General features: G+C 38.3%; 2 protein-coding genes across 2 annotated transcripts; both read right to left on the bottom strand.

The window, feature by feature from the left end:
• Positions 1–28,773: 28,773 nt before the first annotated feature.
• Positions 28,774–86,497, bottom strand: LOC149287220 (sperm-associated antigen 6-like). Its single transcript, XM_089493205.1, has 11 exons — positions 86,473–86,497; positions 84,241–84,336; positions 70,989–71,155; positions 62,455–62,638; positions 55,185–55,390; positions 53,535–53,708; positions 51,475–51,627; positions 49,633–49,824; positions 38,960–39,076; positions 29,773–29,918; positions 28,774–28,840 (listed from the first exon to the last, which is right to left on the bottom strand). Exons 1-11 carry the CDS (start codon positions 86,495–86,497, stop codon positions 28,774–28,776), a joined length of 1,527 nt encoding a protein of 508 aa, XP_089349331.1.
• Positions 86,498–102,984: 16,487 nt separating this feature from the next.
• Positions 102,985–122,611, bottom strand: LOC149287221 (polycomb complex protein BMI-1-like). Its single transcript, XM_089493170.1, has 15 exons — positions 122,473–122,611; positions 116,843–116,954; positions 116,697–116,760; positions 116,580–116,614; positions 115,965–116,020; positions 110,525–110,542; positions 106,522–106,638; positions 106,169–106,265; positions 105,729–105,784; positions 105,594–105,644; positions 104,726–104,834; positions 104,575–104,620; positions 103,789–103,887; positions 103,400–103,480; positions 102,985–103,317 (listed from the first exon to the last, which is right to left on the bottom strand). Exons 1-15 carry the CDS (start codon positions 122,609–122,611, stop codon positions 102,985–102,987), a joined length of 1,413 nt encoding a protein of 470 aa, XP_089349296.1.
• Positions 122,612–144,179: the final 21,568 nt, after the last annotated feature.

A 144,179-nucleotide genomic window follows, 5' to 3' on the forward strand; every position in this document is an offset into this window, starting at 1 on the left:
TCTTGCAATCAAAGAGTTAAAACAATGAGGGTTATGCATAAAAGCCAGTATATTTTTTATGTAGTATTTGTGTTCTACTTACTTGCCAGGCGGTATTCAACGGATATAAAAGTTAAAAATACCCCGGTGCAAAGTGTGCTGTCCCCACAGCAACCCACAGAGTGTTTCTCTGGACTAGTAGACAAAATTCAAAGTTTTTTTTGTGTTTAACCCCATAATCTGCTGCGGGTATATAAATGGTCCACGGAAATATGAGTTATGTGCATACAGTAATAATAATAATAATATATTATTATTATTATTTATATAGTGCTAAGAATGTATCCAGAGCTTCTTGCAATACATATATTCAAGGGGTCTGAGAAAATTAGAACTGACAGACTAATATAAATAGATACTTTAGGGCTCTGCTCGCAATCTACAGGATGAGATTAAGGAAATAAATCTCAGTCAAATAAATTTAATTGGCAATTGTTACAGTGCAATGCATGCCCTATATTTTACTGCTAATGTGTAGACTTGAATGCATTAAAGTATAATTATCAAATGAGAAATTCTACGCATCAAGCAATTAGTATGTAAGGTAAAATGGACACAAATAATATAAAGAGTGTTTTAGAAATTCACATTACGAAAATATATAGATTGAAATATTCAGATTTAATTGAGAATGTTTGCGTACTGGTAGTTAACTCTACGACAAGTGCATACTTTATGTAAGTTGATTTAAATTAACATTACCTTTTTGACAAGACAGATAAGTCTTCTGCATGCTCGGTTATATAGTGTTAAATAACTGTGTGGTTATTCTATAATATGTCTTTAGATGCAGACATTTTCTTGTCATGTATTGAATAGGCACACACATTGTTAAGTATGAATAAAGTCCTGGCCTCTAAGTTGGTGGAAATGGTCGCTTGCCTGCTCCGGCTTCTCTCCTTTAACCTGCTGCTTGGCCCTAGTGGCATCTCCAGCAATCATATTTAGGGCGGCACATGGGGGGCAGGTAGGGTTGTTGTTAGGTCTCCAAAAGATCTGGGGATTGAGCCCACAACAGATTTAATAGCGGTGCACACATAGATTTGATAGCAGCGCACATATAATATTACGTATTAATATTTATAAATTACCAAAATTCTGGTTTCTTTATTTCCACCAACCTCTGTGAACTCTGCAACCAAGTCTATCTGCTTTTGACTGCCTTCCAATTTTAACTATATATAATGTACACATGGACCCAGTTTGCACCCATAGGATTTGCCCCAGCACAATATGAAATGAAATAATATATAAGCATGTAAGGGCTTCATAAATTATCTGTATTTTCCTATGAATGTAAGATAGTGTGACTTGACATCTCACAAACATCCATCCAAACCCAGATGTCAAGCTAAGTAGCATTTACTCGCATCAGTATTAGTACCTGCTACTCAGGACCTTGAGGGTCATCACAGAACGAAGACTGCATCTTGAGGAGCATCGATCCACCTACAGAAAATGAAAGGGATGCATACATGAAGTAGGTGTCTCCAATTTCAATCCATTAACCTTAGTTAGTTTGAGAGGTGTAGAAGGGTGTTTTAACTCACTGGTTTCCATATCCATTAAAGAACAAATGCAGGAGAAACATATGAACGTTCGATATTACCCAGAATTATTGAAATATAGGAGCAGAGATAAATACATCCGGAATTGTATCTGCATCACAACAAACATAGGACTAATCATGCCAAAGGCGTCCTACGCTGAGAAAAGAAAGATACCAATAATTACAGTCGATCTTCTATAGAAGAGAAATATCACACAGTTATGACATATTATTGTGTTCTTTAACGTTTGGTCTTTAAGTTCTAAATTCTCTCTTTTGAACTCCTATAATTTAGGAGTTGGATAGACAGCCCTAACCTACAGCAACCTACATGTCTCTCATAATGTAGCAGCCATATATTCAGAAATTTGTACCCACAGTCTCTGCTATCTTTTAATGTAGTCGCATTATAAATTTATTTTGGTAATCCCACTAGTATTTTAGATTATTGGATTATATTACACATGTCCTGGCTCCCAGTGAGGCCAGGACTCCCAATAAAAGCAGTGCCACTTAGACAGTCTGGAAATCTCTGTGATTGCCTCCAATAAGTTGAAATCGGTTCAAGCTGTATGAAAAATACTGAATTAGTGGAGACTTCACAGTCAAGTGCAGATCAAATGTATCCAGATATGTAAGAGTATTAGGGATCTCACCTGAGGGAGTAAAACAAATAGTTTATCAAGAGAGCTGTGACCTATATTGACCTAGAAGGACTAGACCTTTACCATTCTTTCCACCTCCTGTACTTATTGCAATTGTCAATGCTTTGCATATCAGTGGTACTAATGCACTTTTTGTGAAGCCTACAAGGGCTGCTGGTTGATGCTGTTGTTGAAAGTTACCATTTCGGATCAGAAGATCAGCGACATGCCAATAGCTTCAGATAATTATGTTGTCAACAGAAGGTGATTGTGCTTATTATTTTGCAGATCCCTTATGAATATAGAAACCTCTCCATCTCTCCTGCTGAGACTGCTCCATAAGTTAATAATGCTGCAGTTTTAACAAGGGAATCAATGTATTTGTTTGTGAGTTTATGGCTTACTTCTGAATAATTTAGGAGACTCTGAGTCACATGTCTGTCCATCAGCTAAGTGAAAGTGAGAGATTTCACAGATATTTTTCTCTTTGTTGAAGCATTAGGACAGGTGCTGTGAATTATACACAAACTGCCCACTGGACGAAGAAATATCATGAAAGGTTTCCCCGCTATGAGACGGCATTTTTTTTTAGTTGTGTGAATGAAAAAAAAGCACTCCCAGGAATGAAAAAAATGTAGAAATCAGAAGAATGATGAAGAGAAGTCACAGCCTCTGCTAACAGCTGTCTCTTGCTTCCTCTGCAGATTACTTTCATAAACTTTGTGCGGTGACCTGTGACCTTTAGGAAAAGACATCCTAGTGCTAATCCTACCTTCAGCACTTTGCATTGCTTGACAAGAACTCATTTGTAAAAGCCTGCCAAAAGCAACCTAATATGAGGCCTGTGGAGCCGCCCGGCTCTGTGCAAGCGGGATGTTTTCCTTTGCATGCACAATAAGGTACTTAAAGCTGAGTCAGATTACCAAAAATAGAAGGTATCCAAAAGTCACCTTCCTCTCGCCCCCTGCAAGCTGTTATTCACCTGCAGCTGTCACCAATGTATGCTTTATGCAGGGTGACCAGATGTCCTGTTATGAGAGGAGATGCCCTGAATTACTCTTTAATCTTATATTTCTGTATATTTGGTGTTATGCTCATTTTAATTGTAAAGCACCTGTATTTGGTTTAGATATATTAAAAAAAGAATATACCGTACATGGAATTAAAACTGGAGGGGGATTATTTTTATTTTTAAAAACTACAATACTCAATAAAAAGTATTATTTATTGATTTGTAAAATGCTGTCATTTACTGCAGAACTATACAATGTGTAAACAGGACATGCCAGGTAGCGCATCACATGACAATAGCTCAAAGGATTTTGCACTCTAGGAAGAGGGATGTATGTGTATCTCACATGTGTATCATCCGAGACGTGTTAAAGGACTAAACGTGTCTGAGACTGGACTAACACAGCCACTTCCCCCACCTATCTTTTTTTAAACATCACCTTCTTGACCTTCTCTTTTCAGCCCATTCCTGCCTTCCTTGTGCTCTTTGGATTTTTTAAATAAGTTAGTTTTCACCTGACGATGGTCTTTTGTAAACCCAACACGTCTCCCCATTGTTAGTTGTCGTCTTCTCAATTTGTCCTTTTCCAGTTCTCCTTTTCCCCCGTTCCATTGTCCTCCGCAGCATCTCTACAGCCTACTCACCTGCATCACTGTACCCCAACACACATACACTGGGTTAATGTAATGGGGCAGGACACATTCCTAGCATCATTTGGCAAGGGACCAGAGCCATTGCAGCAATGGAAACCATTGTAGAGTAGCCCTGCTTCTGTCCAACATGGTTCTGTGCAATAGGATATAAAACTGATATCTGATCAGAGTTTTGGGACTTTAAGTAGACAATGCCTTGCTACTCGACCGAGTATGTACCATGGGTCTACTGGTATATTCAAAGGTGGTTTCATATTAACATTCTGAAGTATCTACTTCTAAAGTGAGTATTGCATTAACACAACTTCTTGAATAAACATTGGGCCAGGCAAGATGACAAGTAAACATGTTGTCATAATTAGGACAACCGCAAACATGTAGCTTTACTTCTATGATTAAACACAAAAACAGAAAGTAATCTAGATGTTAATTATGTGATTTTTTTTTCTCTAAATTGAGTTTTATATTCAAAATGAATATTAACAGGAAAAATAATGCATATTTTCATAGTAATTCCACAAAGTAACATGAATAAATGTCATTCTATTAGAAACACAAACCCCAAGTCTATAGATTAAACATCAGTATTAAAGAGAGGTAAAAGTATATGTGCAATATGTTACAAGTACTAGGAGTAACATGTATAGGTTAATAAAGCATACACACCATAATTTTCTATGTGTTCGGTTGGTTGTATGGTTGTATACTATGTGGGGGGAAAATAATTTATAACTCAAAAACAAAATTTTAACATTTAAAATACAAAACAGAGTTTACCATTTGTAAAGTTAAGCAAACCAGTCAATGCATCGACCCCCCCTATGTGAAGCCAACAATTTTCCTGGGTCGTGACCCATTTCGATCACCTAAAGTCAGTACCCCTTCTCAAGGTTACCAACTTTCCAACCATGGGGATTTTTTTTTAAAGAATTTAAGGATATAAAGATATATTAAGGTTTTATTTGGATCCTAAATACAATGCGTCAGAAATACCACTGTATATAAACCCTCTGGACAAAGATTGAGACAACCTGACAGAGATATGTTGACCACATTAAAGTTTCGGCTTAGAATATTATGTTTTATACATGGAAATGCAGAAATAGAAAGAGTCGGGTGTTGTCTGTTGACAAATTAATAGGCAGAAAGACAGACAGCTGAAAGAATGATGCGACCGTCAGTCATTCAATTACAAGCTCATGTTTTAGAAATTAGGAACTCAATGAGTGAGTTACTGAACTTAAAAAAAAAACATGTTAATGACCACTATACAATGAATACTAAAAAATAATCCTTAAAAGAGACACTAGTATCAAATTATGCATACAAATATCATATATAATGAATGTATCAGGTATACTGTAAGCTGTAACTTACGGGCTCCAAATGGTTGATAATCAAAAGCTGTTTTTATACAGGTCCCATAATGATGACCTATTATCCATAGGTGTTTCAATGTATCCAAGCAATTTGCAGTGATGTCCAACTCAAGAGTAATTAACATTATTAATATTTATTGTTTTATATAGCACCATCATATTCCATAGCGCTGTACAATGGGTAGACAGGACATAACAAGTAGTATGTAACATAACAAATTGACTTACAGAAAAAACAGGTGAGGAGGACCCTGCTCAAAGGAGCTTACGATCCCAGCACTTGGAGGAGGAAAGTGTTCCAGTCCTTGGGAAAAAAGTGTTGGCTGAAAATGTCTTACCAAAATATGTAATACTCAACTGATTGCTAAACTCACTTTAATTTACCAAATAGTATATTTTCTTACATATTCCATGACACCAGTATCTACTTAAATTATTCTGGGTAAATGCAAATAAAATTCAGTTAAATAAGCGTTTATCTCTTTTGACATTGAAGCCCAAAGATTTTGATATGTAATAAAGCTTATGGGTAATATCACTAGGATACATAGAGGGTTTCTAGCTTCCTGGGCATACTTTGTCTCTGCTGCCCCTCTTGCAACAACTGGCTTATTAACATACTACATACAAGCCCAGTGCCCTAGGTGGCCATCTAGGTTGCCTACATGGTAGGCCAGTACAGGGCTTTGACTATGAAATGGCAAATTGAGTGCTTGCATCGTCCTTCAGATATGCCTCCTAATACTTCCAGTTCTTTCTTCTCTTGTATTTTTTCATCAGCTGGGTCATTTAGTTTGATTGATCGGTTTGATTTCGTTAGTGAGACAAAAGACAAGAAATCCTTCCCTCAGCATAACACAATTATTAAATGACGGCTATTCACTAGATAGAGTGCTTGCAGGACAGCTGTGGTTTCAACTCTTTCACTTCACGATTCACTATGAAGGTCAAAGCACAGCGAATTTCTGCAACAGAAAGAGCTTAGCTGGAGCTGTATAAAACATTGTTAAACCAGTGAGTCAAAGTATATACCTTTAGCGTGGCGTAATATAAGGTATATGCACACAACCACCCTCAAAAGCTTTTGGTCAGTACTTCCATTACTTCATTATTTCCATAGTTACTGCCTGCTGACTCGTAACTTCCGTAACAAAAACATGTTTGTGTTTATTCCAGAATTCTATATGGATCTCCCCATTGGATATTGCTGGAATTATATGCAACATACTATACTCTGAAATGAAAGACCTACCAGGCAGCGCTGCTTCAGTAACTTCTTGTTTTGAAGATGAAGGAAACACTTTAATTATATTCTTTGATGTTTCAGCCAACTTTTTGATCTGCTTCATGTCTTGCACAGTCAGCAGTGTCTCTTAACCAACTAACTGCCAAAAGACTCATAGGCTTTCTCAAAGAGGTTCCATTGTTTCAGCTTATAACATTTTAGTGCTTAACTTGGGTAAAAATGCAGTTTCACCATGTTGCCACACACCAGAGGTGACATTTACACCTTATAAAAACAAATTCCCGGCACTCAAATCCAAACCTGCAAGTATACACGAAATAATCATGAATAGAACTGTATTTTTGCCAACATACACAAGCTCACCTTCCACATCAAGGCACCCCATGGGAGGTGAGAAAAAACAGTGTTACTTAACAAATGTTAAATGGCTGGACTTCCAGATTAAATTAATATCAGTTATAAAGTCTTCTTTTTCTAATCAACATCAATTGATCGTGAGTTCTTTGGGTCATTCATGCAAAGTTTGGAGACAGATTCTGAATTTAGCAACCGATAAAGGTTAAGGAGATACTCCAGCCATTCGGGGCACACCTAGAATATTTGCCACTCAGGGTGCAACCTATATCTGGCACCCCCGGTAACTCACAAACGCACTGGCACACATTTTACACGCACTCTCACATTTGCACAGACGTACACACTCACGCCAACACACATGCACATTAGCATATTCACTAACAAATACTTACACCCTATACACGCATGTTAATACATACGCCCTCTGACACACACATACACATTCATGGTCATATACAAACACCACCTGATGAGTGGCACCCAGGCCATACCCCCCCCAGAGGGGGGTATGAGAGGGATTAATCAATATCCTTATCTATACATTTGCACTGTGCTCCCGTCCTCCTGCTCCTTGGCTTGCAAGATCGATTGGTCAAATGAAACATGTCTGGGAAATCCAGACTGTAAGCTTGTGGTGCCAGCATCCAGGGGTGTGAGGCATATATACCCGAGTCAGATGAGGTGTGCCCAGTACTCTAGAAGCCAAACAATAAAGTTGGATTCCAAGCAGTTTTGTAGACAATAAAACTTCAAAGTGATGAGTCTGTGTCATAAGGACCAGCTGGCAGACGAAAGAAAGCTGCACTCCACATTTTTAATAAAAATGCTCTTCTTAATCAGGAGGAGAAAGAACAGTTCCAGTTTGTCCACATGTTTTCTGACAACATAACTGTCTCTGTCTCATTACATTACTCTGAAATTAATAGGTACAGGCTCCTAACACTGCCATTTAAATGTCAGATAATCAGTGTCCAAACCGAAAAGCATGTCAATTAAATTTTTTTAATGCAATATGTTGGTCCAAGAAGCATATTTCAAAGAAATCCTGTCCCCTTAATGTTACTTAAAAACATAAAGCATAGATATAAATAAAAGGAACAAATTCATCAAAAGCCGAAACATGTTTAAGCTGTTTTTCCTGCTGAACGGTAATTGATGAAGAATAGTTTGCCCGTTGCTGTTTGGATAGAATATATTATTTCAGAGATCCAGCTATTTAGTGTGTATTTTAAAATACTCCTGTGTTTTTATATATGTGGTCAAGGGGGGAAAAAATCAGGTCACAAATCTAATATCAGAAACAACAACACTGATATTTCTATACAGGTCTATTTTATATATTTTAAGATTATTAATCTTAAATTAAAGATTATCGATCAGGTTCCTTAAATGCGATGATGTGATGCAAGTTGTGACAAAAGGTAAGAAAAGTGGTGATTGGGTTAAAAAAATATGTACCTAAACTTATCGCCAATACCTAAACTGACAGCAGAAAATTTTGGTTTACCGTACCTACATTTGAAACTCAATTTTGCCTTCAACTCCACAGCATCCAGGTTTTCTTTTTTTTCCACTCAACAGCCTGTGAATTTATATACAAGACAAGCTAATTAATGATGCAAAAACTATATTTTGGCCACCCTAGTCTCAGCCTTTTATTGGTATTTTTATTAGTATAAATATGTACCATAAATACTTAGTATTAATATAATATACAAATTGGGACAGGCCATCAGAGTGGGTAGAGGGAGTGTTGAATTTTGGTTTTGATTTTCTAATAAAGGAATTCTTGTTGTATGCTTTTCAAGGTCTTCTTTTGTTAAATTCATTTTATTGGCATGGCCTTCAACTTTGCACCTCTGCTAGCACCTGCCTCTGCCGGGAGGCAGCCTCTGTGTGTTGTAATGTTTATTGTCATTGTGATCTGTCTGAAGGTAAATTGTGTTTGTATAGATTTAACAGTCCACTAGGATTATGAATGTTTTACTCGGGATTGGAGCTTGGGACATGTAATTTAGTTTAACACTTTATTACAAACCGAAGACTACAAAAAAGAGATTTGCGAGCAATCCTTCTTATTTAACCATTTGAAAGCCTTTAGACCTTCTCTTCTGTGCTGCATCTGACGTTGTTTTCCTTGTGTTATTTTGTATTCTCGCTTATCTTTTATTTTTAGCCCAATACTTCCCTTGTTCTTTAATCCACCATCAGATTAATGCATGTAGGCTAAGGATATTTCGAATAAGACTACACAGTCAGGCCCATCTCAGGAGCAAGCCCCCAATACAAAACTCTGAAATGTTGACATGATCATGGTGAGGGGTCCTATATTATTCTCAGCTTCCCACCAGTCATAACAAATATATTAACATTGCGGCAGTCCACTTGTGTATGCATTATTACCCCATTACGTGTAAGGCTATGTTGTGGCCTTCATACACAGCCTCGTGTGATGATGTAATAAAATAATGGACCTTTATATTAACAAATAAGGAACTGTAAAATATTTTGATTGTTAATGCCATAATGTGGCAGAATTGACTTTAATGCCCCACTGTGAGCAGAGCTTAGATGAACAATCTACCCAGGGCTGGGTGGAAATATTTGAGATTACTAAACGGATAAACTGAATAATGCGTCAGTGGTCAGGAGGTACCTTACCGATTTCATGCCATCTTTGAACACTTTGAACAGTCACAGGATGCATTCATTTAAGCTGTAAACATGAAATACTAATATAATGCAGTGTAAACTGATTAAGGTATTTATAACATAAAATGTGTAAGATCATGTAAGAGATGGGTAAGAACTCTGGCTCATAACTGCTTGATTATAAAAAAGAAATTTGAATTATGGCGTGAATGTTTCCTTTTATTATTTTGTGGTTTGGTGTACTAGGGATCAGCACCATATGTGGATTTACTCCCAGTAAGAGTATCAACAAGAGGGTAGTGAATAATGCTCCATTTTACTTTCTTAAAATAAGATTTATATGGTAAAAATGCTTTGTATGAGGTTTGCTATATATTTTATACCAATTTATATAAAATCACAACACGATCGCTTGTGTAATATACCCCCACCTCCTTCTAGACCGTAAGCTTATGTGAGCAGGGCTCTCTTTACCCTTTGTTTCTATAAATAATGTTAGGTATATAGCCTTTTTTTGTATAGCAGAGTTTTGTACATCACACCGTTTTTAGCTATTCATTAAACAGGGAGTTTAGCCTCCAAGACGGCCATGTATAATGCATGGCTTAAAGAAATCTCACCCACTTGACTATACATTTTGCAGGCTCAGCTCTGCACTTACCTCTTATAATGCATCGTGAAGTAGGCAAGATGAGCTGTTTCAACGAACCACAGTTTAGTTAATAAGCTACTCCTTTTGCTCCATTTCCGCACTATGGGAGTGACGCTAATCTGCCCATGGTATTTTACAAGAGTAAGCACATTAGCGCAGGGCCCTCCTTACCTTTCAGTGAAAATTGCTCTATGATGCACTAAGCGTTATGTCCTGTTTACCCATTGTACAGCGCTGCAGAATATGATGGAACTATAGAAACAGATAACAATTAAATAAACCTGACATTGTATTGCTCTGCATCCTTTGCTCGCCACTTCATTAAGAGGGACAGATGCCTAGATTCTGGGATTATTGTGTTATGAGGATAAAGAGCCCTGGGATTTGTTACGATTCTATCAGGTATAACCAAGACCTTTGAGGTGTTAAATATACTGAAACAATAAGCAAAAGATCAGGCCAAGCAACCACAAATGCAATTTAGCAGAAACTTATGTGACATAGCGGGAAATGTTCAAATGCAATGCACTGCTACTATATTGCCAACAGTTCTGGTGTTGATTTTTTTTATTTCAAATTTTTTTTTTAAATTAAATTACCCGTTCTAATAAGTCTAACAGCTGTAGCACTGGGGCTTACGAAAGGGAAAAATATCTGAAGGAAAAACAGTATTCGTATATTAGGTTATTTTAGATGAGAACCCCTATCGTGTTTGATACGTAATCCTCAAAATCCTGACACCTACCTACCTGTTATGTATAAAATACTAGCAAGTGCGCCATACATGCAATGCATAAAATTGGATTTGTAACATAACACTATGTGTAAATGGAACTGCCACGTATACTGAGGATTTTAGATGCAAAAGAAGCGATACTTGGGATATGGTGATTAATTAAATCTATTATTCTATCCAAATATCCATATATAATATGTGCTACATTTTAGGGCATGATTTTGTGGCATTTATTTCATAGATCTAAATTTTGACTCATGTCAAACAAAGGAAATCTTATGCAAACTGCTTTATACATTGTCAAGATTCCAAAAAAAAAATAAACTTTTTGAAGATTTCTTGATTCTGACTAACCTGCTTTGTATTTTACACTTCTGTCCCAGTTTAAGAAAATAATGTATTTAAATAATTTCAAAGCACTGAATAATTGTTTCAAAAAATATATTAAGTAATACCATGGTTACATACATTTACAACTAATCTTAGCAAAAGTACAACATAGAACATAATGAATTTAGGCAGACGGGGACTTTACAAGACCTTTTTAGAAAAATGAAGGCTGAGTTATTCATAAAAAATAAGCTCATACTCATAAAAATATAAAATCCAGTTTTTAGGGAAATGTATATAGTTTTTGTAGTAGTTATAGAAAGTATAATGTTTGCATTAAATGGCAGTGTGGGCATTAGTGCCAGTATAATTAACCCTTCAAAAGCTAGACACTTTGCAATGACTCACCTCCAATGTTATTCATGAATCCCTTATCCTCATTATTAATGGATTCATGCCTTCTGATTTCAGACATTTGGGGTGGGGATCTGCCATTAATGTCGGAGTTTGGAGACCACTGTACGGTTGATGAGGGCTCCTGGAGGCTGCCAGCATGCAGCTCCTGCGCTTATATTTACTGTAAAGGGATCGGTGTCAGAACTGGATTGGGTTTGGAGGGCTGGTTTGGAGCAGATTAATCATTTCGGTGAGGGGTACTGTGAATGGATTGTTATACTAATGTATTGTGGTTCATTTATGTTTAGTGTTGTGCAGGTGAGATGCCAATGATCAACCTTAATAGCAACATAAATGTACAAAATAATCCGATTTAACCGATATTCTTAAAGTTTTTCATCTATCCCTTCTCGGGATATATGGCATGCTGCTGTTCCAAGAAACAGTTTAATGTTCTAAGCAATTGTTTTAGCCGAGCTTTATTTTTCTGACGGGGAACAAAGACAAAAAAAAGTATATATATATATATATATATATATATATATATATATATATATATATATATATATATATATATATATATACACCATAATTACATGAATTAGAGTATATAGAATCTTAATTCATATATTCACCAACATCCCCCTTTTTCATTGCTAAGAGTATATAGATAGATAGATAGATAGATAGATGATAGATAGATAAATAGATAGATAGATAGATAGATAGATAGATAGATAGATAGATAGATAGATAGATAGATAGATAGATAGATAATTTGTATGCCTACAAGGAAAAGCGATGAGAGGGGGAGGCGTGTTGGCGAATAACTGAAACGCTGGAGAACGCTGGAAGGAAGTCAATTAATCCAAAGGAATTGTTCCTTAAGTGCCCGACAGGGGGCGCAGGAGATTTATTCTAGATCTCTGCTCCTTGTAGATAAATAGAGGCAGTAAAAGGCGTCTACTGGAAAATTAGCATTTACATTAACCCTTTCCATGCATATATCTTGTGTTATATCTGCGTGTTTATGAAATATCATTATATATACACAGATAGTTTGTTACATTCAACAAATAGCGCTTAATGTAAAGCATAAAAACATGATCTATACTTGAATGAATATTCATTTCTGCTTATTAAGGTTGCCTAGGTGTGTATGTTGGTGATCAGAGTAAGAGGTGAGCGTTTATACACTAGACTTTATATATATATATATATATATATATATATATATTTACAGTTGTTACTAAAATGTCACAGCGGATCTATACATTTAATGTGATGTCCAAGAGTGAATACTTACAAGAAATCCATAGATTAATTGGTAATTCAGGAACAGGGATTGCCAACCATACAATCACAAATAGTCATTTTATTCTAGCTGTCTGGATAATGGCAGCAGATAATTATTTTCCAATAATTCTGGAATATTTGTACAAATAGAGCGTCTATTGACAACTTTGTTGCTGTCTTGAGAAGTTTAGGTATCTGTTTCTGATTCTAGATACACTGCCCGTGGGTTTATCGTGTTGTAACGTTATTGTGATACAAGTATATCTATAGATATCTATATTTATATATATACACACTATTTAATATAGCATGTCACTGGTACAAAAAGGAGATTTTTTTCTTAACATTTTATGTCATTTCTCCGTTAAGCCGAATCTCTAGACAAGAAGTATGTTCCCACAATCAGAAATTAACTTTCTTTTACAAACCGATTTATTGTTTCAGGGTCATTGGCATCAGTAGTCTGATCAATGTGTAAGGGAGAAGCACTCCTCACTAGAATTCCCATTCAATTGTGAGGATTAGCGTGTGTGTGTGTTATAAATGTGTATAATATAATATATATGTGTGTGTGTATAATGTATATATGTGTATATTATATACATATATATGTGTGTGTGTGTGAGATATATATGTGTATAATATAATATATTTGTGTGTGTATGTATAATATATCTACCGGTATATATATATATATGTGTTATATATATATATGTGTGTGTGTGTGAAGAAAAATATCTAACACTATCAAAAATATTTAAATTTAAAACCATTTTTAAATGCATTAAAAAATGCACCCATCTTGTAAGTAGATGAAGAATTCATGATATTTAAAGCGCATTTTTTGCTCTAAACAAACAGCGATTTACCTGGACAGGGATTCCAGGCTGGGAAGAAACTGCTCTGTAAGCAGGGACTCAGGAGCCATTTTAGGATTTTGCATGGAAGTGACTGAGGGGCTATTATTTGGGGTTACTGGCCACCTGCGCGCCCCCAGAACCCCACCGGGCCATGGCTGAGAGTAGTTGGGATATCCGCGCTGCAGGGTGTGCGGTATGCCCCGCACTTGGCTGTGTGCGGGTTATCCACTTGTTTCTGGAGTCAGCCTCCATTTTACTAGAAATAGAAAAATAATCACACAGAGGATCCCGCACCAGCACGTGACACGCGGTACCGCAGAGCGGCACATCCGGTGGGGTGAAGCCCACGTGCAGTAACCCGTCACACCCCGCACAGTGTGCCGTTTGCCGGGAAGCTCCATTTTTCTGCACACTATCAGGTCTCTTAAAATGGCTGCTGCACACCGCTGTCTCCAACGGCTCACTACACAGGGGCATTTATCCTCCTCTGTACCCCATACGTTGCACCGACAGATATAAGGCCCAGGGAAGCGGTGCACACGGGGGTCACTTGACCCCTAGTCAGGAGTCTCCGTGCAGACAGGTGCCGGTTTACAAAAAGCGGCAGATGTGCAGAGAAACTGGCTTCTCCGTCTTCTATAATAAAACATTGATTACCGGAAGACGGTGAATGGAAATGCTAATGATGCGATTGATCTCCCCCTGAATGTTACGGACAGCGCAGAGCAGCTCTGCGGTATGGAGGAAATGTGGAGCAGTCACCATGGAAACCAATCAGAATCATCAGCCCGCGGGAGGCTCAGCACCTTGATCTTTATAACTCTGGGCAATAGTTCTGATGAGTTACGTAACAAGTTAAACGATATGTCCTTTAAATTATATATGACACACCTATGTACTATATATATATATACACGTGTGTATATACAGTTATTTTGTATTAGGAGCAGCATACTTAAAATGGTCTCTAATATCCCGATCCCATAAACGTAGGTGTCTTTGGGTTAAGTCGCTGCTCGTTAAAGCCGGGACTGTCCCATTATTTGCTGTGTCGGTGGTTTTATACACGCGTGTGGTAATAGCGAGGCGCCCGGCACAGTGCTGCCGATTGCTGGCCGCGCATAAATGCGCTTCTCCGGGCTGCGTGTATCTGGGGCTCGCTAACGGTAATAATGCGGGAAAGGCGACGATCCTGCCCCTCCAGATTCCGGTGCAGAGAGCACCGTATTACAGATGCCTGGAAGAAGAAAGCCGTCAGGGCGCCCTGGGACTCGGGCCGCAACATGCGCATGCGCACTGTGTGAGTGCTCTGCTGCCTAAAATGACAAGGGTCGCTTTGTTAAGACCGCGGGCTCTCGGGAGGCTCTTCCCTATTAACTCTTTGGTGGCCTGCCGACTCTAACATACGATGTTTTCCGAAAGAATCCGTAGGCTTATGGGGTTAAAGGCACTCTGCCTGCGCAGTACCCCTCCTCTGGGGCTCGAACGCAAACTGCCCCGCTCTTGTTTACTTCCCTCACCCGCAGCCCTGTCTGCCTTTGTCATTCTGTGGCAGTTTGGGCCTGGCGGGGGATTCCTCATGCGAATACCCTATTTTCCATGCATTTTAATAGTGTTAATGCTGGCAGTCACAGTTCAAGCGAAAGGGTGCCAGCCTGATAGTATTACCTAGAGGCCCCTAAATGTACCTTATATAATATCCATAAGGGAACACTATCAGTGCCTCTCCAGAAAATAGAAAAAGCCTTTCACAAATAGGAGTATATATATATATATATATATATATATTAATATAAAACGGCATTAAGATATCTTTAAGTACCGGTGAAATTCAGTGTATCGGCGCCAACGTAATAGTTTTCATTTACGTTTAAGCTTTTTGGGGACTTTGTTATTTTTTTCTATTCCTAACAATAAAATATATAAAAGGCCTACCCAGGTAACCGAGGCCACATTTAGGGGCGAACGTTATTGAGCAGCTGTCAGGGACGCCCCCTCCTATAGGTTATATATAGTCTGCACTCACCAGTCACATTGCTTGGAATATATGGAACCTATATGTTGCTGCATTAGCATGTATCCTGCCATAAAGTATTTTGTTTAAATTCATGTTAAGTTCAAGTTAATGAAGGCGATACCCTAATGAACAAAAGCGGTCTATGAAGGTAGTTCGAAAAAGTTTCTATAACAGAACAGGAATGGACGAGTAAAATGACCATATTAGCCCACATATGTATAGATTTTTCTACCAGTTATATATATATATATATATATATATATATATTTGTTTATTTTTTATTTCAATAAAAACAACACCTTGGAGTAATTGGAAAACTGTTGAACCTTTTTAAAAATTCTAGCAGACATTTCATGTTAATGCAAAGTCTGATCAGTAGGTAGTTCTGGGTCAATTGTCTATGCAATGGCGCCACATAAGTTATTATTATAAGTTATTATTGTTTCAGACCATTTTCAGATATATACTAGAAAAACAATATAACCAGTTTGTGATTTTTCTCTTTCTTGTGATTTTTTTTAAAGGAAAACTCCCAAATTCCATTAAACCTCATCGTCCTTTTTAAGTGTGTGTCCTTTTTCTGTTCTTTTAAAAGCAAGCTGTATGTCTATGAAATTTTCCTCAACTGGGCCCTTATCGATACAAAAAGAAAGCAGTGTTTGGAAGATGACAGATGGCCTTAAATAAATTCAAATAATTTGTTCACAGAAGAAAAAATCAACTATATTTTAGTATTCTCATTGGTGTTACAATGTATTTATATTGTGGAGAACAGCGACAAAAAGCAAGGAGGGCTTTGTAACGTAAAGAACATTTCTTTAAAAGGGAAGGATAACATTTTTATGACTTAATGTAATCTTTCTATCCTATTTATATATTTGTGTAAAATAAATAAATATATGCAGCAGTTGGCTCAATATTTTGGTAAATACACAGAATCACATATATTTTCACTGAAAACCTGAAAGTTAAGGTAAATAATATTTATATGTGTGTACATATTGATATTTCTAAATCAAAACAGTATTTTAAAAATTAAATTAATATTTACAGGTTAAAAGCTATTTAAAAAAAAAAAAAGATGTATGTTATATTTTCATATATTTCATTACTGTATGATCTTGGTCTTTTAATATTTTTTTTTTCATTTTTATTACCTGGCCAATTATTTTTCTTTTTTGCACGTAATTTTTTTTTTATTATTTAGCTGTTCTGGTTCGTATTAAGTTTTCTGTGTCTCATTTGCAGCAAAGTAGTAGTATTAGTAGTAGTAGTCTTTCGCAAGACACATAACACACTAAATAATTGTTCATTATATTATGTGTGCATTTTATTATCTTTACAATAATTCCAGTCATGTGACAATTTACATCATATCAAAATAACAAGAATAGGGACAGTTGGCAAAAAATACAAGTGGGGAGCACTAAAAGGGAATAGGTGGGTGAGACAAATGATGAGGGTATCTACCTCTAGTCTCAGAATAAGGGGAAATGCAGGCTTTGACTGATGATGATTGCTTGGCCTTTTGTGTGTAAATCTATTAAATATGTTCTTTTTAACTTTTTTGTTTTATTGAGAAAGGAGTTTATATCCTCTAACTGGACCCAACCTTTCAATAGCCATCACATCCTATACTGTGCTGATCTTATGAATCAAGAGACACTTATAACAGGATTCTCATTGACAAGCCTACAATTCCATTGTACATATTCCTGTATTTGAACTAATTGCTCAGTACTCACATTTAACCGGTTGTTGTACCATGTAACATATGGGATACTTTTGTTGAAATTAGATCCAGCCAATAAAAATACTGCGCAAGATTAAAATCACATATGCAAAATGATTCAGTTCAATGTTATTGTTATGTGAGAATTATGTAGCGTCCGCACCAGAAAGAGATAGAAAGTGAACAGAGGAAAGGCCTCACGCTGAAGTGTAGAGGTTTTTTTTTTATAATAAAGATCATTGAAATATTTTATTAGAATCAATGACATCACAGTCTAACGCTCAAAATATTAATCTGCTCAAATTGTATATGGTCACACTTTTCATACCCTAAAATACAGGATTATTTTTTTTTACTTAAACAATATTTTGAATTTGTTTTGGAATTTCTGGCTGACATATTGGTATTGTCATCACAAAATAATATTATTTAAATTCCAAAGGGATTCATTATATAACCACTTATATAATTCAGTGTCAGAGACGGAATTCTCTAGAGTAGTTGTGGTTGCTGTGTAGTGACCTAGTGGAATACAAAAAAATCTCACTAAAGACAGCCTTTTCAGGTATTTTTATGTCCCCAAAGTCAGCTTTTCAATTAGTGTTACAGACCCCATAGAATCCGGCTTCATTACTGGAGCTAAAATGGAACAATTTTTCCATTGCACTGAATAGCAGAATTGTTATTTAGTTCAATTCAATTACCTGAAACAAAATTTGAATCCTAAATAAAATGTTAATAACAATCTAAATATTATTTATTATAATTGCATTGACTTTTTGTTGGCATCATTTTACATGTTTCAACAACACCATAATTAAAAATATGAATTTATTATTTGTATAAGTTTTATATTTATATGCATTTTACAATAACAGAGTATTCTGTGAGTATAACTTTTTTGAAACTGGCAGTTTATGCAAGAGGAAATGCATATTTTTTTTAAGGATAGTTACTTCCTCAAATTCCAAATGAAATGAATTGAAACGTACAAATTATGGGTGCATTTTAATAAATAACACTATTAATCTAAAGTTAGCACAATTTACACTATAACTTGCAAGATAGATTTTGTTTAAGAAAAGGTAGTCTTTAATATTTATACATTTTAAACAAACGTTTTTTTGCCAAAAAAAGAAAACAATTATGCACAGTTGTTTTAAAGAAAATCTAGACCTAATTCATATATCACAACTCTTCTGTAAAGTCACATAAAGTGATTTTCTCTTTTGTAACTTTTTTTCTCATGATTAACACTGACTGAATGATTGCCTAATTTATGGTCACTTTTTAAGGCCGTAAAATTACAATATCCTCTTTATAGTATAATTTTATAAAGGGACGATTTAAACCAATTTTTAGAGATGTTGTGGAAAGAATTTGTTTGAATGAAGAGTAACAGAAAACCATAGGATTCTCGAGGGAATCTGTAACGGATCACTAGCCGGTCCACTAAAAAACATTTACAATCATAGTATAATTACATATACTTAGAATACTAGCATTACCCTCACCCTCTTTTCCTAACCAGTACTATTTAGATTGGTGACTTATGGTACTGGTAGAAAGATAAGAAGGTCAACAAAACATGTTTTTCTTGGCTTTGGGTTCAGTTTCTTATTACAAATGTCTTTTTAGAACTCGATAGTTCCTCTTGATAGTAATCTTTATGCAAATGTTTAATGCTAAAGTGAACATCACATTTGCAATCATTTTAACAATAGGAGGAGAGCCCTCGTCATAAAAGAACTAAAATTGTGCGAGAAACTGAGTAATTTGCATCTTCAGTTCAAGTAATTAAATGTGGAGGACACCTACGAACATATTTCTAGGTTTACCATTTTATATGCATGATGCAGACTAGGTCTTTTTATTAATCAAACACTCTGGCCATATGGTATAATCCTTTTTATAGGCTTAGGTTGGCATATGTTATTATGTGAAGGTCACAGGTCATAGCCTGTATTAGTGCTCTGTTAAAAAGAACAGCTTCTGCCTGGTCTGCGGACTCTGTGGCTGGATCCCCTATTTTAATACAAATCTGTCTGAAAAAAAGGAAAGGAAGATATAACTGGGTGAGCAGGAGTTATTTGTAAGTAGCGTGTGATGATTATAGCTCATTGTGTAATTTGTGTGGAGGGTTCTTTGCAAATGAATAAAATGGAATGAAGAGTGATTATCTAGTCCTTTAACGCACTGCATCTTAAAAGCGATTGGACTTAATGCTGCATAGTCACCTTTTATAGCCAAAGGGTCTGTGATGTAGAGCAGTTCCCTTAGGCAAAGAAAGTGTTAACACGTTACCTTAGGAGAGTAATCAGTGCCCTAATTACATTGTCATAAGGTAATGCATAAAGTAGGCTTTCCATTGCTCCCAGTAAATAATAAGATGCAGAGGGAGTAGTACGATTTGGTTTGATTATTGCTTATTTGTGTAAAACCACCACTGTTTATATTTATTCAGTTCTAATAAAGTTAGACAGTTTAGATTGGCAATAAAATCATCCCACCCAGTATAACAAATGTATCATAAAGAAATATGAAGATAAAAACAAACTTCAAATATTCAAAGATAAATCAAAGACAGGGTAGCCCAAGATTTTGCCCATCGCCCAAAACAGCCCATGTGAAATCTTCCATGTTGGTTTTACATTATGTCTACAGTCCAGCGACCATACGGCTCCCCTAACCGAGGGCATTTGCCTGGAGCGGACATTTACCATATTCACCCAAGCCCACTGTCCATGTGTTGAGACGGTTAAAATATATTTTAAAATATTATCTTTAGCAGTTTGGAAAATAATTGACACTACATCCTAGAACAAGCTGTCTGCCTCTTTCCTGTAATAGATAACACCCACACCAATCAATAAGAAAACTAACAGTATTCTGCACACACATTTGGGGTCTTACACCCTCGCCACACACACAACTTCTTTTCTTCAGGGCAGTGTGTTGAAGCTTATTGCAGAACTAATTACATTACAGTTACATTTAGCTTGTTACATAGAATTCAAGCATACACAATTCTGATTGGTTCAGACAAATTACATTTCATGTACCCATGATCAAAGAACAATTCCAGCATAAATCCACAAAGGGAGCTCAATTTACATTTTCATTTTTTAACTTGTATGCTTTTGGCAAGTTATTTCTTATAATTAATCACATTAAACTGGCCACACAGATGTCCCTGCATAATCAATTATCAAAATGAATCAAAATACTTTTCTTTCCATGCTCACTTAAATTAAAACTGAAATAGACTGATTCAAAGACTTTGTGTTTAATAAGCAGGTATACTCTTACTAGTGGTTTAATGCCTATTTTCCAGACAGAAAGCTACTTCTGACTCAAACCAGAGAGGGAGCTATTTTTTTTTTTGCTGTTTTCTGTTATCTTTGTGGGTTTGGCAGCTACTACCTCTTAGAGGTTACTGTTGAGACTACCTTAGTTTGTTATTAACTGTTAGAATGAAATAGACCCCAGTGAGCGGACTATGTTAGTCGTAGATCAGGTTGTTGGCCACCCTATAGCATTCTGCCCATTAAGTCACAAGATAATTTGTTAGGCACTGTTATTGGACAAGAAGGCCTAGCTCACAATTGATGTTCCAATTCATCCCAGAGGTGGGTTAAGGTCAAGGCTATATGCAGGCCACTCAATTTCCCCCACACCAAACTCAATCAAACCATGTCTTTATGGGCTTTTCTTTGGGCACTGGGGTACAGACATGCTGAAGCATGAAATAGTTTTCCCCAAACTGTTCCCACAAAGTTGGAAGCATATAATTGTCTAATAGCATTAACATTATCCTTCACTTGAACTATGGAGGCCAAACCCTGAAAAACAGCCCCAGACCATTATCCTTCCTCTATTATCCTTTTTATTATCCTTACTACAGGCACCGTGCATTCTGGTAGGTAGCGTTCTCCTGGCATCCACCAAACCCAGATTCATCCATTAGAATTCCAGACAGAGAACAAATTTCTGTTCACTCCGGCAGACGCTTGGCATTGTGCATGGTGACTTGTGTGCAAGTGATGGAGCTTCTGACGCACAATGCTTCTGCTGATGTTGCTTCCAGAGGCAGTTTGGAACTCTGTAGTGAGTGATGCTACACAGTGATTACGCACTTCAGCACTTGGTGTCCCCACTCTGTGAATGTGCATGATCTTCCGCTTTGTGGCTAAGCTGTTGTTTCTTCTGGATGCTTTCACAATAATAGCATTTACAATTGGCCGAGGCAGATCTAGCAGGGCAAAAAGTTCATGAAATAAGTTGCGGCAAAAGTGGTGTCCTAAACGCCATCATACATACTTTTGGTCATACAGTGTATTCACAATTTAGCCAAAGAGCTGCTTTTTTAAGAATCATATTAAGGGACCACAGATGAAGGTTGGGGAACGATCATGAAAATCATGTTTTTATTTCCACAAAGTTGCAGGAAAAGTACAACAGCGAACTAAATGTCAAAACATAAGTATCGGTCCCACAAGACAAAAAAGTGTAGATCATGGAAGTGGAAATACTGCTTCATTTCTTTGCTGCTATATTGATAAGCATTAGCACACACAGACATAATTCTTATCCACCACCGTTCAAAAGACTTGGAGTGTCATTGTTTTTTGGGGAAAAAAAAGAAATTAAATATCCTAATAGGTATACAGAGGCTCTTTTTCACTTCCATCGCCCAATGTTACGTTGTGTTCGCTAATCCAAGTTTAAGTTTAAAAGGCTAATTGATAGTCAGAAAACCCTTTTGCAATTATGTTACAGCTATAAATTTCCTTGTTTTCCATTTTAAAAAAAACAACAGCTAAGTGGCCCCAAACTTTTGAACATTGGTGTATATGCACACGGAAACATACACAGACATGCATTCATAATTAGATATTCCCACATAAATATCTGTGCAGCGACTTTGATCTTTACTGCTCAGAATATATCTGTTCCTATGACTGCTGTGGGATGTAAATCTAATGTTTATGATGAGAGACCCACACGGCTTCCACTCTTACGGACTGCAATATGTGACTTCAAAAGGAGATTGTAACAGGCTGTTCTTGTCACATGACAGGAAGTAAGAAGCACCCTCTGCCTTCACTGATCCTAATCCAGAAATGAAATCTGTGGGACGCCATCCACACCACTGACGACAGCAGGCACCGTGTTCCTCATGTGCAGGGAAGGCAAATACATAAAGTTACATATAAAGTGTCTTGAGAACAACTTAACCAAGAATAGACAGCAGCTTAATAACCTGTCGTACGGTGGATCCCCACCCAGGAGCATCCCACATTTTAGCTGTTTTGTGCCAGACTTAAGGGTCTGTCCATTGGGTTCTTGAACCCTTTTTGTATGCGCCTTTTAGAATATCTTTGAATCCACCTCAAATGTGGAGGTGAGTCAGGATGTAGACTTCCCTGCTCACTTGTGCCTAGAGGGATACCAACCGCACCCCGCTGATGAGGCCTACGAAGACTGAAACCTACATCTGGAAACCAAACTTAAACACTCTGGGGAGCAGAAGTCCATTCAGCTTTTTAGGAGCTTTGTATAAGAAGCTTGGCTCCTAACACGTTGTGTTAAGGGCGCTTTGTGGTTCCAGAAATCGCCTGATCCTGGGTAGGGAACAGGTCACTGTCACAGACTGATCGTCAGCTTGCCAAGAGACTGCAATCTTAAGAAGTGAATCCTCACTCTCCTGATGCCCCCTAGTCCTCGGACTTTTATTAAAGCCCCCTCCATCCTCGGGTGTTACTCCTGTTACTATTACTTGCGCCCCTGTAACCGTTTAATGTTTTCTGCTATGTGATGTATTGACTGTTGCTTCTTTGTATTTTGCATGACTGTATCAGGTGGCTTTGTTATTGACAGTAGTCAAATGCTATCATTGGATGTGCAATACTATTTTTTTTTGTTATTGGAGAACATTCTAAGCATCAAAAAGGAGCATATTTGTATCTGTTCATTACTGTTTTTATTACAGGCCAAGCCCTCTTCTATCCAATGGTTCATGCGATTATCATTACAGCACTATACTGTGTATCACTTAACCTCCCAGTTTGTGAATAGCACCATGTGGCACCAAAAAACGTAACAAAAATTGCAGAATAAAAAAAAGAGAAATGAATGTTGGTGAAAGTTCATTGAAAGTAAATTACATTTAACACACAGTGGAGACCATGAAATGCATTTATGTGCAAAACAATCTATGCTGTTAAAGGGTTTAAATGGAACTTACAGAACGAGGGAATGTTCCGATCTGATGTATTAATACCGATGTTACATGACCCTGTAATAAATAAGTGCATTGCCATGACAGTCTGCTCCTTCTCAAACAAGCGGAAAAAATATCTACAGAACATATGAAAAAACGTCAAAATAAAAGCTGTTCTGATTGCATCTGCAATCTATTCACAACCCCTTCCAAAAAATATCAAAATCTCTCAATATTGCATTAAAAAATGTAAAAACATCTCCCACAGTGCAGATGCGCTTACTAATTTGTGACATCACAGTTACGATAATTTGGTTGCATATGTAAAATATACATGAACCGTTTGCGTGTTCGATGTCATACTGACGGCTCCCGCTTGTTACAATATATCTGGAAACTTGCAAAGCCCCAGGGTCTTCTTAAAGCTGACAGTCAGGGGCTTTCTAGAAATATCCACCCACTGGGACTTTGAGAACAAAACCACTCGAAGCGGTGTATGGCTTGACAGAGATGAATGTACGAGCAGTAATTAGATAACCTGCTACCTTACACAGTTAAAACGTAGAACGGCCCCCGTACCAACGCTAACGGTTCTTTTTTCATACTCAAGGCAAATTGCATTGATGATACACAAAGGGATTGCACGTCAGCTAAATGGCATTACCTCGTGGCTCTGGGTTTCCTATAGTTTTGAATAGATTTCAATTGCAGTTGCGTAGACAATTATCTGAAAATGGAATGTAGTTACAGACATATAATTACACTCATTTATTTCATTGCAGGCAATTTTAAAATGATGCATGTGGCTCCTGTGAAAAGTTCTTCGGTTTGCTGTAAACTGTTTCCATCAATTATCTTATGATATGTAAATCTGCATTGTGGTTTCTGTCTACTGTGTTATATTTTTGTGCAGATCAATGGTTATTATTTCCAGCAACTGATGCATATACTAGCCAAAATGATCTGTACATATAACATGTTATTTTGGGGACGCACCAATCAATGTAGGAATCTGCAAACATATCATTGCTTCTAATTTCTGCAATAATATCCATCAAATCTGTCACGTAGCCCTGGGGCAGATGGTCCAGGGGGCAGCAGTCCAACTGGTACACAACCGGAAGAAAAATCGCCCTCTTGGATAATCAAGCCCCCCCTTGTCCCACAATGAGCTGGTGACAAGGGAGACGTCATATCCCATGAAATGTTTCTTGGAGGTGCAGAGCACTTTTTATTGTACCTGGGATGACTATTACAAAGCGGGGGTCACTGTATATATATATATATATATATATATATGTCAAATGATTTGTCATATGATTTCATTAAAAGTGGAGTTAAAGTAAGTCCTGTGAGTGCCAGTCTTCTGTTTGATACCTTAATAAAGTTTAAATCCTTGTTTTTCATTTTAAGTTTTAACTCTGGTCACCTGAATGTACGAAATCACACCTTCCATTCCATTTTATTCCGGGATGAAGCAGCAGAGCACATTGAATAATTATTTCTGTTCCATATCTATAACTGATGCCTCTTCACACTGCTAAAATAAAGCAGCTTATTTTCAAAAAATATGATATCGATTCGGCGGAGGTGTCAGGCTGTGAAGAGGTTAATTTTGTCCTGGGCTAAGTGTGCACTTGCCTTGTCAGACAGAACTAATTCCTCACCATCAGTGGCAGCTGAGTCGGCTACAATCAATCAGGCTGCCATCAGTAGGCACTTGTCTGTGAGTAATGCAAGGACACAACACGAGCCTAAATCTATTTCAAGCATTCATTAGTACCCTTAATGTATTTCCCTCTATCACAGAGGCCTCAGCTTTTACTACAATCACAAAGTTCTCCAGAAAATACTCAGGAACCCAAGTTTTCCAACTCAGGTGTGTCACGCCTGCTGGTATAAAACGAGAGCCGTCCATCTCACGTTCTATAAAGTATTTATTTCCTATACCTTATAAGCTAAAGAGGTCATCTCCAGAATATATTTCCTCCAGGCCGTCTCCTGTTATGAAATTGACTTCTCTCTGGTACTTTGTCTGATCACTATATAGAAGTAAGAGTTTTCTCACTCCAACTAAAAAGTTCCATTTCCAAACTATGTGTACAAACATTTTGTGCCACTGGCAACTACTTGAGCTGTGAACTGATCTAGAATCTGCTCAGTTTGTGATTCTAGAATTTAGCTTCTACTTCTTCTTTAGTAGGGAATTACTATTCCTAATGGATTGGGACTGTATGTATTTCACATCATAAAGAACATGACCAGCTATCTATCAGCAACAGGAATGTTTCAGACAAATCCCCCCCCCCCCCCCCCCCCCCCGAGAGCCAGATCATCGTGTCTGTCTAGATTATTTCCTTGTAATTTTGCCTCGAGTCCTTAAAGATGTTACGAACCGCATACATTACGTAGGTATCGTTAAAGACAGGTCATCACCAAGTGGCAGAATGTTGGGATTATATTCAGTAAATATTGAAAGGTAGGATTACTTATTCATTTTTTATAAATAGACGCATAATATTTAAACAAACCAAGCAATGGTAATACGGGCCACACTAATCATGTGGATCTTTTTCCTGCGCTAACCTTTTAATACAAACCCATAATACCATGTAATGCAACATAGTTTGACAAATTATTGTAGAAATTATATACCTGATTTCTGCATAATAAGATTTTTCTTCAACTATTTGTTGTTTTTTTTTGGGGGGGGGGTTATTTGCTTTAGAACTACTGTTAATACAATTGTTTTTGGATTTCCTTAATCATTGTGATTTGAGGTATTTGCAGCATTATCATCATGGTGGAATGCCTGTTTTAATTAGGAGAGGATAATTTATTCTTGACAAAATGAAATTTATTTGCTATGTAGCTACCATCATGAACAAACCATTTTATACTTTTTTTTGTGCTTTCATAATTCAATAGATCATAAAAAAAGATGTGATTTCCACAAGATGCAGGAAAATCTTGGCCCAAAAAAAGAAATGCAGTTATATTGACTGAAAAAGCAAAGGTCTCCTCTATCCCTCTCAGTGTTAATGAATACACCCTTTCATCCGATAAGAAATGGTCCTATCGCTCGCTGACAATCCATTCATTCAGAGAACTCATGCATTTTCAAAGCAGTTTTCTTGTTCATTGTCATCTTTTGATCACAAACCATTGATTCTGTCATTGCTGACATACAGTATCCAGGAGATGCAATAGCATTGATATCCAAATATTTACCGAAACCTTTTCTTTTTTTCTTTCCCCTATTTCAGTGATTCATCTGTTCACTATAGTATAACCTTAGCACAATAAGAAATATATGCCCATTTTAATCGTTTCTTAAATATTTTTTTCTATTAAATTATTTCATTTTGAATTAGTCTTCTCCATGCACTTCTTTTTCTAAATTTGTTTTGTGCAAAATAAAATACCTCGCCAGTTCCACAAAAGCAGTCTGTTAAATCATAGCACATAAATGAGTATATACCACGGTGCAGTCTAGTTTTAAAAAGAACAAACGTTGGTTATATTTTCCAGCATGAGAAACATGAATCGGGTATAAATTGGCATGCCATGTTGTCTTGCTTTCTGCAGAATTTATGATATTTAGGTACATTTTCACTTCGTCTACAGGATGTCATTTCAACATCTTTGGCTGTAACAAAGATCTCTTTTTCTCTGCCTCCTTCTATGTATATATATATATATATATATATATATATATATTTATATATACTGTATGTCTCACACACTATAAAACCTAGCGTCTATTTTTTTATGGATTACTCAACTCTGTCTGAGCCGGGCTGATGCATTGGAAGGAACATACAGGTTTAGTCCAAAAGAATTTGCCCCGTCTGATCTTCTACGTTTGGGCGTATATTTTATGTTGAATTTTGTCAGATCATTTTATGGGTGGAGAAAACAAATGACTCCAGAATCATCAGATGTGAAATGCCTAAGGGATTAGGGTCAGGTATTTGAAGATCTTAAACAATCAGGCGTGATTTGGACCAGTTCTGCCTAATTTAACATTTGGGACCTTGCCATCAGACTTAAGTTATAAGCACACAAGGTTCCAAAGCACCATTGTCCCTTGTTAAAAACATTTGCAAACACTTCTGGAAAACAGTTAATGTATATCAGTCTAGAAAGGGCTGTCAGAGCCAGTGTCAAAAAAAGCTAGTCTTAAAATCATCCAGTAATGACACAAAGCAGAGTAGAACAACCCCACCATCAGAAAGACCCCCATTTTGTTGTAATATGGCAATATTTTTTCTTGTTATATCGACCAATAAAAAGCCAATAGTGTAGTCCACCTTCAGGACATCATACCAATGTGGCGGTGGCAGCGTCATGCTTTGATGTATCAGGAGGACATCTTGGCATCCCTGAAGGAACCAATGCTTTAATCAAGATTATTGTAAAGGAGAATGCTGGGACTTCTGTCCTTAAGCCCAAGCACAACTGGGCCATCCAGCAGGACAATGATCTGGAGCACACAGGCAAGTGTATATCTTAAGGGATGAAGTCATTAAAAGTTTTGGAATAGCCTTGTCACATCTAAACCCTATGCAAACATTACAGAAGGGTCTCAACAAAGAAATTCTTGCTCAAAAAGCCATAAATGATTAGTTGAGCTGTTTGCGGTGCTGAGTCTTGTCTGTCACAGAATGATGACATCTGAAAGAATTTCATGTCCAGATCTACACAATATCTCTGTGTTTTATTAAAAAATGGGTATAAAATACTACTGAAGCCCGTTTATTTTCCTTTAAAATATATAATGTATATTCTCAGATGTGGATGAAATGCAGTAGAATTTGTTTTTACCTATAATTTAAATCTAAAATAGGCTACCAAAGAAGATCATCCAAGTGTACACTAAATTAAGCTATATAAAAAAGGTGGATTTGTTCATTTAATTTTATTTTTCAGTTATAGTCCACATGAAGTAATTATCCAGAGAGTGCAATGAAACGTTTACATCACAATGGTGAAGCGGGTTAGAAGACTGGCTGGTAATGGTCCACTCTCTCCAGAAGCGTCTGTGAATATCCGGGAGAATAATACCTAAAAAACACAAAAGCGTTCTTAAAATATGTCTTTTTATTTTGGAAAAGAGGTCAACAAACAGCAGACGCGTCTTCCTTGAATTAATATTAAGTGAACTGGTTTACCTTCATATTTTTTCAACACATTTAAACTAAAAGGTTATTATAGTGGGTACACATCCGAATTTTCAAAGAATACATATTTTTAGAAATATCATTTATATTGATTTATGCCGTGCCATCATATTCCGCAGAAAAATCATTTTGCTACAAATACCATTTTTCTAACCTAAAGAAACCTTAGCGTTTTCATGCCTTTGATGATTCTTCGGATGTATTCATTGCACGCGTATGTGTGTGGATCCATCAAATTATACACATGCAATAACAGTGAATTAACCTGTACTCTGCCAGAATGAACACAAACATGATTCCTCCATTTCGGTACATAGAGAAGCCGTTCATTAGTACATCTCACTCAGCTCATCGAGTGTTCCTGCCAGCACGGAATGAAATGGCAGCGCACGTCACTAAGCGGCCAGCTCCAAAATCTCATGAAAACTGCCGTGTTTGTGGAAACCCCTGCACTAAATGCTGCGTGGGCCGGCAAAGGTAGTCTAGCGATCATACAGAGCAACGAGAGACATTTACGGGCAGACTAGACGAGCCGAATGATTCTCAGCTGCCGGGATATTCTATGTTTCAATAAATGACAACTAGAAAGTGAGACGGACTTTGACTTGCGCAGGGTCCGGGTTCCCATTAACTACGATAGGTAGTTTTCCTGGTTGCCATCTTGTAAGCCAAGGCTACGGCAATGAGAGATTTTGCCAAATTTTTCATTACTCTCATTCTTTGGATCAGTCAGTATGAGAATCTACTTCAGCCTTAACCTGCGGGATTTAGAAGCAGACAGCCTTTGCCCATCGTTTAAGAAATAACCTCCCCTACCTGACGATTTCTTCTGGGTAGCAATTATTGATCGTATTGATGTATTCTTGGAGAGGTGAGCCAGGATCCGCTGTAATTTCTTGAATCTTTTTAAGTCCACCACTCGTTACGAATAGACGTCTTGCTTTGCTATCATGTGGAAGAACCTTAAACAGAATAACACATTTTCATTACTGAGGCCCCCTCCATACCAAAGATACATCTAATGTCAATGATTTATTGCACAAAATGCTGGGGTCTGGCGTAATACTGCCTGAGCATGCCAGAAAAGCTACAATTAGCTTGCTATCAAAGAGAGAGAAACAACAGGTTGAGAGATATTACTCCCTAAGGCTTTGTTTTCTAATATACGTGATTAATGAAAGGAGAAGTGACGTTGGTGTTAGCGTAGGTGAGACCTCACCTGAGTGATGTCCTGAGGATCACAGGCAGAATGAAGATCATGCAGATGAAAATAAAAGTGAAAGGGAAGATTTAAAGACCAATAACTGAAAAAAGGAGGAAGATTTAAAAAAGGGAGAAAGAAAACGAATTCAGAGGTGAGATATCAGAAAATGTCATTCAGAATAAAGCCAGTAAAATAACTCGAGATGCAGCAGAAGATACCCACGGTGAAGAAACAGTCTGCGAAACCGATGAAATAACAGATTTGGGGGCGATACGTAAAATTGATACATTTAGTACTAGGCCACTTGATTTAGTCTGGGGGGTCTCCCTAGAGGAAGCATTGGCCCCACTGCTGCCCCCATACCCAAAGACATGGAGGATCACTGGAGTAAAGGTACATTGTGGCATTCTTGTTAGAAACACCCTATCAAGAAAGATGGCTATTTCATCAACTATTATATAGTGATATGTCTCTTAAAGCTTTTCCTGCCCCAAACATGGATGACACAATGCTAATATTTAATAACTCTCTTTAAACACTATTTCAGTGTTAATTTATTACCAAGTAAAAAAATGCACATTCATCCCACCTATCCTACAAAGCCATGAATGGCGAGTTATTTAGTGTTTATTCCAGACTGCAGGAGTGCGCAGCGTCCGGGGGGCCGGGAGCAGCAGAGCGTGCGGAGCGTGCAGAGTACTTTAGGGACAGCTGCTGTGAAATGGCAAAATGTATGAAAACCCTCCTATATTTTAAAGGTAAGCATCACCTTTACTTTTTTCTTAAAATACAACATATTTACTAATTATATCCTAATTTGGCTAAAGTCGTCTGGTGTTTTGTGATAATCATGGCGCTTTGTTCCACAATTATCTTTAAAAATGATCAAGAGCCGATACTTGACATTTCTGATCCATGTGGATGAGCGAGGCGTGGATGCGAGGTATGAAACTACACAATAATACATGAAAGCACCATAAGAAGGCTGTGTTTATAAATGGAAACCTGTTCCATTCCTTGGGTTCATACTTTTTGTATAACTTTATTACATTTGTATAATCATTTCATGCAATTTGATCATTCTGCAGCATTAAAATGAATGAGACTTTTTTTTTTTTACGATACACTGTGCCAGCTTTGGCTAATAAAAAAATATAATACCACAAATAAGCAATAAATGTTTAATTTAGGTTTTTCATGTTAAGTATAAATAACTATATCATAAAAGGCAGAAGAAAAATTGCGATCCTCCGTGTTTTATCAATGGCCTCATCAGAAAGCTTCCCCCCATAAATCGAGGCATTTCCGAGCTCGGGATCCAGGCTGTCCCCTTAAGACAAACATACAAAGCCAAATAACATGGCGTCTTCTGGTTCTCGCAGCTCTCTAGAAGGAACTAGATGCAAACGATACAGGCTCAAAATAAATCTGTATTTAATGAATCACTTTCCCTGGCAATATTTTATCCTCTTCAGGGGTGAAGCAGCGTGAGGTGAATTGGTTTGTAATGGGTTGCAGATTCATTCACTGCGGACGGGATTAAAGCTCGTGTAAAGGTTTGGGCTTTCCTTACCATATTCTGCTGCCCGACTCTAGAATTAATCCTTTACAAAAACACTCAAAACGGAGATCAGGGCAAGTTTAGTAACTAATGCTTCAGATGAGTCCTTTGTATTAAGCCGAGTAAAGAGCAACCCACCATGTGAAAAGAATTTCTGGCCGGTCCCAAATACAAACAGACTAAAATATAGATTTTATTAAAAAATCGAGAGCGGGGTTTTTCCAAGTTGGCTGCGTTATGTGCTTCGTACGCATTGTAATAATAAAATAATCCAAATAGTTTGAATTCATTCTAGATCAGGGGTGGGCAATTAATTTTCCCATGGGGCCACATGAGAAATTGGAATGGTTTTAGAGGGCCAGACCAACATACGAAGGCTCCATGCACATTGCCGTAATGGGGCCGTATTCCAGCCGCCCGATTTGCGGTCAGAATACGGCCGCCATTGAAAATGAATGGCGCTGTAATACGGCGCGGTGAGCAACCGGTGTTTCACCCCGTTTTACGGCGCGGCCCCCGTGTCTGCCAATGGAGAGGGGAGCGGTAAGGAGCACTCCCATCTCCTCTCCGCAGCAGCACGCCGTAGTTTCGCCTGGGTTACGGCCCGGGCGAAACTACAGCAGTGTGCATGAGCCCTTAACTTAATTCTACCAATACCTGTATACTGCATACATATACTATCCCTTCTTAAAAAAATGGTAAATGACGAGCGTGGAACGATTGTCCTGGCACTCCCCAAGGTCCGCAACGAGCATCCTGGCACTCAGAAGTTACAGTGGCATCACTTACTCAGCATCGGGAAGCAGTGAAACTACAAACTCCGAAGCCTTGTCCATTTTGTTAACTTATGTGCTGTTTAATAAAGTTATTCAAGCCTACGTCATTGGTAGAGGTGCTTGAATAAGTAAGGCCTGAATAACTATTAGCACAGCACAGAAGTGAACAAAATGAACAAGGCTTCGGAGTGCATAGTTTCGCTGCTTCCCGTTGCTGACACCGGACTCATTGGTGAGTCACCAGGACACTCTTTGCGGGCCGGTCCGAGCTATTCAGCGGGCCGGATGTGGCCCGCGGGCCGTGCTTTGCCCAGGTCTGTTCTAGATCCTACCTGCTTGGATCTGACTCATCCCTGCCTGGATTCGGACAAACTCCGGGACGTGACAGAACACGCGTCCAATTAACTTAGAACCGTGTAATTTATGTCCGCTGAAATGAGCTCACGTTTATAGCAATTAAACTGTGAAGATGTCTATTAGGTGTTGTGCTGTCGGGAGGCACATGATCAGGTCACAAGGTGAGGATTACCTGTGCCAGAAGACGCCTCTCTATACAGATCCAACGAGAGAGAGAGCGCCTCGCTCTGCTCCGGGCATTAGAATTTCAAATTACATTTACATAAATCTCAATCAGCAATCCATCAAGAACATGCAAATCCAGAACTTAAAAATGGAAATGACAGGGATTGACACACACGATAGCAGGAGATCTGTGTAGAGAGTAGGTGGCCGGGATGAGAACCCGGTCAGTAACACCTCGGGTCTGCGGGTTCCTATTGCAACGAGCTGCATACGCTTTGTATTCGAAGGGTTACAGTATGTTCAGAAAATGCTCGCTAACAATGAGCCCCGGAGAGATCAGAGAGTTCCGGATTCATCGGCTTGCAATGGGTATTTTTAGTTACCCTCTGAAGGTAGGTGTAGGCACCCGGTTCTTCTCCAGCTGCTGTAGAACTACAACTCCCATAACCCATAGCCAGTCACAGGTAGAAAAGAAGGGATAGCTTCAGCCTAGCTTAACGGCTACACAGACATCTTAAGCAGCTCTGAGACCAAGCGCGCTTCTTCTTTCACTAATTGGAAGCACACATTTTTACAGATTTTAGTATAACTAAATTAAAACTACTACTAGCTTGTGCCTTTCCGTTATTACCGGTATTTGGTGTGATGCTTTTGGAGATGTTTAGCATATAAAAGTAAATCTCATGAAAGCCGGGAATGGTAATCTAAAAAGTGACAGACCAGTTTACGTCTACGTGAGGCCCACCTTGTTAAAATGTTAAGTGCGTTGCACATAATGTATGCACATTGCATGGCACGTGGTCGGGTCAGAAAGTTCATGGTTAAAGGTCCTTGGCTAGCAGTTGCCAAATACATTGCGTTTAATGCGTACCCGGTTGGTGACCGGACATTACAGGACCTGATTTACCACGTGCCAGATGGTCAGTCCGGGCCATCACCTGGTGATGACTTACAGAATATAACCAATAATTTGGGGTAGCAGAGAACAAAAACAGATATTCCTCACGTCCCAATTCATTTAACGCACAAAAGGTCCAATTTTGAGATGAACAGAGGGTTCAATACAGCGATATCTTTACAGATTATTGGTAGCTCCCTGCCATCTCTTACCATGAGCTGCATTACATTTATAATTTATGAGACTTCAGAAATGCTGCACGGGGCAAACAAATTCACATCATTACAGCAGAGGGGTAGAAAAGAGTGCCCCGCGTGAACGTGAATGGTTTTGTTCTTATTAGCTAAACTGTTCCGCATTACTATCATTCACCTCTCCAACGACGTAGCCATTTCTCTTTACCATTTAACAAGCGGTGCCATTGTGCCGGCGGTTCTGTATCACTGAGTATACACTCAAGCTGGAGACATCTTGGGTTAACCGCTCAATGGTGGCAAGCTTCATGGCTAGGACAATCAGAAGCTTTTCGGGCACTAGAAGATACATACCACAGGGGTGCCCTAAAACCACTACCCTGTAAGGTGCATTTTCAGTGCTCCCATTTAAAGTTAAGTGATTTGCCCTTTAACTGGGGACATATATATATATATATATATATATACACACACACACACATCTGAAATGTATAGCGCTGCATTAACGTTACTGCTCCTATGCACGCAGCATTTTTATTAAAGGGGTCATCTGGTCTGCCTAAAGTAGGCGTCTGGAATTGATAATGTGACACAATTACTTGATGTTGAACTAAACATCTGCACAGAGACGCCGTGACCATAGGTTTGCTTGCGTCTAATGTAAATTTCATCTTGTATATGTAATGGTCACTTGGTGGTGGTGGTGCTTGAACTTTGCCAGGTTTAAATAAAGTTTGAAAGTAAAAAGAAAAACAGTAAAGTGCCTCCAATGCCCCGATATTGTGTGTTGTTCTGTAGACGTTAAACCCGAAGGTTATCGTACAAATTCTAGAAGAGTCTTTCCGTATATCTGAAAGGAGGCTAGATAGGGCTTACAAATAATGAAGCAAGGAATGCAGCAATGAGCGGTTCCAGAGTATTTTTGGCTCTCTGAATAATGTCTTTCTGGAGACGTTAACCCTTTTGTATTTACAGCTCAAAGCAAAGCATTGTATGGCCTCTCGTATGATGTATTAAAAGGTTGTGAGTTCACACACTACCAATTATTTGCCTAATGCCTCAATTAGGTCTTTACGGCCTTAGTCCAACTTATCTGTGGATCTGCTGGCTGTGTTTTACTGCCTCTGCTATCACTAAATCTGGCTGACTTTTATTGCACTCCTGGAACTCATTCATACCTCAAGCCAATCTGTTTTAACTCACTTCTACCCAAAAAGTAAAACGAGATCCTTTTCCTCGATACTTTGTGTTATTATTTCAGAATAATATGTAGGTTTATGAAAAACAGTTAATCAAATGCACTTTTTAAAATGTAAATAATAATAAAATTAAAACGAGGAAATAGACTGAACAAAAAGCCTTGGTTTAGGCCGGCCTGGGGATGACTTCCGTATGTGGATCTAGCACTTTAAACCCAGCAGCCACTAAATGATGCAAGCCCCCTACCAAATGACACAAGCCCGGCCAACAGCTGGATCGGTGGGCCGTAGGTTAAATTTTTCTACTCATTCAGCCTCCCGCTGGAAGCCAGTATGTGAAACACCGTATCAGCCACAGGGACAGCGGGCATTTGCCAGATGGCCTGGTTTAGATTTCCACTGTCATACATTTTAGTGGACCAACGTTCATGCACAAAGATTTAAAGTCACAAACTTTTAAGATCTGAAAGCGCTCCTCTTCCGAAGTAATGTGTGATTTCTTGTTTTAGTAGCTTAAGAGGCTCTGTCTGCATGCGTGGCTAAAGGGTGGGCAAGAGGGGGAAGCGGACAGAATGTGAGAACTTTGCCGTTCTAGCCGGAGCTCATGGAGAGCAGGCTGTGTGCATTCCCTCTCTTTCATCCTAACCCCACAGCGCTCTTAAAAACATGGCACGCTCGGCCCGTGAAGATGCTGAGAAGCGTGCTAGCCGCAGAGATCCTGGCCAGGCCTGGGATTATTTTAAGAAAAATGTCTGCTTATTTTTTTGTGCGAACCTTATTCCAGAGTCAACCCCAACACAGAAAGAGCGATTCCCACTTCTACCCACCATGCTAATATCAGGGGATCCCCACTTACACAGCTATACAGTTTATACCGATATGGATGTAACTAGTTACAATGCGGATAGTGCTCTTGGATGCATGTTTTCACTTTTGTATTAATCAATTTGGTGGATTGCTTTTATTTTATTTACCAATTGTTATGATGTTATACACTAATTGTTATGTCCTGTTTACCCATTGTACAGCGCGGCGGGGTATGACGGCGCTATATAAAATAATAAATAACAATACTGGGATTTCTTGTAGATGCAGGATTGTCCCACGATGCTGGATTTTTTTTTATATATATATTTTGTTTCTTTTTATTATATATATATATATATTACATTTGTACTGTGGCAAAACAAAGAGAATTTAATTATCTACAAATTCTAAGTGTTATTCCTCCCGCAACTTTTTAGAGGCTGGCATACAGAGAAAAAATAAACATATGAAACGTGCTTTGTGATTCTACCCTTAATGTGGCTGAATGTCTGTATCTAATAATACAGAGCGCGCCATGAGCCAAGTTGGATGAAAGCCACTTTGGACATTTAACCACTTCAGTGCCAACAGGAGCATGGAAAGCAGTCCTTGGCTCCCTCTCCCTGCCTTGGAAAGAGTTAAGTTATATTTCGCGCACTCCTTGCAGCTGTGGTCTGCTGTTACCTAATGAGACAAAAAGAGCCCTTTAATAACCCATCTTTCTTTATTAAAGAAATGATTTCATGGCCTGCAATGCCCTAAGGCGGCATTCCACTTGTGAGGAGCGTGCATGTGAGCGCCCCTACAATTATTCCAAGTTCATAACTTTCAGTGCCTCGTTAAAAGAAGGGGAAGCGTAGCAGTGTTTCTGTGCTAAGGGAAGCATTAAATCTGTTTTCTCTGCTGAGAGCCTACCTGCACGTTACACCGCTGGGACTTGCCGCTATGTACACACGTCTCAAACACAGCCCCGTCCCAGTGTATTCTATACACAATGTACATACGGCTATTATGCCCTTCTACCTGCAACCACCACAAAAAATAAAATTCTACAACGATCCCCTTACCATGATAGCCTTACCACGTGAGCAGCCATCGTAACGTCCCAGGATTTGTTTGATTTTCTTCCTCCCCATTTGTTATATTAGTGCTCACCTTTTCTGTAGCCTTTGCAATAGTTGGGTGGGGAGAAAGGAGAAGACTTCTGAACAGGTAAGTAATACGATAGTTTTAGTTGCCACTGTAAATATACTTTAATAGTATTTTACCCCCCTCACCCGTTGGTTATCTTGCTATCTGAAGAGGGTTGGGGGTAAGGTTGGTATCATGCTGGAGGAAATTCAGAAGAAGGCTACTAAAATGGTAAATAGTTTGCAGGATAAAAAGGATCAAGAAAGACTAAGGGATCTCAATATGGGTAGCTTGGTGGAGAAGTGATGGAAACTATTAAGTGCATAAAGGGAAGTTTAGATGTAATGTAAGAAAGTCTTCACATCAGGAAGATGGGCACCTAAATGGGTGAACGGTTCCTATCTGCCACCAAACTATATTTCTATGCGCTGCTGTACAATGCTAAGTACCGGGGTCTGATGTCACATCTAGACGCTGTCCATGGCTGGATCCTGAAGACTTGTAGACCCCTGTGGCCCTTGACAGCAGGGTAGATGTCTACCAAGTAATCAAGCTCTGGTTAAACTGGCTCTGGCTCTAGCTGTGATACTCAAAAAAAATAAAAAACCAAGGCTGCTTGTGGCCCTCGAGGCTTGGCGTTCAACATCTCTGTTCTACATGCAGCAGGTCTGTGTTTACAAATCCTGGCAGGAGATGGTGCCAGATTCAAATTAAATCAGTATATGATTTTTATATACAATTGTCACAGATTGGGGTGCAGCAGGTAGAATCCAGGGGTGTCCTCAATTTACAAAAAAGTAAGGAAGCTAAAAACAATCAGCGGTGTTATGGGATGAAGCTCCCGGGGCAGGCATGGGATACATGGGCTCAGTCTGAATGGTACAGCAAAGTGCTCAATGTATGCGTCCCAACAAGCAAGCATTTTAACCGATCCACGTGGCTTATGTAGTATGAGCCAAGACAGATTTCGTCGAGGAGGGGCTCAGGGTTTGCTTTAGCGAAGTTGATGGGAATTTTTATATTTACAGAGTGGCACTGTGGCATTATGCACGGACTTTAGGGAAAAATAAAAGTACTAGGTATTCAGGGGCGACAACAGCCATGGATTGTATTGTTACCCTGCACTATTCTAGGATTGTAAGCGATGAAGACTGTCCACAACAGGAGACACCAGGGCCGGATTATTCTACTGCTCTTGACCCATCTGACATCATTCTTATTGTTTAGAAATATATGTAGAGCAATTACACACACTCATATCACTCCAATACATCACTATCCACCTTCATACACAACACTACAGTACAAATTGTGATATAGAGCAGTAGTCTTCTTCTTTTCTTTTAGGAGACAAACTCCCTCATGCCGGAGCAGAGGGTGCTGTACATAGAAGAAACGTTGGATGATGTCTCTGCTCTCCTCCATGGAACTCCGGCTGCTAGGGGTGTCATACCCGGCACCATACTCTGCATGTGATGCTAAGCAGCGCATATAACAACCCCCCCCCCCAAAAAAAAAGGTACTTTAGTGTCCATTAAACACACCACAGGTATCACGATCCAACAGGAAATTTCATACTTAGCCCATGTCCCTAGCAGGAGGAATTAATCTATGAAACACTAAATCCAAGTATGGATGAGAGATAAGCATTAATGAGCCAGAATCCTGTGCGCTATGCAGGACACTTATTAATAGAGCCGGTATTTCTTACCTTGCTGAATTGCCCGACGACGTGCTTGAGAATATTGGGCGGCGCGTCATGCAGCAGCGGTTCGAGGGCCGGCAGGTGGGTACACTTCTGCAGGATGTTTTTTAGGGCCTTTTTTGCCTGTTAAAGTATAAGAACAAACAAAAAGCATGAGAGGGTATCTCCTTACAAGAACCATGATTTGGGGTCATTCTGTTTTGCATTCCATGAATGCACCCCTGCCGGGGTACGTGTGCTGTGTGCCCCATCCACATATCATTTAACCTCTGTATTCTGTAATATACTCCATATTCTGTAAAGTTGAGGAAAACAATGTTTCTGACTCAGAAATCAATTTGAAAAGATTTTCAGGAGCGAGGAGGGCATTGACCACTGAATGAGGAGGGAACCCAATACACAAGCGGTGATGTCCAAGCGATCAAGTCAGCTTCCGTGAAAACCGCAGATTTTGGTGATAAAGTGGGCTGGATATACATTGGAAGTCTGTAGTTGAAAAGACGGATTAAAAGAAGAAACGAGAGAAAGAAATTGTGTGAAAATATTAGAACAAACAAGACCCATGACACACTGGATCCAAGGTCAATGGACTATAAGTGAAATTATTATTATTATTATTATTATTACGCTTGCGAGCCGGGCCCTCTTTACCTAATGTATCGGTTTGTCTTAGTCGTCAATTCTAGTTTTGCCATTCCCCTGAATATGTGTATTATATGAAGTGCTTCGTAAATTGTTGGAGCTATATGAATAAAATATATTATTATTAGCACAGGTTTAACAGAAACTTCTATAAATCAATTTGGGGTGTATGTTAGAAGCCAAAAGGGAAAATCGAGCAACACGACAGTCAGCGGTGAGCGTAAAAGAAAGAGGACCTTGGGGAAGGGAGGTCGAAAAGACAGCCTGTGTTGCCTCAATAAAGGAGGAGAGTGGAAGGGTAGTGTTTGAATGTGTGTTATAGAAATAGTAAGATATTAGAACATAAGGTCATAGTCTAAAACTAGAGAGACAGAGGCTAGAATGTGATGTAATGTAAGAAGAGGGTGGTAGATAAGTGGAACAGCCTTCCAGTAGAATTGGTAGAGGCTAATACAGTAAGGGAATTTAAACATGCATGTGACAGGCATAAAGCTACCCTGAATCTAAGAAGAGATCGAGGACTGATTAAGATCCGAGTCTTTATATTAGGAAGAAAAGGACAGACTGGATGGGCCGAATGGTTTTTATCAGCCTTGTTACTCTATGGAGGAGCGAGGGCAGGAGGGCTTCTTAGATTACATGCTCTGTTACAGAACCCCGTGAAAGGCAGGTGAGATAGGAAAGCGATTTAAGTTTTTAACAGTTTGTGTGCCAGATGGAAGAACAACGCTTTGTAAACCCGTGTGATGCTCGTATCCTCTGGATCTAACAATCTCATCGTCTGTGTAGCTTTTTCCACATTAAATAGGTGCTGAGGACACCAGCACTTTTTCAAACACACGTATGCAGAAGCGTTAATGCTTTATCTGACCGCTAGCCAGAAGCTCATTGATCTTCCTACGTAGATGGCAGTGAATTAATGACACTCAGAGCCTCAGCCAGCAAAAGTGGAGCACATGGGACTGTTCCATGGAAAAAAAATATTTGAAATGTTTGTATTAAAACTTTAGATATCCACTTTCAAATGCTTTCTTAATCATAGTAAATAAATCCCAGCTGCTTATTCCGTAGAAGACTTAGCCTGCAAGAGGCCTGCCAGGAAGAGAAGAGGGAGGGAGGCATAGACTGGTGTATATGGAGAAAGGTCTCACGGCGCGATTATTCCGGGTAATTGGGGCAGAGAGTGTCCCACGGACATTAAACTCCAGGTCAGGTCACTAAACGGATCAGTAACGCTAACACATGAAATATTTGGTAAGGTTCTAATGAAGGGCCACATTGACACCTTGTTTGCAGGCAACGTTTCTCGATGTTGCTCAGTGCACATTGTAAATTAATGAAATTCTATGACGTCAGATGGCCAAGGACCAAGTGACACTCATGTTGAAGATAATTACTGTGAATGCAGGGAGACCACGTCCTCAAAGTGTCCTGCAGGGTGCCAACAATATCAATGCAGCCCCATCTCATTCATGTTCCTGTGTCCCTGGTTAAAACAGAGATCTATTAACCCTTTTGTAAGTATATCTGCTAACTGTACCGGCAAACCCCTTGGATCTCTAGATGGGAGGAGCAGCTTCTAGCTTCAACCTCACCCCAGAGCGGGTAGCTCCATCCACACCCCAACAGTTCTTCCCACGCTCCCCCACTTTTCGACCTTTGTATTGCTTGCCTGGGGCTTGCTCTGTCCCCTCTAGGTCCAGAACTATGTCCTTCTAGTTTATACAATATAGACAATTTCAAATGTAAAACAGCATATGAAGACAAAACCGTTTGCCCTATCCAGTCATCCCATGTGAACAGCTGTGAAAATCTGTGGTCTTTTATTATATTAGGGTTAGCCTTACACCTGCCCCATGTATGCTTAAATTTTCTTGATTTTAACCTCTCCCACTTCTACTGGAAGGCTGTTCCACTTATCTAAAACCCTTGCCGTAAACTAAAACTTCCTAATATTACATTTAAGCCTCTGACCTCTTGTATTAGCACTTTGTATGTTTCTTTTGAACCCCTTTATGTATTTCAGTGTTTCTATGGCATGCCCCTTCTCTCTGTCCTTTAAGCCATACATGTTGATGAGACTCTTCAGTCATTTCTGATATTTTTTTTTTTATCTTCCAAAACATTCACCCGTCTCTCGAACTCCTAAAGTTATTTAAGGCATCAAATTTCAAATGGCTGAATAAGGACATTTTGGTTTCAGATGAGCGACTGGCGTGCGGCAGAGCAATGTCAATAATTTAAGGTGACTTTGTATCCAACTAATAGCTACTTACACCGTCAAATAACGCCAAGTACAAAGCATTTTTTTTAATGGAGAAAACTATTATATTTTATATGATTTATTTATATAGCACTAACAATTTAAGAAGGTGGCTTCTAGTCTGCGGAGAAAGAAGCAACGTATTGCACAAAATATGCAGAGACTCCTTGAGAATGAATACATCAGCTGTTTAAGCACTTTTTGTGTTGATGAATGGGGCAGTTGTGAGAGGACTGGAGAGATATTGAGGATCCTTTGCAATCTCGGTGTTATTGTCATTCAGCGCACACACTGAAAAGTTATTTAAGGGCACACACAATTTGCACTTCTTAAACTATATGATGTTGCTTGCAGAAATATAGATCTATAATCTATACGATCTATAATATATTGAATGCAATCTGCTCTTACGCTTGCTGTTCCCGCACATGTCTAGACAGCAATGGAGTGCTCTAAAGCCTCTGTCTAATAAGTATGACATAGGGCTCGGTATCTCAAAGCGGATAGCTGATCCGAGATTAGAACCCTTCTTTTTTCTTTTCTTTTCTTTTCACAGACGTTCTTATCTTGTGTTTGCCAGTTTGTTTTAACAACTGCGCATGTTATACATGGAACATTTATTAAACCCTTGGACAGTCACACAGTGGCCAAACCTATGCACGGGTCCAAGGGCGGCTCCGCTATATTATAATGTTCCTAACAGGAGCTGCTGCCATCCCATATATATATATATATGCATACATACACACATACATATATATATATATATATATATATAACAGGAGGCAGCACTGCCTTACAAGATCGGCTCAAATAACTAAATTGTAAGCTTGTGTGCAGGGCCCTCCTTAACTAATGTATTACTTTGTCTTAATATGTCAATTCTAGTTTAGTCATACCCTCTGAATGTACGTACTGTAAGAAGTGCTGCAAAATAGTCGTTGCTTTATAGAAATACTACTAATAATAAATACTAATAATGCCACATTCAAGCCTCCATTTAGTATTTTGAGTGTTTTATAAATGTCCCCGGATACAGAAACCGCCTGGTCATCCTACAGTGTACAATAAGTGACGCTCCGATAAATTCTTAAAATGCCAGAAAGTATTTGATTTTATTCTTTACTATTTAGGTGACTTCACGTTGTGCGCGGTTAATGAGTCCAAATCGGGTTTCTAAAAGAAACAAATAAAATAAGATAAAACCAGACATATTGAGAAACGGCTTGCTATAAAAATCCTCGCTCAGCACACAGACGTCTTTTCTTGATTATACCCGCTCTGGATCACTCACCTTAGTACATTATTCCCCATTAACGGCAATCTTACTACCTGAAGATGAGGTTAACATAAAAAAGCAGTGGCAGGGTGGAGAGAACTTTTGAAATGTGTTACATGCAATTATTCAGAAGAAGTGAAAGACTAAATGTATCTGCAGTCTGAGGTCAGAATGGAAGATTGTGGGCGACACTCCATATAATTACCCCGCTGGGCCCGGACATCATGTTATTTTTTGAGAGCGGAACGGGTTAAGTATAGTACTTGGCTGCTATAATGTGACAACCTGTGTTTTGTCTGCACGATTGTATTCTAATGTAACCAAATACGAAGTAAAGCATCAGAGTCGCACTAAAAGACTTCTGAGTGCTGACGGTAAGACGGGTTTCTTCCTAGGAGATATAATAGTCTGTTACAGGGTGGTCTCAGTTCGTGGGTTAATAAAGGCTACGGAGAAACACCAGTCCTATATGTGTGTTTCTATTTTATTTACCTATTTTTAATAATATGCGTTTGTCATCTACAAAATAACATAAATATAGATATTTAAAAACAAATTTCAAGTTGCCAGCCTAGTGCTGGGGGTACAAAATAAAAGTATTTTCTGCCAAGACGTTTAATAAGTGAGAACATAAAAGATGGGTACCACTAATAACTAAAAAATATAAGAATGTGTATGCCATCGAAAACGAAGAATCTAACCAACTGTAGAACACTAAATTGCCATAGGCACCAGCGAAATATTTCTCATAAATATGTTTTATTCTCCAATTAGATCATTGTCTCCTAGATTTTGATAAGAGAAACAATATTTGGCATTCCACTGTTTATATTCGATGTGCTAATTTATGCAACTAATGCTGTGTAATTGCAATCGTTTTTGTTTTGTTTTTACGTTAAATTTGTATTAAATTTGTAGAAAAAATAAATATATATATATATTCAACAAGATTAACCCAAATATTAGAAAAATTCCACATCTGAAATAAGCCAAAATCCGCATTATGCTTAATGGAGATTCATTAATTATTAATAGGGCCAACCGGCAACAGAGACGGGGCCTTTAACAGTTTGCCTACCTCTGCACGGTACAGAATAATTAATTAGAATATAATATATATATATATATATACATACACACACACACACAGGATGGTGGTTGCTAGGAGTAAAATGGTTCTGGCAATGAATGGGTGAAGCTTCACTAGCTGGCACCGCGCATGTTCTCCCACAGGGCTCTGTTAATACAACTAAGCGTGATCTATAACAGTCTGTTATTCTAGTATTGGATAGAGACAACTGCTCTGAATTTTGACAAATAAAGTGGTTGTTTTAATGAGGCGGCCATGTATCCACTGGGAACTGAGACCACCAAAATCACTAGTGATGTGTGAGGCAGAATTAAATCCAGGTGTGTAAGTGGGGGGAGGAACGGCTTGGACAGGCTGAGCTGGGACCAAACGGCGGACTGGAATATTCACACATGTTCCCCGGACGCCAAACGCAATGATAAACATTAAGAAACTCAGACGTCCAATCTTATTCTTATTGAAATAATATATTTACTATTATTTTGTGTGTGTACAAATTATATACATAAAACACACTATAAATCATTTCTTCTCATAAGGAATAAATATAGATAAATATAAATGGAATTCCTCATTTTTCATTTCTTCCATTTCCAGATTCTGGAAATTATTCTTGTAATACCTTTCTCTTTATAAGCGAAATCATGATAGCTCTATTATTTTTTTCTCCAGCAACATCTTAAAAGCAAAATCTATAACCCCCCTGGGCTCTGAAATATAACGTTCACTTGTATTGAATTAAGATGTACGTTTAAAAAAAAAAAATAGGTTGCAACTCAGAAAAACAGACCCAGAAATATATACAGAAAGTACACAATAAGAGATTAGATTTATATGCAAATGTACGGCAGTCCGTAAAAAAAAGTAAATCACCATCTCTGGTTAAACTGGCCCCTGGTAACTGTAACACGAGTCGAGTATGTATCGATTGCATTCGCTTCTATACATATAACGCACGTCACGGTAGGAATAGCCGTCACACTGTATGTCGCTTAAGGTTAAGGTCCAACGATACAGAGTTTTAACAATTAGCAAAACCAAGCAAGCCACCGATCACCTACTAGCAGCCATTCAGGATGAGAACTGGGAGCCATTTTTCATCTGGTCATACAATCATACAATTCTTCGCCCCAACAGATGCTTATGGAATAGACTGAAGGGCTGCGAATCATAGCTGCCCTATATGATGTATTTTTCATATACATTCCCAGTTAGCAGGGTCCGCTACACTTCTCCCAACATTTGCAATAAATATTTAATTTAACCCATACCGTTACTGTACAGATCTGCAGAATGTCTCAATGCAGTATTTAGTAGTATATTAACCCCTTGGCTGCTAAGCCATTTCCCACCCTGGTGCTAAGCTGGTTTTCGGCATTTTGGTGCATCTCACGTCTAAACGCGTTTAGAAGTAAATTTCTTGGGAATAAACTAAACAAACTATATATTGTTTTTTTCAGCACACCCAGCAGATTCCAAATATACCATTTTTATATGTGTATGTCTCATTAGGTTTGCAAAATAAAGCCAAAAATGGGAAAAAAAGTGTAATTTTTCAATTCCTACTCAATAAAAACTAGTTCGTGATGTTATTTTTCTAAACTCTAATATCAAAAGCTGTGTTGCTAAATATTTGTAGTAGGTAACCGGTCTAAAATAAACAGAAATTGAGAACAGTAGACTGTGTTTTTCTAATATTTTATAGCTAAAAGTTAAATTTATTAGACTATGACAAAAGACCTCTTTAAATTTAATGCATGGCTGCCGTCAATTAAACAGCTCTAGCTGCCTGGGATGTTAAAATATGCCAACAAAACTATATATTTTTAGAAACTACACCCCCAGCTGCAGCAAATGAGGTCTTAGTTGTATTTGTATCACAAATCTGACGTGCACAACAAATAAGTGAATATCACACTTCTAAAAATAAAATAAAAAATTAAATTAAAAGCGCCAAGTTCATTTATGTCTTGCGCATTCCAGTCTTGTGCTACGAATACATGCAGCCCCTCATTTGATGCGCCAAGGGGTGTAGTTTCTGAAAATGTATACTTTATGTACCATAATTTAACTTTCCAGCTGTCTAGAGCTGTCTAAATGCAGGCATCACCCCTAAATGTTTTAAGACAATTTTTTAACAAGATTCTCAAATCTGCCATATCTGAAGTTAAAGTGGTCTAGACATCTGGGAAGTTAAATTAGGGTCCATAAAGTACACATTTCAAGAAACTACACCCCTTGGAGCTTCAAATGAGGGGTTACATGTATTTCTAGGACAAAAGTTGAGTGCACAAATAATGACGGAATATGTCGCTTTGGTTAGAAAATATGTTTTTTCTAACCATAGCGAGATGTTCATTTGTGTCTTGCGCCCTCCAGGTTTGTACTAGAAACACATGCAGCCCCTCATTTGATGCGCCAAGGGGTGTAGTTTTTGCAAATGTGTACTTTTTGTGCCATAATTTAACTTCTTACGTGAGCAGTAATGCCACGTCAAGGCTTCAACCCTAATTACTGGCCATTCACACGCCTTTCATATCTCCATTCACTTGCAGAAGCACACACCATACTTTCCATACATTCACTCACAGACGCACACACACCATTCTTTCCCCTTACAATCCCAAAGAAATGATGGTAAAGGGAGGAAAAAAAAATCACTTTTACAGCAAAAATAAGTTTTGCAGTAAAAATGCAAGGCGCTCCAGCGATGAGATGGTTACTCACGTACCGCACAGGCTAAATGGCTGATTTTACTAATATTTACAGTTCATCAGGATTTCAAAAATTGCTTTCCTCTACCATTGGCTAAATTTAACCCCATGATCAAAGGGATCATGGGGTTAAAATTTAGTATCGGACATTTTTAAAAAGGGAATGTGACTTTTCATAGCTATATGATCACTGTGGTAACATTGACTACCACAGTGATCATTTAGCTAGAATACTTAAACTTTTTTTTTATTATTTTTTTTTTAAAGTTAAAGCTAAACTGTTTAGATAATTTAATTTGGGGGTCTCTAGGCAATTTTGATCTTTATTCATCTGCCTTTAGAGACCCCCAAATAATTTTTTTTACTTTTTTTGTACATTTTTATTTTTTTAACTTGATATTTTTTATTCTTTTTTCACAAGCATTATGAGGTGAGGTGATTACCTTTCCAACGGTATATGTTGGGGGTCTGTAGCTGCTTAGATGCCTGAGATACAGGCATCTAAGCAGCATTCCCCCATACCGCTTTAACTGACAATTGTCAGTTTTCAATAAAGTTGCGCGGTGATGTCATCGCGTCATTACGCGCGACGTCACCGGCCGGATCGGGTGGTCCCAGTGATGCCCTTCAATATGAGGGGCAGATCGCCGGGGTAGGTGGTGATGGGGGTCCACAGACCTCCATCAAGGTAGGGTAGTGCTAGCGACCGCATGGTGCTGTCGTTGGCACCTGACTGGGACTGCTAGCGACGGCACCATGCCGTTGTTAGCAGTCAAGGGGTTAAAGGAGGTTGCTGTCCCAGGCTGGACCCAGGGCAGTGCCCAAGCACCCCCTACCCCACGCGCTGCGTGTTGGCTTTATGATACGGCTTCATATCCCGCCACTGATCACACGGACATGCGGGGAACAGAAACTACCTCGGCTGTGCCAGCTATGCACAGACCTCCACAGTGTAAACGGGCCGGTTACAAGGGAGATCCCAGCTCTCCACCGGCCCACCGAGCAGAGGCATGCTGGGAACCGGTTCTATCTTCTCAGTAAAGTCCTTACATTACATCTAAGCCACCGACCCTCTAGTCTTAGATCACGACCTCTTGTTCTAACATTTCTCCTCCAAAAGAAGATATCTCCATTATAGAAATCCCTGTAGTTAGAGTAGACATGATTTGTACTTCCAATAAATTCATTCCGTCTCTACTCCACAAAAGCGACACGCATGATCTGCATAAACATATCAAGTGTATAAAGTACAAAGCAAGATAACCTAATAAAGACACATGACGTTTTCTAATGAAAGTTTATTATTGAACGAAGAATAGCTGCCAAAAGATTAACGGATAGCCCTTTGTTTTGCATTGATAAATATCCATACTTACAGGGCTGGAAAAACTAACAGCGAGAGAACGTTTCCCTTACAGGCATGAATGGTTTCAGAAGTCTGGTCCAAGGAAGTCTCGTCAGCAGCAAGCCACTCGGAGATAAGAGTATTTCTGCCGCGCTGCTAGGCAACGCATCCCGACGAGACCCTCGCTACAATGCCGCCCGTCTTAAAGGAGAGGCTTTCATTATAAAAGGGTCGCTGCCAGATGGGTCTACGGACGCAGGGCGGCACGATGCACTCCCACCACATCAATGCCGGGTACCTACCGGTTACGCAATCCTTCGGATCTATCCACTAATGCTGTCTACAAACACTGGTGTTTTGGGAAAAATTAACATTTTGCCGAATGGAGTAACCCTTTCACATCCACAAGGTTTTTTTGGATATCATCCAAAGAAAGTCATAATTTTGGCTATGACTCTCAATCAGATTGGGGCAGATAGATCTGTAGACAGCAGACGGTGATCCCTGTCACTCTCTTCATGTGCCCTCTACATTGTAAGAATGTTTGATCAGGGCCCTCATCACCTGTCGTTTCTGTCACATTAATATGTTATATCCTACTTGTTAGATCCTGTCTTCCCATTGTACAGCGCTACAGAATATGATGGTGCAATATAAGAAAATACACAATAATGATGGGGGACTGCACTTAGAACCAGGGCGTAGCTTCAAACACCGCCCCATCCTCTCAAAGGCATGACATCCTTATGAAAATAATTGGATCCACAAATCGTGACACAAGGGTATATCATTATAGATGCAGATGAGTAAAGTGGGTCGTAAGCCAGGTCCCCACCAAAGAGAAGTGCAGTCAGTCCCAATGAACAGTTATTAGCTATTCACTGATCCTTAGAGTAAAAAAGCACTTTCTTATATTAAACGGTCTACTGCCCAGTGATCCAAACAAGGAGAAAGAGAAAGAATTCACAGAAAAGTGATGGACGGATCAGCAGGAGACAGGGAAATATTTATAACATCACTTTTGTACCAGCTCAGCTCCATATTATCTTTGGGCTGTATTATCTTTTTATAATGATCTCATATTTATACTGCTCCAATAGACTCCACATGGCTGCACAATAAGGTTATATATACAATAAGGTACAAAAGGGTACATTTTGAACCTAAAAACAAGATGTTATCAACATTTTCTTGAAGTCATTTTTCAATTTTTTTTTTAAACAAATGTAAAACAGAACATGGTGTTCTTTCTGATTTTGCATCTATTTTTATTTCAGGTAAGCCAGCGGTATTTTATGCTGAAGTCACAGTGTTATTACCGCCCCACGGCAGCCGTTAGAATTTACCTTGACTTGCAGGTCCTCCGAGCTGTCCGTGTCCATGTAGAGGGAAAGCAGTTTGGGTAAGACGTTTGCGACGGCGACGGCACGCGCGTGCTCAGGAGTGTGTCTCCCAATCTGGCCCAGGGACCAGGCGGCAGCTGCTTTAATGTGATCTTCGGCTTCCTCTGACAGGCAGATGGCTAATTGTGGCACCCCCTGCAAGGTTCAACACAATCGCTCTTAGTGAAAGGCCATGAATGCCAAGAGCTACAGCAAAGCATGCATACAAGAGAAAGATTACGGTTAAAAAAACACTACCCACTACATATTAAAGTACGAGAGGGGAGCGGAGAGCAAAGTGTAGCACGGCAATGTACAACCCTCCGTGACAGAGAGATATCGCCGGTATCATTGCACGTTAATGCGAATGTGAGCCACGGTGGAAGAGGTTTGTGATCAGTCATGAACCTATAAATCTATACCTGTCACCATCACAGCTTTTAACACAAATACATGAATTCATTACAGCTACCTGTGCGTGCTTTTGGTTTCCGTAAGGGGGTAACTGATGATATTTGGTATAAATGCTATGTCGTGGAAGCTGTGGTCTTTGGCAGCCTCCGGGGCTGGCTTGCCCTGCTTATTAACGCCTGGCTCAGCTGAAGGCCACAAAACACCCTCTCCCCTTTGATTTTGGATCCCCACGGGTACCAGAAACGCCAGATTGTGCCCTGCCACCCCTAGAGCTGAAACTTTATGAAGAATAAACTTATGTGATTTCCACCTGAAACAAGGTCTAGGTTGGCCCTTCATTAACATCGCCTCATCAATCGGGTCATCTCAGCTCTTTTAGCAGGAGAAAGGCAAAGGTGGCCCTTTATGAGGTTTTCCTACCTACGCAAATAGCCATTTCAAGTCTGGATATTTGGCTGCTTGCAGGTAGTAGAAAATCAATGCTATCCTCATATGAAGTGCAACCACAGAAAACATCCATTAACAGGACCGACATCGAGAGGGGGGCAGAGGAAGAAACATACAAAAAACGGCTTACACGCTGCGGAACAGCTCTTAATCTTAGGCAACCTTCCCCTACTGTAACATGCTTTATGTGATCTTATGTATCCCACATTTTACTTTCACAACGAAGGGAAGCGGCAGAGTTTAGCAATTCCACTGCGATTATTATATATATATAGTTAAGAATTCAAGCAGAAATTAGGCCTAAGCTCCTGTGAAACAATTTTTAAATTTTATGATATTTTCAGGCAAACATCCTCGTATGCTGCACACAAACTCAGATCTGTAAAACTCTTCATTGTTTATTCTAAAGGCTGCTTATCTATCATTTGAGAGGGTTACAACTTATATTTTGTTTAGTTTTTTTCCCCCAAAAAAAAAGTTATGTGAAATTGAGCAATCGATCTGATCACCTTCTGATGCTACAGAATCTCCTCCAAGTGGGACCCCTTCAGTTTTCTGGGTGACTTATTCAAAATACTATAGATATGAGACCGAGTATAGATAACCAAATATATAATGAAAAATGATATGAATGTATGTAATTTGGGTTTACGAGTCCTCCATGCCAAAAGGTACAGAATGATTTCATCCCAATGGCAACATCGCCCATCTAAGGAGTCTTCTGTTATTCATTGTAACAGTGGGCTGAAAGTGTTAATACCCCTCTTTCTGGTTGAGACGGGAAGGGGTGCCAGTAACAGACCAAGCCATCTGATATTCCTAAAGAATGTGGTTAATTTAAAATTACTAATTTTAGCTGGAAATGTCTATTTAAAGTTATCTTCTTCCCGTTATGCAAAACCATGTAATAAAAACAAGTTTATGCAAACATAAAAAAGCACCAACCTTGGAAATGATGACAGCCATCGCAAGGTTCTCGGAATGAGCGGCCACATAGCCCAGCATCATGATCCCAGGAAGCCTCACGTTGCCCGAGGTATTCCCAACGTAGTCGATGACTGCGGCCACTCCTCCGGTATTCACTATGAGCTGCGACAGCTGAGAACAAACAGACGCTAAGTCAGAACGGAAGACGAGAAAGATAACAAGCATCTATTACTCTGCACAATACGAGCCTCCATTCCATCTATTCTCTGTTTTTATGGAATTTATTGAGTAAGCACTTTCGCAGATTATAACATATTGTGCTGTATGAGCAGAAAATTGTAGGAAACTGTGGAATTAATCTTTATATAAATACATATAATGTATATTACAAATATTTATATATATATATATATATATACACACATGTAATATACAATATATATATACATGTAATATACAATATATATATACACATGTAATATACAATATATATATATACATGTAATATACAGTATATATATATATATATATATATACACACACACAGTAATATATATATATATATACACACACACAGTAATATACAGTATATATATATATATATATATATATATATATACATACATATATATATATACACACAGTAATATATATATATATATATATATATATATATATATATATAAATAATGAGAAAGTCCACCAGTTGTTTAAATCATCTGGATTGGTAGCATAGAGCCACTGAGCCCTAAAAAATATTTTTAAGATGCTGGAATATTTAAGGAAACGCTTATGTACCTTTTTCAAGCTTGCGGGTATCTCTTAAAGGGTCGCTGCATGTCGGCTGGTTTTATTCTTACTTTGCCATGTGTGCTAAGGTTTTAAATGTGTTTGTCATAAAAGGCAGAATTAGTTTTAAGGTTTACTGGCTCTTTAATTAATGGAGATGTTATGTTTACACGAGCATTTAAGTCGTACTGCTTCTCAAGAGGTCTTGATCCTATAAATTACCAAGCATGACTGAAAAATGTGTGATTATTTACGTGTCACATATGACTAATTTGCTGCTAACGGTATTTTAAAACGCATGCATTGTAGATACAAACATCAGAAAAACATCGATCCTTCATCACGGTCTGTTAGTGAGATGAGTGGAGATTTCAGCTTTAACCCACCTTGTTATAGATGTTTAATTCCTCCAACAAAAGGAAAATGTTTCCAGATTTTGGCAACAAATGGGTGAGCTGCTCGTTCCTTTGGGAATGTGAATTATGCCAGCGATCTAGAATTCCCCTAGCATGTAATCAGGCAATTAACGCAGTGCAATGGCTAGTAATGTGTCATGTTTCATCCAGAAAACATCCTGAGCGTGCGCAGCTCTAGAACCAGAGCTATACAGAGCTTTAAGCCTTTTTAATCTAGATGGGTGAGGTAATCATCTGCTAGTTATAATTACTCACCGAGAATGGAGTGTATGTATGTGTGTGTGTGTGTTAATGTAATTTTTTAAAGTGTAGTTTTGTTGCCATATTTAATTTTCCTTTTTTTCTCTCTAATTCTGGACATTTCAGTTAAAATGGCTAAATGTGCTCAGATGTATGCAGTCAATGTATAGATTAATAAGCTTCTGAAAAACTTCCAACTCCTATAAAAATGAACTAAAAATGCTCATTATAAATGATTTGGTATCTAACCGAGATTGTTAGATTGCTTTAAGTAGATATCATTTTACCACCAATTGGTTAAAACCCAGAGAGAAATGTATATATTATACAGAGAGGATACATTCTATGAGCAGCAAAACTCTCAAGTTTGATTTCTGTTTAGTAACAACCCTTGAGGGCAACAGGTTACTTCTTTGCGGCTCACAGGAGTCATGCTGAGTCACATTGATGCGACTCCTGACAAAAGAAAGGGATTTAAATATCCCACACGCTAATTCATCCGATGATGCCTCGCATACAAAAGGATTAAAGTATCATTTTAATTTGTAGTTGACGCCCAGCCTGCACACCCAACCAAGCGCAGATTCCCTCGAATTCATACAGAATTATATATTAACCCTACGAGCGATTTACCTCTGGTGTGTGCCGTGCAATTTCTCGGATTAGAGTTGCTGAATTTTTCTTTACGTATTCGTCGGAGTCTTTCAGGCACGTTAACACGACGGGAAATATCTCAGCCTCGACCACCATCTCCGCTAAATCCACAGAATGCTTCGCGATCTGGCTCAGCGCCGAAAGTACCTGTCGCTGTAATCAACAGAAATAATAGAAAGAGATCTTAGACTGTGTAAGATCACAAGACTAAACAATGTCTTCGACACAAAATGATCTCCCTTCAGCTCCTTGGCCGTTGGTGGATCTATCAGAACATCAAAGAGATTTATGGTGTACAGGGAAGAAAAATACAGTAATTATAGAAAACCGTACTTTATTCTCTTATTATGTCATCAAGTAGCGCATTTATACGGTTCTAGATGTCTGTCTGATCCCACTTGATTGTAAGCTTGCTGTCTATCAAATTTTGTTAGTAATACCCTACAGAGTCTCTAACAAACGCTCCATGAATTGTTGTGTTTCTGGTTAGTGTATATTGGTGGGAAAAAAAACGGTGTGCGCTGATTTCATTTTTCTAGACCGATGGATCATCTGAAAATGATCTCATGTATTTTGGAGGAAGAAGAGATGAAATCTGAAAACTGGCAACCAAGGACCAAGTAGAGTCTGAGATCTTACAGCACGTAGGGACAAAAAGTAAACCAAAGGAGTTTTATCAGATTATCTGTTCCTAGGATAATTACAGCCATATTCAAATTTATACACTTTTACCACAATCAAGAATATGTTGAAATTTTACAAATCTGTAAGAGCCCATAAATGAAATGCAATAATAAAAATGTAATAATCATAATGTAAAAATATTTAAAAAAAAAAATAAGAATCACAGCTAATCTAACATTTTTGTCGCATCTCGCTGTGCTTTGTATGTCATTGTCATTTTCCAGAAACAAACTGTCCATGGCTGGAAAAAAAGGAAAAATGAGAGCTGTGGAATATGGTGTCGCTATATAAATTAACAAGTAATATTAATTGAAGAATAACAGACAAATTATACACTAGCCATAAGAAATATGTATATTTTTTTCATATCAAAGGTAGTTTATCTGTGAAAATGGCATATTTACAACATTGCCTTAAGATGGTAAGAGCTTCATGAAATTGTATATCATTACTGCTGATGTTTATTATTTACAAATAAACCTATATAAAAAAAAAAGCAGAATCATAATATTGAGTGCATTTCCAGAATATTTAGAGCAATTCTCCAGTGCAAGAAAATTATAAGTAATCGGGCTGGAGGGTTAAAGGAAAAATGAATATATTAAAATAATATACAAAATAATTTCCAAACATATTCTTATGTGTATAAAAACAATTGATTTAACTATTCAGGTGCCTTGGTGACCTTTTACTGTTTTATCTGGCAGTCACTGTGCTATAAGTGGCTTAGTCCTCCCCTGTATGGAGATAGAACCCCCATCAAGTTTTCTTTCTTTACGGGTTGTACAATACTAGCAAAAGAAATGCCAGAGCAGTAAACATCGCTTTTAGATTCAAAATGCTTACAAATACAATGAAAACAATTAATAGCACTGGTTTTTAAATCTGCACGTGCGCGACACCAGGTTATTCAAATAAACATAAAAGAAAAATCACAGTAAGTACCTTGAGTTTGGCATCTGGATTGAGGATCATCTGAGCCAAGTGGGCGATCGCCCCTGCATCCACCACGGTCTGGGCTAGCTCCGGAGAATGCTTTGATAGATCACTCAGGGCTGAAGCAGCAATCCTTTTGAGAGCAATTTCTGGCTCCTGGATACTGAGTACTAAGAGAGGGACAGCTCCGGCGTCCACCACCGCTTGTGACAGTTCTGGAGGTCCAACGAGAGGTGATTAAGTAAGTACGGGTGACTGACCCTTGTGCAAGCCATTTGTCACCATGACAGATACAGCAAAAGAAAAGAGGGCAGAGTGGACTTCTGTGTCTGGATATCTGCATTTCAAATCAGCCCTCCCGGTCCCTGAAAGCCATGCGGACGAGTCCTTGGCTGAAAGGAACTCCGGTCAATAGCCGCAGCCCTCTTAACATGCAGGCATTTGACGTAGATTAGGCTGAATCTATTGGGAACAAACTAAGCAGATGTCGGTTGTTTAAGCCTGGGCTGTTTTGTAGCCTCCAATAGGCTGGCATTTTATGCACCGATAACTAAACGGCACGAAAACTACTCTTATACCAAGGAGAAAAATCAGACAAGGGGCTCATCGGTCCACTTACTAAAAGTCCAAATATCCGTATTCAGTCGAAGATGTACAATGTACAAAGAGCTGTCACTTCATTTACATACATGTGCGCACTAACCGTGTTCACTGTGTGCTCTTAATACATATAAATAGTTCATACAAATAATTCATTTGTTTGAAACACCTTCATGTATTATTACAAGGAACGTGGAGCTCTTCAGAACAAACTATTTTTTAAGGTAAAAAGCTATTTTTATGAGAGCACACAAATTATGAATATGCAAAGAAAAATTACATTAGAGGAAATTTTGCATTTTACAAATAAAATACATAATCCCTGCCTGGGAGCAAAATTAAGATTATTTTAGAATTAACTATAGCGGCCCAAAATGTACTATGCGGATAATAAGATGAATATAAACCTTATATATATATATATATTTATTTTATGTTGATTATGGTTACATTTTTCACAATGGATTAAAAACCAGGTAAACAATAAGCTTTCATTTCCGGGCAATTTTCTATTTAAATACATGATGTACAGAATGAATGCGACGATGTGATGATAGAAAAGAAAAAACAAACCTTGAGAATATCGGTCCGCTTTTTCTAGGTCTTTTGCCAATTTTTGTATATACGTAAAAAAAAAAAAATTCTAGTAATAATAGCGTATATACATGAATAAGACAAAAGGGAATTATCAATAATAACGTGTCCTAAATTAACCCTTAAAAAGGTTAGCAAATTCTACTATGATAATATGAAGTTCTTTAGATTATTTTAAATTATGTTTATGCTTCCTATCGCAAGGGTTTATTCAGCTCAAAGCAACCAGCGGTTCGAACTTGTTTGTGTTAAGGCGGTTTATTCGGCGTACAGGAAAGAGTACATGGTCTCCGATTACAGTGTTTTGACACATAGAAAGCAGTTTGTAAACAGAGGCAAACAAGATGTCACGGCTATTCCCCAAAAGGCATTAACCAAGCTGGAAAAAGTTCAGAGGCAGGCAGGCAGGCAAATGAATAAAGGGAATGGGGACGGCAGCCATGAAGAAATGCTTGAGTTTGTTTATGCGACAATAGGCGCCTAGGAGGGGTCATGATAATTATATACATCCATACCGTCATGTTGTCAGTATACACAGTTACAATTTATTACATAAATGAGAGCAAAATCCTGTGTAATCTAGCTATTTTAAATCAAGTAGACACTGCCACTTTTTGCCCAGATTACAAGATATTTTTAGAAATAGCCGCAGGGCCTCAGTGAAAATTCATTATCGGGTTTCATAATCCCAAAGGTGCAGTAATTGGAGTCAATGAGGGAACCACAAAGAATTTTAATGATAGGTTGTTTGTCACACGTATTGTGTGCTGTTGTTTTCGTTTAACATATAGGTCAGATTATTAAAATGTTACTGAAATCCACTAATTTAGCTACATTGGGCCATGTGTCCGAGTGTGCTATTATTCAGCAAAGCTTCAGCCCTATATCCTATCCAGCTAAAGATATATATAAAGAATTATTACAACATTATAAATAATACAGAATTTATAATATATATATATATATATATATATATATATATATATATATTATAAATCCCATCACTCCTGTGTTCCAATGGAAAGTTTTATTTGCAAACCCAAATTTAAGTTTAAAAGGCTAATTGATGGTTAAAAAACCCTTTTACAATTAGAAATATCCTCGTTTTCCATGAAGCGACTCCAAACTTTTGAACGGCAGTGTGTGTGTGTGTGTATATATATATATTATATATATATATATATATATATATATATATTTTCCCTGTGTTAGTTTGCATAATGAAAATAAAAGATATATTAATGTTGCTACACTCTTTATACATTGTACACAGCACACTGCTGCATTACTTTGGGTGAAGATGAGTTACACCTGAAAGTCAGGAATTAAATCTTTATAATCACGGCACAGAAAATTATAATAATAATATAATAATAATAATAATAATAATAATGCACAAACGGAAGCATATGTAATGTTAATAGAAAAATCTTTAACAAATCTGGGTGGCCCGCAGCGTGCAAGGACTGAGCTGGAGTCCTTGGGGCTTTTCAACCAAACAAAAAGGATGGCAACATTAACCCTTTCAGTGATGCAGGGGTAAGAAACACATTATACTGTAAGCATTAATGGCTATAATGTTATTGCTAATCGTAAGCTTGTGTAATGTGTCGTTTCGTCTTTGGTCTGTCAGTTCTAGTCTCATCATTCCCCTTGAATGAAATTGTTGGTGCTATATAAATAAATTATATTACTATTATTAATAATTATTATATTAATAAAAAGTATAAAATAAATAACATGTTTATTAGTGTGTCCTGGTATTTTTTTTTTTAACTGGGACTCCTTTAATGGGGGATTATGTACACAACTGCCAACTAAAAAAAACAAAAACAAAAACAAAACAAAAAAAAAAGCACAAAACGAAATCAAGTGCATCCTATAAATAGATATTTTTCAGGTTTTTGCTCAAAATCTCCGACAAATGTAACTGTCACAGACATGATGGTATCTACTGTTCCACCTATGCACTACCTCTTCAGATTCACTTTACATTTGTTCTAGCATTTCTCCTGTTAAACATGTGTTTAACTGTAATGTAATACATTCATAGATCACTCTGAAACAGCGTGAAAAGCTGGTGTGTGCGCAACACGAAAATAACCAGCTCGCTAGCAGTGGATCTAGCTTGGGAGGTTTCCTAAACTCTAAAGCAACTAAGTATTGTATACAAAATAAACATGGAACAATTCGGAATTAGCAAGAGGAACATCAGAGGTTAAGGATACTGTCGTCACAAGTGCATGATAGGCGCAATATGTGCATGGGGCGTCATGGCATTTATACCGGCTGGTGGTTCCGTTGCTATATGCCATGACGCCCCATGCACATATTGCGCCTATCATGCACTTGTGACGACAGTATCCTTAACCTCTGATGTTCCTCTTGCTAATTCCGAATTGTTCCATGTTTATTTTGTATACAATACTTAGTTGCTTTAGAGTTTAGGAAACCTCCCAAGGTAGATCCACTGCTAGCGAGCTGGTTATTTTCGTGTTGTGCACACACCAGCTTTTCACGCTGTTTCAGAGTGATCTATGAATGTATTACATTACAGTTAAACACATGTTTAACAGGAGAAATGCTAGAACAAATGTAAAGTGAATCTGAAGAGGTGGTGGATAGGTGGAACAGTCATGCAGTAGAAGTGGTAGAGGTTAATACAGTGAGGGAGTTTAAACATGCTTGGGGCATCCATAAGGGTATCCTGAATATAAGACTAGATGAAGGAGCAAATAAGGTTCAAAGTCTTACGGTAGACAGAAAAATTGGTTGACTGGCCAAATGTCTCTTTATGTTTCTCTGTTAAAGTGGCTACTTACATTCTAGCCAAAGCTGTCACGCCATGATAATTATACAAGCGAGTGCAAACATCTCACAAATAAAGATAATAAAGACCCTAAACTAATATCAGGTGGCTTTTAAAAGGGTGGCTGCGTAAATGCGGATGATCCAAAGTATTGTTTGCTTTGTAACTAGCCAAAATAAATGGCCAATAACATTAAATAATATTGCCAGAAACCCAAACAGCAAAGTTTTAGCCACAAGATGCGAGTGAGTCTTCGAAGGAGTGGTTACCGCTCCTATCCTGTTCTGAAGTATATTTGTGCATCTGCCACGTGAGACATCTTACTATTATACGGAGTGAAAGAATATTTAGCTACGATTCAGGCTGCGTTTACAATTAAAAGGGAAATGTATCTTACTGAACAGGCTGACGTGCAACCACAACGCAAATTCAAGCACTTCTTCACGCAGAAACACAACACAGAGCATGGCAAGAGGCGGCTGTTAGATTTAGTACAAAATAAATCAAATTTAAAAATAAAATAATAATAATAATTTTAAATGTCACTCTGTAAACTTTACAGGTTTAGATGATAAACCAAAAAAAGCATTTCAGAGTTTGGGGAAAAGTCACTTTACCACATTTAGTACCCAAAACACAATACATCGATATTCTGTATAGAATGCTGTAGAAACTGATCTGCGGCAAATCGTATGTATTTATTTACTTGTATGCTATGTGGTGTTGGATTAACAAGCAAAGAGAAGCTGTTCACAATAAAACGTGAGCAGGGAATGTATGCGAAGGGATCGCCCAAAATAACAGGCCTGGGGTTTGAACTATTCGGCATTTTAGCACCAGGGAGTTAATCTAATTTTATGTACATTGGATATTGTATTTCTCTCGTCTCCCACTGAGATGTGCAGCATGAACCAAAGCAAAGACATTCAGTCGCTACAATGGTTTTTAAATAGATTGGGGCTTTTTCCTTAATTTTCCTTATTACTAAACGTGAAATATGTGTTTCGCGTGCGGTTAATACATTTATACTTCCCGTTCATGTAAGCTCTATGGGATGGGACCTCTTTTCCTGAAGTATTTGTGACTATTGTACTTATTATACAGCCTCTTTATTATGCTGCAAACTGTAAAATAAAAATATACATCCGTACATAGTTTTTGTTTTAGGCATTTTCCCTTTTGTTTATGCAATCCTTGATATATATTCGCATAATGCTTCTGAAATAATGGGGGTTTATATATATTAAAAAGTGTTTTTAGCGCAAATATTGAAAAGAGGCCAATGGAAAGGACAGCAGAACACTTTGCCCTTAAATGACTATTTCCACATAACTCCCAATGACTTGTCTGCGGAAGCAGATGAAAACGAGTTTATAAAAGGGTCGTATAAACCCTGGTAGACAAGTAAACCGGGTTGATGGGGTATTGTGCATGCCAAGTATGTATCCATTTGCTTGGATTTCACCGATATAATAAGATTATGTTTTGAAGCATAATTAAATGGTGCAATCCAAAAGAAAGCTTTATTGGGTGCAGATGGAGCCAATTCTGTCCTGCACATAAAAGACAGTAATTGCAATGAGGGACATACCACAGAAAATCCAATTGAGGTATCCTGTTTAGCGGGCAATAGGAAATGATTTCCACTACTATTTCACTCTCCAGCTAAACTAAGGGGAGCCAATGCCATAGACTGTCTAGATGCACGTGGAGTTCTGTACAGACCTTCCATATAACTCGATAGATACAGTTGCAGGTTCCAAAGGATCCACCAGATCAGCTGTTGAGAAAACCTAACAAGTCCCGAGAAGACCATACTGCCAACTTGGACTGTAGTGAATAGACCCCCCAATTTTCCATTATAAAGAGAAATGTATACTGGTTCTGGCTAATATAGCTAATATAGAATAGCAGAAATAAATCTTATCAAATAAAGGTGACACTGGTTTAATATACAAATCATTACGGTAAATTTAACATTCTACAGCAAAGTGGAGACATCAGAAATCCATTGGATGCAATGGTGCCCGCTCCACTTTTACTGCCCTGCACGATGACTATTGGTATGTTTCATATTTTCTTCTGCCTTCTTGCAGTGGAAGATTCCTCCTCCCCTGTTTTATATTAAACAGCGCTTCAGCCGATGCTGTCTAAGCTGGCCCCCGGCCAGCCCTTCAACTAGGTGTAGTCAGTTAAAATAGGTGTAGAACCCCAGGAGGTTTCTAGAACGCTGTATCACACAAGGAAATAATCACATTCTATGACCTTTGAACCATAATAGAGCAATTCTGGAAAGCCACAGATTACCATAAATACCCAAGACTGACTATACAGAGCAGGCGTTTCTAACTATGCTACAGAACAAATGAGATTAATCATAATCCCTCTGTTTCACAAGTTCATAACCATGTAAACCATCTACCCAGAAAAACCTCTTCTTTAGTCCATCAAATGTGCAACGCCAATGGACTTCCATCTTGCTGCACTGGCGCTTTGACGCATTCTAATGTCCTTGTTGCATGTAACAATTGCGGCCATCGTAAACTGTTGCTTATAATGCGCCATTTGTGCAGAGCTTACACTTAATATACACAAATTCTACATTTTCATGCTGAGAATTTTGATTACATCCACTGGGAATCCAAAGTCCAGGGGCGTCCAACCTGCGGCCCTCCAGCTGCTGCAGGATTACATCTCCCATAATGCTCTTTCCGCTAAGGGGCTGAGGAGGATGTAGTCCTGCAGCAGCTGGAGGGCCGCAGGTTGGACGCCCCTGCCATAGTCCATGGGGGCAGAGGACAGCTGGACAGAAGGAGACGCAGCACTTTAAGAGGAGGCCACAGAAACGGGATTTGATGCTCCTGGGCCCAGCGTATTTATCAGGGGGCAAACAAAGCTGGCCTGTCCTTGATGTCTATCGATGGTGATGAAATATGACTGGCGCTGCTTCTCATGGGAAAGCCAGTCATCAATGCTACTATGCACCCTTCTGTCTGCCATAGTTTACTTTAAAGATGCAACCAGATAAATCCAGTGGCATTCTAAGGAGCTTAATTTTTTTTTTTATTTAAAGATCAGGCCCAAAACAGTAACATAGTTATAGCAATGTGTCGAAATGTAAAACATGTAACTGTTACTTTAAATTCATTACTCAATGGGACTAGACTACTAGCACACAAGGTGTAAAATGAGTACAGAGACAAAGAAAAGGTACATAAAATGAAGGTGTCTTATTTGAATTGAGCTTTTGCCTTTGCTCGCTTTATGGAAACATACCTGCATTGTGTCTTGCAATATAGCCAAGAGCCCAGACTGCGGCCTCCTTCACACCCGGGTCAAAGTCTTCGAGGCATTTCACCAGCGCATCCACCGCCCCACAATCCACTATTGACTGGGCTAACTTAGCCGAGTGCTTTGCAACCGCGCGCAGCACAAATGCTGCTGCTTTTTTGTAGAAACGCTGTGGAAAACAAATATTGATTAACACTTGCAAGGGAAAGGAATATGGAGCAGGTCAAAGTATAATGAAGTGGCAGAGCTGTTAATTCCACCGATGTTTACACTGATCAGCTTCCTAGTCATTGAGTCAAATTCACCTCGCTTTGCTGAAGAGCACTGTTCTATTTAAAGGGAACAAGTCGGGTATTATGAAAGAAACGGATACTTTTTAGTTTGTCAACCAGTGTATTTGTTTTAAAAAATAAGGTATTTTGCATTACAGTAGTGGAGATATGTGGCTAAAGGTGCCAAAAAGTTAGTTTTGTCTTCTGAAATCCCACGTTTCCTTCTCTAACCACTCTTACAAAGGCGCTGTCAGAACTAATCGGTTACAACCAGAGGGGTGTAATAACCAAGGTATAAACATGGTGGTTTTTCAATACATCACTGGACACCATTACATAGAGCGCAATTTATTATAGAGCGGTTCATCTTTCTTGGAGAAACTGTCGGAACATATCGTTATATCCAACCGCTCCAGCCCAAAGAGATCCTACAAAATCACAATCCCCCTTTGTGTAAATGGGTCGGTTACAGGGCCCATTGGGCTACAACAACCTCTCTAGTGAGCCCAATCACATTACAGGGACGTCTGCACTTGCTATTGGAGAAAAGGGGACTCTACCTGCTACCCTAGGCTTAGGCCAACAAGAATATATAATTTTCTTTTAGTGTATATCAGATTTAGGAAAGTAACCCTCTAAGAGATAGACTCTCCATGTAATCACAATTCCCTGTTCTATTTATTATCTTAACGCCATCAATTTATAAGTTTGTTACTTCAGTATTCTAGTAATTAACTGGTCCATGCAACTTTGCCTCCATATCCAAATTTCAAGCTCACTGTGATAATGGCTCGTTGCAGAGAATAGATCATGAATGGTTCATTTACCCAGCGAATCATAATATGAATAAAACGTATGTTTAACAAAATAATCCTCATTTCCTTGTGTAAATTAATTAACGCCTTAAACATTTCATCATAGTGGACAGCACAGGACGTATATCATGGCATCTGATTAACAGCTATCTGGCTTGTGGAAGGCATTATGGTCAGTATCACTATACTGAATGCTATATTGTAATTGCTTCTGTGATATACAATCAAATAAACAACATAAAAACAAAGTTTACATTTTGCATTCCTCATTCAATCCCCCACGATCCTGACATCATCATTTGCAATGGTTTCAATCCAACTAAACGAGTCCACACATAAGAAAGAGTCAGTGGTTTTGCTGAAGATTCAGGGCATATGTGGCAACTGGTTAGTGTGAGGTCAGCGCCAGAAGATACCGGGGGCTATGGATTTCTCATGTCTGCTTTAGACAAACAGCTCATAAAATACTAAACAAAATATTCCAGCATCTATCTAAACGAGCAGGAATAGTGTTTGTCTACAGATCTTTAGTGTTACAGAATGTTCTGTGACTTTTTTCCTGCTGCTTCCTTCCAGTTCTACAAAATGATTATTCAAGTTCATGTTTCATCTGAATTGCTTCTTTGTCTCAGCATCCAAAACACTTGGAGTGAGAAGTAAAACAAGGCTGATCTTGTTACAATGCAGATATGTTAACTGCCTGAGTACATCCACTGCGCAGTGCAATATTTTTAGGCTCTGAAGCAGCAACAGTCCAAATAACACAGCAAGTATCCCATCCAGGAACAGGCAACCTTCTGGCCTTCCAGCTGTTCTAGATTAGAATGTGATTGACTGAGATTCACTAGAGTTGTAGTCCACAGCATCTGGAAGGTCATAGAGTGCCTATCCCTGATTCCATTTCCAGTGATATTGTTGATGGTGGGAGGACCTGAAGAGTCCTTGTAGAAGAAAAGCATGGAACAATATCTTAACATTATTGTGGCAGCTACACAACAGAGAAAAGGTCTTGTATTTATTGGAAAAGAAACAGCACTCATCTCCAGTGCCGCTTCAAAAAAAAGATACATGTTGTTTCCCATATAATGGTCATTGGCTGACATGATGTTCTCAACAAGACACTGACCAGTACTTGACAATCTGGCAATCATTGGACCACCTTTTGCTTACTGCTGGGTCCAGAGTTACAAGCTAATGGTGGGTGAAGGTATTGTTATGTTTTCTATGTTCCACAACCTGTCACGATACAAAGGTAGGGTTTCTTCCCCTTTGGAAATAACTGCAACGGTTGGTTTGATGGGGAGACCTGATGTAACTGCGCCCCAGGCGGCACTTCAGAAGGGGCGGCACTTTGCCGCCCCAAGCGTTTTTTTTTGTTTTTTTTGAAGCGGAGGAGAGAGAGAGGGGCACCGAGTGGTTTTCGCTTACCCGCTCGGCGCCCCTCTCTCTCTCCTCTGCGGCGAGTTTCCCTGTTCGGTCTCTGTGCCGGCTTGTAATGCAGAGCGCCGGAAGTGACGTGAATTTCCGGCGCTCAGCATTACAAGCCGGCACCGTGGCAGCACAGGGAGACTCGCCGCAGGACTGTTTAAGGGTAAGTACCGGTGGGGGGGGGGGGGGTAGATAATGCCGCCCCCCCCCCGGCGTCGGCGGGGGGCGGCATTTTAAACTTCGCCCCAGGCGGCATTAAGTCTTCGGCCGGCCCTGTGCGCCAGTCACCTGGTGCACAGAATTAGATCGATGGTAGGTCATCAGGTTTGTTTTTAAAGATTTTATTAAACTGTAATTACTGTAAAAAAAGAGATTAACCAATCTCACAAGGTAGAGATATATGGCTCTGAAGTCTGGCATGTAACTTTTAAAGGGGTCTCATTGAAAATGAGATCTTGGCATCTGCTTGGGAATTAGAAGTATGGAACTGCACAAAGCTGAGATTCCTATTTCTTACACAGCAGTCTTATTTCCCCAAAATGTCAACCTGTCAACTAAATTACTTTCACAAACTAGTGCATCTAACCAAGCATCATCACTACATTCTACTACACAAAGCTTGTTGAATGAACTACAGCCGCAAATCACTGTTTTACATCCTGAATTACTGACAAGTAATGGTATAGTACTGCTAACTAATCTCAATTACCTAAGGCTTGCCACCACATTGATCTCAATTATATCCATAGTTGATTACTTGCAGTAGCATGGCTTGTGAATTATCTCCCTATACTGCTGATGCACATAACACTCTTGCTCATAATTCTGTTCATATTTTGGCTACCACGATCTGCCTCTCTCCCATTTGCTGCTGTGTTATTTTTGTACCTCTGTATCAATAGAATTTAAGATTTACTACTCTTCTTTCAGAATTCACAAGTGAGAAACAAAAGATCCACTCATCCTCTGTATACCCCAAGCACTCGTTTCTGGGGTCCCAGGTGCATTGCTCTAATGGTAGCACCACCACTGGATTATATGCAAGAACAATATACACATCAGTCATTAAAAACAGAGCTCGGAGTATCTGAAGAACCCATTTATTTTATTGCTTTTTGGAGAAAGCTCTGTATGTGTGGAGGGGGGTTAAGATCTGTTGGCTTTTCCTCTTGCGCTTTAGCATTCTGGCTATGGAAAATAGCAAGTCTGCAGATGATGTTGCGTTCTGATGTCACGGAAGGGACACAGCCAAGATATCGTAAACCATTTTTCACCTTTTTTCCCCCCTTCCTAGGCTTGCTTCCAATTTAGTCAGCTTTTTTTCCTTGCTCTACACCACTGTTAAACTCTGTGTAAGTGATTGATTCCCTTGAGCTCTCTTTGCACGAGGAAAGACAGAAATCTGTAGTGTTATAAAAAAAAATTTAGAGGAACAATGAAGAACTTTGCACTAAAACCCAAGGTACTTAAAGGGGAATGATGGTGAATTCCACCGGTGCATTAAACATTACTGCTTTGGGAAGTCGAAATGAGTGGGGTACCTGCTTCCAGATGATCAGCCAGCGTCTGATAAAGGGGTGACCTTGTTTAATTAAACACTAGTGACTCAAAAGTCAAAACATAGCAAGGTTGCCAGTGTAACATCGGAGCAATCCTCTTCACTGTGGTTCCACATATTTAATGTATGTCCTATAGAACCCTTTTTCTGTACAGAAACACCATCATTTATTATCATTTTAAATTGAATGTGCTCGCTTCTGGATTCCAGAAAGCATTTTCCGCTCCGCACAGAAAATGCTCCTTTGAGAGCAGGCCAAGGATCGCACCAGAGGACTTTCTTCTCCCATTGGAATGAAGACAAAGCAAATACGTAGAAATGCAAAGCAACATTTTTCATCTACCTACTACAGAAGAAAAAAAATGTCAGGTTTGTGAGCGTTACAGGTGCTCTGTGTTACATGTAGAGGTTTCTAAGCCATTATATATATCTGGCCAGGCTTTAGTTTTGTAGATCCCTCCATTAGGTGTTGCTTTACTTACAAGAACGCTTCTCAGGCTGGAGTTATTGCTAAAGGTATATTAAGAGATCAGGGCACCAAAGGCGGTTGTTAAAGCCACCTAGCTTCAGAGGCACGTGTCACAGCCGACAGGGGACATTCTGGCAACAGCAGGGTTAACAATCTCATTGAGATATCTCCGTTCAATCCACCCCTACAGTATGATTCGGGGATGGAGGAGAGTAAAATGTTCAGCCACAGTTCACTGTCAGTTCTCGGAACTATGACTGTGAAAGTTTCCACTTAGGTTTATTTGCTAGGGCTGGCCAGCGTCCAAAATCTCTGGAACGGGGAGGCAGATTAAATATGTTTGGGCTTTAGTAGCCGGGCAGTTTATCATCTTGACTTTTTTTCTTTTAAATTAACCCTAACTACTGCTCTCAGCAAACAGCTCCTCGAAGAAAGGGTTAATGTCACTAATACTTAAATGAATACAGAAATGATGAGTTTTGTCTAAAACAGAGTCAGAAAGTAGCAACACCAAAACATATGTTAACAAAATGCAGAATAAAAAAACAGATTTGACACAATTAAAGTGCGAACACAGACTCCTGTGCTACTTGATTACGCGTTCCGTCTTTGCTAAGCCTTTCTCGCGCTTGGCTGTCAGACGGGGGCTTACATGTTTAAAGTTTTAATACTTGATGAAAATGCACCGAGTTAAATCCGAGTTGTTAAAGTGAAACAATGCAACTGGAATTATCCAAGATGCCAGCCATAGGTGACGGCTAATTATTGTATAATCAGTTTATGCAACAGGGCTCAGCTTGTTATGCAAGCGCCTAAAACAGCCATAATGTTCTTCCAGAGTGATTTATTCCAATTACAGGAAATATCTCGCCAAACTAGGACATGTGACATCAGACACCCTATACTTTTCCCTTCTGATAACTGGAATAAGCGTTGAATTACAAAAAAGGACATTTCAGTTGGATCTGTTGCCTAGCTAAATTAAACAAATGGATATTTTCTTAATTTTTTTACATTAATAAGTATGGTAGTTTATATCAGGGCTTGAGAAATGTGATGGACGCACAGAAACAAGCCACGTTTCTACAACATGACAGAATTTAAGATTGGAGTAAATTGAGTGCAAAATAATAAAAATAATACATATATCCTGTTAATCAGTGCATTGAGGTTGAGACTGGAAGGGCAATTATAGCTGTGGAATAATGACATAAGCTAAGGGGTAAATTGATTCAGACGATGTAATAGCTAGAAATTGACATAAACTTACAAGGAGAAATAAAACTAATGCTGGGTAAAATAAGATGACTATGATGCATTGGAAGGATTATATAAAATGTATATGGAAACTGTGTTTTATTTGTTGTGGGATGCTATGGATAATGACAACTGTGTCTTTTCCTGGAACCCAGCTAGAGAATTACTTGTGTTTCTCAGAATGCATCAAGCCTTTTGGTTGATGGGTCATCAATGTAAAAGCGGGCCACCCACGCAACACTGAGCGACAGCCTGAAAATGGGCTACCTGGTACTTTTTATTTAATAGAAAGTCAGTCCTGATTTCAGAAAAAAACAGAAAAACAAATACACACTCCATGTGAACGTGTACACCACTATAGAAGTCCCCTACTACTTCTGCAGCGATCCCCAAATGATCTTCCTCAAGTACACAAAATGATGTGGACCGAATGGGAGTATAGAACATGCGGGAAACACAAAATATAGAAAACACAATCGTGTGACATTGCTAAAAATATATAAAGCCGTGTGAGTAGAGGTGAAATTTTGCACTCACTAGGCCTCCATGGTAAATAAGCCCATCGCAATTGTGTAAATAAATCTTTTTTTAATATGTACTATAAAAACAGAGGATAAAAAAATATTTTGTGCAGTATCCAAAAATATACAGCTTACTCGTGGCACACTTGGAAGAACAGTCTTCATTTTTGGGACAAGTGGCAGTCCGGACTGGGTCCAATTTGGAATAGCAAAATGGTATTGGTGTAAGGCTCTTAAAAGGATTACAACTCAAGGGACGCGTTCTACATCCGATTGAAACTGTCAACACTGAATCATCAGCATTTTTTTAATAATTATTAAATGCAATGGTTGTAAAAGTAGGTGTTTGGCAAGATACTAATATACTGGAGCAGATACACAGGACACGTAACAGTATCAATTAACTAATGAACACGAGTGTTGCAGCCCAAAGTACATGTTAATGATCTCCACGTGTAGTTTGTTCAGTCTCCTCTTGGTATTTTACGTGACCTTTATATATGAAATGCTTTAAAGAAAGAAAAAAAAAGCAGTTTGAAAACAACTGGCTGCTGTTTCTGTCTGAGGAATGATAAGTGTTATTATCTCGCAAGCAGCCATTATCATTCTATTCATTAATATCCACATGAATTACTTATGTAAATTTAACTATTCATTTTGATTCTATGGAATCGCGTTATTTCCAACACAGAAGCCATGGAAGGAGAAGCCTGGGGAGTGAGATAGGGAGGCTAAAACAGGATGGAGGAAATGGCGATTGGCTTCCACAAAAATAGCAGATGTTGACTCTAGCTGTGGTCTCCAACCTGTAGGCTTAAGACCTCTGGCGTGGGGACCCGTATTTAATTTTATTTTACTTATTTCTGTAGACTATCATTGTGTGGGGTCCGCAAATTATTTGGAGGTTATGAAGAGGTTTTCTTATGCAAAAAGAAGCTGGAAAGTTGAGATGACATGACAATTGTGCTCATGGTTAGGATACAAGGGAAGCCTTTTGAAGGTGGGATGGATGGAATCAGGTCAATGGGGAAAGAAGGATGCTGCTAATGAGCTAAAAGGAGTTAAAGACTGTATAAAGAGCATCTGGTTGATTAGAGAAGACTGACCTTTGAAGTTAAAAGAGGGAGGTTAAGTAAAGATGATTTATAAGGCACAAATTAAGTAGAAAAGAGTAGAAGTGGGGATGGAAGCAAAAGTATGGACTATGAGTAAATGATTGCACATCCTCGGTGGGCTGCAGGAGGTTGTTATGCCAAATATGAATGTTATTTAGAACATGAAGTGGATGGAAGAAAAATGGAAAGGATAGAGTGAGGTGATAACTCTGTATAGAACTGTCAGTGCTTCTCAACCTGTCGCAAGTATATCCCCTGTGCTACCTCTGGTTAGTCCATGGGGTACCCCAAGATCTGTTATTTAGTGTGAACCAGTTACTCCAATGTAAAACTCTCTTCCTTCCCTCACTAGCAGGTACTTTAGAGAAGAAACCTTTAGAACAGCGGGACTACATTCTAAGCAGAATGCAAAGCCAGCTTGACGAGATGCTATAATACACCAAGTTAACTATATAGGATCAGATGACCACACTCAGTTTGCTCCAGATATAACATTTACAAAGTCCACCATGCATTTGAACACATTGATGTGAAAATGAAAATCTGTTCACTATGGCATACTTTAGATTTTTTTTTATTGTAATGTTATTGCACCCTAATTTGATTAAAATAACAACCCAAGGTAGGATATTCAACATTCCAATTGCCTCCCAAAACACAGATGAGCAAAGAGCCGCACTGTATCATTTCTGTGTTTCTTTTATACCTCTGTTCCTGCCTGTGCTTTGCTGTCTCTTTCCAGGTGCATGATGCAAATACTTTTATATATAAGCCATAATTAAAGTGAAAAGCTTGAAGAGTTCCTATAACAAGTAATTCTGCTGATTGGAGCACATTGACATATCAGGCAATGGGAGTTCATTGTAAAGACGAGAAGCTAGAACAAACTGGGTTATGATGAAAAGGCACAGATAGGCTAGCAGAGGATTGAAACCAACTAGCAGTTGGTAAAAATGGATTATGAAAACTAGTTACATTGTATGAGATTCACAAACCACTAGAGCTACATCTTCTTGCTTTACAAAGTAATAAAAGAATGCCTTCAATAAAATTATACATAATCTAAAATACATAGTTTTCTTACGTTCTGTTCTTCCAGAGAATACACAAGCTGGGGAAGAATGTCTCCTTTAACAACCGCTTCTGCCAGATCATCATTATAATTGGCTAGCCTCCCGAGAGCCAAAGCAGAGGTCTGCTGGATAGTTGGGACCACGTCCAAGAGAAGAGGCCGCAGCAAAGCCATAACGCCTAAATAACAGGAGAGAGCGAGTAAAATACAAGCTGTGTCACATGACGAGCATTAATTCACTAGATCTACTGGAGTCAGTAATCAAAGAAATATTTCACATTGCATATGAAACGTAAATCTAACATCATCTGTGAACGGATTACCAAAACAAAACAAAGAATGAAACAGGATATAAAGTCAGAGCTTTGATGGATTTGATAAGAGGTGGAAGTTCAGAATATGAAAACTATCCTTAAAACAAGATAACAGATATTTAAAGGGACACTCGGGCCATCATTACCACTTTAACGCATGTGATATCTGTGTGGTCCCTTCAAGTTAAAAAATGGTTAAGGTAGAAAGGGAACTAGCCTGGCTGAACTATCAAGAACTCTGGTGACCTCTAAGATCATTAACCAAGATAAACCCATTGCTAGAAAATTCTAGAAAGTTCTTGGTCCTGAGCTTTTAATAGCCCTTTTCCCCATTCTAAAGTTGCATTATTTTATTATACTGTAGAATGTATTGTTTTACTTCAGTGCTGTATTGATATGGCCTCCAATTTTGGCCTACCGCACTTGTTTTACATTTAATTTTATTAGCTTTGTTTACGTAGATTGTAAGCTCGCAAGATCAGGGTCCTCTTCTGCTTTGCACCAGTTTGTTATTGTATGTGTTTATACATTTTTAAAGTGACTGTAACAGCACTGCAGAATCTGCCGGCGCTTTATAAATAAATGTTATGTTATGTAGAAATCTCCAGCATATGCTGAATCACTTTTTAGATTTCTCCAGCAGACACATCAATCAATGTTTTTGGTGTGACATAGAAAGAGGAAGGGGGGGGGTCTCGATGACTCAATGCTGGCAGGATTGTCCAACGTCGTGCCAATGAGCAGTTTTTCCATATCGGTGCATTTCTATTTTTTTGTTTTTTCTTGGGAGCGAGACATAGAGGGTAAACTATACAGAGGTATTCTGTTATTGCTATCAGGGATAGGGAGAATATCAAAGAATGAGGTGCTAATTGTTTACGAGCATGAATAATAGTTGTCATGGGTCAAAATTCAGACATCAAGGCATTATTGTAATGTTGAGGCTTCTCTTGTTCCAAGCTTAAGGGAGTGACGTTTCATAAAAAAATAAAATAGCTGAATAAACCTTAGCTGTTTTCTACCAGGGAAGTCACTGTTCAAGTTTAAAACTAGACACAGAAACCCTAATTTGCCAAAAATTCTACTTGCAATCCCTGAAGAATCAATTACAGCCTTCAGCTGGGAATCTGCCACATCAATTAAATCATTCGCAACTTCCGACTGTAATGTTAAGACTCCATTCGTTGGACACCAACACTGCAAACAAAAATACATCTCTCAAGGATCTAAATAGAAGTTGATTTATTGTCCTGTGCAGAATCCAAGTTCTCGGAATCTTCTGTATCCGACTCTGGAGCACAACTCTAACATGAATGTTTCTATGGCACAAGTAAAAGAGACTCAGCAACTGCCACATAGCTCAAAGGAACAGCTGCTTCTCAGGCCGCGCGGCTTCTCTCTTCCTTGGCGCTCAATAGATCAACTTCCCTTGTAAAGTGTTACAATGTGCACAGTGGACTGAAACAGCTCACAGAGAAGCAACGCCGCCGTGTTTAAAACAACTGTTCCTATTGAAGGCCTCCGTTGCAAGCAAACTTCTGCCCTCAGCCTACACTTTAACTCTTTACAGAGCCATTAGCTCCAAAAAAGGGTAAATATTCATATAGTGTGCATTGGATAAAACTACTAATTGAATTAATATTTTTATCAGTATATAATTTTTTTTTTAAATGGTACTTAACCCCTCCCTTGCATTTGACACTGTAATGTTTAAAGGGAAAGTGTAGCAATGCTGCACAATTCATACATAAAAATAATATAATACCAAGGCAAGGCAGGTACCAGGATCCAGGTAGCCATCGCTTCAAGATCTTTCCATCTAGTTCCTAACTTTTAGTAACATTTAGCCGACTAACTGCTCATTGCAAGAGCCTAATTAAACCAAGACTGGGAAGCAACTCAACCAGCGATGGTAACAGCATGGGGGCTGTTTTATCAAAGCCATAAGGTAAAAAAAAAGAACCAAAATAGGTTGATTATCAACAGAAAAATGAGTTCTTGCAGCAAGGCATACTAGAGTTAATCCAAGCTTCAAGTCACATCAAATAAGAATTGTATAGAGAAAAGTCCAATAGATAGGAACACGAGCATGTTTTTTTCCCCTTTTAAATCCAGGTTTATATTGGTGACACGCTTACATTGCCGGTATAAATGGTGAAGCCTACGAGGGACAGTGATTTTTTACCGCGCATGCTTCAATCGAGGCATAAGATAAACACAATCCGGTGCACGAAGTCCTTTTGACACTGACATGGTGGGGTTGAGGATATGGTCATGAGACAGTTGTGCATCTTGTGTCAACGCAAGCAGAGCGGAGACCTGTGTGGTGCTGAAATAGGGGGCACCGTACGGCTCGGGAACACACACACAAACATCTGCTTTCCCTAAAATTATATATATAGTTTTAACCATTTACATTGTTGGTAGGTATGGTGATAAAATGTGTTGTATAATTGTTAAGGAAGAAAAAATATTTATAAAGATACAACTGGACCATAGATGTGTAAAGGGAAGGGGAAGAAATATTTAATGTGTTTTACAGGGGACAATACAACATCGTATTAACTGCAGTAGCTTACAACAAACAACCCATTATATCAGAACAGTTTTGTTCTCACAAAAGTGTATAAATAATTAAACACCCTGGTTGGGAGTTCTGTAATGAGTGATTTTTGTTATCTGTAAAGCCCCAACTTGTACAATTTAATGCACAATTGAACAAATGTTCCTGGTACACGGCTCGGTATTTTTATGTGCAGTGAAATCGCCGCTGCATTTTTTGCAATAGATGTTGGCCAGAAAATAATTTGCAGAGTGTGCGGTGTGATTCTCCAGTAGGGAGACGGCACGGCTGGAGTCCAAGGTAGTATCAGCACAAAGCCGCACGCCATTGTCACCGGCCCCCGTCTCCCAAGATTCTGCACTCGAAGACACAGCTAATTACAAAGAGCATGTGTTGCACATAAAATCCAATCTGCAGACAGACTACATTATATCAGATGATGAGTCCATACTGCGGGACTGGAATATTTCCTTTGTATCACTCACTGAATTTAGCACAAATGTAAAAACTAGGCCACATGATTACATTATATATACACACACACACACACACACATATTATTGTAAATATGGAAATGCACAGTTATTCTATCAAAATTTGAGAACATTTTAAAATTCGGGTTTATCACAAATTGGCAATTAACTCACAAGAGCTGACAACGCGTCTCTTCTGTATCTGTAGCTCTCAACATGTTTTAATATTACGTTTCTTTGGCATCTTATATGTGCCTTTATGAGCCGGTTATCAGGATGCTAAGGGGGGGGAAAAAAAGCGTACTAAATCAAAGTTTATAAAATGTGATATAAACATTTAATTCATGTTGTTTGGGTCATGATTCTAAACTGTAAACTGCTTAAAAAATAACGCCTCTGATAATTTCCTGAACATTTCTTGGTGAACAACAGAAGTCAAGTTTTTTTTGCCTTCTTTTGGATCAACTATAGAACTAGGTATGTGTGAAAGGTTGAACTTGATGGACTGAAGTCTTTTTTCAACCTACTATACTATTATACTATACTATGTCCTGGTCTTTCTCCTACTAGCTGTGACGGGGAATGAGACCTGAGCCACCCAGTCTACAAAATAATGCGCAAAGGAAAAGCTCGACAAGCACAGTATGCATCCCGCTCACCCTTTTATATCCCAATAGATGATATATATAATATATATATGGACTTGCCATCATGGAACATAAACACACACACATAGAGACTGTGATAAAGCCTCTGTAGAGTCAGTAGAAGGTCCTATTCCACCGTAACTTAATGAACAGTCTATGGATAACAGCTACTAAGCACATATAACATGGGGCTGCTATATTTAGAAATACCCCCTGGATAACAATGCATGGAACTTTAATTTAATTACCATCTCCACTATTTTGGGGGGCTGCTATGGGGGGCATCTAATGCCCCTTTCTGCCAACATACTACACAGCAGAGCATGGAGCAAGACACCCCAACCAGGCTTTTGTACCCAAACCGTCATGACCAGCGTTCCCTCTAAGCTGTGCGCTTGTGCGCGCGCACATAGCTTTTTAAGAGAGCACACACGTCCAAAAATTGTGCGCACAACAGTTTTTCCCCCCAAAAAAGAAAAAAAATTATAATTTTTGTGAAACTTTATGCTGCGCGGATATTGTGCGCACAAAATTTTTGCTCTGTGAAAATTTTTACACAAGAGACATTTTCTGCGCACGCCACCTAAGAAAAATTAGATGGAACATTGGTCATGACATATACTGCTGAAAAAATAGATGAAAAGCGATGGTTACGCCGTTTCCATAATACCATAAAAACACGTCACCAAGGCTTCAGATGTTGGCAGGTACTTGGCTATATAATGTTACGTTCTAATATTCGGAGGCATATAAAATACCGTTGTCTTTCAGGCAGAGTAATCGCGTATGAAGCGCTAGTACTAGATAAAATAGCCGGTATCCTGTCTGTTGCTTCCCTGCTGCTTTTCCTGCATTAAAACAGATGTATAGCTCTCCTCACACTGACACGCGGACCCTTATTCCCCAAGGTGAATCGAGATAATCAGGCTCCTTTTGTATTTCTCCGTGCACTGGGGAAGCGCAGTTATTACAGTACAAGGCTCACTGTCATGTCAGATTGCTTATTTACAGATCACTCAACTGGTAAATAAGGGGAAGAAAACATTTTCAGGGGAAAAAAATGGTTTTACATATTGAGCTGATCATTCTGGGCCTGATTTACATTTACAAAGCCAAAAAAAGACATTTAGCTGCCAAAGTATACAATAAAAAAAACACAAATAAACACAACTTACCAATGAAGTATTAAAGGGCTTAGGATATAAATTGCTACAAATAGCGGCAACACAAAAACACATTATTCATTTGAACATGACTGATCGTTGGATTATACAGAAGATACAGTAGAGATTCTTGTCACATCCACAAATACATATTTAGCAACATCGCTGAAATATTATTAAATTGATATATGTGTAAACAGCATAATTATTATACGTTATCGCTAAAGGGATCATATGAAATCCGTCAAAAAGATACGGTGTCAATAATATAGATTTTCTTCATATGTAAGCCTATGCCCATAACAAATACGAAAATTTAGAAGATGGAAAAAAGCAACAACAATAATAATAAATCTAAAAACTAAATTCCTCTATATAAAACTTCAACTTATAACAACCAGTATTTATACAATGCCTTTTCTCAAACTGGGACTTAAAGCGATTTTTAGGACACACTCAGGGAATTAAGCAAATCAGCAGCTAAAAAAACAGATGTTATTATTAACCGATTGATGATACTCATGATCTGAAGAAACATAAATACGCTGTGCAACACATATTTACTACGTTGCTTTAAAGTATTCTAAAGAAATACTTAAGAGTTTATTAATATGTTTGCTCATATATGTACAAATGTATGTATTAAGTTAAACACCCAAATATATATGACATCACTGAATATATTATTGACATAATTTCTTATCGAAGACCATGTCGCTGTATATTCCTTATGTTCAAAGGTGAGGCTCTCTACCTGCGCTGTAAAAGCTCTGCTATAATTATGCTCGCTGCATTTTAATCAGCCAAAGACCTTGAATTGAGACACTTGTTTGAAATCACAATGATTGACTTGTAGTGATTTGGATTTCGGGACTGTAAATCAAGTTTACGGGGCTTTAACTGCTTTAATGGTAATCAAGTGGAAGGCACATTACAAAGGGTCTAAAATAACTTTGCTGCTAATCAAAGTGAAATCACGATGCAGGGCATTAAACCCTTTGCCACTAATAAATATGGAAGTAATTTGCAGGATATTAACCTTTTCCTCTTGTACAGTTCTGGTTTGTCAGAGGGCAACAAGATAAATCTGTTGGTGAAAATGTTTAACTCGCTCTTCTGTTCTTCTAACAGTATTGCAGACGGAAAAATAAAGAAATAAAAGGCAATCAATAAAACACACAGGAGCCTCATTAATGGTGGCCAGTGAAGGATTTAAATTGCTCGAGGGTCTCTTTTGGGTTAAAATGCAGAGGGGTCCCACTGATTCAGCTCCTTGGTAACAATATAGCCATGAAAAAATAGATAGGACTCGCCAAACTTGGGGCATAGTGGCGGGATAAGCAATATATGGCCACATAATAGGACGGAATCCCCAATATTTATGCCCTGGATAGATGTTTTTTGAATGGTATTCACTGAATTCTTGCTTTTTTCAATGAATAAAAACAGGTCCAGCAGCCAATGTGTAAAAGTTTCAAGCTTAATAACAGAATATACTATATGTTTAAAGTGAATATATGGCATGTTCCCAAATTGTACATTTACAGTTTAGTGCTAAATGAAGTCATGTAATTGTGTTTACAGGTTGGATTAATTAATATACATGTAGGGCTTAAACCTTCCTTGAGGGCATTGTTAGGGGCTACAGGGATGAGTATCAACCTTCCTTACATGTCCAGCCACCTCGAGATATGTTGAAAGAACGCTGGGATAAGACGTCATATTGCGGTGCTCCGCTACTCTACATGGCAACATGCGGGAGCTGTGATTGAAGTTCTCTCTAAGAGGCCCATGGCCACCATAGCCCAGGACGGTGGCTGAACAACTGTCCCTCTTAAAACACTTGTGATGTATGCATGGGATAACCATAAGGCTATGCTGAATATAAAACAAGACCAAGGATCAAAGGCTTGAGGTTGTTACAGCAGAAAGAAATGGCAGACTACATGGGCTGAATGTTTTATTGCTGTCAAGTTCTATGTTTCTCCATGGAATTTAGGGGTAGCCCATGGGACCAGCCATCTTAACTTCATGTCCTCAGGATTTGGAGAATAACACATCCCCATTAAATTACTCTTCCCCTTCGGCTGCCGTTATAAGGGGCGCATACTGGATGTCACCACAGGAAGCTTTTCGTTATGTTAGTTTTGCCTTTAATCTCAATTTCCCAAAGGAAAAATAATCTCATATTACCAAACCCAAACTAAATATACCTAAACAATTATACCCGCTGGCAAACCCAAATAAAGCTATAGGTAATGCTGAATGACGTGTAGAATGACAGTTTCAATTTCAGCAGAATTTATATTGTTTATAAGGTCTGAATTACATTTTATCACATTTTTCTCATCACAGAGTACGATGAGTATTCGTCGTGTACATAATGCCAGTTCAGTGAAAATCTGTGTCGCATGGACAGGGCAGATAACAAGATCCTACTTGAGGATTTTAGAGATCTATATTAAACTGCCTGCGGAGGAGGCAACTTCAAGCAACATGGAAGCTTTTATTTCTTCTTCATTGGAAAGAAGGACACTCGCTGGTACTTCATTTAAACAGTGTTGGTACCGGCTTTGATCTTACTGCCCTTAAAGTCGCAAACAATTTCACCTCTCTCTGCAAAGCTGGCATAAGCGAAAGAGGGCTTTCTGCCTTCATCTGAATCGGTGCAATCCTGGATATCTTGGAAAAGCTGAACTCAATGGATTTATATATTTTGTTAACCTTACTATGTTACTGTGTCCTATAACAGACCATGTTTCAACAGCCAGCACAAGCTGCCCGAATACTAACACAATACAGATCACTGATTTTTATTATATTTATTTATTGTTTTATATAGCGCCATCAATTTCTGTAGCGCTGTACAATGGGTAGACGGGACATAACAAGTAGTATGTAACATAACAAACTGAACAGACAATAGGTGAGGAGGGCCCTGCTCAAACGAGCTTACGATCTTGTGTTCATAAAGTGGCAAAAATTTACACAGCGCTTCTTACAGTCCATACATTAGAAGAGTGTGAGAAAACTAAAATTGACAAAGACAAACTGATACGTTAGGTAAAGAACTCAAACAGAGATTGTGAGCCAGGTCTTCTCATTCAACATCAGTGCCTGACCTCACAGATGCTCTGCTGGATGAAAGCCTTCCTAGAAGAGTGGAAGCTGTTAGAGCTACAAAGGGGAGACCAGCTACATAATGTCTATGTGTTTAGAATGTGATGTCTTAAAAGTCCCTGTTGGTGTAACGGTCTGGTGTCCCAATACTTTTGTCCATAAAGTGTATGTGTATTTTATATATATATATATATATATATATATATATATATATATATATACACACACACATATATATATACACACCACCATAAAAGCTGCAGTGATCAGAAAGCATGGCTGACTACTTCTGGTGCAAACAAATGTTTGTCAAGTCCTAGATTTCCTTCCACACCGAACTCAGGATTTCCTCAAGTGTCCTTTTTCTCTTTGTACGCTGGCTGAACTTCTATTTAAATTCTATACTGGCTTCCCATCATGAGTCTAGTCTGGTATTTTTCAGTACGCTGTGGTGACAGCTCCTTGCTAGTGAGAGATACCTGTTACTTTATATGCAATCAATTATATTTGAGTCGCGAGACCCTCAGACAGGCGTAGCCCCGGGAGGAACCTGGGGCCGCAAGGTGCGATCAATTATATTTGCGGCATTGTTCATATGTTTTATCCAGGTCTCATATACACATGTATCTCAAAAAAGGACTTTCATAAGGGTACGCACATTGAGATATTACAAGTTCCTGTATGAGAAGCCTGCAAAGCATAAACCTTAATGAGGCATAATGCATAGTTGGAGTGGAGCAGTGAAAGCTTCCAGCTGATGGGAACCGCCTTATTTGCAGAAGAGCTGTGAAGTAGAACATTTTACAGGCGCTAAGCAAGGTTTCTTACACACACACGTCTGAGCACCTCAGGGCTTTAATTCTCATGTTCTGGGCCATGACATTCTTGATTAGTAAATCCTCAAGAAGCCTAAGGATCCTAACTTTTGCCTAATCTAACAAACAGTTCTGTGAGGAATGCCCTATTGGGCCAAAGGAACAACTATGACTATAGCTTCAGTATGACTATTAGAAGCAGAGGCGGCAAAGGAAGAAGAACATAAGACAACTAATAGATAGACAGATTGGCAAAGTTTTTCTTCTTGATTGATACACACCAGACCTAAGAAAATAATCTGCTATTTTTTACTGTTGTCTTCACAGAGTCTCTCAGCCTAATATATTTATATACAAACTACATAGATGTGAGAAATATCAAATCCTTCCCAACCATAATCTGAGAACTTAACGTGACCAAGTACCTCCTTCTTAGTTGGAGTCCCATCAGGTTAGATATATTAAAAAGGTATTAAGTAAGAACAATAGCCCCCAAACCCTATCAGTGAATGTTATCCATATGGTATGATGAAAGTATGATGAAAGTGTGCTGGCCACACAGTCAGGTGAATGAAGAGACCTTTTCTCTCAGAAAAGAACATAATTCTATCGGGCTGATTCTTAAAATATGAATGAGATTTGATGCCAATATGAGCTACCGGCGGCACCTCTATTACAGTACCGAAAGGAATGAGTGCAGAATAAGAAATAAATAAATGAAATTCCTGTATAATTAATACATTAATAATTGCTGCATTTCATATATTGTACAAAGAAAAAAAGGTTTCAGCATTGCAAGGGTTTTTTTAAACCATTTTTCCATGCCAACATCGCAAAAGGGTAATTCTTAAAGTTTTTTTAACAGTGGTAGCTTAGAGGGTCTTTGCCTGGTTGCCTGCCAGCAGAATTAACTAAATCTTCATTGAGGAACTAAACTCCTACTTAACTTTAAATTCCCTTTTTTGTTGGTTTCATCCACCAAAATTGTTTTAATGTCATTCTTGGTCATCTAATTTATATGCTTGAGGATTTGATTTTACATAAACCATTGAACTGCAAACCAAGCGTTATTCACCTCCATTAAAGCCAATTATGGTTAGGACCAGTCCTTGAATCAAGTCAACTGGTTCTAAACCACTCCTTGCCACTTCCACCATTTGTCACCATCTACACAGTGCATTCTAGACACAATAGGCACATTTCCATTAGCATGTGTTGTGGCTACAACGAGATTGATGTAATTGTGCTATTTAAACCAAGAATCTTCAGGTATTCCATCCCTGCGGATGGTCCTTGTATGATGCACATATAAGAAAGCCGTTGACTTTCACACATGATATTAAATAAATTCAGCCAAGATCTCTGTCTTCACATTCTAAATTACATTTTGTTTTTATTATATATATTTGTATATTCTCCACTTGGAGAAAATGGCTAAATTGTCTCTTATTTTCCCTTCTCATAGAGCTCGCCATCTGAATTATTTTCATAGAAATACTGATCTCTCCTGTAAGGAAGCAACTACTTTGTAATTGCTTGAAAACCCTGGTGTGGATTCTCATACAAACAATAGGCACGATTTTTCATGCTGTCAGGTTCCTTCCTCTGATGCCCATCTCAGAGACAGCGATAACATATTTTTGGGTATTTGTTAGGCAGGGGTTGATCTCATGAAATGAAATTTAAAAGTCTTGGACATGGAAGTAGCTTTTTACCCAGGGGCCTTTTTTTTTGGGCCCAGCAGGGGATAAGATAATATAACAACCGGAGACAGAATAATAATATCCCAACTGCCTATATGAACAAAACAAATCAGAAAAGGGGCAGCAGCTAAAGTGAGTGGCTGGGAATACACCAAGGTTTTCAGGGATAATATTGGAAAGGAGAGATCCAGACCCACCAAAAAGAATAACAGACATGCTGATAACTGAAATTCCAACACTCTAATCTCACAGCCCAAGGGAAGACGTAACTTCAAATATGTGCAGGTTGTGAATACGAGCCGCAGTAACGTGACTTCATCTGACTTTAGTATTTTTATACCAGAGGTCTGGTAATAAGGAACATAGGAGAAAATTGCTAATTTGTATCACCTAATGTGCCAGAAAAAAAAAGTTACGGTTCCATTAAAGTCTGGTGTGGCACGCAGAAATGGTTAATACAGCCTAGCCAAGCGGCTGCACCAATCAGGAGTCAGATAAAACAGTCTTGTATTTTGCCTGTCCCTTTATATGAAATCCACGAGATCCATGCTATGCGGAGTGGTTGTTGTGACATGTTAACTTCGATATTGATGTAAGTAAAACTATACAGAGAAAGGCATCATCAGCATCATAAACACTACTTGCTAAGCATCTTCCTCCTGGATTGTGCGCATGCCACAGGCCCCCATCATTAAACACAGAGGTAAGTCTGGACTGGTGAAAGCGAGCAGGGGCAATGCTAGGCCCAGCAACCCTCCTGGACATGCTTGGCACCTGCATGGCACGCCTGGACTGGCTCTGTGAAAGCTGACCTCTGGTGGGAGGAGGGGCACAAAAATCTTCAAAATATGGATTACCATGGAGAGGATATACAATAAACCCACTAATGAAGTATACCGATACACAGATGGTATGATTTAAAGGTAAGTGAATGAATCAACAACATATCATGAGTATTGTAAGCACAGTCTTGCTGCATACAGGCTTCGTCAAGGAATACCAAGGTTTCTTTGCCTCTAGTACCACCCCCATCCATCTGAACTATGATCTCTTCAATCTGTTTAAGAAAAAACTATGAACGCTATTCTAGGCCAATACTCTCTGTTCAGGAAATAAACCAAATAACCCCTCCTCTGCCCTTTCAAATCTGCAGGGCTGTGAGCTACTTAGTACCCAAAAAAGATAAGATATCCAAAATGCTTTCCAAGATAAACAAATTCTTGATCAATATTAATAAACGGGATGTGTGGTTTTAATCTAAATCTTTGCATTTGTCTGTTTCTTTGCGAACAATAAAGATGATTTGCACAGCAAGCCGCTGAAGCGTTTCTCCGAGGCTTTTCTTGTTGTGCTAACTCAGTGAAAGAAAATGGTGAAAGACAATATTCAGATCCGTTCTGGGGAAAGAATGTTCCGTGTAGGATCCCAAATGTGTTTGATTTATAAATCAAAGGGAACCGAGGAAAAACAAACAAGCAGAAAAGGCACTCTATTTAAACATGCTGTGGGCACAGACCTACAAAGGGACGCAACAAAGCCATTTTATAGGGGAATAAAAACGAAGAAGTTCTTATGTGTCCTCCGACGGGAATGTCAATGTTTTATTGTTTTCTCGTGATATGCATATAAATGGATTTATCGGGCATCAAGAAGGCGATACAGTCCCATTAAAGTGTTGAATAGTAAGCTCACGAAAACAGGGCCTTCATCATATGTACTAGCATGGCTTATCTGTATTCATGTTTATTGGTAGTTTTGTATAGATTCCTATTTTAATCTGCTGACACCATAGAAAACATGACATGTAATGTACAGTTTCATGTATTCTAGTTTATAGAATATTAAAATATATTATCGATGGGATAGATGGGAGATAGGATAGATAGACAGGCATCTTGTTCCTTATATGTTGCTTGATGTCACCACTTTTGTCTTAATACTGATACACAAAAAGTCAATAGTATAAGGTCTTAAAAATATATTTACGTTTAGAAGAAAAATAGAGGCGTAGGTGTCAAGAAAGTTCATACCAAGTACACAAAGTGACGCTGGTCATAAGCACTGAAGGTCTGACTCATGGATAGCAAGAGAATTCTTGTTGAAACAAATTTATTGCTGGAGAAATGTAATTCTAATAAAAAACAATGCAGAAGTGGAACAGGGATGGGATATCAGCATTAGATTTGGAAGACACCACCTTCCTTCAAATGGTAGACAGCATGGTCATTAGACGCGAGGGCAGACTGAGGTGCATTGAGGAGTGAATAACTGATCTCCTAATCCTGAGTGATGAATTAGTTAGTCAAGGCGTGTTCTATGAAAGCAGCTATTTTACATCACGGTGATACAGGATAAGGTAGCTGCTTTGGGCTAACTCTACGCATACATGGCCCCATTTCCTTAAAACCGAGTGTGCTTAAGGATATCGATCTCTAACCCCCTCTAATAGAGTTGGCAGTCATTTACCTGCATTCTGTAACGTTTCGATGTTTTGGGGTCTTGTGGCAAGCTCTGCAACAGCTTGAACAAACTGGGTTCTGGCCCTCTGATACTGCTCGAACACTGTGGATAAAACAGATAAAAGGCTTTATAGCACAAATCACTCCCAAAAGGTATTGGTACCACGAGCTAAACATCTAGAAAAAGTAATAATCATACCTGGGAGCTTTCAAAGTGAGCTGACCGCGACACTCTTGCAATATTAACCCTTTAATAGCCCAGCGTGAAGATTCTATGTAGAGAGTTGCCAAATGTGTTAGCCAAATGGCTCTAATACTGATTCTCGTGGAGACCTTAACTTGCTATTATTTAAAGATACACTTAACTTTCAACCATAACATACTGCTAGCAAACGCATGAGCTGGCATTCTTAGATATCGGTGCAGAATAGGAAGGAGTCAGTCTCAGACTGTGTGACCCTGAAAATCTGTCCCTTCACCCTGAGAATCAGGATCAGACCCAGCGAGTTCCCAGGTCTGGTAATAATACAGTTTCTTAATCAAAGATAACAGTCGTGAAAACCTTACTTTTTATATAAGGTATGCCTAACCATGTTCGTAAGGATATAAAGTTTATCGTCACGTTAAGTACATCAACTGCACCTCAGCTGTGTGTTTCGGCCTGATTTACACCTCAGTACACGCTGAAGATCATTGAGGAAGAGCAGACCTTAAGCGCAGATAACCCCAGCGATGGCTCTCAACAGGGTGACACAGCTCCTTCTCCATCAGAATGCCAGCCCTGTTTTGGTAATAAGTAACTACAATGTCATTTGCTTGTATAGGCGTAAGTTGCTTTCACTGGCCTGTTAGTTAAAACCCTACCACAAGGGTGTCCAACCTGCGGCCCTCCAGCTGCTGCAGGACTACATATCCCATACTCCTCTGCCAGCCTCTTAGCTGAAAGAGCATTATGGGAGACGTAGGCCTGCTGCAGCTGGAGGGCCGCAAGTTGGACACAACCGCCCTACCCCCTCCCATGAAATGACAGTTTGAACTATATTGATGCTATTAGCGCTACGCGACCCGTCTAGTGGGATAGGATGCGGTAGGCTGCTGTCCTATAATAATCATAATAGTAAGAACGTCTGTCTTATTAAGGTTTCCTCTCTTACAAATCTGTCGTTTTCGAAGTCTGTAATAAAACACCTATAAGAAGACTTTTGCTACGGCTCCACTGTTTTTAACAACCTGGTGAGGGTCACAATTTTTATCCTTTCATTTTGCCATGATGAATGGAGTTGCCCCCCCCCCCAGTTGCAAAGAACCCCCAGAGCATGATATCATGATGGTTGCAGCTCCCAAAGTATTTTACATTTGAGAATGTCCTGTGTGAGTGTGACTCCATGAGTGTTTGTTTTTTTTTTATCTGCTATATTAATTAAGGCCCAGGTTATGTGGCCCCGTCTGAAAATTTAAAATCCAATTAAAAATTGGAGGAGAAAAAAAGGATCCAAATACTGTAGTTTATCTAAACTCAATAAGTAATCAGTATACTGGCTGTTACACTGTGCTGTTGTTCGGTGAAATGCTTGCGCCTGCCTGCACTCCTACAGGGTGTGTATTGAGTGCCTGCGTAACCATGGTCACCCCATGTCCTTAGCAGCACTAAATACACGGGTACAGGTTGGTTGCACTCGATCAGAAACTATACCTACATTCCTGGGTTTTTTAACTATAGGACAGTACATATTTCACATAATGTGTATATATTATATATATATATATACGACAAATTTTATATTACGATTAAGCTCCAAGACTCGAAACGTGTCAAGTTTACACCTCCCAATCACTGGGGCTATGGCACCTTAATAAATCATATTATCACACAGCCCATCTGTATTACATTAACACTCCGTATACACAAAGATATTACCGCTATAATAAAACATACGCGATAACCCAGTAAATATCTCACATTTCAAAACTACATTCTGAATCTAAAGTTTTTGTTATGTGATCCAGTAACTATAGGAAGCGATATATATATATAATATATAGTTTTTAACAACACAATTCATGTTTAATTGTAGAAAGGAAATATATGTTAAATGGTTGTTTATAAAAAGCCTAAAAATACTAATACTTTATGCATTATTGCATTACAGACAAAGAGCTATATATTTTAGCATAAATAAATATATACGAAGTGTATTTTTTAAGAGCGTATGAATATATATAAATATAGGGGATATACCTTGCAGGACCTGTCGCTGGCTCATGGCGCTTGTGGTTGGTGATAGCCCTAGAGTTGTCTGCCGCTACTTCAGTCTGTGAAACCGCTGTTAGTCTCTAGGATGCCGTACCACTAGCGCCTAAGTGTACACGTATCTATGGCAACATTACCGGAAGCGGACTTTCCCACGGGCTTTGTAATGATGAGGGGAGAGTTCAGAGACACGTGTAGAGCAGGCCACCCAGACGTAACCGCAGTTCACCTTTTGCTCATCCCCGCCTACAGCTTGAGATGGGCTGACCCAAGGCTTCAGGGCCAAGAGGGAGGGGGCTGCGTGTCGGTCGCTGTGGCAACAGTGGAAGGCGAGTCGAGCGTTTGGCGGTGAGGTCACGGAGGCGGTGACGTCAGGCGGGCAGAGCGGGCTTTTCTGTCTGCCGAGGTGGGAGAAAGGTGCGAAATGACGCAGTTAACACCGATAAAATCACCGGACTTGTAGTGAGGTTTTCTGGTAATTTAGTGTAAAAAGTTCCAATAAAACGAGTGAGCGGCCCGTGCGAGTTCCCTTCACGCGCTGCCATTCAGCAGATCACCCAGAGCGGCCTGTCATTTATATGGGCCATTAGCCCTTTTAAAACATGTGATATTAAATAAACGTGAATCCCTGGGAACCTGTGACCCTATAGATTTTACTGCGTTACAACTCCCATGACTCTCGGCGCTGACAGACTCCAACAACCACAGTTAATAACGTATATTATCAATTCCCTATACCAGGGTCCAATCTTATCTTAATCACGCTGTAAACACTTTAGTGCGTCATATTTGCGCTAATTGGCTCAATGATGTTATATCGCACAGTTGCTTAATGTTAATTAATTCCCCTCATACCGAAGCTCTAGGTCTCGGTAAAGGGCAGCAGTGGATTAGTTATTCCAAAGGACATTAAATATTTCAGAAAATATCTGCAAAGTAGTGAAGGGTTATAAAAACACATTCCACACCGCGTGTTTTTCCACGCGAAAAAAAACCCCTAGCAATTTGTGGACTGCAAATGAATACTGCATGGCTAGAGATGGTTTTTCAGTGTATGAAATGAGTGTAAATTATAATACAACTTAGTACTAAACTAGATCCTTAGATAAAAGGCACATAAAATAATATTAAATATAAATAATGTATAAATATATATAATTGTAGGTTCTATGTGACTTTTAAGATCTGCACAGTTGGGAATTTATTTAAATGGATGAATTGTAACAGTGTTTCCTGCAACCCAAACATGACAAAAATGGATCTGTTTTAAAAAGAAATGGCTGTAAATGGGATAGGTTCAGACAGCCATATATTATCCTTTATTTCTCTGCTACAACAGGGTCAAGTAAATATTAAGGCCTACTTAGGGATGCATTTTTATAACTTGCCTAAACATTTAGTATCAGTGACCGTAAAATTAGAACAAATTTAAGATATTTTTCATTAAAAGAAAATAAGTTATGTAATATAATTTATAAGAACACAATATACATTTTATACTAATATTTCCTTATAATACCTGTTATAATTCATTCAAAATAAATTCATGTCTCAGTTAGTGCGCATCATTTACTTTAACTAAATTGAGTTGGGAGTTTTTTTTCTGGACGAGGAATATTTGTAGATTGGTCACATTTTGCATTTTCTTTCTCTTTTACAATATGGGACAAATAAACATTTGCTTCATATATATAAATACACAACTACATAGAATTAACTGTAGCTAAGTTTTATTATGAATTTGTACAAACTATTTGCTCAGGCTTAACACAGAAAGTAGGAACCAAAGATTTCCCCATTGCATGTAGTTGATTTTGTTTTTTCTTAGTATTTCTGAAATAATATTTGAATTCCCAGATGTTTTCGTATTGTTATTTTTCCACAAATGGCGGTCCTTTAGGTAATATTCTGAGAAATAATGTAAGTGTTCCGATTTTCCTTTCAAACTTATTTTTGTTAAATCTATTCCATAACTTCCATAAGGGTAATGATATCCCCAATCTACAAAATTATTTATTATACTGAAATATCTGCAAAACAAGTTGTGTTTATGTATGTATGTATGTATATATATATATATATATATTTTATTTTTTTTATTATTATTACTATTATTATATTTTATTTATTTTTTTCTCAGAGCCTTGTATTATTGTCTATGGTCAATTTATTTTTTGCCGGATCTACAATCTGTCCTATAGATTACGAAATAGATATTTAAGGTGAAAATCAGTAATATGTGAACTAAAATTCAGTAAGAGTAGGTTCTTTCAGTCCATAATGTTTAACAGGCCTGAGCACATAGCCAGTGATTCTTATATATGTGTGTTTAGGAAGAAGAATAATTTAGTAGGGCGCTACTAAAGTAAGGCTGGGTATTTATTAACTAGTGCTTGACCAAAATATATGTGCCATTGAACTAATGAGCCAAAAACACCGCAATAAAAGCACCCTTAGTCTGAATTCTGTGGTTAAGTAATCGTATAAATTTCTTACTTGTTTTTATAACAACCATTTAGCAAAGAAAGTTTTCATTTGTGAAACATGCATTTAATTTAATATTTTAAGACAGATGGGAGACTCAGTTTTTAAAGTCAGTACTAATGGAATATGGTAAAATCTGCAGAATATTTTATAATAGACTGCTTTATAGTGTAAGTGTGTAATTGTTAATGCTTGACAATGTGTTCATAGTATTCTAAACACTAGAAAATAATAACATTTTTTTTTTGGTCAGCATTAGGGAATATTCTGGCTCTGTTTTAAAATTAATAATAACAAAGGAATAACTTAACTTAATGAAAGAAACATTTGTGTGTCCCACTACCAGCCAATTGTCCATGAAAGCATTAAGAAAACAGACTAGTTGTGTGTCCAGTTGTAGATGACAATTTAAAAACAGCAACTTTATAAACCTGAGTTTAAGGCATAAAGTGAATATACTCTCATTGTTCAGGTAGTGTCATATGAATGAATTGGTTTGTCTTTGAATTTTAGTTTTGTCATACTCTTTGAATGAATGCACTGGAAGAAGCTCTATATACATTTTGGGTGCTATATTATTATTAGTTATTAATTATTATTATTAATATCTAGATCAAGCACCAACAATGCAGGCTTCTACCTGTTTACAGAACTTGTATTAGATAATTTTTCTAGTTTGCTTTTATGGACTGTGGATATATAAGTATACATATATGGCAGTTTCCTGGACATATATATTGATATGTTATTAATTGATCCATGTGCCTTGTATTATATAATAATGCAGAATTCGGTATTATCATCACTGGCTTGCTGTGGGTTCCCCCAATATGCTGCTATGAAACCAAACATTTATTATACTGTCATAGAAGAATTTACCCTGAGCCCTGAGTGTTTGCTGTGCTCACAGGCAATATGACTGACAGGCACAAGGGGGGTAGTGAGGGCCAACTCACAGCCAAGGGGGGACACGGGGCATTAATGAAGTACGGCACAATGTGCGTCGGCCTTGGATAAAATGCGGTGAAATGTCAGGAGTTAACCTCATGTCATTGGAATTGGCAAGTCCGTTTATAAGCAGCCTGCTGTTATAAACAAGTAACTTGAGTTTTGTCATGAATACATTACGGCATGTAATGGGGTTGAGGGTGTGTGTTATTTACCTGGTGGTGATGGAGGATGAGTGGATTTGGATAACGGGATGGTGCTGGAGAATGAGTGAGGAAGAGACCAATAGATATTACACCTGCAACCTAGACGGGAGGGACATCAGGACAATTAGCACCTGCTAAATGATAGTGTTTTTTGCCCCCGCAGGTGGCAGCAGGTCCCCAGGTTATTCACGGTTACCCTAAAGGCAAGTCAATGCGTTGTACCGGGAGGAATAAGCACCCGGGTTTCATTATGGCCGCAGTGCTGCAGGGTAAGTGGAAAAAACGTGTAGCCGACAACATAAAGCAGAGACTGACTGTCTCTAACATCCCACGCAGGGCAACAAACCGGGGCAGTCGCGAAGCTGGGAGATGCCGCCGGGCACAGACAGGCCCGGGGACCCTGACAGCTGCGGGAGCCTGAACCAGCAGCAGGGACAGGAAGAAGGAGGCGTTGGAATATCTCGTCTGTCCCCGGCTGTGATCACTTCCCCGGGCCGTTCTATGCAAACGAACCGGGAGGGCAGTGCAGAAGCCTGTGCTGCGAATTAACCCCTTGGAGGCAGGTCGTGTTTGTTAAAACCAGCTCGACCTTGCCGTCACTTGGGGGGGGGAGGACAGGCAATGTAAAACGTGTAATCCTAACGCAATTGAAGTGATATACCCCCATATGATTTCATGATTTCATGTATGTTCTGCTGCTGAAAGAACACATGTTCATCAGACCTCGTTTTATACCCACATCTGATTCCATGCCCCCCCCCCCCACAGATCATGTGTGTTCTGCTGTTGAAAGAACATATATTAATCAGATCTCTTTAATGCTAAATATATGTATGAATATAATATGTAAAATATACGGCTCTGATGATGATTACATGCACAAAACGTATAGGACCGTATAGCAACGAAATTCGAGAAAATGATCCCCCTATGCGTGCCCGACAGTGGACCTATTTTGGACGTTTCTTCTGGACACTCCTAAAGCTAGCACCCAAAATTCAATGGCAACCCATCCATCTGAGGACTCTGTGCTATAAAGAATGAAATCTAAACTCTATTTTTGTTTAGACATGAAATCGTAGAAAGAAAAAAAACATAGTATTGCCAGGAAATCTCACTGGCACGAAATAAGTTATGAAGTTGTAAATAGTTCACCTTGGCCATAAAACGGTAGACGGATTGTGGGGTTTCACGAACTCTTGATTGGATCCGTTTGGATCTATTTATCCCGTGCATTTCGTCTACTATCACTGATACATTTTGTATTTTAAAAAAAACCAAAAGCCTTCATTTAACTGGAAACCGATCATTTCATGTAAAACGCGCATTACATTTTCGACAAGGATTGATTACATGCTTCTCAGGAATGGTGCGTTAAAAGTTTTGTCTTCTCATCGGGTATTTTATTAAGTATATTATAAAGATATTCCATCTCTTACTCCCTCTCTCAGCCGTCTCTTTATTCCTGCATCTATCTGTATGTCTTTCCATAGCTAGCTAACCAGTAGTTTGTAGATGCGCATGCGCACCTGTCTTTCCTCCATCTGATCTGAGAGTGCTGTGTGCGGGAGGTTGCAGTCACTTCTGTTAAAGGTTCTGCTCAGAAGCTGTTATTTTGACATTATAGATTGTATTAATAATAATTCCTGATAGGTATCCCAATTCGTCGAGGCCACAAGAGTCTGAAATGGTGTTTTCACAATTCACATAATGTATATGTAGTTATACGATATCACACACACATATATATATATATATATATATATATATATATATATATATATATATATAATATTCTCTATATAGAAGAGCATTTCTATCGAAATCTGATGGTGTTTTTTTGATAGTTTGCAGGCTGACCTGCATAAGGATTACATATAAACCCCAGTTTACATCGATCGCATAGGATGATGCATCAGTGAGCTGGGTATGAAAGATTCTGAAACCTAATGTATAGTAACATAAACTATTTTCTTAATTAAATCTTTTGGTAACGACGTTTATGTGGCATTTAAAGTGTTAAATGTTTTTTTGGTTTTGCTTTTCCAAATCAAAATAGGTAGAAAAAGTTATTATAATTATCACATCGCATTTATGACTCCAAACCGACCTTGTTAGAATGTACAAGTCTTATTAGAGGTAAATTAGGCCCCGAAAATATGTTTTCTTAAAAAAACAAAAAAAAAACATTATATGGGTTCGAATCTTTTTTTTTTTTGTTACGTTAGCATTTCATTTAGGCCCATGTTCTCCTTTCCATGGCTAATGACGGTGCACATAGCTTTGTATCATTATGCAGAAGTAACTGTAATGAACAGATGACTTGTCATGGATTTGGGGGTTTATAGACAGCATGGTGGCAGCTAACACCCTGCCAAGATGCAGAAAGACAGACCCTGATAAGATGTGCAGCAATATGGGAGTGAGGGGCTTTTCCGTTCATTTATTGTTCAGTGAGTATGGTCACAACTACAATTCTGCCTCTCAAGGGCCGAGTAGGGGGAATTACATGAGTACCGAAAGTGTGACTGTTAATAAGTACAAACTGAACTTTATTGTTAAAATATATGCTGTACATATAAATCCCTTGTTTGTTTGTTTTTTTTTATATAATGGTTTCTTCTTGTATTTAGGTATTTTATTAGGTAACTTACTTTTAGAGGTACAATGTAATTATGCACATATTACTTTATTTCTTCTGCCTTCCTGGCTACAGGGGGGTCAACTCCGTCCCTAGTCTCTTTAAGCGACCAAAGAATAGGACTTTAATGGCTATAATAAAGATGGATTATTAACATGAGCTCTTTAGTTAGCCTAAAACAGATACATTACCACATTATAAACTTCCATTGCTGTTGTGGTTGCAATGAATTAAAAAAAATTGCATTAAACGGATCACAAGTACACATACGGGTCAAATCTATGATATGTTGAAGTTATATGTTGTAGATGAGTGAATGTATGAGTGAGCTTATTTCCTTGCATTGCCTTGTTATATCGTACTTCCATACCTAATAACTACATATAACCAAGGGTGATACATTTTATTGGGATAATATATATTAACCCAATAAATCTATCAACTGAAAACCCATTTGTATTTGGGTTAATATAGCTGTATCTATTTTCCTTACTAAACAAATTATCAGTTTGATCTGGGAAAGGAGATTCTATATACAGTTTAGTTAGTTAGCTGGGTAATAGTTTAACCATTACTGGGTGATTTGCTCCATGCAGGTTATATATATATAATATCTAGCTAGATAGACAGACAAATAGATATATGTAAGAGTGTGTGTATGCTTTCTAATATATAATATATTATATATATTCTTTTGCACTTAATTTTGATATATACCCAATGTAGACGTAATTATCTTGCCGAAAATAAGGGATCTCTCTTTTAAAAACACATCTCCCTTGGATAGTGATAAGTATTAATTACTGATCATGCTTGGAGGTTCTCGACGCTAAAGACCTTTTAATAGTACTATAAACGGTAAATCGCTTTAATAGCATGCAGACATGGCAAATATTCGCCTAAGCGCGTGGACATTTCAGGCTCAGTAATGGTAAATCGCACCAGGGAGAATCCATGTGTTACTTTATACAGCGCAATTTAAATGAAACATATTAACAGTGTACTTAGGATATTATAGAGTCGGATATAATACTATATACATTGCAAGTCAGAGTTAAACGAATGAATACACACGGATACACGATGAGGGTCTGAATAACCAGCGATCCTGGGGGTTGGGGGCTACTACTAGATACATTGTATCTAACTCTCGAAAATATGTTTTCTGGAAGCTTACATACGGGCATGGCGTGTATATGCACCTATTAACATATAGTGGAAAGAGGTTCATTTGTTTCTAGTAACTAAACTAAACACCAACCCTCCCATAAATCGCAACAGGGAACATTGCCATTGAAACAAGAGATAAAGAGTTAATCCAGAGTTAAATGATACCCTCCTTGAATTTTCCGTTCTAAAGGTACTCCTCCGCTTTATTATTGTGACAAAATCGCCAGATTAATAAAGACTTCAGGAAAGTGTCTAAAATTAACTGGTAACCGTAAAGTCTGATACAGTAAAGAAAAAAAAGATAAGTTGTACATGTAAAGTGATTTGTTGCACATATCTGGCACTGAAGTGGTTAACAGCGAACTGAGCGAATAGACCCCAACGAATGGACTCGCTCAGCGATGTTCCAATCAGATTAACAGTTTAGTTTAGTTAGTTAGCTGGTTAAAAGTTTAACCATCACTGGGTGATTTGCTCCATGCAGATTATATATATATATATATATATATATATATATATATCTAGATAGCTAGATAGACAGACATATAGATATGACTATTATAGGACTATAAAGCTCCGTTCCAGAATAACTGTACATATCCTCCTCCATGAGAAACATGTCCTGTGTCCTGTTACATTGTTAGTTATGTGACATGCGTTAAAACTGCAGAGTAGCAAAACTGTGTGTGATAGAGTGTTACTGTGTGGTGTAATAGTGTGTAATAACGTGTGGAGAGGGAAAAATTAGAGAACATTTATAGGTCCAGTCATTTCAAACAGAAAAACACACAACTCTGGCACAGGGCAAACTACACAACTGTGTGTTGCATACAATGCGGGGTGCAGTGTGCATGCAGTGCAGACTTCGCTACCCCTACCCATATCAGGGCAGTGTGCATGCACATCCAGGGCTCTTCCCTCCCAAGAGCTTGATTAATGCAGTGTTTGCCAAATGCATATTCAGTGCATGAATTATCAGTGCATTTACATGTATTCGCTTGTATGTATTCTTGCAGTACAAGAATATATATATATATATATATATCATTTGTAATATATATAATGTATATTGTAATTATGTAGTTTGTGGGTACAGGGTGTGCATAAGGATCCAGTGTGTAATCGTAGATGCAGTGGCAGTGGCAGTTGGTTTCGTGTGTATATACTGTGCAGTTGTAGCACGGACGTGCTGTGCGTATACATTGTAGCTGTGTGCAGTGTTGTGTTTGCGTGCAGAGGCAGTGGATGCAGTGTTGCTGTGCAGTGTGATTGCTACACTTTCCTTCTCCCCATCCCAGTGCAGTGGCGCTGGCAGAACTCTGCGCTGTCCTGTCGGTATTGGCAACGGATCAGATGAGCAGCACCTGGCAGACTGCACTGGGCACAGCGAGCAGCTGCCACGGAAATAGGGGGCGGGATAACCCTGTCCCGGGCAGTGCAGCGCGGTCACTGCACCCGGCCAGCAGCTTCCCGATTCGTGCCAGCAGCAGCACTGGTGAAAGTGAAACTCGATCCGTCAGTGGGGCCCGTGTGAGCCGCCAGCGCCTGGGAACAGAGCCGGGTGTGCGCTCTCCTTCAAAGGCCACAGAGCTCTGCAGTGCAAGGTGGGGGAGGGGAGGCTGGGGAGTCAGTGACTGCTGGGGTCTGGACTACTGTCAGCCCGGGCTGTTGGGTACTGGGGGTGGCACGAATTGGTATTCGACGTGCGGCAGGGGTAACTGGATGGGAAAGAGGGTGAGATTTGGGGCAGAAAGTTCTGATCACAGCACAGTGTTAACTGGATCCACCTTCAGTCCAGAAAGAAAGTTCTTACTGAACTGGGAAAGTGAATATGTGGACTCGCTGCCAAGAAACACGTCTCGGAAAACGACACGTCCACTTCCCGGGTGGGTCCAGGCTGACCCTCTTAACCCTTTCCTGCCAATCCGTGCATTTAATTAATGCAAAGATTTCTACTAGTTTCGTAGCTTCTCATCGTGCAGTGTCTCTATACATGCATGCACATTCATGATCGCAGTCTACACATCTACATTAATATATATATATAATTATATATATATATATATACACACGCATCCACGGAATCGGACGGCTTTAATCGCCTGCTTTATTAGAAACTTTTATAATGTGTAATGTAATGTTTAACTCGGTTAACCCATTCGTTACAGGGCGGATCACATTATTTCTGGAATGTTTCAGCTCTTTTGGGGTCTCCCGTGCTCTGTTAATACAGCGCACATACATTCAAACACTTGTTGAATTCGAATTTTGTTACATTTGTATAATTGATTGATTGAACATCTAATCCCAAAAGCGCCTGCACCAGATTTCCTGCCTTAAAGCGAATGTATCTTTACATTTAATCACGTTTGGCTTACTGATCTTTATAAATGTAACCTAGAAATTCCCCGAGATAGGTAGATAGATAGATAGATAGATAGATAGATAGATATATTCACCTATTTCCTAACACATAACTATTTATAGAATAAAATAATAAACTTTGTCACTGATCAATACAGTTACAGTTATTTTAAGGTTCTGTTATCTAGAAGCCAAAAATATGCCTGCACTATACATCACTTCATTGTAGCGAGACTTTAATCCTGATGAGTTTTCAGAATTGGCCAAAACGTTGGTAGCAAGCTAATTACTCTATACCATTCATAAGGTAGAACTGTGCATTTAAATAGTTTATAAGTGATTCAATTTTCTTATTGGTAAAAAAATCAAATAAATTGGACAAGTGTCTGCACTAGGCCTTTCACTGCTTGATCTTGCACTTTTCTGGTTCAGCTTCTATAATCCTATGGCATTCAATGTGAGATCAATTTAATTATAATTTAATTAAGAATGAGTGATTTACTCACTTGAAATTCTCTCTTTTTAATGGTCATTCTTCCTATTTTGTTATAAATATAACTTGTATTTAATGTAGAGTGAAGACTTCATGAGCTGATTTGTAAATTGATTAATTACATTTAAATACCATTGAGGGGAATCCAGTATAATTATGGACAGATTGCATCTTTACAATGATTGAAGTTTCAAGTAAAAGAAAGCAAAGGCCTATTTTTCAAATGAAAGCCTTGGGCAAGCTTTTTAAAGGCATTTTCAGAACACTTTACATGTGTTTCTTTTTAAAACGCTTTATACATTAATTGGAGCCTTATACTATGGAATTTAAGTATAAATATTAATTTACAAAACTAGGATTCTGGTTTGAAAAATGCGCTCCTAAATAATTCTGATGAGATAAAAATGATATAATAATTTATTAAATTGCCAACTGGAGTTTTTTGGACACTTTCTTACGAACTCCTTCAGAGATCTAGAATATTATTTCGCAGAGTCAAGGTCCTTTCTAATAATGATCCATAGCAATACAACAAATCATACAGATATCAAGATTTTCTTATTTATACAGGCCTTAGAGAAATTAAAAAACAAATATTTCTGATTCTTGAGAGATATTTTTAGAGGATTTCTTTTCCAAGACTCCATTCATTCTTTAGTGAATCAGTCGGTTTAGACAGTCTGTACCTTTTAAGATACTCAAGATTTACTACTTTGTTGCTCTTTGGAATCTTCTTGTAATTGCAGTAGTTTAGAACCCTAAACCAGCACCGTGTTGGTTACTGCAGTATATTGCATATAATACCATACATTAATATGAATTAATTAAAAGCGACCCACATGCGCTTTAAAGATAATGGTTTAACGTTATAGCATGAACCCATATATACATTGAGTCTGGGGGTATTGCTAATATTTGATAAAACATTTATTGTATGATATGTACATTAACAAAGGAAAAGCGTGTATGGATACTCCTTTGTTCTTATAAAATGCACCTATATGTTTTACAGATATTTATTTGGCTTTACCTTTTTCTCCAGGCTTATATATTAATATACATTATGATGTAATTGATTGTAAACGCATGGGAGTGATGTATATATTAATAAATCTGAATTCTAAGGATATTTAATGTATATTTTGAACAAGAGAGAATCCCCATGGAAACCCGATGTGACGTCTTATCTGTGTTAAATAGCATGGATGTACGCCTACACCGATTTGATTTAATGTATGGAATATTTGAATGAAATGGTATGGATATTAATTTACAGCCCTGCGAATTCTATGGGATAATACCCTTTTCTCGTGAGCTGATCGCGTTAATAACCGTCTATTAATTGCAAATGGAAGGAGTATAAATCTGGGGCGAGTATATTTTTTCGGATCACCCCCCAGTACGAATGATTGCAATATGGCTCCTTGGGTCTTTAAACAGTCTCCCACCCGGTCTTCTAGATACTGCTTTTAATTCCACGCACGGGCTGCGCACTTTTTACTTGTGGGTGGCCAAGGCTGTTAAGGGTGCGTGTTTTTAAAGGTATGCCCGTTGTCTGCGTGTACCCGATGGGTGTTTTTGTTTCACATGGCGGGACACCCAGCAGCATGGGGAGGAAAAGCAGCACAATGCACCCAGTGCGCAGGCGCAAGATGGCTACGGCGAGCACAACCTGCACAAAAACCACAGCTTTTGTGCTACAAAGTGAGGGGCGATCTGCCCCCCCCCCCCCCCGGCACGGCTTCAATTCCCCCTTCTTTACAGGGCGCATCGGGGCTTTTTAAGGCAAAGACCGGGTTACGGCTAGTGCCCGGGTCCCCCGCGCTGCCGGGAATTTTGGTTAAATATAGCAGGAGGTTATTTTCCCGAATTCGAGCGCTCAGCCGCGTTCTAAATTATTGTAACCATTTCAGGGCCAGAGGGCAATACATTTACAGCCAGCTTGGACCGGGAAAAGGGGTTGCAGGGCATTTGCGATCGCAGGATGATTTCACAGACACGGCGATTAACCGGCAAGCGAAACGAATATGGAAACACGTGATGGGTCCAGGACCTGGTTTAGCACAAAAAAAGATATATATATATATATATATATATATATATATATATATATATATATATAAATATGGTGTTTTGGCTGGTGGGGGTGTTATGGGCATTATAGGCTGTTTGGAAATAAGCTTTTACCAAAGGGAAAATCATTTGGGTTATATACACGGTAGTTCTGTAAGTATTTTGGACCCCAGACATTGCAGCGCTTTATAACATTGATATAGATTCTTGATTCCTATCATTATTGTAAACGCAAAGCAGCACGACGATTGCACATTATTTACTATGTTTTCCATATAGTGCTATGTGATGTGGTTTCATTTGGAATTCATTGTCATCGACTGTAATTCTAATAGCTTTTTTTTGTCAATAGCATTTAAAGATGCGGGTAACAGAGGAGGAAAACCAAAAACACCTACATTTGGGTGGGTGAATTCAAGGTGATAATTGCCTAGAGGGTGAGGCGCGGGGTGACAAACAGTTCATTGCTGTCTGTCTGCCCCGAATAATACATTGGAAGGAGGGAGAGACGGCTCGCAAAATGCACCGGGTAACGCAAAGGAAATCCGCTCGTAGCACACAAGGTACACCCGCAAGTGCGCCGGTACCAGCAGCGGAAACAGGAAGCACTTCTGCCTGTAAACAGTTGTGGGGATGTTGGATTTTTTATTTTTAGGAGCTTTAAAAATAATATACAAAACATCACTGATTATATATATTTATATATTATATACACACACACACACACACCTATATATATATATGTTTATCTCTCTCTCTCTTTCACATCTAGATCAGCTATCCCAGAGATGGGATCTCCATTAGACTGAAGCTCATTTGTACCTTTTAGGGTTAATGCTGCATGTGGAGCACACATAAGCAGCACGCTGCAGGATATCAGGGTTTCTGGATCAATGCCGATATTCTGCTATATAATCTCTGGAGTTAACATGAAGCTCAGCTATTTATTTGACATCTTCATACACATAACAAGAACAGGTGATTCATTAGACAGCAGAACAGGTTAATAGACCGGTCCTGGGAGAGGTACCGGCAGATAGGAGTAATGGGAAGCTGGGGCAGGTGTGTGGTTTCATGGGCTGGGTGGTAAGGAGGATCACACGGGATTGGGAGCAGAAAGTGAGTGAGCGATCCACAGAATCATTTATCACACGGACCCAGGAAATGGTGAGTGCTGGGTGTTTGGGCCGGTAATGCTCTTGGTTCAAAGATTTACACAAAATTATAAGAATTCCGTGGATTTGGGGAGGAATACAGAGGGGATCTGACATTTATACACACCCTACACCCAACATACATTCCCATTGGATTGCAATGCTGCATCCTGCCTTTAGGTTAACCTATTGATGTGAATCTAAAGGTAACACAAATAACTGATGAATCTCAAAACTGAACAATTAAGAGATATTCTAATCGGGCTCAACTCTAATCACCAATCCGTGTGATTAGATCTTTATCCATATTTATCCGTATTTAACTAAAATGAAACATTTTCAGAATTATGTTATGGACAGCATACGAAATATATGTATTTGGGTGATTGTGCAACTGGCCAATGACACTGGTGGGGTTCACATATTATTCAACTATATATTATCTATATCCTTTTTCATGTGTACATCCATGCCTGATATAGGGTTGATGGCACATCTCATTTAATTGATGGTTTACTTTTCTGTAAAGGTCTAGTTGATTTTTCATTTTTTTTTTTGCATATTTTTAAATTGATATTACTTTAACAAATATTTTACCCCTATAGTAAATTAAATGCCAAATATTTACCTTGTTATTTATATAATGGTCTTTTGTTTGAAACACTAAATATTAGATTTTTGTGTAATTTATGATGTAAGATTCAGTACACATTTTGATAGCAGGAGGCACAGAAATTCAAAATCTGCCCCATTTCCAAAGATTTACCAGCGTGCAGGCTATAGAGCCCCTGTCTATAGAGCAGGCGATCATTATTGTTGGTTGGATCCCCAACAAAAAGGCAATGATAGATCGCTTAGTATATACTTTGGAACATCGAGGGAAATATCGATTTTTTTATTACTGTTCTCAACCTAGACCAAAAACGCAAAATCAGATATATTCAGATTTAACCCTTTCACTATGGAACAGATTGTGCAAAAATACCTCGAATGTGAGCACAGCACCTGATAGAATTTAAATCGCTGTGTGTGTGTGTACATCACAAACAATACATACAAAAAAATAAAACTGTCAGGCAAGTTATATGCAAAAGTAATGATTTAATGACTATAAGCAAGACAAAGCAATCGGTTTGTGCTTCTTTTGTTTCCAGATCAGAGACAATGAAATGATCTGCCAAGTGTTTCCATACAAATACTGACTCTGAGTGTAGGATGGGTGAGCTAGTGCTTGGCCACCACTCAGTAGGTCACTGTTCTGGCACTGTTCTGGCACTCAAAGGGTTTTTTCAACCATAAACATGTAAGTGACTGCAGATGGGAGGTTGAAGGAGATTAACCCTTTCTCGGCCGCCCTGGCACTGATAAGGGTTAAAGTGGAGACGCAAGACAACGCAGGTTAGAGCAACTCCTGCGTCAAAGAGAACTACTGCACTCCAACTACCATCACTCTCTGCAGTTTGTTGCCAAGTTGCGGTTTAAGGGGATCTAGATGCTCTGATATTGAAAATCAGCCCACGAATGAGGATTTAAAAGATGCTTAAGTATGCGTGATGAGAGTACGTGGAAGTGACAGTTTTAATGGAATCATATTCCAACAATTAAGAAATGAAGCGATTTTACATTTTAAACATGAGAAAATTGAGTTTTGGAGCGTGGACTTCCTACCCCACCCAAAATGGATAGCTTACACGGTATTAAAAAGATAATAAAAAACCATCATACTCAGTACCATTATTGCATGGGACAGGTACAAACAGAAGGCACAGGGGACCCTCTCTAATTGAATACAATCATGTGAACTAGAGAAAGAAACAAAAAAAAAACGTTTGAGTGGGTAACAAAAAAACTGTGCTATCTGCAACTGGGAAAAGTGGGCATACTTCTGAAAATGTAACAATCATTTGCATGAAAACTCAATATCTTCATTATAGGATTTATAAATATATCATACAATTCTCTCTCCTCTTACGTCATATACCAATATGGCATTTTCCAACAAGCTTAATGCCAACTGATTCTTACAAAAGCGAATCATTTAAACGAGTCAGTAAAATAAAAATAAAAAAACGGTAAATACCCGCTTTTTTAGGCAAAGAGATTGTGAAAACCAAAGAGCTTACTTTACTTATCTTTTGATCGATTCTGTGCAGCAACAGATTAACTATTTTGCTGCCAGAACTATTTTTCAACCTAAAAAATACTTTTCTGGCAGCAAAATTAGTTCTTTAGACAATGTCAGAAAAGAAAAGGTAAAAACATGGAAAAATATTTAAACATGGCTGACACGCAAGAAACCTCTGTTCACAGTGAATTGGCTACATAGATGAGTTTCTATGTATTTCTATAAGGTAGATGGTAAAGCACTTGGATTGGTGACCACAGAGCTCTCTCTAAACGTCCACATAAACATCAATAGAACAAGAACAAAGGTTTCCATGGGTTCAGTTTATCTGGATTTCAAGATAAAACCAAAGTCAAGGTCAAGGTCATCCACCATATATCTGAACTCCATCCACAATAGCTCAAACCCATTCACAAAGCAGTGACTGCCCACAGCTGCTCCTCTGTACTTAATGACACATCCAATGAGGTCCAAACAAACCAGAACAGATATACTCCATGTTCCAGGTCTTCAGGATTAACCTAATAAGGTCCTAGCCGGTTATTCTGTAGATCCATGGTTGTATAGACCAAAATCCAGAGTCTTCCCGTAATCCATTTCCGTAATCCATAATATTTCCTTTAGTAGCCAGTATAAACAGGAAAAAAACATTTCTTGGTCATCCATTCCAAGGTCCAGAGAATAATAACCCAAGTCATTCCATGGCCATGTTCGGGTTTCACTACAAAAGTAAGCAACTTGGACAAAAAGGTCACACCTATGAGCATCTATAAAGCTGCAAATGGCATGAATGTGTCTAGAAATTGGTGTGCTGTCCGGATCTTTGACCCCAAGGTAGGGTGTCAGCCAGAGGAGGTCGCAGATGACCCGTTTAGGGACATTTTCCGTGCTCTGTTGGTGAAGGGGTTCTGGTGGTTAGTGCTGGCGTTGTTGCTGGTTCCATTAATGGTGCTGGAGATGTGAGGGAATTGTGGATGTGGGGACTGTACCGGGGTATTGGGACTTGGCATGTAAGAGGAGGTAGAAGGAATTGCTCCTGCTGGGCTGCCTCCCTTCTCGCTGCCAGAGTCACTTTCCTGCTCCCCACTGGTGTTATTTAATCTGTCGGTGTGATGGGTCATCTTCATCCTTTTGCAGGTGGGTCTCACTCGGTACTTCAAAGGAAGGGGTCCATTCTAGAAGATAAAATAGAGTGAGGTCAGATTTATCCTGACAGCTGTTCACATCGGCCAGGGTTAGAACCGAATCAATATTTACCCTTCTCCACGTGTAGATATAAGCAATGTCCATTAATGTGTAATAGTCCTTCAGAGGTTCCTCTTCATACATCACATCGATCTATTCATAGAAGAAGGAAAAAAACACGTCACGGAAATAATAGAAATAAGAGAGCTACAGTGTTATTATAAGCAAAAAATAAGTTTAAAAAAGTAGAGTCCAAAAGTTTGGTGAAGCAGCGGCTGACTGTGTATAAAAGAAAAAAAACGACTTTACCCGGTTAGAGAGTCTTAATCTGCCATAAAACTCTTAAAAAAGAAATCATAAAAACCAGGTGTAGTCCTACTCCGATCTGCCGGCACTGACATAGTTAATTCGGCCGGCTATAGCAATGAGGTCATTTAAATAATAGATTAGTTAATATTTACCTGGAAGTTGCTGGGAATGTCCATCTTACTCCTCAGAAACTTCCTTAGGTGCATCACCGTCATCGCCGCAGGACAGCGCAAGTACCGCTTGTCGTTAGCCTGAAAGCAAGGTGGCGATTTACTAAATACTGCAAAGCATTAAAAGGGATTAATAATCTCTGATGCTAGTGGGGCAAATACTAATTAAAGGGCTGGACTCAATTACCGGAGATGATATAATTAACTGGCTGCATTGGACAAAAAACGAGATAAAAAGATATAAGGTATAAATATCCGTTAATAAATCAGCTCCGATAGATCGCTGTTTTACATCCCGCATGGTCACATTGCAGTCTATGGGAGGGCTGGTATTTGATGACTTGTAATAGATTTATCATTAGCAATTAAACCCAGCATAACCACTCCAGCTTTTAGTAACTAGTGTGCTGTATATAGAGGAAATACGGCCGCAATTTAATGCCTCCAGTTTAAAGCCAAAATCGGAGGTGGCCAGAGAGACACTGATTTGTAGATTAGATTATAGACATATTTTTAGAAGGAAGATCATGGGGTTTAAAGCGATCTAAAACACAGCTCTGACCAGTAACACATGGATGAAAGGGTTAAAAGCGAATTAACAGAAAATAGACCGACCACAGGCCGATTTACTTGGAAACATTGTGTATAATTATATATATATTTCTTCTAGTGCAACTGAAGCTGACAAGTTAAATATTTTTAAATAAAAATACATTTTCACACATTAGGGAGAGTGAAAAATCTAAAAGATTAGTGAAGGTAAATTACCTCTTCGTTTGATTTTTCTTTGTCTTTGCCGCCTTTACGATCCACTCTATTAAGTAAAAAAATACATATTTGTATAAATATGTTACGGAGTATTTTGTTTTTTTAGAAAAAGGACAAACAGACCAAAAAAAAAAAAAAAGATAAAATTTACCTGTTCTGGTCAAAGAACTCGATGGATAAACTGATAATCTCATCATCTGTAATGATCCTCTTGTCCTCATCTGCTACCTCCCCTCTGTCTTCATTTGAACCATTTGCCGCTAAATAACACAAAAATGCCCTTAATATTTAATGAACTCAAGTGTTAATATGTATTTTTCCACTGGAGTAATTAGGCTAAACTGCTTCCATAATAGTATCTTGGAGTACACAATATGAATGCCGAAAAGGGCCAATATACAATGCAAATGATAACCTAACCTCCTAGAGTTCCAGTTATGTTTTATGAAACATCCAAAAAACAGGAGCTGTATCTTAGAAGTGCTATTGTTTTAACAGCATATATAACATTATATAAATATATTCGGGGCCAATACAAACCATTGTGTGGAAATCTGTTCATAAACATGACTATGCATAGGACACGCGATCACGCGTTTAGACTGGAAGAAAGGAGATTTAGACTAAAGCAGAGGAAAGGGTTTTTTTTACAGTAAGGACAATAAGGATGTGGAATTCTCTGCCTGCAGAGGTAGTTTTATCGGAGTCTGTACAGACGTTTAAACTGCAACTGGATGGATACCTGGAAAAACATAATATTCGGGTATATAATCTTTAATTATGGGGAAACAGCTTACTCATCCAAGGAGAAATCTGACTGCCATTTTGTGGTTAAGAAGGAATTTTTTTCCCTGGTTAGTGCAAAATTGGAAAGAGCGAAACCAGGGGTTTTTTTTGCCTTCTTTTGGATCAACAGCAACAAATTAACAGATATAGGAAAGGCTGAACTTGATGGACGCATGTCTTTTTTCAGCCTATATAACTATGTAACTATGTAACAGGTAGATTAATTATTTTACCATCTGCAGAAGGGTGGGCAGCATAAAAGTCTCTTCTTCTCTTCATCTCATCTACAAGAAAGACAGGGATTTTAGATCTATCTCCTTTAGCCCGACAATAAATGGTTAAACCAAAATATGCTATTTAATACATACTTTTGAAAAGGCCTGGCACCAGTTTGTACACGATATCCTGAAGAGTTTTATCTGCCCTGAAATGGGACAGAAGAAACAAAAAAGTGAGCATCCTTTCTTGTAGAACCCCCATACCTAAAACCTCTACAATATGAACTGGATCAGTAGATGTTCTAGATATGACAATGGTTCTAAAGTACATCAAATACCAGAAAAAGGATTGTAACAAGAAGAGCAAAACGACTAGGACTGGACTCAATTGACTGAAATACTAACAATGTCCAGGTGAATTACCAGATAAAGACGTACCTCAATTTACTGAATCAGAACTCTAAAGCCATCCTTGCTAGAATAGTTCACTCTTCGAGTTATAGATTATTATTATTATCATCATCAATAATATAGACCTCTTCCAGAAAAGCACAAGTCTTATAAAAAGGTAGAAAAGAAGCAATACATACCTAATATTGAGCAGTGGCCTGGTTTTGTGTACTTGGACATCACAGATGGGGCAGTATTTGCTAGTCTCCAGATAACGCACAATGCACGTTTTGCAAACTGTAAATATTTCAATATGACAAAAAAATATTCCAATAAGTAAACATGGGAGCCTGGGATAAATATAGCAAATAAAAGGATGCATGATCTAGAAAACATCCAGAAAACCACCAAACCAATGAATACTGGAACGATCCAGCACAGGAACCGCAAAGGAGGGACCAGTATTTAATTAGAAGCCCACATTAAAAAAGTATACATTGTACATAGTGTGTTAAACAAATGTCACTCAAGAAGACACAAAAGCCTCACTCACAGGAATGTAGACATTCGATGATGGTTGTTGCATCAATAAAGTAGCCCCCGCACAGCACACACATCAGATGGGGGTTTAGCTCGGTAATTTTGATCCTGGTTGTGCGATGCATTGTGGCTGTAAGATGAGGGACCCTGCAACAAAAAACAATCGATACATTACAGATGGCACCTGCGTGATGATGAATAGAGCAAGTAAACGGAGATACGGGGGACACCGGGCATACAGATCAGCATCTGATGACCAGTGCGCCTTCTGTATTGGGAAATATTCAATCTATTCGGTATTATACATCTATAGAAATGGCAGGAGATAGCAAAGGGTCTGTAGCTGCTGAAAAGTATCGCATGAATACATCCAATGTATTCCGTGCAGCTTCACCCAAGGCTCATAAAAAGGTATCCACCGGATTAAACGATCCCAGGAGCCATTCGTGTGTATCTGGAGCTCTAGAACATCCAGTCTCACCTCTAGATGTCAAAAACAATTAGGAACAAGACCTATATTCCAGATGCAAACTGATTCCATGGCCAACAAACAATCAACAGGGACCCTCTCAGGTTTCCAGGGAGGTTCCACCATCCTTAGTGAAGCTCTACTGTCTTTCAGCCCCTAGAAGCTCCACCATCCCCGAGCTTCTAGACGGCTCTATCATCTGTCTGCCAGGAAGCAGCTTTTAGGAAGCTCTTACCGAACCATAAGACAGCAACTCAGAGTGAGCCGAGACACCCGGTGAGTGACGTTTCGGGACCCGTTTTGCTTCCTCTGGAGTCAATAGAGGTGCAGAGGAGGGAAGGTTTTCCTGAGCCAGCTGGAGATGAGCGGTCCTGCCTGGTGGGGACTCCAGGACAGGAAGGCATCAGGGAGACAGGCGATTTTATTGATGAAAGAAGCACATTGCCTTGTGCTGGTGCCGAGCTGCAATCCTCCCGTTACCATAGCAACCTACACTTACACTTGGCATACTGCCACCGCCTGGGAACGGGAGGGAAGCCCGGCAGCGGAGTTCCATAGGGTGTTTGAGTCATATACCTGCAGGAGGACATCACATTAGCCCCACATCCGACAGGGAATGGTTAACCACAATTGGCAGCTGGATCCCCCATCAAGTCTATAAATACGGGATGAGGCGCAAAGCGTTAAATCCTGGGGCTTCTGGAAACCATCTCATGGTTCGATCCGTTAACTTCAAGGTAGAAGATGCAGGTATCCACAGTCTGATCGCAAAGATTCGATCCCAAAAATCAACAAGAATGTAGAAGAAAAAGATATCGGAGATCCATTTGATACCATTAACAAATCGTGATATAGTAGTGATTATGATTGCGCTCCATGCGAGTAATCAGGAGCGATATAGAATGTGGGTAACTACAGCCCCAGGACACGGGGTGACAGGTGAGCAGAATAAACAGAAGAAAGATGGTCCTTTCTAGGAAAAGCAGGGAGAGCAAAGCCCTTTCCTCTACTGTAATATTCCGTGTAGGGGGCTTCAGAGAGGAGGGGCAGGAGGTGGAAAATGGAGCCGGACATGAGAAAAAGAGAGCAGCCAAAGTAAGAGGCACACAGGGTAGTTCAGAGAGAGAAGGCTGAGGGGGAGGAGAGACAAAGGGCTGAGGCAGAGGGAGGGAAAAGGGGAGAAAATTACACCAACACACAGAATTCAGCCTCCTCCTCATCCGGGTAACACAGGGGGCCAAGACACCCCACCTCCCATCGGGGAAACACAGGGGGCCAAGACACCCCACCTCCCATCGTGGAAACACAGGGGGCAATAACCTTCCAGAACAGATCCCGGCTTTGTTTACCGGAGAAGATCTTTTTTACCCAGAGAGACAGTGGGCCCACCAGTTTAACAAATAAACAAAATCGTACAATAGTACGCGGGCAAGTAGCAGAGCGATGGGCTGGTGGGCGTGGCCTGTTATATGCACATATCTGGCGAATGCGTGTAGAATCGCAAGAAATATCTGTGTACATAATACGGGAGCGGACAGAGATACCGGCTATTAGGAGAACGCGATTAGAATTATTTAGACTAGAGGTCCACTCATTCCTTAGGTGGTGTGCATCATACCCCTATATAAAGACCCTATGTACAAAGCGTGCTATGTCTCACCCGGGGCTCCTGAGTTTGCAGTCACAGGAATGACAAGGTTTTCCTTTCTAGTGAAAAATCAGAAGGGGTATTCAAAGAGGAGGAAGTGACAGGGGCTGCACCTCCCAGGATTAACCCCTTCAAACCCACAGCCATACAAATACTTTAAGACTTTTGGTAAATTGGACATAAAACAGCTGGAAACGTTTGGGAGTCACACAGTGACAGTCTAGAGCACGGCTAAAAGAGACTGTCGGGTGACTTCTAGAGCAATCTATAACACTCTGTAATAATGCCTCGCAATGCCAAAAATGCAAGAATTAAAATACGGTAAATGAAATCTTCACTTTTTTTCATTGGGTAAATAGAGCTAGTGGGGTACCTTCCTAAATGGAAATAACCCAAAACTAAAATTCAGCATAAAAAACAGAAACCCGGTAATATAACCAACGGATCGCCTGTATCCATATGTACACACGGCCGGTAATACAAGAATGAAGTCCGTATTTAATTTTAGACATTATATATATAGATGTGTATATTTACTAAGGGAGCTAATGAAAGTTACACCATGACAGGGTATTAGAGGAGGCAACATCTTCGGACCAGCTAGGACATTTAAGCACTAAGCGCCCCCAGAACCAAGAATATGACACCCCAGATCGTGAAAACTGCGACTCCTATGATGCCCAGTCATTTTATTAGGCGAACCCTACATATATCATCCAGAGGCTGACTGTCACTGGTTTGGAGTGCGTTCTGCACAGTTATTCCCACCGGAACCAGTAATGATTTGTTAATTTGACACTTGGATCTATGAGGGGACTGAGATTATGGCTAATCTATGTATATCTAGAGAGGCAGCCCACGTGTAATCTATACACAGTTTCCCCAATAACCATACTGGATGGAGAACACTGAGCAGTTTAATGCTCTTAGAGCAAACAATATACTCTGGAAAATAACGAATAAAGAGAAGTTCTGTTTAGATCTTCTGGAAAGCAATAGTCTTCTTATGAACCGTGTGAGCTAACATTTTACCCAAAGTATCCAGAAACACATATGACTTGTGGATGCATTCTTGATCATAGGAATAACCTCTAGAATCACGTTGTTTTAGAAGTGGGATATTTAATATCCAAATCACAATATATTCCAGTTTCAGAATATATTGGTGAAACAGGGACAAAAAGACTAACCCAGGATAAACTCGTTCCATGAAAAAATAGCAGCTAGCAGACTGAGTTAATTAAATAGGAAGCAAGCTCGACTTTTTCCCCTTTTTCTTTCTAATTGACAACTACAAAAGCTTCTTAATGCCAGGAGAGGTAAAGGGAGCAGGACTAAGAATTTACCAGGAGTTGTCAGTAAGGGATCAAACAAGACAATTCCCAAATCCTATTGTTTGTTCAAACCCCAAACCAGTCCCCAGAAACAGACCTCAGGCACTTGGTCTCATCACCTACATTATCCTGGCCAAAAACAAGCAGACCTATTCTAGAATCTTAGAAAAAAGTGACTAAAACCTCCTGATCATTTTATCTATTCATTTGCTATCGAGACAAAAAAAACCACAATCTCTGTTACAAACACACACATATATTATACATATATACACACACATACACATTACTGCAATAGAAGAAATCCAACTTTTACTGTCGGGAAAAGCTCTATAGAACACTACTGGATCTAGATCTTCATCCACGCAGGACAAGAATGACAGATTGCTACTGTCCAAATATGTTACTTTCCAAAACTAGATCATAAAAATACAAAATACATGATCTGTTAAAGAAAAATATACTACAGAACTCTAAAGAGCGTTAAGGTCCATGTGACATTGGCTGTTTTGTCAGTGGCCTGTCATTGTATATGTAAAAATGAGGAAAACCAGGTGCAAAATACCCGAAAAAAAGAACTGATCTACTCCCGACATCTTTAACCATCAAATCCATCAACTAGACATGCACATGGTCTCTGGTCTATACTAACAGGCAGATTTATTGGTTCCACGCATGGAACTAGAGCGAGTTGTGCAATATTTCCGTGTACACAATCACAGCTTATTTTCTATGGTATACGCTGGATCGATGTATAAATAAGCGGTACCCTCATTTAATTCGATAAAAAGGGGGAAATAAAATATATAGTAAAAAATGACAAATTGTTACATAGCCGCCATTTTTGAACTTTTTTCTCCCAAACACCCGACAAATCCACGTGAACAATTCCTAACACATGCTAGTGACCGTCCGTGTATACATCAGTTGGCTGATTTGCAAGTTTTCTTTCTTTCACTAAATATTAAGGGTTTTTTTGCCATCGCTGGTATTTTCTGGATCTTTGTCCAAATAACAAGAAACAAAAAAGGTATCAGGAATTTATGTAAGAAAAATATATTATGTTTCAGCTGCCGAAGTTATTACTGAATAAGTGGTGTGAGCTCCAGAAACAGAAAGGTTTAATAGCGAAGTAGAGAGGGGGCTTTGGGTACAATAACACATCCCAGGCCACATACTTGGAGCAAATTGTGATTTACTGTCAATCCCAGGGCTGAAACAAGCAATATGATCTAGTACAAAGGGTAAACTATATACAACATGACAACTGGATACAAAATGTTAAACAGCTTCAGAAAATAAACAAACGCTTGATTCGAATCAGGTTTCTTCACCCTCTAGATCCCTCTTTTTAAGCACAGAACAACAATATGAAGCAGAACATTGGAAATTCGAATGAACACAACCCAGATTAGAAATATTTATTGCAATAGAAAGTCTAGATCCAGCTTCACGGCCATTGTATGTGTAAGCCGGTGTGACAAGGACAATTCATGCCACCCTGACCCGTGTGAACCAAGCTAATGAATCAAAACATATTCAGCATTATGCCACATTTTGTCACCTCCCTCCCCAGCATTTCCAGGGGGTCTTCTGCCAACACAGGAGTTTTTTTCTTCTCTAAGTTAATGTGACATTCTGCTGTAAGGCATGGGGAGCCCTCATCCTGGGACAAGCTCTCCTCTGGGAAGGCACAAAGTGGGGAGAGCTGCTGGAAATGGGGCGCATAGGGGAACGAGGGTGCATAGGCACATCTGAAGGGCAGGAAACGGGGTAAAAACATAAAAACATCAGACAAGGGGTATGAGAGGATCTCAGGGGGGCAAGTACACATAAACATCTGCCCTCTCAAATGCCCTCCACACCTCATTACCTCTGCCTGCACCCCTCCAACCACCTGTGTACCCCCTTTCTCCAGCTTTCACATTTCAAAACCCACCCCCTCTCCACCCCCCTTCTTTATTTGTGTGCACCACCAGACCCCCCACCCCCTCCTCACCCTCCCACCTCCTCCCTACACAATCCCCACCCCCCGCACACAACTAGGAGGAGGGGTGCCAGGGGCGGGTGCGTGTACCTACCTTGGGGTGCAGTACGCGGTGCTGATTGAGGGGAGTCCCGGGGACAATGCGGTGTCCGGGGGGGCGCTCAGCGGATGAGCAGCAGCCCAGGGGCGGCCATCTTGAGCCGAGCTGCAGACGCTGTCAGTTCGGGGTGGGGGGGGTGCAAGGCACTCAGCTCATCCCCCAATCATACACCCGGCTGTTGTGTGTGTGGGGGTCCCCTTGTCCCCTCCTTCCTCCTGCGCTCCCCCTGCACCCGGCCGCCGCTCCCGCCTCTACTCCTGCGCTCTCTGCACCATCCTGGGCGCTTTGTCCTATTCGTTCGCTTCCCCAGCACGCTGCAGCTTCCTCCGGTTCCTCCTGCCGGTCCTGGCGCTCCGTGTGTCCGCCTGCAGCCCCTGATTTTGCCCCCGATCTCCCCCTGCTCTGCTCTCTCCCCGGACTGGCTCGGGCGCTCCGTTCGCTGGAGCCTCACACTGGAAACTGACACCGTCCCCAAAATGGCTCGGAGTCCGCCCGCCCCGCGCCGTCACGTGGTCTCATTCCTTAAGGGCGGCCTGGGAATTAGTGCACACACACCGCACTCACACGGCACACAGCAACCCCGTACATGCTAACATACATGTGCCGGGAACATACGTGTGCCTGGAGTCAGCACATGTATGGATTTGTGTGCGTTCAATTAAACGGGACAGTTCTTCTTTGTTACAGAAGCAGAGAAAGTGGAGATTTTTCAATATATCTATCTATCTATCTATCTATCTGTCTATCCATACATTCTATCTATCTATCTATACATTCTGTCTATCCTTTCTGTCTGTCTTCATATATGTTAGAATGCATGAACACGTTTTATAGTTTTTTATAATTACATGTAAAATCTCCAATTTAGTAAAACCGATTTAAATCCAGATTTAAAACGCAGGTTCCTATATATATATATATATATATATATATATATATATATATATAGGTGATGATCTGGGTTTGGGGGTTTCGATGTAAAAATTTCTTCCTGATTCACACACAGGGGCACATCCAGCTCTTATCGTGCACGGGGAGCGACAGAAGGATTAATCAAATATCTACAAAAAATGGAAGAAACGGTGTGTCCACAAACCGGGCTATTAGACTCGTTATGTACAGGAAAGGGAAGCGAATTATCACAGTTTTGTGGAGTTGTTTCAATTCGTCCAGGGAAAGCAGCGATATTATTATCGCCGTGTCCGTGAAGCTCGTTGTTAATAGAGCGGTTGTGTACATTCAATCGGTGCTTACGGGATATACAGAGACGGTATTTTTTTAATTGTAATCGCTTTATTTGGAAGAAATATTATCAGTGAAGGAGGGTGAGAGATAATTCAGATCGATGCGTATAGGGTATAAAGCGGTGTAATCAGTGAGGGGGTCAGTGAAAAGCATCCATACTGCGTTATAACAGGGGGGATTTTCTATAAAGCGCTTTATGTATTGGGGATTGGGATACAGAAAATGTGCCAACGGGTTTATTGAACCTGTGGGCTAAAGATTCATTGAGTGGTGAATTAATTAATCGGAGGGGTTGGGATAATAAATTAAAGTCTACCCCGGCCGGGGTAACATTCCTGTTCAGTGCCTGTGACCGGTCCTGATCGGACCTACTTCAGCTGTGTGGTGTTGTTGCCTCTGGGTGACAGGGGGTTAATTAATCTCATTTATGAGATTGCGAATTAATCGTCTCCCATCTGAACCGATCTCTCAAGGGTTTCTTTGTTGCGATCTAACCTTCTCCTGGATCCTTTAATTCCCCCTCCCAGGGGTTTGTTCGAAGAAGACCCCGGGCTGGTGGTCTCTGACCCGCTAAAGAGTCCGGGGCCAGAAAAAAGGGGAACCCTCGGTACTACTGTTCAAACCTAGCCACCTCTGCCGGGTGTCAATTCTCCGTATCAATCGTTTGAGGTCAATTGATGTGTGATCCTGAGTACACACATTTCGACTTCAATGTCGCTTAATTTACTAAGGAAAGATTCATAGTCCCGGTGCCCTGTGCCACCGTCCTATCAAGGATGTTAATGAACGAGTTAAAGAACACGCAAATTTATAACTAATTCCAAAAACAACGAAAACACGAGAGCAACATAAATTGCGCAAATAATTTAACCCTCACATCCCCACTACACACTAGTCTGCTATATATATATATATATATATATATATATATATATATATACACACACAGCAGGATAATATAGAATAAACACATGGCCCATAACGAACTAAAACAATATTACCCGTGCATACTCCAGATATATGACTTTGTAACCCTTTCTATTCTATTCTATTTGTGGACTGTGTCTGATGATTTCCCCACAGCACCATTAAAACAAATACTATTCAGTGACCCCAGTTGTCACAATTCACATATTTAAATTTTTTGTAAAAATCCCCCATTTGACATTTTCCGGCTAATTCGTCTACTTATAGAGGGCTTTAATTCTTCTTTCTCTGTAACGTCACAAATATATTTCGCTTTGTTTTCCCCTTTCGGGAACAATTGATCTCAATCATTTAGAAAACCATTCCAAGAAAATCTTGAAGTCACGATCACACTCAGAAGGAATCTGGATGATGCAGATGTGGATTCCAAACACCAAGTGGGATAACCCTTTAAGTTTTACCAGTGGGCCAAACTCTTTGCTCTGGATCACAGAGGGTTAACTGTCCATCGGGCCATAATACCGCAAAATTTATATATATCTCTAAATAATACATAGCTAACTAATTAACCATCAGGATGCCAGGAACCTCTCTAGTTTAATAGATGGGAGAGAGAAACACAAAATATCTTTGGTAATAAATCATTAAATTGACGGATCCACCAAAAATAATAATTTTAAATTAAGTATTAAAAATAATTGACACAATCTGTCAGATCCTCATATTTATTATCGTAGACATTCCTAACATGTAGAGATGTGATAATTAAATGTACTTTATCATGCAGTACCCCATCTTTTATTGTGAAAGAGCAAATTCTTGTTATTTTAACGATCTTTACAGGCACTCTTGGCAAAACCGACAAGCAATTTAGGCTAAATCTCAGAAATTTTATTTAAACTCCTTTTCTTTCTTTTCATTTTCACACAACACTGGGTTAAATGTCACACTTTTTTATTATAAAGGTTTACAAAATAAAAAAAAGGAAAAAAGAAAAACTGTATTTGAAAAAAAATGTGTCCCATTGCTGGTCTTCCAGAATCATATCTGAGTTGTCCTCTCCAGGCTTTTTGCTGCATCTTTCAGTTTGCCTAGCAAATCCTAAAGAAAAATAAAACAGAAATAACATTCTTTATAAATGTTTAAAGAATGCAACAAAAATTGAAATAAAGTTTTGTAACATTTTAATCAGCTAAAAATGAAACAAATGCTGAAACCAAAGAAAACAAATCGTGCTTGTTTCACCTGCAAAAATAAGCTGGAAAATCAGGAAACCTCTGGATATGAAAATAGTAATTAAACTGTGTAACAGATATTGAGAGGGAGCAAGCATTTAATTCAAGAACTGGTACATGAACACACACACACACATACATTATACACACACACACATATATATATATATATATATATATATATATATATATATATATATATATATATAGTTTTAGAAGCTCATCCTCCAAAACTACTTGCCATCAAGTTTCCTGAAAATGAAAGTGTTTCAAAAACTTTGCTCTTTCATACTTTGTGTCTAATCTTAAAAGTTTTTCTACTGGTGGTAAAATATAGGAACTCTTTCTGTCACATTGATCCCCTTTTATGTTTGGGATGCCCAGACAGCAAGAAACTTTTCCAGAATAAACTGTGAAATTGGAAGTAGAGTACAGACTCACGAGTCTGTTACAAACAATTAAAATATATTAATTTTTGCAATGGAAGGGAATAGGACAAGTAATTACCTGCAACTGTTCCATTGAGCAATTAAAACGAATATCGGTGTTCTCATTGGGATCAGGGCTCTAGAATAAGGAATTGTTACAGTTACTTATACAATCTGATCATTAATTCTCTAGCACTCATATGGATCGTCATGCTTTTACCTCCATACTGAGTTTCACAAGGTAGCCCGGTCTGTAAGATTTGTAGAGCTGGTTGGCCTGTACAATAAATACAAATAATATCTGTATGAAAGTCACTAATTAAAATGTAAAATATCAGTTCATACAACATAACTGTATCATATGTAGATACAATATCTTGTATTTACCTTTATTTGGTATTCAAGACGCCAGGAGACATCTGTAATATGTGGGGGTGACCTGCCTAAACTAAATAAAGGGAAAACATTGGAGGTCAGAACTGTTCATACATGAGAATCCCCCAAAACATTAAAAATGGCATTTTATAAGAAAACTGGTAAAAGACTTGGCTGAATGTAACTAAATCTGTAATAATTAAAAGTTGTCTCATTTGTGATTAAGCCCTCAGGGAGATAATATGTCCGATAACTGATATCATATTTAGAGAGCTATTGTTTGTCTAAGAGGAACAGTATCTTTAAGAAGCTGAGAAACTCACCTCTCAAGGAGGATTTCTAGAGAATCCTTGTGTTTCTGAAACAAAGTAAAAAAAAGAATAAAATAATGGAGTAAAAATGCATATTAATTATTAGTTTAAGAAAAGTAATTTGTAAACCTGGTATTCTGCCCAAAACTGTTCTGTTCTTTCTTTGTCAAATTTACAGTCTTCCAGGAATGTGCTGCAGAGAGAAAAAAATCCCTGAGTCTGGAGACAGTGGGAGCAAGGGGTATAGAGAATACGTGATATATCAGGGGGAGTACCTGAGTGTCTGTCTGTCTACTTGGTGCTTCAGAGCCTCCAGAATACAGGTAGCAGCCGCTGCATGGCACTGCTTAACGTGTGCTGGGTCAAGGTGCCGTAACTCGGGGCTGTCTAAACCAACACAAACAGCATTTCATTTAGTGCATTTAGAGAACATGTGCCTGATCATTCTTTCTGTCTAGTTCTAGCCAAAACTTTCATTCATTTAATTAAGCAAAGAAATATATTTACGAATGTATATTATTTTCGGTCATAAAATGGGTCTTGAAAAAATTCAAGACGACTAGTAATTATATATATATATATATATATATACAGAAAAGATACATTGATAATAAATATGTTAGATTTGTAAACATCAGTATCAAATAACACAAGTTATATATTAATCGCAACATTAATATTAATTCTTAACAATTCTCATGAGCAATAGTAAAGAAAGAAACTGGTGCACGCGTGACGTGGAGAAAGGGACATTGTGGCTTTATCATTGCTAGTTACCAAAGTATTTTTAATATAATCCTACAAAACAGCGTATTTTTGCAGGTTAAAGGGGAGCGAATACCATACACTTCACCCTAAATTTGTATTTAGAATTACTTTTTCAGCTGTTCTTGTGAAAACAAGACTAAAAACAGCAAGGTAATATTTGGACTAGGAATTGCTCTGCTTTTCTAGTAATCAGTCTCTGTGTGATCATCTGATACGAATATACGCAGCAGAACGCATTGATTCCAGAGCTTTGGAACCTCTGGAACACTCAGATGCAGTGCACACATTTGCCACTAGTAGTGAGACATAATAATTCGATATTTCGACGGAAAACAAGCGCGATCTAAAATGGCGATCATGTCTTTTTATTCCCAGACTACACAATATACAACCACAAAATATACATTATTATTAGTGACTTATTGTCCTGGTTTAAATTATTATGGCAGATTCCAGACCGCCACACTCCATTATACGTTATTTAAATACAGAGAGAGGCGGGTGATTTGCCCCAGGATACAGCTGTATTACCCCTGATAACAAACCAGGCTTTAGAAAAAACAGAGGCTATTTGATAATCACAATATATATATATATCACATTTAATTAAAGCGATAAAGAGGGACTGCTCACCTATTGTTTATGCACAAGTATACAGACCTCATACTAATAAGGAACTCATGTTACAGCTAGGAATGGAATAGGTCATGTGATTAAGGGTCAACTTTTTTCGTCTGATCCACTACAAATATTTTTTTTTCCCATATTTTCCCTGATGTTTCTACAAAAGAAACCCTAAGGGATATATATATATATATATATATACATATATATATGTATATATACATACATACATACAGAGAGAGAGACAGAGAGAGAGAGAGATATCTATATAGATACATAAATATTTATATATATATCTATATATATCTATCTAATATATATATATGTATATATATATATATCCAATATGTGACCCTTTCTCTAAACTAGAGTCGATTAAAAAGATTAGTAGATACTTCTCAGTAACCGATTTGATACCAAATAACAAAACCATTAGAAAAAGGAAACATTCTCTGAAATGAAGCAATGAATACTGATCTTTAGAGAAGCAGTAGTTTGTTACTATACGTTGTGTGCAATCTGGAGCTGATGGGGTTATATAAAATAACCTCTTTTCAGTTTCACAACTGTACAAATATTAACACCAGGTTTATATCAGAACAAAGGCGTAAGAGGGTGATTGTAATTTGGATTTGTTTATTTGGATCTGGAGATATGCTGATTTATTCTACCAAACTGTTACTTCTTTATTAATTCTCTAATCAATAATGCACACACCCAACGCTAGTTACAAGTTCTTTTTATCTAATTAATATAAACGACTCTAAGAAGGAATAACTGTGAGATCAAGACTTTATCAAGACGTTTCCAGCAAAACAAGGCCTACAGTGCATTTTATATCAGGTTCTCCTGGAGAGATTTATGAAATAAATCATTCCCTAGTTTTAACCCCTCATACATACATACATGAGATATACAAGACTGAGATCTAGAACCCATACATACAGAATTAAATGCAACTAGCACTGCAAAGGGAACACAAAGATTTAGACTTGAAGCAGTTATAAAAATACTTTGCTGCCTTTAACATTTAACTATGGGAAAGAGTTAATATAATTAACCCTAGAGTAACAGCTGGATCATAGGGGAAATGACCTTAACAATTAGTCTCGGCGAGAGAGTAAGATTCTGGTTCTCAGCACCTCCAAAAAAGATTCTATTTTATATTACAGAATATGCTTTTCAGACAAGATTCAACGTTAATTGTGAGAATTCGACTAACTGCAATTACTTTTTAAAACTTGGAAATACTGGGGCTTTTAATATAAATAATATTGAATTTTCCATATGCAGGTTAAAGGATGGGAACACAGAATACTGAAAATCTGTGACTGTTAGATATTTTAATACTGATGCATCAGAAAGCAGTTGACAAGGCCGATTTATACCCCTCCATTCAGATGGCATGCAGATACACCGGGGTACACAAGGTTAAAACGACACCATACATAGGGTAAGAGTACCACTCCATGAGCATAGATCCATACCCTGTACAATGCATATACTGTAAGGAAGCCGATTACATAATCGAGAATGGCAAGTTGTACTAATGTTCCAAAACAGATCACAAAAGCAATATCCTTATGTATAATACAGAACATGTGACCCGGTACATAATACAAAGGGCTCCCTGGATGTACATGTAGGAGAACAATATGTATGCAGAACAATGGTTACATTAATACAAAACAAAAATTCCAGATGAGCAGTACAGGGAACGGCCCATTCCTAATACTGAACAAATGTTCCAGAGTGTAACAGAGAACAAGCTTCCAAATGGTTAATCTAAGGAATGATAACAAGTGATCCCATTTTTAATATAGAGCAACATGTTCCAATGCATTATATAGAAAGTGTTCCCCCACGTGTACCATACAAAAAAAAGTGATCTATTGCTTAATGCAGAACACATTTTCATTATATGAAATGTATGATCTATGAAATACATGATCTAAATCCTATAACAGAACAATTATTCCAGCGTGTAATATAGAATATATTATCCAACTCCTACATAACAAATGTTCCAGTGTCCAGTATAGAAAAAGTCATCCAGATCCAATTAAGTAACAAATGTTCTTGTGAGGTCTATTAAGTAACTCAGAATTCGATTCTAGAAAATGAATACAGAACAAGGAGATCCTAAATTTATAATCTAGAACAAATTATCCAGTGGGTGAAACATCTAAACTGCATAATATACATATATATCCAATTAATCGATGTATAGCAGAGCAATTGTTCAAATGATACGTATTAAATTCCATAGTCCAGAATAGACTAATAAATATTACATGCCATAGTCCAGACCAAAAGCAGAAAATGACAATAAATATCAACTGCTATCGACTCTAAAATGTAATGAGTGTCCCATGGAGAGTACAGAAATATTCTCAAAAAGATGTGGTAGACAAGGAATCCAAAATACATTTTCAATACATATTGAAGAATAAACTCATGTGAATAAACTTATGTGTACATAACCAATGACCTAATATACATTATAGAAAATATGTAATACAGAATATACTTCAATATATAACACTCATATGTCTTTGTTTTATAAATACTCAAGTACAGAACCCAAGCTCCCATGTGCTAAAGATACAATTAGCATATGTGAAAAAACAGTGAAATACGGACTCATTTAAAGAAAACAAAAAAGACTAAAACCATATATCCTCTGAGATTGTTATGCTGTGTTAAGACTTTCAAGATGTTTCCGACCTGTATCATCAGGATTCTTTATGAGACATGTTTTATTCGTGTTAATTATCCAGAGTCAGCTACAATGTATGAGCGGCTCACAAGATGCTGGACACTGAACAAAATCCAGTTCACATCACCTAAAACTCCCGGTCTAGGCTGGATTTACCCCTCGCACTCAGGACTGTATCGTCAGCTTTATTCGTATTTATTAACTCGTATACACATAGACTATAGAGAGAAGCATTAAACCCACAAAGAGCCAGTGTGTAGCAAAGAGCTAAATGAGGGGAAAACAGAATTGGTTTCCATGACGACAGCTCCACTTTTAGAATTATGCCTTAAATTGTTCTAAATAAAATACGACCCACAGTGCCATCCCCTGGCTTCCAGATCTAGAAAAGGGTCAGTATACACTCAGCATACAGAGCTGTAACAGACCGGGCAAAATCATATTCTCGATCGAACACACAAAGCTTCTAGATTCAGTACATATTGAGATCCATATAAATATTCAATACACGTTCGACATTTAGTATACACTCAATTTTATCCACGTCTAGAACACACTAAATTCCCGACACTAAATCGAGAATACACAATTCGTTCCAACCCCCCCACCCCCCCAATGATTTCCACCCTCTAGATCCGGACTGCACACACACAGCCCTCCTGAGCACTATGTACTGCATTATGCGTTAAAGTCACACTAATTCCCATTGTATACGGAATACACAGTGCATTCTATTCCACACACATTCATTTCCTCCCATACTCCGCACGCACTCAGATCCTCAGATTTTGTGTGCTCCGTGCACACTCAGATTATGTGTATTCAGTGCACACTCAGATGTGTGTATTCAGTGCACATTCATGTTTTTTTATTCAGTGCACACTCAGATTATGTGTATTCAGTGGACACTCAGATGTGTGTATTCAGTGCACACTCAGGTGTGTGTATTCAGTGCACACTCAGATGTGTTTGTATTCAGTGCACACTCAGATTGTGTGTATTCAGTGGACACTAAGATGTGTGTATTCAGTGCACACTCAGATGTGTGCGTATTCAGTGCACACTCAGATGTGTGCGTATTCAGTGCACACTCAGATGTGTGCGTATTCAGTGCACACTTAGATGTGTGTGTGATCAGTGCACACTCAGGTCCAGGGTCTAGAACACACTCAGTATTTAGCTTATTCAAAACACCCACAGGTCTAGGAAACACTCATTTAATGTATATTCCGGTCCATTCGGGCCCAGAGTACAGTAAACGCTATAATTTTCAGTACACACTCAGATCTGGGCTCAGGATACACTCAGTAGTAAATATTTACACTCAGTTCTCGGTATTTTCAGGACACACTCAGTTCCGCGACCCGCGATCCAGACCTCGTTTACATTCACTCCCTCCGCTGAGTTCAGCCCCCGGATGTAGCTCCCCCTCCGTGCTGCAGGATTAAGTACCCCGGGGGTCAGGTCCAGACCCCATACTAGAGCCCATGTGACCCCGCTGGGCACGGCAGGCCCCCGGGCCCCTCGGTAGCTGCTGCCTGCTGGTACAGAAATGGTGGCAGCAGCAGGAAGCAGAACAAAAGCCGGGGGAGCTGGGCTTGCACCGAGCTCGTACCCGGCCTCCCAGCGCCTCATGCATCTGCCTCCGGCCGCCGACACCCATCTGACACCCGTCACCTTCGGATCGCTGCCCGGGAACCGCCGCGGGGCGCACACAGTGCCCGGGCTATCATGCACAAAGGCAGCACCATGAGAGCGACATAGCCCGGCTACATCCTCCCGCCGTTCCCTTACCTAGGGCTGCCTCTGCGGCCTGCTCCCTGGTCAGGCTCAGGAAGGCCGCCCGGAGAAGAGCGACGAAAGATTTGGGGCCAAATCGGGCCGAATCCGCTAAGCGGTGCAAAGCCCTCTGCAAGTCCTCCGACAGCTCCATTGTGAGCACAGCGACCTTCCACCTCGCACCACGTGACCAGACCAGCTGACAGGCAGCGGCAGGGGCTGTGCGGGCGAATATACAGAGCTGAGGGAATGGGCAGAGCGGCTGGCGGTCCGGAGCCAACTACCCCTGTGTATCCCTCTAGGCAGTAAAAACGCTTCTAGCAGCTGGGAGTCAGGGAGAGAGGAGGCAGGAGACCGAAAACCTGCTCTAGAGCTGCTAACCTGAAACCGGGGCTTGAGGCCCTGTACTCTGCAGATGGATCTAAAATAAAGATTAGATGGGACGGTGCTGGGAAGGGCCAAAGAGCAGGCTGGGCCCTCGTGTTTTATGGGCCCCCCGAGGCTTCTTGGGGCAGACATTGGGCCCTAATCTGCTCTCAGTGATGTTTGAATATATTACTGAGAATACAGAAAGTTTTTCCACCCCACTGAGACAAAAACCATTTGTTGGCTCCGCGCGTTCGGTATCATACCCCAAGACGCAGCCATTTAGAGCCCAAACACGAGACTTCCGAGTTATGAAGTAATTGATTAATTTACAAAATGATGGAGTTCTTGTATTAGATGCTGATGGCCATATGCCAATACATGCTTCAATTCCCCCACTGTATTAACCTCTACCACTTCTGCTGGGAGACTGTTCCACTTATCTACAACCATCCCAGTAAAGCAAAACGTCTATACGTTGCATCTAAGCCACCGACCCTCTTGGTTTATATTGTGTATTCTGGTTTTCTTTAATGTCTTTCGCCACTATATACTTCATTGAAAAGGTCTCAGTTACATCAGTTATCTGGATAAAGATACATAAAATGAATGGCACAGGGCGGCAATTCATTTATTAAGTGTAATATTAAATTAATACTGTTAATGTCGAGGAAATAACTTTAACCAGAAAAGCCTGCTTGTAGAAGCTGGTCATATTATATTTAAGAGATAAGATGCCATAATGAGAATACCAGAACACCGAGTGCTTGGCCGTACCGACACATATGTGGGTGTGTGCGTGTATATATATATATATATATATACTGTACATCTCCTCCAATGCAAACATTTACTCACCGTATATAAAAAAAAAACAGCATTTCATCAGCAGCTCTAGTCTGGTATTAGCATATTCTAGTTACACCTAAATACTTTAATATACGAACCCGTGTAAGGAGGTGTGAAGTGCTTATTGCATAATGCCACTGATAAAAATATTTAAAGCAATTCTGGATCAGTGTTCTAGATATGGCAGAAGTAACATTGATGTAACTGGGAATTTTCCAGGTATGGTGGCCTGGAGGTCTTCCCCTCCGTTCCCATATGGGGGTTGGGAGGGGGGTACTTGCCATGTTGGGAGGTGCTATTATTATAAAGTTATTATTGACATGAGGAAAGTGGATAAACGAGGGGAAATAGTCTGCAGGCCACTTGCCCCACCTGGTGACCAACAGGCTGCCCAGGCGATATGCTAATAACGTGTAAAGCTTTAAGCCTCTAGGGCAGATCAAGAGATCTGCTTTGGTGAAAAATTCTAGAAAACAGATTTTTAAAATAATATTATTTGGTTTTCTTTGCTAACTAATAGAGTTTCACAATGTTGCTGCTGCCAGGTATAAGATCACACACAATACTTGGTGCCTTTTCAAGAAAATATTTTAATATTATTGCCTGCTTTATTTATATAAAATGTAATTACAATCAGTTTAATGTATTCAAAACTCACAACTATTAAGCGGTGTAATATTGTGACGGATCTTGGCCTAATTTTACACAAATTGTACTATTTTCTGTGATTAGAGTTATTCTGTTAACGGATATTACATTAAACTAGGGGACCTGGAGACCAGAGAGCTTGGTTGAAATAATAAAAAAAATAAAAATCACAAAAGAATTCACAAACTTGACGTATTCTAATGACTATTGGCTGAATAAAAAAAAAAGGTTATTTTTCACAATATTGCAGTTTAGTTCGTAACGAACCAGATAAAATGAAATAGGGGAATCCTTAACCCTCAGTGCACCAGTGAGATCATCTTTAACCCCTGATGCATCTCTGCTCTTAGGAGGTTAATGTTTGATTGGTTTTGATTGGGTGGTGTGATAGGTAGGCAAGTATAGCCCAACCATCATGTAAAACCAAATGTACCATGTGATAGAAATAGCAGGGAAGTCATTTCTGCTTGGATCATTTAAAATTGCTTGCTTATGTTATGGTCAGAGCGGTTTTATGCCTGTCTTATAGTCTTGCCAGCTGAAAATAAAAATCGCTAATGAGGAGAAGCCAGAGAAAGATGTCACGGTGTTTGTTCATCACATGAGAATCCCTCAAAAACCAAGCAAATTCCTATGGGCCTCAAGAACAAAAACCGTCTGTGCATTCAATGCTTTTATCAGGGTTGTTAAACATGTACGTGAATTCAGTGATTTAGGAGATTAAGGAACTTCCTGCGTACTAAGTCATTATTTATGGCGCAGGATAAGAATACAAACCACCTAAAAAAGTGTAAAAAATTACCGGCATGTTACAGTTATTTACTAATAACTTTATTCTTTAGTTTGGATAAGTGCTTTAATTAACTTCACGTTGTAAGCAGCCATGTCTTTATATTCCTACGTGTTTACATTTATATTTCCTTGCTAATGCTTTTTAGTATGTGTTGGCGTTTTAGGAAATGAGTATGTCTTTCTGTTTTGAATCCTGCTTAACCATAAGGGGTTTCCTATAAAAAAACAATAAATAATATCAAGGTTTTCCCAGCAGGCCATGCTTGTTGACTATTCTATATATATATATATATATATATATATATATATATATATATATAATCATTATCTAAGGATGTATCCTATATGTATACACCAGTCACACTTGATTATCGCTAGATTAATATTACCTCAGTATCACTTAACATATTTACGCTATATGTTCAAGAATTAAAGCCAACCGTGCTGGAAATTCACATGTATATATGTATACACCTATTCTTTAACTTTTCTAGTACACGTTTTCAAATAATGCTTCAAGATTATGTATGTTATTTTTACAAACATTGACTGAACATTGTACTTTGAGAGAAACATGCTATATTTTAGACGCATTCAGCTTTGTAACCAATTAATTTCAGCTAAGGCAGCCTTTCACACTCAAACATGACACACGCAGAGGTACCTATTTGCTTTTGTTTTAGATTATGCATTCAAATGTTCTGTCTGTCCGCTGAAAAACAACAAAGCAGGTTTTATTTTTGTTGATAAATGTTTTATTTGAGAAATATGGTTCTTCTAGCTCTCTACCATACCAGAAAACATATCTGCTGTACTATCTGTACAACTCCCCCCCCCACCCTCTCAAAAACAAAATTTTATAATTACGGTCAATACGTTTCTCTATTTTGCCAGTTATATAAAAAAAACCCACATATTTAGGAAGCTGCGCTGATGTGTAAAGCTTTACTACCCTGGAAAGGGTTAACTTGCCACTTAGTAACTGGAGGATCCTTTGACGCTGAAACAATAGGTTTAACTAGAGCTTCCAAAGGGGCTAATTGGGTGAGCAGAAACCTTGCTTATGCGTAAAAAATGAATTTTAAGCAGGAATGTGTCTTCTCAAAACCAACAGACCCAAATATACTTAATTAGCAAAATGGATATCTAGAAGATGACATTCAACTGCATCTTTTTTCCTTCTAGGTTTTACAGCAAGAAGAGAGAATGTCCAAAAGTGAATTAATTTGAACTTTGGTTAGGATGTTTCATGGACAACAATGCTTGTTAAAAAAGCCTAATGCAAGACAGCACGATATAATATAACCATGTGTTATACGAGTAACTAGTTAAGGAATTGCTTTTAAGGATTTTTTAAATAACTGCACTTGTAGCTCCGTGTTCTCCTTTCTATGACAAAACTTCATCAAATTAAGAACTGAGAGAATAAGAACAGACAATATTAACTTAGTAATGTACAAGTCCTTAATAATAATGATATTAAATGCCAATTCACCTTTCTGACATATTCAACTGCCCCTTTAAATGAGTGCAGAACCCTAAAACCAGAAGGGAACAGAATCCGTTTAACGTAATTGGTTTAACGAAAATACGTCATTGTCATTATATCGTTTGAATGCTGGCAGCTGTTTGTTGGTCGTCTTTTTCCAAGACTCTTGGAAGGCAATACGTCACATTTTGTCTGCAGAAAATCATATATAGAGATAGTGATATCTTGCCTTTTACTCAATATATGCAACATACACATTCTTCAGAACATTAGTCTATAAATTCACACAAATGATGGTTGTAAATTTCTCATTGTCTTTAGAATGATTTCATTATCGATGATTATTATGTAAAAACATAGAAACATTTTCGGTAAAATGTATAGTGATAGCAGTTACCATGTGGAGTTTAATGTATTGTAATCTGCCTTGAAATCCTGTAGATTGTAATCTTTCCCGAAAATCCAAGAGGTTCAAATTACCCTTAAACTACATGTGATGGGAACCCTTGTTTTATAAACCTAAACCTTTCTATTACCCCATTTATCAGGATTTCTATATGGAACAATTAATATTCAGTTGAGTTCCAGGGAAAACATTGGCAGACATTTCTTAACACACATATTTCTATAGTTAATTGTGTATTGGTTTTTTTTTTTAATAGAGTCTTTAGGGATTTATCATATTTCCCAGTGGGCCAGTGTATTCATATAACACAATTTAAAATCGCATAGCTTTTATGCTTTTGCAGGATAAAAATTATCAGGAAATACTGGGATCTCAAAATGTATTGCTTGGTCGATACAAGGGAGATAGAGGTAATGAGATACTTAAATACGTAAAGAGAATTAAGAAAGTACAATTGGGGAGTTTATTTCAGGTGACAAATGTTAGCACAAGAGGCCAAAGTCTAAAACTGAGAGTGTGGTAGATAAGTGGAACAGCCTCCCAACAGAAGTGGTAAAGGCTAATACAGTGATGGAACCTTAACATGCATGTATTCTACATAACAAATAATGGACAGACTAGATAGGCGAAATGGTTCTTATCTGCTGTCATGTATTTCCTTGTTACCTCAGCGTGCCCTTCCTAGGATGATATGAAAACTTGTTTTTAAATTATTTTGCTTCTCCATAAGCCTAGCAGATGAACCGCAGCTATTGCAGGATTGCAATACAATTCTGGGATCTCATATTCAGGATCAGCAAAATGATATTTCAGTCCAAAAATATTACAAGGCAGATTTATACTATCAACCTCCAACTGCAAAGAGCTGGTTAAAAGGGAAATGTCCCATTCTGGATCCTTATCCTAATTCATAACTATAAACAACATTTTAATAAAATCTTTTTTCACGCGTAGCCTGATAAACAATGCAATCAAAATGCAGGCAGCGTCTTCTTACCTTCTTCCATAGGATCATGGGATATTAAGGTTAGTGTGCATGATACTCACCCGGTATGCGTTTGATGGCAGAAAATATAAATCTGAAAAAAAATTTAATGGGGCATTAAGTAAAAATAATAAAGGTGGACAATAAATTATTTTTGTTTTCTTACAGATATTCCGCTTGATGATTTTTATTAAACATTAGTGGTATTGCAAAGCTAGGGTTGGATGTAGAGTCCTAAAAATAGAATTACTTTAGTCCACAAAAAGTCACTGCTTTGCTATAATGCAGAATAGCATGTACTGGCCTATATTAATATTATTGTGATATTGTTTAAATTATTGCAGAGATAGAGAATGTCACAATACGGGACAGATCCCATGTACACTCCAGAAGCAAGTTGCTGTAATGGCATCATCTTTCATTGTACAGCACCGCAGAATCTGTTTGTGCTACTCGAGAGAACGATAATTAAAACGCTGTAGTTTACACTCAGCAGCGATTATTGTTGCATCAGTGATTTGCAACCTCAGTATCCGGCAACTTCACAGCAACAGTGGGTTTGTATTGACTTAAAAGGAGAAAATAGACGGGAATGTGATTTACACGTAATTTGTCTCTGAGATTTATTGTTTTAGCAAAAGCATTACATTATTCGCTGTAATGAATTGCAACAAATCACTTACATTATCGACTGTGATTTTTTTTTTTCAGGGACCAACTTGACCATAGCTGTTGGTCTTTATTTGTTGCTAATTAAAAAAAGCTATAAAATATCAACATAGTGGTTACATGTACATTTCCATTGTTTGTCTGAACAATAGAAAAAAAAAAAAAGCAATAAAGTAATCTGTTATTTTCAGTCATATGCTACTCAGTTTTACTCTATGACACAAGGCAAATGCCCAGTGGGCCAGTGGCTAACAGGGCCCCATACTTACCAATACAATACAGTGAGTAAGAAAAAGTAATGTGGGGCGGTGCGTATCCAACCGTGTTGCTGGTCCTAAAGTGCCAGGGCCGCTTTATCATCACAAGTCCGGTTCTGGTTTGACTAAGCATTTTTCAAACTCTCTTTTCATTTAAAAAGTGTGTTTTTTTACAATGTTGTCTCGGTTTCCACTTTTGTTTTCTAAAACCTACAAAAATAAAACATGCTTTGACCTGTCTGCTACAGACCTGCTCTTCTATAGAAACAATTAAAACTGATGGGTACCAGCTTGATCGCCAGGGGAGTACCAATAAAATAAGGGAGAGGTTGCAAAGGAAGCCCCAAGGGACAGTCCCCATAGGCCCCTATAGTTACCATTGGCCCTGGGGTCTCACTGCTGTTCAAATCTTCATTCACTATTGAAAAAAATTAAAAGCTTCCCGCTACAATTCCATTTTTGTAAACACAGCGCTATCTATAATTGCTTATGATGTTTTGTTACTTAATGTACTTATGAGACCCATTATTAGAATATATTAAAAGGGCTAGACGCTAATGCTTCAATCAAATGTATTGTTTGCTCTTCCTTAGTTATTAACCATTGGCCTGGAAGACACATGCGCCCCTCAACTGTATACTGTACACATTATTGAATGGTAGACATGGAATACCTTCACTTACGATCCTTAATGGTAACCACCCCCGATGTCAGGCATAGCATCTTGCTCATCACTTGCCAATGCAATAACTAAATTTGGTAGATAAATTGATTTCCATGTTATACTAAATATAATTTTGCGGTATGAGGGGCAGCCTGGGGATTTAAATTGTCCCTGCCACTTTAAAGCCAGCAGCTGGTAAATTACATTTTCTGCTGGATTCACATTCACACTATAGCATGTATCCAGCCAGCTAGGGGACTAGATCTGCGACTTGCGAAGCAGTAAAGGTAAGTGGTCCTCGACATTTGCCTAGTTTGCCAAATGGTCAGTCCGGGACTGTATAGTATACTAAATACCGGTAAGTACTCTTTAGTAGTCACTAATTAGTCACTAAGTAGTCACTTTATTAAATACCACTAGTTCACATACAGCTACCAGTCCAGGTTGGTCAATGAGACATGCTTTGGCACTATAGAGGCCCACAACAAAAAAATTTTAGTCAACCAGTTGGGCTACATTTTTGGTTAAACCACCAAGATCATCCCGCAGTTTATAGCTGGTTTGGAAATAAGAGGGTTGCAGTTCATCTGTTACTGGCACTATCCCTGCCAATGGCCTACTCATGGTTCTGGATCTTTCAAGCCGGATCTCTAGATATATATACATAACTGAACAAGAAACATAGGGGACCTTGGCAACAGAGTCAATAAAGATTTTACCTCTTCTGTGTTCCTTTCCTGCCAAACAAACCAGAAATATTAGTTGATGAAAACTGCCAGTGCCTGTCAAGGACCTGTCTGTAAAAGGCGCAACAAATGTGACAAGGACATGCGCGCCCAATCAACATAATCAAAACAGAGCAAATATCAATGAGAAAATGAATTACAGAAAACTTAATTGCAGTGCAAGCATAGCAACGGAAAATCAGGGGAGAGATAAATAAAACGTAAGGCTAGAGAAATACAATACACAGCTAGTAATAGTCACAGGAGAAAATACATTCATTTCATTATTTTCTCTTACAAAAATGATTCTAGATTTTAACTCACCGTATCCATTCTTTTTTTTTGGTGAGCTTGAATATACTGTACCATGCCATAGACCATATGGCGGATCATATAAATATTGACACAAACCTATTGATTTCTTGGACTAACTGGGGAACAAGAAAAGGCATTTGGAGGCTATGTCCATTCAGTTGGCCATTAGCTCAAGATATTTCAAGAGATAGGACACTTGTCGAAGGCACATACAGGCAAACGTTCTAGAATGTAATGACTCTGATACACTGCTTATTAAAGAAAAGCAAATGACACCCAGATCTCCTGCAGTTTGAATATCACTTTCAAACAATCTATAAAAAAGGTATGTTTAACAAGTACCAAATGTCACCTTCTACATTACAAGCTGCAAGCAGGGCTCTTCCTCTGGTACGTCTGGGATATTGTGCAAGCTTCTGGCCTCCTGATACCCATTTTGCTTTAGCTAAGATTATATTCTTGTAAAATAAAACGCACACTCCACCTGCGGGTTGTGTCAGCAGTTTTTAATATACTTTATGTATTGGTGATACATGTTTTGTATTTACACTTCTTGTCTTTTTGTTGATGGTGTATCCCAGCATACGGCCCATTGTATGCAAAATCATAAATCATTTGTTTGTTAGACTTAGATTTAATTCCCTACAACCTGTGAGATCTGTGTCATGGGCTCTTTTATTGCCCTGTTAGTGCAGTTTGTCCAGCTTTACTTAACCATTTCTTTATTTCCCGGTTGCATGAACTAACAGGGCAGTTAGCAGTTGAGTTTCTAGAGGAAGACAAGAAAGTTACTTTTGATTGGTTGACAGCTTATCATAATTTTCCTACATTTCATTTTATGTATATTCTTTTATTTATATAGCGGCAATAATTTAAGCAGCGTTTTTAGATCAAATACAAAGGGCATGACAAAACTTGAGTTGACGTTTGAACCATTATATTAGCTAGAGGGTCTAGCTTGCAGCTTACGATCTAGAGGGAATGGGGTGTAGCAAAAAAACACAAGGTATAGAGAATGAAGGAGGGTTAGTGCCTTACATGCATGTAGACGTATTAATGGCAGATAAGCTCTAGCTGAGTATATTAAAGACATGCTGCTGAACAGAATCCAGAGCTGTAAGGTTATAATGTTATTATTTATAGTTTAGGCCCGTTTGTTCTTTGTGAAATGGTTAGATAGTTCACTATTAGTGTACCGTGAGTGCTGTTCATCGCTCAATGTTCCTAGATCAATAGCTTGATTGCCTTTTATAGTTGTTAATTCAATGTGAACCAGGCAGACAAACAATGATTTGATTGCTCTTCTGGCACTCAAATGGTTAATTAGTCCTCGTTAAACAGTGTATCCAAAGAGTCTGATGTTTTACTCATCCTTCTGATTATTTTCTGCCAACACTCATCATACCTTAAAGCATCTGAAAGATTCAGTGGGCCGAAGGTGTTAGATTTGATGTGTTTTCTGCTTTGTACTCAGGCTTATAAAATGTTAATTAATTTCCTGTATATGGCCACCAAATATCGCGCTTTGAAACACTGACTTGACAGGCTTCATGTTTCACACACTTCTGTGCCATGTACAGCGTTAAACTATTTCTTGCATACATACATCAATCAATGTCTCTCGATATACTCATCTGAAAGCCTCAATGTGTTGCACTTTGCTTGGGCTGACAAAGGGTTAAACAATTCTTTGCGTACATTTATCCATCATAGCACCTTCCAACATTGATGTGAAAGATTAATTTTACACCCTTTTGGTATTGAAATAGTTAAATCTCTGGAAGCTGCTCAAACATATATAGGGCTTTGTTGTACCATGGGGATTGTTAGGTCATAAAATGTGCTTTACATCATAGTGATACATAATTCCTTATGGTAACAAGAACTCATATTTTAAGTTCTTCTGGAACAAAGGTTTATAGAAAACATACAGGTAATTTATATTTTATAAAAAAATGAAAGCATTTATAATAATAATTTGTGTAACAAATTTATTCCAAATGTGTAGTAAGCGTGATTTCCAGGGTATTTATGAAAACAAATGTATTGAAAGGAGTAAAAAAATAGATTAAAATAATAATAGGCTGAGAATTTTATGATAAAATTGTCAGTTATAATATCTTACTGAAAAAAACAACTACATGCTCAATGACATTTGATACATGTAACATTTTTTTTCTGTGCTGTTACTAAATCTAAATAACATAACTCTTTACGGTATAATAAAGAGATGGTACACTATTTAATAATTAATCCTCTTTTAAAGCGTATAAATACATGTAATTGATTATTTTCCAAACAATAGAAATTCTTTTGTGGCAGTCTTAGAGTAGAGATTGGGTAAGCAATGCACTTTATTATCTACAGATGTACAAAATTACCCTTTTTTCTATTAATGATTCACAATGCAATATATTTTAAATACAATGATTAAGTAACAAAATATATTTTCTCAGTATTTTACTAGTCTTAAGTGTCGTCCATGCTAAATGATTATGAGGGTAATGGAAAATCCTTGTTAAAATATGATCTGTACAATTGCCAAGAATTTTCCCTTAAACAATGTTTGAAATTATGTGGATTAGATGCAGAATTTTAATGTTTTAACACTGAAATTATCAATACATATATATATATATATTTAACTGTATAGAACATGCAGTTGTATATCACAAATTATATAGAATATCATGATACACATAGTATGTTATTAGTGTATTTATTAGCGTGAAAGAATGTGAAAAAAGGCAATTGTTTTACCAACTTTATAGGTGACATCACGTTTGAGGACATGATGTTAATCAGAAGCAACAAAAGAAGTATATTCCTTCTGTTATCATTTCTGAATTGGCTAATAATGTAACATTTACAAGTGATTTTACTCTAAGTACCTGGGAGCTCAAATGGAAAAGACACAGATAAGGGACACTCATTTCCTGATTTCAGATCTATTTATAAATTAATAAAATTATCCACATATTATTATCTTCCAACATTATTATTATCTTCCAAGAGTAATTTACTATCTATGTCATGCTTTCTGAGAACAAATAATTGTTTTACCAGGAATTCTAATTTTTACACATTAAACACATCGGCAAACCACGTATCTAGGCCTAGTTGTCGTCATTAATATGCCTTTTTTTAAAAAATACATATTTTCGAACAATACATTTCATTATTAGAGGGAGTGTTTCTCAAAATTGCATAAAGCCAGGTAAAAATATGGATGCACAACTTCTAAAATGTGTTTTCCATAAAATATATTTAAATATGAAGATCATGTGCATTATTTGAATTTGAGACATGCCCTCATTCTTTTGAAATATATATTCTTTTGAAATATATTAACAGCAAAATTGCAAATGATATTTAGCGATATAATGTATATATTTCTAATAATACACATAAGCATTATTATTTTTTTTATTGTTACTGTCATTGTGTGAAATTACTAAATTTAAGTGAATATATATATATATATATATATAAATATATATCAGCATATGGTGTTATGTGTAGTCTTCAATCAACCAATCAGTCAATCAACTTGGGTTTATCCTGATCCATCAAGCCCCAAAGCTACACATTAAACATGTATTCTGCATACCTTTCCTGATTATGGAAATACCCCCTTACACATAGACTGAAACATACAAAATGTATTTCATAAAATACATTTATAAAAATATTTTCTGTTGGATCACTTTTTCCTTCCCATCACTATTTTATGAAAGCATCAAATCCCACAGGATAGAGAAAATGTATCTAAAAGCAAAGAAAAACACCTACATTTATTGCTATTACATTATAGACAGAAAAGAGGGTATATGCGCATTGTCTAATGGACATCCTGGTTTTTTAAAAATTTGTTTAACATTTTAAATAGTTGTATTTACTGTTACATGGAAAAGCAGAGGGAGATAGCTTATGATCCGAATTTCCAATCTTGTAATACTCCAGAGGGCTGTTTCCATTTGAACACAGTGTGCTGCTGGTCTGGATTTTCAAATAAATCCTCTAGATTGTAAGCTTGCGAGCCGGGCTCCCTCCACCTAATGTATTGGTTTGTTTAAGTCTGTCAATTTTAGTCTTGTCATACCCCTTGAACGTATGTATTGTAAGAAGATCATCATTATAATAAGTGTGACATTCACTGTTAACCCCTTCAATCCCAGGGGTTTTTGGTACCTCAAAGCCCGGAGCAATTTTGCCATTTTTGGGGTATGTAAACCATATATTGTTTTTTCAAGGAGAGATAGAGCTTTCGTTTGATACCATAGTTGGATGATTAGCTGAAAATTTAGAATGAGACATTTAGTAAAAACTAGCGAAGATTAGAAAAAAAACTAATTATTTTTTACATTTTCCCTCTGAATCCTCACAAAATTAGGTAAAGTGATGGAAAATCCCCTCCAAGTTTATCAATTCAGGTGTCCTGATTTCAGAAATACCTAATTTATATAGATTTTGAAACTTTCCCAGCACCAAGGAGCATACTATAAGGTGTACAATTTTGTATACTTTTTATGCCTATGGCTTAACGGGTTTGGGGGTTGTGAAGGGGGCAGGAGGGTTATACTGGCTAGATGTTATGCTAGGGCAATTGGAAGTAAGGTTTTTTAATATTTTTTTTATTATATATTTTTATTTTATTTTAATTTTTTTACAATTTTTTGTATTTTTTATATATTTGTTTTTACACAGAAATGGTTAGAGATCCTCCTAGGGACCTCCTGAACATGCCAGTGATGTCACAATGACATCACAGCTCACATTATAATTTTTTTTAGTATTATTTATATTATTATTTTAATGATTTATTTAATATTATTTTTTAAATTAATTAATTTTTTATTTTTTTTCTTAGCTTTTCTCTTTCAGAAAAGAAAACCATGTCTCTCACTCCCCTCCCCGCGATCCCCCTGCACTGATCACACTGTGATCTCTATGCAGGTCCTCACAGACCTGCACAGAGATCGCAGCGTCTCTGTGCCTCATCGGAGGGCAGGATATCCCCGCAGGAACTCTCCTTGTTTGACCCGGTGTTTCCTGGTGAAGCTCTGCTTATCGCACCCACTCACCACCGATGTTCCTCCTACTTGCAACCCACCATTACCCTCATCCATGTTCACATTTCCTTGCACAGAGGCACTCTAAACAAGTCCCACCCCCACATGCAGCTAAACCCCTCCCAAGTGAAGCCACTCCCCCAGAAGCAGGAGAGCTCCACGTAGCCTACCCTGCAAAGTTGACAGGTACAACTACCTTGTGTCTGCAGCATCAAACTGTGTCTCTGCCCAGGCGGGAACTATCTATGATGAAGCAGCTACCAGAGTAAAAGGGGAGGAGAGCAGTTAGAAGGATAAGAAGAGACCAGACAAAACCACTTTGACAGCAGTGGGTGTACATAATTTAATTAAAAGCTTTTTGTTGAGATGTTTTTTGCAGCCTCTATGTCTAGTTAACCTACTCTAAACAGCCCACTGTTTCACCACTGCTGCTCCAGTGGGCCTCTTTTAATTCCCGGGTTGGGGGGGACACTCCCACCCCTCCTTGGACACCCATGTGGCGACAAAAATGTGTTCACAAACAGAACTCAAAGTTAATATGTAACTTTTACCTACACTAAGTGTAATACGATACAATTCCCAATCTGCACTGGAGTATTCCTGCAGCCTACAGCTGTTCCATGTTTGCCAACATAGACATCACAAGGGGATGCAGAAGGAGCATGTTTACAAACGACATGTGAGCCCCAAAATAAATGAATGGTTGAGAAACATAGATTTACATGACAGATGACAACCAGTTGTCTGCACATTCCCTGAATTTTTTTTTTTTTACTTCTAGATTGCTAGCTCCTTTTAGCAGGTCCCCTTCATGTTCAAATTGTTATGTGAGGCTGTACTTATTATGTCCTGTGTACTCGGTAGAGCTCTAAGGAATATGATGCCATTATATATATATATATATATATATATATATATATATATATATATATATGTGTGTGTGATCATTAGAAAAGTATATATGGTTACATAAAACTGGACCGGGGAAAAAGCCAGTTCACAATAAAACGACTTGCCTCCGTACATTTAGAGGTATCTTGTAAAGGTTTCTTCAACATTACTCTTTTACATTTCTGGTATTTTTATACATGCTTTTGTGACTGGCTAAAGAAAACTAAGCGTTCGGCTCGTCTTTTTCTATTTCATATTTAGAAGACACAAATTAGCTGTAATGTTATATCTATCTTTGATTAAAATTTTCTTCATTGGGGCCTAACTTTCCCAGCTCTCTCCTTGAATGCTCAGCTTTATGTGCTATAAATAATGAGATTTACTCTACCATCAGTGTATATCATTTTATGTAGTAGTACGATTTTATGCCACTCTGATATGTTTTATCATCTATAGAGCTTACAACATGTTAGTCAATTTACAATGAAAGAAATAATTTGCTTGTGCATTCTGCGGTTCGTTATATGTAGTATTGCAGAGCAGCAGACGGCCTGAGCCATTGCACAGGAGTACAGACAGAAAATGACTTTGAACTGCGTAGTCTGTTATTTACAACAATTTCCTTTCATTTCATTGACTTTCCACGAATGACTCACGGAAGATTGTCTAATGCAGCATCTCTGTCTCTGCCTGCTCCTAGCACCAGGATCTGCGCGCTCTCCTACAGCCGTGGGGAGTTCATTTTCTGCAGTTATCATGCCATGTACATGGCCTTACTGAACACGTTATGAGAATTTACATGTATAAGGGGTTAACCCTTAGACTACTGGTTATGAATTCAAGATATAGGGGGCAGAGATGGAGAACATAAAGTGCCGTGAAAAAGTATTTGCTCTTAAACGATTTCACATTTAAGTGTTTCAGATCATCTAAGTAATTTTAATATAAGACAAAGATACTGTGAGTAACCACAAAATGCAGCTTTTAAATGATCATTTCATTTATTAAAGGTAAAGAGTTAATCAAAACCTATAACACCCATGTGAAAAAGTAATTGCTCCCCTAAACCTAATAACTGGTTATACCACCCTTGGCGGCAACAACTGCAATCAAACGTTTGCAATAACCGACAGTGAGTCTTTTACATCGCTGTAGAGGAGTGTTGTTCTACGCTTCTTGGCAGAATTGTTTTAATTCAGCTACATTGGAGGGTTTTCGCACATGAACTATTTTTTTTACGGTCATGCCACAGCATCTCAACTGGATTCGAGTCAGGACTTTGACTAGGCCTCCAAAACTTTCATTTTGTGTCTTTTGAGCCATTCAGAGGTGGACTTTCACATGTGCTTCAGCTCATCATCTCGCTGCATAACCCTACTGCGCTTGAGCTTTAGGCCACAAACTCATGGTCGGACGTTCTCCTTCAGGATTTTCTAGTAGACAATAGAATTCATGGCTCCATCATTTATGACATCACACGGCCACCATGTACTGTTGGTATGATGTTCTTATTGTGGAATGCTGTGTTACCTTTATACCAGATGTAACGGGACCCAGGTCTTCCAAAATGTTTCACCTTTGGCTCACTAGTCCACAGAATCCTATCCCCAAAGGCTTGGGTGTCATCAATAAATGTTTTTTGTATAATTGATTTGTGCTAATATTTGCTAATTGATATTTTTACAGCTATAGCCAGTAACCTATAACATTTAAAAGAACATCATTTATATCCGACACAGTTTCTGTACATCCAATCTGTTTAAATGAATGAAGAAAATACATTTACCCGTGTGAGATTGAGACCCTTTTATATTTACACAGGGAATGATTCTAGCTTGTTGTCATGTGACACAAAGTGAGGGCACTGATAGGCAAAAGGGCTATGTTACCATAGCAACACAAACTGCTTCCTAATTTTTTACCTTACATATTTAAACCTGCTGATGGGGCAATAAAAGGGCAGATGTGCTTACATCGCTTTCCTTAAAACGCTTGAGCACTTCCAAGGTGCAGCAGAGCCTTTGTTGAGGTAAAACTAATCCTGGATAATTATGGGTCTACTTGCATTGTTAAAAAAAAAAAAAAATGAAACGTTTATGAGGGTGGAAGATTCAAAATAACAGCTGTGAAAAAAAGCAATATTTTGAAACTGTGAAGATTATGTGAAACCTAATCACAGGTCTCTTTACCAGTATACAAGAAGAACCACAAAGAACGTCTTAAGTGCAGGTTTCAGCATGTCCTACAACATAGTTTCCATAGCGATGCGGAGTCAGCATATGCAAATTACTTCCTGGAGTGTACAACTTTTAGCTTTGTTTTCCGTTGTGACAGTCCTAAACGTTACATCTTCAGCCCTGACAACCCTGAAGATTGATGCGCAGTTATAATCTATGATTCAAAATCCAAATACCCAAATTTATCTGGTTCCTAAAACTTTAACCATGGTCCCATGCATTCAGATAGGCGGAATGTTATGATAAATTAAATGTTTATTTTATTTTTATTAAACCATCGCTAATTACAGTCAAGGCAAAGTTAGAAAAAAGTATGGGTGCGCGTGAATAATGATTTGCTCGATACAGCCTGTTAGCAAAAATTAATTCAGTTTTTATTGATATTAAGAAAATGCTCTCTTGTGGTTTTTCCATGTTTTCCATGTGTTTTGAAAAAAACATTAACCCTTTACCTACTTAAAAAAAAAGAAAGTATGTACTAAATGCGTTATGGATGACGGAGGCCCTTTAATCTGTAATAGAGCGCGGTGCCATGCAGACAGTATGTGAAAAATGGTGAAGCACTAGGTACTCCTCTAACATCATCGAATGACACATAAATATTTATCAGTATTTCATTTGATAAATGGAGAGACTGTGAGAAGTGGTCCCAAAGACATTCAATATTGTCATCAGTGTTCCCCCTACGATGTACAGTCTGGGAACTGCTAAAAAGAATGCTCTTGTGGAAAGAAAAAAAACATTGAGGAAGGTGGCTTTGAGTGCCTTTTGTTCCAATGTGATATGCAGATTTGTTTTTTACTACAAGCTTTGATAGAAACGCTCCTATAAAGATGTCACTTTTTCCAGATGCTGGTAGACGAAATCCCAGGGGAGAGTAAGAAAAAAGACCAGCTGGTATTTAATAAGCAGATGTTCTGATCTGACGGCAGGACAACTGCATATTTTTGCAGCAACCTGCTAGAAGTAAATTACTATAGAATGTATTGTAGAAGAAGTGTCTTTTTAAAATGAGCATTATGTCCGTCTAATGCACACTTATATCGTTCAGGCTATCAAGATGCAAAGCTATGAGCCAAGCTCAACGCTACTATACATCATTTTCATTTATAGACTACCAAATGATTGAATGAAGTGGATCCTTAAACATTTATATCGCTTTTAAATGGAACAGACATTTTACCTTAAAAAGAAGACACTTAAGATTGATTAGTAATTTATTATCTTTATATATAATTATATTTTTTTTTCTGCAGAGCTGTTCAGTGAAGTTATAGATATAGTGACGTATAACAGAGACAGGCGGTGTGGTGGGTCCTGTTCTCAATCTAAGATACATTTCACATTATTATGAAAATGAAAAGAACTTTGATTATTAAAGGGCTACATAGAGTAGATTATGCCTAAGATTGAGTTTTAACATTATGAAAGCGAGGTAGACAGTAGCTAACAGTCCAGATGTTAGGATAACAAGAACATGTTTCCATGTAAGAATAGGGGAAATTTGTTATAAGTCAGCTCTAAGCATCTTATGCCGACCTTGCATGACTGCGGGATCAGCCTGTGCTACTTTTTAACTCATTCTAATAAATCCTGTTTCTTACAAAGTAATGCTTAAAGCAACTGTCACATCTTATTAACATCACAGCTTTTGTCTCGCAATCTGCTTCTTCATTGTCCACAAAATTCACTATGTAGTCTTCTGCCATTGTGTAAAATATTTGCCATTCTGTTTTTCTTTGCTGTTTTTTTCTTCTTAAGATTTTTCGGTTGCGATCAAGGCAGTTTTGGAATAACTGGAGCAAATTGTGAAAAGATACCCATACTTACTTACTTAGCTATAAAGACATCCGCTATAATTTACTATGAGCTACATTCAGTTCTATGGTTGAAATATGATTATTTAAGAATTATATCAAATTCGTCTTTAATATAATGTCCTATTGCTGAATCTTTTGGATTGAAAGATTTTGAAATCATCAACTCTTTCTCTGCTGTAGAAGTAGATAGATATTCTCTTCAAATGCATTGCAATTTTTTCATAAAATATGGAAATTTCAACATGTAAATGTGAGAAAAAAACCCTGTTTCAACTAGTCTAAGACTAACGTTATCACTACTCCTTTAATTAAAATCAAATGAAAGCGTCTACATTTTTTATGAACGACACTCTCTCCAAACCTTTTGAGTTAAAAGCTTTCTGTAACATATTCAAAAGGGTTAAATTTGGTTTTGTAAATTCAAACTGTTTAATATTTATTGAACAAATCTCATTGAAAGGGTTAAACATCTCATTGTGCCATTTAACATGGTTAAACCCTGTATCACATATTAAAGATTTAAACACATTTGTGGCATGATTCTTAAGAAATACTTTTTATTTGTATGAACTATATTTAGTTAGAGTTTAGTTTATTGTAATAATGTATTTTGTGATTAATTCCAAAATAATAAAACCAAAATGTGTTTTTTTTGTTCTGGCCTCAGTATATAGATCTGCAGACACCTGTGTTATATACAATAGGAGAGATTAAGACTTTTTATACAATAAAAAAATGGTTATTTAATGTTGTAACAACGTAGGGGATTGATGGTGATATAATAGTCTAAGAAATTGTATTGGACCAATGATTTTCATTGTGTTCTGATATTTGATTTCATGAGTGCTAATTTAACATATATTTCTATCTATCTATCTATCTATCTATCTATCTATCTATCTGTCTTTCTGTCTCTCTGTCTGTCTATCTACCTATTATTGTACTCCACCGAAATTCTCACAGAAACTATTTTTTCTTGTCACTTTATCAATTTATAATTTATAGGCTCTGGCGGTTTATATAGCTCTGTATATATCACGTTGTTTCTTCAGGCACTAGAATACCTGTAAAATTTCAGCTGTACAAAGCTGGTTTGCCCGGGTACCATGCTTCTGACTCCTCAGACAGACTGGGGACAAAAGAAAAGAGCAATTCTAGGGCCAACACCAATGCAACCAACCGAGAGTTTCTCTAGACTCTTTTAGAATTCTTCTTCATACAATATATTTTATGCTATAGGTAGTCACATAATATCTTATTCTCAATTTTGGTAGCTTGCACCTATAGCCGCCATGACATAGTAAAGGTGCTTTTAAACATATTGTAAACACAATAAGTGCAATGCCTAAAAAAGAAGCATAGAATTCTGCCCATATGTGCCCATTTCTCCTGCTATAAAACCAAAAACCTTTTGGTCCTGGGTCTCAGGATAGCCATATACCTGTTCCTGGCACATTTCAGTTCAGTCACTGTATAAACTCCTTTTGCTGCACCCGTGGAATAATGTCTTTGACATATATATGCATGGAATTCTAAATTTTATGGCATAAGTGTGTGTGTCTTTACATTTATAGATCTAGTATTATAGATATAGTAGTTTTGACACATTCCAGGAAATTCTGATGTTTGCCAAACCGTTTATACATTGATGCATTCATCGTTTGCTAGCGTTTTCCTGTTTTTGTGTCTACAAAGTATTTTTTCCCAATTATGCATCACTATAACTTTTCCATCACTATTTTTGTTTAAAGCTTCTCAATGGTTATAGGGTTTATGTAGGCAAATGTCTTTCTGCCTTGACGCTATTTTTCTTGGTTATAATTTTAGTAATATAGATTATTTACATTTCAGCGGAAATAAATCAATAAAATAAAAGTGGTAGCAGAAACTCGAAGAGGAAAAACGATTGACTGAAAGAAAGACTGTCTTTCCAATGTTTCTTATTTGATTCAAAATTTAATTTCCCTTTTAGTCATTTCATTAATCAGAACTAAGTTTTGCAATTCACCATTTTACATTTTTTAAATGAATTCAACATTACTACTTTGAAACTGATATAGTATGGTAAACTGGACAGACAGTATGCAAATACAGAATATCGTTCACTCAAACAAAATAATGATCAGAATGTATATATTATAAATAATTTATTTATATTAGAACAAAATAATTATTACAACTAAATTAATAGCATTTAGCTCAATGAGAAAATCTTCCACAACAAAGGGGGATTTTTTTCCCCTTCAGATTCTTTAGTCCAAAATAGGCCAGTTTTTCAATTTGTGTGAGTTGAGGAGCTGACATCATCTCTTAGATCAGCGACAATTCCAATATGGCCAAAATAAATGATTAATTTAAAACAAATATGTAAAAGAAAAGGAGAGATGTGCCATGTTAAAGAATAGTTTTTTTTACGCAACAATTGTGTAGATTTCCCTAATTGCAGGCCTTCCTACCGGTGAAATGCTCCGATCTAAGCATCACACTAGATGTTACCTCTTCTTTTACTCCGAAGTGGACGAGGTTTAGTGGATCACTCTTTGCTTCACTCCCAATTAATAACTTTTCTTTTTTGGCCTGTTTTTAAACACAATTATATAAATAAGCACTGACATTTTGGGGTGAATAAAATACAAAAAAATTATTGCTTCTAATAATTATAAAAATAATTGGCTCATATGTGTAATTGGTTGTTAAAATGTCCTTTTAGTTGTTTACCATTTTCCTATCCCCAATGTGAATAAACTCGCCTACAGACCATAGCCACAAATAAATCTAGATCGTCCCCAAACACCTCCAAACAAGCTTTTACCATATTTTATCCTTAGATACTACTATTTTTTAAGTTGTTTCTTGGATAGGCCTCTTAAAAATCTTTATAAATGACTGTACACGAATTTAAATTTCCCCTAGTTTTAATACACATAAAAAAACCTAAATGAAGATTGCGGTAATATTTTTTTTTGTTCATTAAGTTAACATCCAAATATCAATTTTGAAGGATTTCTCTTCACCTGATGAAGAAATCTGGCCTTAATATTAAATGTTAATGCATAGAAACATATTTCTATATATCGCAGTTTTCATGAAAATATGCAAATATAATGAATAACAGATTAGATAAATTAGTACTGTCGCTTATTTTGACAGCAACAATAAGTTCAGTGGTACTGCATGAACAATAAAATGCTACAAGACTGAAAACAGTTGATCTGGAGAAAAAGCGCACAATTTACATTTCGTGAAGACAATTAGCCAAATGCATTGATGAGAATTACAATGTTTACTAGCATATATATGTATTAAAAAATGTCTGCTGCTGTACTAAGTAGAAATGATTTCATATAGCACTTACTGACAACCTTTAAGTTCCCCAAAAATGTACTGTAAAGGATGCCTCCTGAAAAACTATATACTGTATGTATACAGAGGTTATAACAACTATAAGAAAAAAAAATAATAATAATAATAATAATTATTATTATTTGAACTGTATGTAATATAATACATGAAAAGATGCATGTTTATCCAATTCTA

Source organism: Sceloporus occidentalis, unplaced genomic scaffold (genome assembly GCF_023333645.1).
Source record: "Sceloporus occidentalis isolate IW3139 unplaced genomic scaffold, rSceOcc1.0.p SCAF_63, whole genome shotgun sequence".
Classification (NCBI taxonomy): Eukaryota; Metazoa; Chordata; class Lepidosauria; order Squamata; family Phrynosomatidae; genus Sceloporus; species Sceloporus occidentalis.

Excerpts from the sequence above, each read along its gene's own strand:
- LOC149287220 (XM_089493205.1), bottom strand. The coding sequence starts at position 86,497 with ATGAGCCAGCGACAGGTCCTGCAAG. Across the intron at positions 84,337-86,472 it reads CCAGCGACAGGTCCTGCAAG|TGTTCGAGCAGTATCAGAGG; the intron begins GTATATCCCCTA and ends TTTTATCCACAG. Across the intron at positions 29,919-38,959 it reads TCGTCGGGCAATTCAGCAAG|GTTCTTCCACATGATAGCAA; the intron begins GTAAGAAATACC and ends ATTCTGTTTAAG.
- LOC149287221 (XM_089493170.1), bottom strand. The coding sequence starts at position 122,611 with ATGGAGCTGTCGGAGGACTTGCAGAGGGCTTTGCACCGCTTAGCGGAT. Across the intron at positions 116,021-116,579 it reads CTAGAAATCCTCCTTGAGAG|AGCCCTGATCCCAATGAGAA; the intron begins GTGAGTTTCTCA and ends TCCTTATTCTAG. Across the intron at positions 104,835-105,593 it reads TGCCCACCCTTCTGCAGATG|CGGCAAATGGTTCAAATGAA; the intron begins GTAAAATAATTA and ends TGTGTTATTTAG.